The sequence below is a fragment of the Cantharellus anzutake genome (genome assembly GCF_015039405.1).
Source record: "Cantharellus anzutake strain C23 chromosome Unknown EI90scaffold_1, whole genome shotgun sequence".
Lineage (NCBI taxonomy): Eukaryota > Fungi > Basidiomycota > Agaricomycetes > Cantharellales > Hydnaceae > Cantharellus > Cantharellus anzutake.
The window spans coordinates 2129291-2252286 of NW_024066951.1; the positions used below are offsets into that span (position 1 = coordinate 2129291).

General features: G+C 49.7%; 40 protein-coding genes across 40 annotated transcripts in view; 21 read left to right on the forward strand and 19 right to left on the reverse strand.

Moving 5' to 3' along the window:
- Positions 1–17661: 17661 nt before the first annotated feature.
- On the reverse strand, positions 17662–18577 carry EI90DRAFT_3028327 (uncharacterized protein). Its single transcript, XM_039058049.1, has one exon. The coding sequence runs from the start codon at positions 18097–18099 to the stop codon at positions 17704–17706; it is 396 nt and encodes a 131-aa protein (XP_038924002.1). The 5' UTR covers positions 18100–18577; the 3' UTR covers positions 17662–17703.
- A 427-nt stretch (positions 18578–19004) lies between these two features.
- EI90DRAFT_3278538 (bifunctional tryptophan synthase TRP1) lies at positions 19005–21986 on the forward strand. The gene is made up of 14 exons (XM_039066618.1): positions 19005–19150; positions 19202–19366; positions 19429–19522; positions 19577–19715; positions 19771–19867; positions 19915–20226; positions 20302–20311; positions 20368–20548; positions 20598–20640; positions 20694–20876; positions 20934–21249; positions 21310–21570; positions 21621–21697; positions 21757–21986. The coding sequence occupies exons 1-14, from the start codon at positions 19106–19108 to the stop codon at positions 21859–21861; spliced, it is 2028 nt and encodes a 675-aa protein (XP_038924003.1). The 5' UTR covers positions 19005–19105; the 3' UTR covers positions 21862–21986.
- EI90DRAFT_46056 (uncharacterized protein) lies at positions 21899–23985 on the reverse strand. The gene is made up of 7 exons (XM_039067651.1): positions 23630–23985; positions 23513–23579; positions 23451–23463; positions 22764–23398; positions 22487–22702; positions 22276–22402; positions 21899–22215 (listed from the first exon to the last, which is right to left on the reverse strand). The coding sequence occupies exons 1-7, from the start codon at positions 23712–23714 to the stop codon at positions 22198–22200; spliced, it is 1161 nt and encodes a 386-aa protein (XP_038924004.1). The 5' UTR covers positions 23715–23985; the 3' UTR covers positions 21899–22197.
- A 317-nt stretch (positions 23986–24302) lies between these two features.
- Positions 24303–25544, reverse strand: EI90DRAFT_46274 (uncharacterized protein). Its single transcript, XM_039067655.1, has 3 exons — positions 24576–25544; positions 24379–24482; positions 24303–24317 (listed from the first exon to the last, which is right to left on the reverse strand). The coding sequence occupies exons 1-2, from the start codon at positions 25379–25381 to the stop codon at positions 24410–24412; spliced, it is 879 nt and encodes a 292-aa protein (XP_038924005.1). The 5' UTR covers positions 25382–25544; the 3' UTR covers positions 24303–24317; positions 24379–24409.
- Positions 25166–26208, reverse strand: EI90DRAFT_3028334 (uncharacterized protein). The gene is made up of 4 exons (XM_039058050.1): positions 26145–26208; positions 25752–26074; positions 25631–25697; positions 25166–25569 (listed from the first exon to the last, which is right to left on the reverse strand). The coding sequence occupies exons 1-4, from the start codon at positions 26168–26170 to the stop codon at positions 25440–25442; spliced, it is 546 nt and encodes a 181-aa protein (XP_038924006.1). The 5' UTR covers positions 26171–26208; the 3' UTR covers positions 25166–25439.
- A 1981-nt stretch (positions 26209–28189) lies between these two features.
- On the reverse strand, positions 28190–32810 carry EI90DRAFT_3149534 (uncharacterized protein). Its single transcript, XM_039065594.1, has 18 exons — positions 32531–32810; positions 32390–32473; positions 32130–32334; positions 31964–32077; positions 31713–31905; positions 31412–31654; positions 30862–31356; positions 30394–30803; positions 29816–30337; positions 29639–29764; positions 29492–29571; positions 29402–29428; positions 29157–29340; positions 29068–29094; positions 28863–29012; positions 28722–28807; positions 28377–28668; positions 28190–28309 (listed from the first exon to the last, which is right to left on the reverse strand). The coding sequence occupies exons 1-18, from the start codon at positions 32601–32603 to the stop codon at positions 28204–28206; spliced, it is 3417 nt and encodes a 1138-aa protein (XP_038924007.1). The 5' UTR covers positions 32604–32810; the 3' UTR covers positions 28190–28203.
- Positions 32811–32884: 74 nt separating this feature from the next.
- EI90DRAFT_3028342 (adenylate kinase-domain-containing protein) lies at positions 32885–33940 on the reverse strand. The gene is made up of 4 exons (XM_039058051.1): positions 33835–33940; positions 33540–33747; positions 33299–33484; positions 32885–33232 (listed from the first exon to the last, which is right to left on the reverse strand). Exons 1-4 carry the CDS (start codon positions 33860–33862, stop codon positions 32995–32997), a joined length of 660 nt encoding a protein of 219 aa, XP_038924008.1. The 5' UTR covers positions 33863–33940; the 3' UTR covers positions 32885–32994.
- A 972-nt stretch (positions 33941–34912) lies between these two features.
- Positions 34913–38244, reverse strand: EI90DRAFT_3028344 (uncharacterized protein; the record flags this gene model as incomplete). Its single annotated transcript, XM_039058052.1, has 7 exons — positions 37830–38244; positions 36875–37773; positions 36544–36751; positions 36035–36368; positions 35700–35830; positions 35474–35624; positions 34913–35411 (listed from the first exon to the last, which is right to left on the reverse strand). Coding segments are annotated over exons 1-7 (2194 nt in total), but the record flags the coding sequence as incomplete, so codon positions are not given.
- Positions 38245–40242: 1998 nt separating this feature from the next.
- On the forward strand, positions 40243–41949 carry EI90DRAFT_2900964 (Dolichyl-diphosphooligosaccharide--protein glycosyltransferase subunit WBP1; the record flags this gene model as incomplete). The annotated part of the gene is made up of 5 exons (XM_039054055.1): positions 40243–40390; positions 40463–40573; positions 40644–41181; positions 41238–41609; positions 41745–41949. 5 exons carry the CDS (start codon positions 40243–40245, stop codon positions 41947–41949), a joined length of 1374 nt encoding a protein of 457 aa, XP_038924010.1.
- Positions 41950–42339: 390 nt separating this feature from the next.
- EI90DRAFT_2900655 (ras-domain-containing protein) lies at positions 42340–43394 on the forward strand (the record flags this gene model as incomplete). The annotated part of the gene is made up of 7 exons (XM_039054041.1): positions 42340–42372; positions 42439–42473; positions 42547–42551; positions 42624–42780; positions 42870–43063; positions 43122–43202; positions 43267–43394. 7 exons carry the CDS (start codon positions 42340–42342, stop codon positions 43392–43394), a joined length of 633 nt encoding a protein of 210 aa, XP_038924011.1.
- Positions 43395–43522: 128 nt separating this feature from the next.
- Positions 43523–46535, forward strand: EI90DRAFT_47484 (WD40-repeat-containing domain protein). The gene is made up of 8 exons (XM_039067672.1): positions 43523–43890; positions 43973–44074; positions 44132–44200; positions 44264–44368; positions 44431–44776; positions 44865–44985; positions 45060–45211; positions 45292–46535. The coding sequence occupies exons 1-8, from the start codon at positions 43711–43713 to the stop codon at positions 46074–46076; spliced, it is 1860 nt and encodes a 619-aa protein (XP_038924012.1). The 5' UTR covers positions 43523–43710; the 3' UTR covers positions 46077–46535.
- A 3047-nt stretch (positions 46536–49582) lies between these two features.
- Positions 49583–52222, forward strand: EI90DRAFT_2987431 (uncharacterized protein). The gene is made up of 4 exons (XM_039056013.1): positions 49583–49741; positions 49856–51090; positions 51154–51585; positions 51642–52222. Exons 1-4 carry the CDS (start codon positions 49691–49693, stop codon positions 51898–51900), a joined length of 1977 nt encoding a protein of 658 aa, XP_038924013.1. The 5' UTR covers positions 49583–49690; the 3' UTR covers positions 51901–52222.
- A 253-nt stretch (positions 52223–52475) lies between these two features.
- On the reverse strand, positions 52476–54648 carry EI90DRAFT_2900891 (uncharacterized protein; the record flags this gene model as incomplete). Its single annotated transcript, XM_039054051.1, has 4 exons — positions 52476–53039; positions 53938–54111; positions 54286–54412; positions 54461–54648. 4 exons carry the CDS (start codon positions 54646–54648, stop codon positions 52476–52478), a joined length of 1053 nt encoding a protein of 350 aa, XP_038924014.1.
- Positions 54649–54980: 332 nt separating this feature from the next.
- Positions 54981–56902, reverse strand: EI90DRAFT_3028368 (RNA pol II accessory factor, Cdc73 family-domain-containing protein). Its single transcript, XM_039058053.1, has 9 exons — positions 56355–56902; positions 56087–56292; positions 55926–56031; positions 55841–55867; positions 55694–55781; positions 55448–55639; positions 55302–55390; positions 55169–55245; positions 54981–55118 (listed from the first exon to the last, which is right to left on the reverse strand). The coding sequence occupies exons 1-9, from the start codon at positions 56737–56739 to the stop codon at positions 55017–55019; spliced, it is 1272 nt and encodes a 423-aa protein (XP_038924015.1). The 5' UTR covers positions 56740–56902; the 3' UTR covers positions 54981–55016.
- Positions 56737–57470, reverse strand: EI90DRAFT_3028370 (uncharacterized protein). The gene is made up of 2 exons (XM_039058054.1): positions 56986–57470; positions 56737–56936 (listed from the first exon to the last, which is right to left on the reverse strand). The coding sequence occupies exons 1-2, from the start codon at positions 57380–57382 to the stop codon at positions 56890–56892; spliced, it is 444 nt and encodes a 147-aa protein (XP_038924016.1). The 5' UTR covers positions 57383–57470; the 3' UTR covers positions 56737–56889.
- EI90DRAFT_3028371 (uncharacterized protein) lies at positions 57471–58726 on the forward strand. Its single transcript, XM_039058055.1, has 4 exons — positions 57471–57730; positions 57790–57901; positions 57969–58170; positions 58231–58726. Exons 1-4 carry the CDS (start codon positions 57486–57488, stop codon positions 58548–58550), a joined length of 879 nt encoding a protein of 292 aa, XP_038924017.1. The 5' UTR covers positions 57471–57485; the 3' UTR covers positions 58551–58726.
- EI90DRAFT_3284587 (histone acetyltransferases subunit 3-domain-containing protein) lies at positions 58287–60903 on the reverse strand (the record flags this gene model as incomplete). The annotated part of the gene is made up of 8 exons (XM_039066931.1): positions 58287–58840; positions 58894–59256; positions 59307–59774; positions 59827–59910; positions 59965–60248; positions 60306–60403; positions 60456–60534; positions 60594–60903. 8 exons carry the CDS (start codon positions 60901–60903, stop codon positions 58682–58684), a joined length of 1845 nt encoding a protein of 614 aa, XP_038924018.1. The 3' UTR covers positions 58287–58681.
- EI90DRAFT_2964039 (Mg transporter) lies at positions 60675–63119 on the forward strand. Its single transcript, XM_039055475.1, has 9 exons — positions 60675–61307; positions 61364–61432; positions 61485–61547; positions 61612–61656; positions 61714–61997; positions 62056–62168; positions 62229–62543; positions 62599–62831; positions 62889–63119. Exons 1-9 carry the CDS (start codon positions 61071–61073, stop codon positions 63075–63077), a joined length of 1548 nt encoding a protein of 515 aa, XP_038924019.1. The 5' UTR covers positions 60675–61070; the 3' UTR covers positions 63078–63119.
- Positions 63120–63878: 759 nt separating this feature from the next.
- Positions 63879–65890, forward strand: EI90DRAFT_49727 (uncharacterized protein). Its single transcript, XM_039067697.1, has 7 exons — positions 63879–64170; positions 64231–64249; positions 64308–64812; positions 64869–64994; positions 65128–65197; positions 65257–65567; positions 65617–65890. The coding sequence occupies exons 1-7, from the start codon at positions 64128–64130 to the stop codon at positions 65800–65802; spliced, it is 1260 nt and encodes a 419-aa protein (XP_038924020.1). The 5' UTR covers positions 63879–64127; the 3' UTR covers positions 65803–65890.
- Positions 65891–66788: 898 nt separating this feature from the next.
- Positions 66789–67881, forward strand: EI90DRAFT_3010933 (uncharacterized protein; the record flags this gene model as incomplete). The annotated part of the gene is made up of 3 exons (XM_039056424.1): positions 66789–66953; positions 67017–67446; positions 67499–67881. The coding sequence occupies 3 exons, from the start codon at positions 66789–66791 to the stop codon at positions 67879–67881; spliced, it is 978 nt and encodes a 325-aa protein (XP_038924021.1).
- A 285-nt stretch (positions 67882–68166) lies between these two features.
- On the reverse strand, positions 68167–71578 carry EI90DRAFT_3028387 (glycoside hydrolase family 63 protein). The gene is made up of 18 exons (XM_039058056.1): positions 71304–71578; positions 71043–71240; positions 70906–70991; positions 70776–70848; positions 70604–70720; positions 70466–70550; positions 70339–70427; positions 69975–70287; positions 69872–69922; positions 69727–69817; positions 69507–69678; positions 69211–69471; positions 69033–69089; positions 68733–68980; positions 68576–68665; positions 68422–68524; positions 68348–68368; positions 68167–68281 (listed from the first exon to the last, which is right to left on the reverse strand). The coding sequence occupies exons 1-17, from the start codon at positions 71512–71514 to the stop codon at positions 68349–68351; spliced, it is 2265 nt and encodes a 754-aa protein (XP_038924022.1). The 5' UTR covers positions 71515–71578; the 3' UTR covers positions 68167–68281; position 68348.
- A 619-nt stretch (positions 71579–72197) lies between these two features.
- Positions 72198–74273, forward strand: EI90DRAFT_3028391 (Metallo-dependent phosphatase-like protein). Its single transcript, XM_039058057.1, has 7 exons — positions 72198–72733; positions 72793–72814; positions 72883–72942; positions 72995–73120; positions 73175–73232; positions 73299–73335; positions 73393–74273. Exons 1-7 carry the CDS (start codon positions 72372–72374, stop codon positions 73973–73975), a joined length of 1248 nt encoding a protein of 415 aa, XP_038924023.1. The 5' UTR covers positions 72198–72371; the 3' UTR covers positions 73976–74273.
- Positions 74274–74831: 558 nt separating this feature from the next.
- Positions 74832–76372, reverse strand: EI90DRAFT_50512 (uncharacterized protein). Its single transcript, XM_039067710.1, has 5 exons — positions 76108–76372; positions 75874–75974; positions 75736–75810; positions 75544–75663; positions 74832–75220 (listed from the first exon to the last, which is right to left on the reverse strand). Exons 2-5 carry the CDS (start codon positions 75955–75957, stop codon positions 74957–74959), a joined length of 543 nt encoding a protein of 180 aa, XP_038924024.1. The 5' UTR covers positions 75958–75974; positions 76108–76372; the 3' UTR covers positions 74832–74956.
- Positions 76373–78361: 1989 nt separating this feature from the next.
- EI90DRAFT_3028402 (uncharacterized protein) lies at positions 78362–79203 on the forward strand. Its single transcript, XM_039058058.1, has 2 exons — positions 78362–78618; positions 78683–79203. Exons 1-2 carry the CDS (start codon positions 78420–78422, stop codon positions 78961–78963), a joined length of 480 nt encoding a protein of 159 aa, XP_038924025.1. The 5' UTR covers positions 78362–78419; the 3' UTR covers positions 78964–79203.
- Positions 79204–79468: 265 nt separating this feature from the next.
- EI90DRAFT_2987447 (glutathione reductase) lies at positions 79469–81818 on the reverse strand. The gene is made up of 9 exons (XM_039056014.1): positions 81733–81818; positions 81527–81665; positions 81323–81424; positions 81161–81256; positions 80170–81092; positions 80023–80099; positions 79786–79959; positions 79674–79727; positions 79469–79607 (listed from the first exon to the last, which is right to left on the reverse strand). Exons 3-9 carry the CDS (start codon positions 81401–81403, stop codon positions 79588–79590), a joined length of 1425 nt encoding a protein of 474 aa, XP_038924026.1. The 5' UTR covers positions 81404–81424; positions 81527–81665; positions 81733–81818; the 3' UTR covers positions 79469–79587.
- A 685-nt stretch (positions 81819–82503) lies between these two features.
- On the reverse strand, positions 82504–83672 carry EI90DRAFT_3028412 (uncharacterized protein). Its single transcript, XM_039058059.1, has 8 exons — positions 83587–83672; positions 83453–83514; positions 83375–83392; positions 83220–83317; positions 83038–83132; positions 82937–82964; positions 82659–82881; positions 82504–82605 (listed from the first exon to the last, which is right to left on the reverse strand). Exons 1-7 carry the CDS (start codon positions 83626–83628, stop codon positions 82724–82726), a joined length of 501 nt encoding a protein of 166 aa, XP_038924027.1. The 5' UTR covers positions 83629–83672; the 3' UTR covers positions 82504–82605; positions 82659–82723.
- Positions 83673–85346: 1674 nt separating this feature from the next.
- Positions 85347–86376, forward strand: EI90DRAFT_3010940 (uncharacterized protein; the record flags this gene model as incomplete). The annotated part of the gene is made up of 4 exons (XM_039056425.1): positions 85347–85541; positions 85771–85886; positions 85983–86109; positions 86215–86376. The coding sequence occupies 4 exons, from the start codon at positions 85347–85349 to the stop codon at positions 86374–86376; spliced, it is 600 nt and encodes a 199-aa protein (XP_038924028.1).
- A 1327-nt stretch (positions 86377–87703) lies between these two features.
- EI90DRAFT_3284598 (uncharacterized protein) lies at positions 87704–88955 on the reverse strand (the record flags this gene model as incomplete). The annotated part of the gene is made up of 4 exons (XM_039066932.1): positions 88518–88955; positions 88237–88401; positions 87997–88018; positions 87704–87849 (listed from the first exon to the last, which is right to left on the reverse strand). The coding sequence occupies exons 1-4, from the start codon at positions 88677–88679 to the stop codon at positions 87704–87706; spliced, it is 495 nt and encodes a 164-aa protein (XP_038924029.1). The 5' UTR covers positions 88680–88955.
- A 607-nt stretch (positions 88956–89562) lies between these two features.
- EI90DRAFT_2987455 (glycoside hydrolase) lies at positions 89563–90911 on the forward strand. Its single transcript, XM_039056015.1, has 6 exons — positions 89563–90020; positions 90092–90113; positions 90174–90249; positions 90304–90373; positions 90432–90624; positions 90687–90911. The coding sequence occupies exons 1-6, from the start codon at positions 89949–89951 to the stop codon at positions 90770–90772; spliced, it is 519 nt and encodes a 172-aa protein (XP_038924030.1). The 5' UTR covers positions 89563–89948; the 3' UTR covers positions 90773–90911.
- Positions 90912–100943: 10032 nt separating this feature from the next.
- Positions 100944–101495, forward strand: EI90DRAFT_3028429 (uncharacterized protein). Its single transcript, XM_039058060.1, has 3 exons — positions 100944–101115; positions 101211–101321; positions 101406–101495. The coding sequence occupies exons 1-3, from the start codon at positions 100986–100988 to the stop codon at positions 101408–101410; spliced, it is 246 nt and encodes an 81-aa protein (XP_038924031.1). The 5' UTR covers positions 100944–100985; the 3' UTR covers positions 101411–101495.
- A 1343-nt stretch (positions 101496–102838) lies between these two features.
- On the forward strand, positions 102839–103636 carry EI90DRAFT_2901902 (glycoside hydrolase; the record flags this gene model as incomplete). The annotated part of the gene is made up of 6 exons (XM_039054075.1): positions 102839–102910; positions 102976–102997; positions 103053–103128; positions 103180–103249; positions 103305–103497; positions 103551–103636. The coding sequence occupies 6 exons, from the start codon at positions 102839–102841 to the stop codon at positions 103634–103636; spliced, it is 519 nt and encodes a 172-aa protein (XP_038924032.1).
- A 969-nt stretch (positions 103637–104605) lies between these two features.
- EI90DRAFT_3028438 (uncharacterized protein) lies at positions 104606–105475 on the reverse strand. The gene is made up of 3 exons (XM_039058061.1): positions 105195–105475; positions 104938–105143; positions 104606–104874 (listed from the first exon to the last, which is right to left on the reverse strand). The coding sequence occupies exons 1-3, from the start codon at positions 105356–105358 to the stop codon at positions 104618–104620; spliced, it is 627 nt and encodes a 208-aa protein (XP_038924033.1). The 5' UTR covers positions 105359–105475; the 3' UTR covers positions 104606–104617.
- Positions 105476–105956: 481 nt separating this feature from the next.
- Positions 105957–111009, forward strand: EI90DRAFT_3284602 (uncharacterized protein; the record flags this gene model as incomplete). The annotated part of the gene is made up of 10 exons (XM_039066933.1): positions 105957–106040; positions 106103–106255; positions 106308–106328; positions 106387–106431; positions 106499–106665; positions 106720–109376; positions 109426–109689; positions 109792–110248; positions 110302–110390; positions 110443–111009. The coding sequence occupies 10 exons, from the start codon at positions 105957–105959 to the stop codon at positions 110856–110858; spliced, it is 4353 nt and encodes a 1450-aa protein (XP_038924034.1). The 3' UTR covers positions 110859–111009.
- On the reverse strand, positions 110810–112912 carry EI90DRAFT_3149555 (uncharacterized protein). The gene is made up of 3 exons (XM_039065595.1): positions 112561–112912; positions 112412–112505; positions 110810–112363 (listed from the first exon to the last, which is right to left on the reverse strand). Exons 1-3 carry the CDS (start codon positions 112890–112892, stop codon positions 110987–110989), a joined length of 1803 nt encoding a protein of 600 aa, XP_038924035.1. The 5' UTR covers positions 112893–112912; the 3' UTR covers positions 110810–110986.
- Positions 112913–113035: 123 nt separating this feature from the next.
- On the forward strand, positions 113036–114559 carry EI90DRAFT_3028447 (uncharacterized protein). The gene has a single exon (XM_039058062.1). The coding sequence runs from the start codon at positions 113083–113085 to the stop codon at positions 114463–114465; it is 1383 nt and encodes a 460-aa protein (XP_038924036.1). The 5' UTR covers positions 113036–113082; the 3' UTR covers positions 114466–114559.
- A 549-nt stretch (positions 114560–115108) lies between these two features.
- EI90DRAFT_52046 (uncharacterized protein) lies at positions 115109–116106 on the forward strand. Its single transcript, XM_039067725.1, has one exon. The coding sequence runs from the start codon at positions 115281–115283 to the stop codon at positions 115782–115784; it is 504 nt and encodes a 167-aa protein (XP_038924037.1). The 5' UTR covers positions 115109–115280; the 3' UTR covers positions 115785–116106.
- Positions 116107–116924: 818 nt separating this feature from the next.
- On the forward strand, positions 116925–117748 carry EI90DRAFT_52016 (uncharacterized protein). The gene has a single exon (XM_039067724.1). The coding sequence runs from the start codon at positions 117227–117229 to the stop codon at positions 117692–117694; it is 468 nt and encodes a 155-aa protein (XP_038924038.1). The 5' UTR covers positions 116925–117226; the 3' UTR covers positions 117695–117748.
- Positions 117749–118329: 581 nt separating this feature from the next.
- EI90DRAFT_3114871 (uncharacterized protein) lies at positions 118330–119089 on the forward strand (the record flags this gene model as incomplete). Its single annotated transcript, XM_039062719.1, has 3 exons — positions 118330–118594; positions 118647–118856; positions 118914–119089. 3 exons carry the CDS (start codon positions 118330–118332, stop codon positions 119087–119089), a joined length of 651 nt encoding a protein of 216 aa, XP_038924039.1.
- Positions 119090–119583: 494 nt separating this feature from the next.
- Positions 119584–121066, reverse strand: EI90DRAFT_3143299 (tRNA-specific 2-thiouridylase; the record flags this gene model as incomplete). The annotated part of the gene is made up of 8 exons (XM_039065003.1): positions 119584–119734; positions 119765–119938; positions 119994–120174; positions 120229–120367; positions 120416–120543; positions 120591–120655; positions 120725–120822; positions 120878–121066. The coding sequence occupies 8 exons, from the start codon at positions 121064–121066 to the stop codon at positions 119584–119586; spliced, it is 1125 nt and encodes a 374-aa protein (XP_038924040.1).
- A 1082-nt stretch (positions 121067–122148) lies between these two features.
- EI90DRAFT_3028459 (Mif2/CENP-C like-domain-containing protein) overlaps positions 122149–122996 on the forward strand; it is a 1880-nt gene continuing 1032 nt past the window's right edge. The window contains exons 1-2 of the mRNA XM_039058063.1: positions 122149–122685; positions 122736–122996. The exon at positions 122736–122996 is cut by the window's right edge and continues 90 nt beyond it. Of these exons, the coding sequence (XP_038924041.1) occupies positions 122418–122685; positions 122736–122996 (529 nt within the window). The 5' untranslated portion in view covers positions 122149–122417. The remainder of the gene's footprint in view (positions 122686–122735) is intronic.

Consider the following 122996-nt stretch of genomic DNA (forward strand, 5'->3'; position numbering starts at 1 on the left):
GAGCAGCTGTACTCGTCAACACAGAGGCTCTCCATCGAGACATTCTAGCCTCCCTCTCCTCCGATACCACAATCTCTTCTCATCTCACTTCCCCCAACCTCCCCAATTCCCACTGGTCCATTGATGCTGAAGGCTGGACAACCGCATTTACGTTCCGGATTCCAATGATCTCCATCTCCGCGTTTTGCGAGACAAACATGACCACCAACTTTCCGGACACTTCGGTCAAAACCGGACTCTGGATTTAGTACGTCATGAGTATACCTGGCCGGGCATCCATAACTTTGTCAAGAGTTACATCTCCTCCTGCACTTCTTGTGCCCATGCCAAAGTCCCCCATCATAAGCCTTACAGCTTGCTCAAACAACTCCCCATCCCCAAATGTCCTTGGAACTCCATCTCCATGGATTTCATCGAACAGCTACCCTCCTCTTCTGGATTCACTTCCATCTTGGTCATCGTGGACCGCCTGTCCAAACAGTGCATTTTCATTCCTACCCACGATACCATCACCTCTCCGGAACTGGCCAAGCTCTTCCTCCTCCATGTGTTCTCCAAGCATGGAGTTCCTTACCACGTCACCTCCGACAGGGGTCCGGAGTTTGTCCCTCATTTTTTCCGTTCACTTGGTAAGGCCCTTGACATCCACCTCCACTTCACCTCCGGTTATCATCTGGAAGGAGACGGTCAGACCGAACAGATGAACCAGACGCTCGAGCAGTACCTGTGCATCTACAGTAACTACCAGCAGGACAATTGGTCCGAACTCCTGCCTCTCATGGAGTTCGCATACAACAATGCTCCAAATGCCACCACAGGCATCTCTCTGTTCTTTGCCAACAAAGGCTACCATCCAAACATCACCATTCACCCAGAGCGAGACCTAACATCAGTACGCACCCAGGAGTACTCTGTAGATCTCAACTCCCTCCATCACTTCCTTCGCGAGGAAATGCACCTCACTCAGATCCGTTATCAGGGCCTGGCAGACTCCTGCCCCAGCTTTCGAAGTAGGAACCTTGGTCTATGTAAAGGCCAAGTATTTCCGCTCCACCTGACTTTCCAAAAAGCTCTCCAGAAAAAACCTCGGCCCATTCAAGATCATTGCCTGCATTGGAACCCACTCACTCACCCTCTGCCTGCCGGAAAACATGCAAGCCATTCACCCAGTATTCCATGTCTTGCAGATCGAACCCTCCATCCCGAACATCATTCCGAACCACCACCAGCCACCTCTGCCTCCCATAGAAATTGAAGGCAAGATGGAGTCCGAGATTGAAGAGATACTCGACTCCAAGGTCGACCAACATAGATGCAGCAAGTTGCTCTACCTGGTCAAGTGGCTAGGCTATGAAGGGACCAATGAGGAGACACAATGGCTCCTTGCTGGCAAACTCAATCACACCTCTGACCTTGTCAAAGCGTTCCACTCTCGGTACCCAAATGAGCCTGGACCCAAAGCTCCTTAGGAACCCCGACTCCTCTCCCATCTCTCCCTTTCTCTCCACTCCTCACTTCCGTTTTCACTTTTTTCTTTTCTGTAAGTACAGCTCCCCTCACCTTACTAATTCTGGGCCTTCAAGGGTTCAGGCCTAAGAAGGGGATACTGTCATATCCATCCCCAGCCATCGACTTCCACTCACTCCGATCCCTCTGGTCTACCTCCACTCCTTCTTCACTAACCTTGGAGCTCCCATATTCTGCAATCACCTCGGTACCCCTCAATGGTCACCACCCCCTCCTTTCAATTTATTACCTATGCCTCCCTAAGTACGGAGCCCCAAAGGCTTCCAGACAGCTCCGACATCTGCTAGCGCACTCCCGCCTCCGCTGGGCAATACACTCGCTTGCCCTGCAAAGCCCACCTTCGGGCCTATCCCTCCTTTCCATTTCTGGGTTATCGCCTACCTCTCCATTAACCCTGTAACCCGACTCGTCGGTAATATTCAATCAGCTAATGTCTAACCCTGTTAGCTCCGCTCCACCATTTGCGGACCCGCCCTCGTCATAACTATATATATACTCAACTTGTACATAGGTTACACCTCAGTAATAAAATCGACTAGAGTTTACCCCCCTTCAGTTCTGGTTGCCAGTTTAGTAAGTTAGGGCATGGACGTTGTAGGCAGGATAATCACCCACACACAGAGCCGGCTCGGATACCCGATTTCATGACTATAAAACCACTTCCATTCACACAACAACCCGATACAAATTCGACATCTAAAAATAGTCCTAATTCTTACGATTCTGACGATACCAAGAACGTCCCAATCGGTGGAGATTGACAGAGTTCTATGTTGGGCAAGTTAGGCACAGGCATGTGTGGGCGTGGGAATCTCAAGCGGCAACCCAGAATTCCAGCCTCACTCGTTCCTACGGTGTCTAATAAATTGGTAAAAATGCTTATCGGCTGCGTGAGAGTTATCTCCGGCTACATTTTCAATTTCGGCTTATAATTCCGTAAATCCGTTGAGATATTGCTTATTTTCTTTTATTTTCATATTTTGCCATCATTTCAGTTATTGATTGATATTCTTTTATTGATACTGTTACCCTTTTTATTATTTCGCCTAATAAGGTATGCAGGTACCATATGGCATCAATATTTCCCATCTGTTATTTCTAAAAATAATTATTTCTTATAATCCTGTACATACCGGATTTTTGAAAAGAAGTTCTCCCCTCCCCCAAAATTCTCTAAGGTGCTAGGACACGCTAGAGTGGGTGTGAGTGTGTGGAATTCCAACAGTAGGAATAAGGGCAGTGATCTAGCTCACAACAAGTGAGTAGTGGACACTGAGCCCGGACCTTGCGGAAATCCTGGAGAACCCACCACGGAGTTAAGGATCGAGTGTAGCGAAGTTCAGTCAAGAAAGTAGGAGTTTAGGGAGTTTGGCCCCATGAGCTTAGTCGGCATTGAGAGCTGCAAGCCCTCTTTCAATGTGTTACTTGGCACAGCGCTCCTGGCATAAGTCACTGAGGCCGAAGCCCTCCGCCACGGAGACACTCCTTCATCTCAACCTGGTCTCTGACACAAGCCACTTCAAAATGTGGGCACTGAGACAGTAGGTGGGCACAGTGCTCTCTCAGAGTCACTGAGGCCGAAGCCTAACGGAATAACCGCTTGCTCTAGTAGATAGCTCAGTCTCAAGCAATATGCGCGAGAACTATTATATTACCTAGTAGATAGCTGTAAGGTAATATACAATAAGTTACAAGATATAAGAAATGAAAGAGAGTAACTAACCTCAGTCTCAAGCAATATGCGCGAGAACTGAGGGAAAAGGAAACTAATTCAAAAGATTGAATATAGTTTGTGGCCTTTGCGGATAAGTCCGAAGTGACTAAAATAGATAAGAAGAAAAAGGTGTTGTGACCAAAGTAGTCACGCTACCACGGGAATGTGGCTGTCCGGGCAAGTTCCTCGCTCGGATGTGGGAATGTGGCTGTACGGAAACTCGTCCGGCCTCCCATAGCACACAGTTCCTCCAACAAAGCCCAACCCCAGAGCCTTGTCCCCACCAGTCATCCCTGTTTGCTGACCAATTGTCAGGGTCGTGCGTGCTCGCAACAAAGGATGCCCCCAAAACCAAGTTGATAGCAAAGCTGGGGGGACATGCCCACACCAGCAAAGGATATATATGTACACAGTAGAGATGGTAACTAGCCAACTAACTAATAACCGGTAGAAGCGGATCAAAGATGATAGAAGATCACATGGCATCATAACCGATACCATGTGACCAGATCAAATAGAAGATCAGAAGTGGAAAAGAAGAAGAACCTGATGGGGATATGGGCCATGTGGCGCTGCACTACTTACACTAACCCGAAGACACGCCCTGACACCCATACCTAACAACTTCGGTAATTCACACCAGATTGGGTTCAGATCATGCCACCAAGGGAAATCCTCCAGAATGGCATCTTTATACAGCATAAGATGCAAGCACAGACCATTTCCAAAAGCATGACTCACCAATTTGGTTAGCAATTTCCAAACCAATAGTAATCTCAATTTTGTCCAGACCAATCCCAGTTTGACTGAGAGTTTTGGCATGCTTTTTATACTCCTTGTGAAGACTAAAAGCAGGTGGGAACAGGGATTTAATGAGGCACAGTTGGACATACTTGTCAATGTGGGAATTAACTGCTTGTGTATACTTGGCCTTGTTTGCAAGAAAAAAAGGGTGCTCTGGTTCATCCTCCACATCCCAGATTGCAACAGCAACCTGCTCATGGTAGAACTTCTTAGTGCAGTGATTGGATACCTTATGATGACAGTGGCTTGTCAGTGCTCAGTTGTATGTAGAGGCAGAAGAATAGATTTTACATACCTTTGGCCTATTGTCAGGGCCTGGCCCTCGTTCTGCGATGGGCCCAGGGGGATCCTCCTAGTCGCTGGGGTATCTAGTCCCAGTCCGAGATCTTCAAACTCACTGAGGGGGCTAGCCCCAGCCTTCACAGGAAATGAGTTGAGAAGAAGGGTAACCTTCTCAACCTCCTGTGAAGCCGCTACAAATGGGAGTCGGGAACTATACAGTTTTCGGCTCTTTGCCGACTTTCCATAATTGGCACCCCCCCCCCCCGTGGGAAGATTCTGGGCGAGCTGCTCGCCCAGAAATTTCCACGGTTGTGGCTGTGATGGTTTCTGGGTGAGTAACTTGCCCAGAACGTTCCCATGGGTCTGCATGCATGTGGGATTGTGGAACAGTGAAGGGAAAAATAGGAGAAAATGGGGGAAGGGTACCTGAGGGTGTGTGGGGTCAGGGGCTGTGCCCTGACATCACCCCCCCTCTATGCCGCTTCGCCTCGAAGCGGCTGTGGTTCTTGGTTGGCGGGGTTCTTTTGTTCTTGCTGGTTTGGGGGCTTCCGGGTGGGTCTGGTGGAATTCCTCTATGAGGTCTGGGGAGTTCTCCAGGTTTTCCCTGGGGAGCCATTCATTTTCCGAGTTTGGCCAGCCCGAGAATTTGACAAAGTACCAGAGCCGTCCATATCGGTACTGTTAGACACTGGTCCGGGGCCGGCACTGAAGGTCGCCTATGCGGGCCGCTATAGGCCACGATGGCTGTGATGCCACGAACAAGGCCCGGGGGTAGGGCATTTGGCCTCAGCAACTCTAAAGGGAGTGCTGTGCCCCCTAGCTGTCTCTTGGCCCTCATTTCGGACTCACTGGGGTTGCCTTGTTGGGGTCAGGACTTAGGGGTTGTGGTCACATCGATATTAGAGCTAAGGTACAATAAAGTATCATACAGGATATATATAGGAAGAAGAAATGAATGGAAGCAGACCCGGGCCGGAGGCCGAAGGGTCCGGAAGCAAACAAGAAGAAGGAGCGGGGTTGGCCACATAGCGGCCGGCAATGACCGAGGGTCAAAACAAACAATAACAGATAAATAAAGGAAAGAGTGTAGGGCCGCGATAGTGGCGATGGTATCGTAGCGGCGCTGGACTCGGAGTTGGGCCGGAGTCGGGTGTGGGGATGATAGCGGCCCTGTAGGGGCCAAGTGGGCGGGGTAGAGGAGTTGCGCTGGGCATGGTGCCGGAGGCGGACTCGGGGTGGGAAGGTTGGTGCAGCAGTGGGGGAGTCGGCCAAGCATAGGGGAGCCTAGGGGCAAGTGGGGAAGTGAGCAGGGAGTCCTCAGGGAGGATAGGGCTGAGGTCGGGGCTCGCGCTCATGCTCGCATAGTGGGAACGGGCTCAGGCGGCATTAGGACGGGCAGGGAATGGGCCGGAATGCACAGCTGTGACAGGTACCTGGAGTCCATGATTTTCTCCACCTCATACTCTTCCCCATTTACAATGTCCGGGCCTGGGGTGGGTCTGTCTGGCGTTCAGCAATCCTGTCGGGGGCATAGGGGCGGATGTTTGTGACCAAGACCACCGGGTGGATTCCCCTCTGCTGGGCTGTGAGCTGTAACTTTACTGCTGCTGGGGATACTACCTTAACAATCTGGAAGGGGCCAATCCACTTGTGGTCAAGTTTCTTGGTTGGCCGGTCTGTTGTGTAGTTCTGGGTGTTGAGCCAGACCTTGTCCCTGACTTGGTATGCTGGTGCTGCTCTCCGGTTCCTATCGTAATACCGTGCCATTTCATCCGCTGCATGCTCCAGTGCCGCTTTTGCCTCCTCCTGCATTTTCATCATCCAAGAGGCAAAGTCATTAGCCCCTTCAACTTCGGATGTGTGGGTCAGCTCAGTTCCCATGCATGGATGCTGCCCGGAGTCAAGCTCGAAGGGGGTGTGACGGGTGGAGGAGTGGATGCAGTTGTTGTAGGCGAACTCAGCAAGTGGCAGCCAGTCAGCCCAGTCATCCTGTCTGTGGTTGACGAAGACCCGGAGGTAGGCTTCTATCTCCTGGTTGACTCACTTGGTCTGGCCATCCATTTGCGGGTGGTAGGCTGTTGAGGGGGCGAGTTTGATTCCTAGGAGGGCTGCCAGCTCCCTGGAGAAGTGGGAGACAAATGCACTGCCCCGGTCACTGAGCACCTCTTCTGGAAGGCTGTGGTGTCTCCAGACGTGCTCGAGGAAGAGCCGGGCTATGCCTGCTGAGTCTGCTGTGGTAATGGTAGGGATTGCGTGGATGTGCTTGGAGAGCCGGTCCACCACCACCAGGATTGCATTGTACCCCTTGGAGTCTGGGAGCTTGCCAATCGTGTCTACTGAGATCACTTGCCACCTGTGGGATGGGACTTTGTTTGGGATGAGCTTCCCGACCTTTCGGGAGGGGAATGTCTTCACCTGGTTACAGGTGTCGCATCCTGAAATGTACTGGGCTATATATCAGGGCATCTTGGGCCACCAGTAGTTGTGGGAGACGAGCTCTAGGGTCTTCCAGCGCCCTGGGTGTCCTGTTGTTGCTGAGTCATGGTGGAGTCGGACCAGGTCATGGCGGAGTTTCGGGTCCCTTGGGACGTACACCCATCCTCGGTAGAGGATCAACTCTCCCTCCTTTCCCCACTCGTCTGAGCATAGGGTCCCCTTCTCTAGCTCCCTCAGTGCCTTCACCACCCCCTCGTCATGGTCCCTCCCTCTGTGTATTCTGTCAAGGATGTCTGCTTCCTCTCCCTCCACCATAACCCCTTCTGTAGCTCTTACCTCGAACCAGTCCGGGTGCAGGAGGGTCATGTCCATATTGTCCTCCTTTCCCTTCGGGTGGTCCGGGCAGTGGGACAGTGCATCCGGCTTCCCCATGAGCCTTCCTGGTCTATGAACCAACAAGAAGTGGAAGCAGGAGAGGTAGAGGGACCACCGGGCCTGGCGTTGTAACAGGGATTTGCCGGTGTACCCTAAACGAGCCAAATCCCGCGATTCTACCACCCTCAGCAAGCACCTCACATCCATCACATGGAGCCTATATCCCCTCACACTCTTTACACACATTTCCTATTTTTCCTAATTTTTCTGATTCCATTTCCAATGTCTAGAGGCCAATGTTTCCATTTTCTTATTGTCATGTGATATTCTTTCCTATTTTGTCTATCGGACTCTTCCGTGACCCGCTGTACAGTAGCGAGAGAGTATCAGCACCACACTCTAGAGGACCAATATACCACCTCTTACCTGACCTCAGTGAGATTTCTATCCCCCCTCCTTCCTGTTGCGAGTCTAGTTGGATAGACCCGTTACAGCGTCGGTTCAACCTCTGGGCTGAGCGGAAGTAGGAGAGGTTCCTATGGTCAGTGAATATGTCAAAGGTCTCTGGGGTGCCTTCGAGGAAGTGGCACCACTCCTCTAGGGCCCGGACTATGGCCAGCATCTCTTTGTCATAAATCTCATAGTTTCTCTCTGCATCCGAGAAGCCTTTGGACATGAAGGCCACTGGGTGGAACTCTCCATCCTCTTGGAGCTGAGAGAGTACTGCTCCTGTGGCGAAGTTTGAGGCGTCACATTCTAGCCTGAAGCGGCCGGAGTCGGAGGGGAAGGTGAGGACTGGCGCTGAGGTGACAGCTTCCTTCAATCCATCAAACGCCCTTTGTTCCTCCCTGCCCCAGGTCCACTGCTTGGACTTCCTGGTGAGTGCATGGAGAGGTCGGGCTTTCTCAGAGAAGTCCCGGATGAACCGGCAATAGAAGTTTATGAACCCAAGGAAGGACTGGACTTCCTTGACCTTGGTGGGCGCTGGCCAATCAGTCACTCCTCGCACCTTCACTGGGTCCATGGCGACGTGGTTCTCCGAGATGACTAGCCCCAGATAGTTGATCTTCTGCTGTTCGAACTTGCACTTTTCCGGTTTGAGGAATAGTCTCCGGTTCCTCAGGGTGGTAAGGACTTCTCGGACGACCTTCCGGTGCTCTTCCAGGGTAGATGTGAACACTAGGATGTCATCCATGTAGCAGATGACAACCCCTTGGTCTATGAAGTCTTGGAGAATATCAATTGTTTGGAAGGTGGCCGGGGAGTTGCACAGTCCAAAGAACATTACCATCGGCTCAAACAACCCTCGGTTAGTGGCAAAGGCAGCTTTCCACTCATCCCCTTCTTTGATGCGGACGTTGTTGAATCCCCATCTCAGATCGAGGGCTGAGAACCACTTGGCTGTGCGGAGTCGGGTGAGGATGTCGGAGACGAGGGGGAGGGGGTAGGAGTTCTTGACCGTAATTTCATTCAGTTTCCGGTAGTCCTGGACCAGCCTTAGGGAGCCATCCTTCTTTTTTACAAAGAACACCGGAGCCCCCATGGGGGACTTAGACGGGCGGATCCATCCATTGGCCAGATTTTCCCTAAGGAAGTCATCGAGTTCTTTCTGCTCTGTGGGCGACAATGGGAATGTCTTTCCCCATGGTAGCTTGGCCTCAGGGATAAGGTCAATGGTGTGGTCCCAGGGTTTCCGAAGGGGTAGTTCATCAAAGGCCTCCTTTGAGAACACATCCTCGAAGTCTTGGTAGTGTTGCGGTACCATCTCTTCGAAGGGTTGTTCCCCTGAGGTGGCATCCTGAGCCTCTTGGGCTAGCCGCTGCGATGGGGTGGTAGTCGCTCTCAGGTCATGCCCCCACCCAGGGGGGATTACCGCGGCGTACACCCCATCCCCAGGTTCCAGTGTGAGGTCTGGGTCCTTTGGGGTCACCAGCTGTGGCCTGAGGCCTCAGCAGGCAGGCGGGCATCGGGACATGGTGACTCTCTGCTGGGCCCAGTCCACTTCCGGGTTGTGGTGCAGGAGCCACAAGTGACCAATGATGACTGACTGACGGCCTAGGTTGGTTACTGCAAATTGGGCCCGCTCTGTGTGCCGACCAAAGCTAAGGAGCACTTCTACCTCTTCCGTGATGGACCCGTTCTCGTTTAGGGTGCCATCCACATTGTGGACTGGGACCAGCTGGGGGAGGGGGATGGTCTCCAGGTTGTGTTTTCAGACAAAGTCGCGACTTATGAACATCCCTGTAGCTCCCGAGTCTAGCAGGGCAGAGGTGGTGACTGAGGCCAGGGATGTGGTGGCCGTCAGCTTCACCAGGAGGTTAAGGGATCGGGGGGGGCGCTTGGACAGTACGTAGATCGCAGGTGGGGGGACGGCCACTTCAGCTACTGCGTCTGGGGAGCTGTTCCTTGTGGGGTTAGTGGGTGTGGCTTTTCTTTTCTTAGCAATCACTCGGTGTAGTTTAGGTCGCACAGTAGTTTTGGGATTACCATGGTATCTACATGCGGATACAGTGATGCTTGGGGGCGGCCGGGGCACATCCTTCACCGGTCACCTTCTCAAAAATCCTCAGCTGGTTCCTCCCCTGCTTCCTCCACTTTTGCCTGATCCGGTCCTTGAGGGTGGTCCCTTAGTAGGTCCGCAATCGCCTGGAGGTCTTCCAGGGCCAGGCGAGCTTGCTGGGGTCTCGGTTTCGGGCAGTGTCGGGCCACATGCCCTGGTTGGTTGCAGTTGAAGCAGAGACCCGCTCGTCTCTGCTCCTCCCGGGGAGGGCGCATGCGGTCCAGGTCCATAGGCTGGGGGCCTGGCTTTGGGGTCAGGGTCGGGATGGTGGCTGGGGTGGCAGGGCGTACGGGTGCTGGAGCAGGTTGGGAGAGGAAGGGGGATGGCTTGGTGGCTGGGAGACGAGGTTGGGTGGCTTGGAATCGCTGCCATTGGTTGTCGAGAACTGAGGCCTCATGCTTCCACTCAGCCCAAGTTGTGGGCATGGGCCGGAGGCGGTAGATGCTCTTGTGGAGCCGGGGGTGGAGGGCATGCTCGAAGCGGTCTACCAGGGCAACATCTCCCATCCACGAAACAGGGCCGTACAGCTCAAACTGCTGGATCAGTTTGTCCACTGGTTCGTTCCCCTGTCGGAGCAAGACAAGTTTCTGGCGGGCAGTGGCTTGGCGGTTGGGGTCAGCAAACATAGAGTCCAGCTCCGCAGCGAAGTCATCGAAGGTAGTGGCTGGGGCCCCTGGGGCCAGGAGGGTGTTGATTCGTTGAGTAGCCCATGGCCCTGCCGTGCCTCCTTTCATGTAGGAGAGGATGAATAGGACTTGGCTGCATTTGTCTGGGAACTCCGTGTGCCGCATGCTCATGTAGAGCCCGCACTCGGCCTTGAAACGGTCTAGGTCATCTTGGGACCCGGAGAATGGGGTGGGGGCAGCCACTTTAGGCGGTTTTGGGACTGGGGCATGATGGAGGGGTGGAGGTGCTATGGCTGCAGGTTGCCCTTGAGTGGTCAGCTGGGCCTGGAGGTCCCGGAGCTGGCGTGTCAGCTCTGCAATCTGTTCCTCTAATGACATCGGGGTGGGGGGTGCAACTAGGTTTAACCCTTCTTCTGCTGTCAGGGCCCGGCCCTTGTTCCACAATGGGCCCAGGGGGATCCTCCTAGTCGCTGGGGTATCTAGTCCCAGTCCGAGATCTTCGAACTCACTGAGGGGGCTAGCCCCAGCCTTCACAGGAAATGAGTTGCTGCGCATTTAGGGAGGAGGTAGTTACACTTGCCTTCACAGGAAATGAGTTGAAACCTTCTCAACCTCCTGTGAAGCCGCTACAAATGGGAGTCAGGAACTATACAGTTTTCAGCTCTTTGCCGACTTTCCATAATTGGCACCCCCCCGTGGGAAGATTCTGGGCAAGTAACTCGCCCAGAACGTTCCCACGGGTCTGCATGCATGCGGCATTGTGGAACAGTGAAGGGAAAAATAGGAGAAAATGGGGGAAGGGTACCTGAGGGTGTGTGGGGTCAGGGGCTGTGCCCTGACACCTATCTTCAGATGCAGCCAACTTGGTAGAATCCCAAACAGTTTCAAGCAGATGTTAGTGTTCTCAACAATAAAAGCAACTAGACAGTCTGTCCAGTGTGAATTGCCGAGCCAAAGCACATGTCAGTGTCAGGGCTCGGTCCTCGATCAGGGACAGTCCGACCTCAGGCCTGGGTGTGTGCGGTGTTCCGGGTGGTTGGGCGCTAGACCCTGTCCTCAGCTCCTCAAACTCACTGAAGGGACTAAGCAGGGATTGAGTTGTCATGTATTACAGAGGGTAACTACAACTTGCCTAAGCAGGGATTGAGTTGAGAAGAAGGGTAAGTTTCCCTATTCCCCACTTGGCTACTATAAAAGGGAAGTGTACTGTACAGTTCATAACGTGACTCCGGGTAGAAGCCGAGCATGTTCCCGCGACTCGGAAAAGGTGTCACATGGGTTAAGGCGAGTTGCTCACCTTGACCCACGTGATTTTTCCCACGGGCTCACATGCGGGCTGAAGTTGTGAGAGATATGTAGGGATGGGGAGGTCTGGGAAGTGGGGGAAGTCTGGGAAGGTGGTTCTGGGGTGTGGTTGGGTGCCCTGACAGCGGGGTCAGGGGCCGATCCCTGACAGTCAGGAAGATTCATTCTCGGTTTTTGGGAGTGCTGGTAATGGCTCAGTGGTGGCTGGTGGCTCAGGTTCTAGCCCAGGAACTTTTTTTTCATGCTTGGAATGGGGTGGATTTGCTGAGGAGTCAGTGTAGGGGGTTGGTGTAGGTACCAACCCTGGTTAGCCTAGTTCCTCAGGCTGTCAACAAAACTAACTTGTATGAAGTTGTATTTGCAACAGTTGTGGGAGGAAAAGGCTAAGTTGCTCTTTCCACTTTCCCACACTATTGTATGTACATTGTATATACATGTTTATTAGAAGACAATTATACAATAGGAAATTGGGAAATAAGGGGTGGGGTTACCACTCCTTACAGTCAGCAATGTTGGATTTTGTAAGGGATTAACCTTACTTCACTATAATTCCGATTATAGTGATATTTATATTATGTTGCATCACTATAATTCCCATTATAGTGATGTGTTTATTTATTTATTTATTTGTGCCGAGATATGTAAATTACATATATATACCTCGGAGTAGTTGTAAAGGCCCGGTAGCCTTTTTACCTCTACCCCGTTGAATATACAGCTCATTAAAGCTTATGTTTAGACGGACCTACTGAGGCCTGAGGCGAACGGGGGAACGGAACGTTACCGTCCCCAAAATAGTAAGCAACCTTTCAGATTTTCACTTTGTAGTCTGCCCAGCCATGGAGGGGCAAGTCCGAAACTGTGCAGTTCTCACATGATTTTGGATCTGCAGTTGGACAGAGCTAAGGAAATTCTTGTTAGATATGGGTCCAGGGTCGGCACTGAGGGTCGCCATTGTGGGCCACTATAAGCTGCAATGCCACAAACAAGGCCCGAGGGTAGGGCATTTGGCCTCAGCAACTCTAAAGGAGCACTGTGTTGGAGATCTGTGTGCTATGTCCAGTGGAGTTGGCCTGGACAGCCACATTCCTGCATTAGCATGGGAACATTCTGGGAGAGCAACTTGCCCAGAATTCACCATGTGACTTCTTAGTCACAACACCTTTTCTCTTTTATATTATTTCAGACTAATCCATGCCAGGCCACAGATATATTCATTCATTTGAATTCATTTCCTTTTCCCTCAGTTCTTCATGCATATTGACTGAGACTGAAGTTAGTTACATTCCCTCATTGTTTTATCATTGTAACTTATATTATGTATATTACCTCTAGTATTTACTCATAGGTAATATATTCAGTTCTTCATGCATATTGGCTGAGACTGAGTATTTACTCATAGTCCAGCTCCAAGATCACAAGTCACTCATCAACACACTGTGCCCCCTAGCTGTCTCCTGGCCCTCATTTCATACTCACTGGGGTTGCCTTGTTGGGGTCAGAACCTGGGGAGTTGTGATCAAGTCAATATTAGAGCTAGAGTACTATAATGTATCATACAGTATATATATAGGAAGAGGAAATGAATAGAAGCGGACCCAGGCCAAAGGCCGAAGGGTCCAGAACCAAAAGGGAACAAAGAGCAGGGTTGGCCACACAGCAGCTGGCAATGACCGAGGGTCAAAACAAACAATAACAGATAAATAAACAAAGGGGTGTAGGGCTGTGATAGCAACAATGGCAATGGTATCGGCACTGGACTCGGAGTTGGGCTGGAGTCGGGCACAGGAATGGTAACGGCCCGGTGTAGGAGAAATAACGGCCACACTATGGAAACCCATTATGGAAATATGCCAGATAAATCACAAAACCTCATACAACAAGTAGATATGAGAAAATAGAAGGACCTGAATTTTAACGAATTTTACGAATTTTTACGAATTATTATGACTATGCACGATAAATCGAAAGAAAGAAAAATAGCAAAAATACTTCAAGCTTACCACCAACAAGACAGAATTCTCGGGGGAATTTATAGCAAATATTAAACCAAGAATTAGGACAATCAACCAAGATTTGACTATAAAAATAACCAGAGAACCTCCACAAAAACTACTTTCCCACGTCCACACACGTAGCCAAGGATGGAAGTACCACAGAACAAAGATTCCTCAGGAACTAATGCAAAAGTCAAAGTCGTGTTTATAATAGGAAATGTAGATGTCCCCCAAACGGACCCAATGAGAGTAATTACAGGGGAAACTACTGTCAGGGCACACCCGCCTGACCCGGCTCCACCCGGCCCAACCTGACCCGGTACCCCGCCGGTCCACCCCTCCTTACCTCCTCCCCCTTTCCCTTCTTCCCCCTCATCCTCCCCTCCTCAGTTTCTCCTTATCTTACTTCTCCTTTATTCTCTCTTTATTCTACACGGACGACTTTCTCTGTATCAATGTACAACTGACCCATCTGCAGCGCGCCCACCATGTACCCGGCCCGGGCACCTCGGGCGACTTCCCGCTGTGCCCAGCACGCGCGCCTGCACCGGATACCCTCGGGATCTCCCACGGAGACACCCGGGTGGTTACGGCTGTGTGCGAGGGTGACGTGGCACCCGTCATGTGATCCAAGCCGCATGTATATAAACGAACCTGAAGTGGGAACCGAAGAAGTAGCCTTCTTCTCAACTTTCCACTTCAGGTAAGTAGTACAATATTTCTCCTTTAATAATAATAACAACTTTCCACTTCAGTCTAAGTGGCCAGGGACCGCTGTCCCACATCGGGCCTGTCAGTACGCACGCCCGATCTGCCCCCCGCCAGGCTCTCGGTCCCGGACGTTATACCCGGACCCCCTCGACCCCGGACGAGTCCCTGACAACTACCCATAAACGACGGAGATATGACTAAAACTCCTGCAAAACGAGGACAATGTCTAAAAGGCAAGCGCGAAGATTAACTAGTAACGACCGAGACAAGCTTGATAGCCCATTAGAAAGGAAGGGATCTAAACTTAATCCTCCCAAAGTTTCATAATAAAAGGATCATGCGTTAATGAGATATCCAATAATGGGAATAGCGACATTAAAAGTCCGAGCTCAGGGAAAAGACGATGTTTTCATAGGATCCATAATTAAAACATACAACGAAATTTACACAGAAATTATTAAAAATGGGGAACTATAGATATGCAAATTTTCAGCCCAAACGGTCCAGCCGTTGTGAAGCTATACCCATGACGGGAATATAGAAATCCGCATCATGTGTAATGACACGTGAGGGTGGCGATGTGCAGGGAACCGGCCGTCGGAACCAAGATCCGCACTTCGGCAGATCGTGAAGACCAATTTCCGTCCAAATAAGGAAGAGCCTGGTCAAAACAAAGCACGGAAAGTGCAAAACAACTTTAGATCATGAGGGAAAAATCTGAAATAAATCACAGAAGCCCATATGAAAGAAATAAACACCCACACATATCATGAATCCTGAACAATTAAACGAAAACGGCTCCCGCATACGAACGACTATGGGAACGATGCATGTGATTACCGAATGTGCACGCGAATCTTTGCTAACTCAACGAATACCAGGAAATAGGACACAATCTTAGTACCATTGGAAAGGTGGGAATAAATAAAAATTTATGATACCAAGAACGTGAGAAAACATCCAGAAATGAATGAGATACAAGGACATGAAGTTAGAAACCTGAAAACGCATGGGAAGACAGCTTCAAGAGGTCCAGAGTCCTAAATAAAATAGATAAAAATATGATATCTTCAAGGACAACCTACTATAACAACCAACAATACATATGGAGGATTAGAATGTGATAATACAAAAGGGAATCAGGGAATATGAGCGAAATTCACGAAAACCACTAAACTACAACGGACCATGGCGGGAATTTTAGGGAATGATGTTCTAATGAAGTGGAGAGCTATAACACATTCATTTGAGTAATGCTTGACTACTAGCAACTTTTTCTTTCAGTTTTAAACCTGAATAATTCACTCATTTATCATTTCAGTCTCATTTTAAGTAAATAAAATTGGAATAAATCAGCTGAAGGTCTCAGCACAGCCGTACGCATAATAATGCGAAATTTGAATTCAGAATCATCGAGTCATAGCAAATTTAATGGTATATATAGAGAATTTGAAATAGGTAACTGCGACAAATACAGCACAGTCAAGTTCCAATTAACCATTAAAATAGCTTAGGCGAGGGAGGACAATAAGAATTCTAGGCGCAGTCTGACCACAGTAGAACTATAGCATGAAAATTTCATTTTTTATTCAGTTTGAGAAAAATACACTGTAAATAAATCCTGTAAATAGAAGGTAGAGCATGAAAAAGGAAGGCGACCCAAGGAGTATAAAAGGGAGACCCTTTCTGCGACTTTTCGCCCCCCTTAGAGAAGTAAGAAAATAGAGTATTATTTTTCTCAAGCATTTCTGGTTGTCACTCCAGTGCGAAAAAGTGATATACAGTTAAGATTGCCACTGTAGGAAAAGGCAGCAATAAAGGAGAGAAATATTAAGTAGATATTTCAAGAGGAGAGCTGGTTAACACTCCAGATTTCAAAGTGTAAACACAAAACAGTTATTTTGCTACTGTTAAAACAAGCAATAAAATAAGACAAAAATAAAACAAACTCAAGGGACACTCCAGACACAATCCAAATTCATTAACTGAATAGAATCTTTGAAACTTCACCAAGTAGAAGATTAAATTCAAGTTTAAATCCAAATTAAACAACGCTACACAGAATTACACCTAGACAAATTAATAAATTCCAATAAAGAAACAGCTCCGCAGGGCTCGGTTTATCTGTAAGTCAATTCCCAGGAACTTTAAAACTAACCCATAAAAATAGAATTAGCCAAAACACTCGGATTGGTACTATATTTACAATAAATAACACTAGTACACTTCCCCATCCTAACTAAAGAACCAGGGAACAGCTTGGTGGTGGTCTCGCTTGAACCTCCCAACTGACCTTCCTTCATCCTCTCCTTCACCGGTGAGGGCCAAGTGGGCAGAGTAGGTGATTGCAGAGTGTGAGGTCTGTGGGGCTTGCTCAGGTCACCAGGCCGTAAGTGTCACAAAGGTGTGGGTATTATGGGGTGATAAGCAATAGGTTTCAACCCGTCTCCTGTCACATGACACTAATCTACAATGGGACTACATGTAATGGAGGCCCAGGGCTTGTGCCCTGACACAGAGTCACACTAGGTGCAGTGCTGGAGGCAGACTCAGGGTGGGGAGGCTATAGAAAACCATAGGATGAGGCCGCAATAGGGCCAGGGTCGGACCAGATGAGAGTAGACCACTAAATAGAATTGTCGGCACACATATATGTAAATACATGTTTTGAGGTTGATCTCCAACAGAGGCTGGTGTGGCTGTGGGGGAGTCAGCCAAGCATAGGGGAGCCTAGGGGCAAGTGGGGGGGTGAGCAGGGAGTCCTCAAGAAGAGTAGGGATGAGGTTGGGGCTCATGCAGCAGGAATGGGCTCGGGTAGCATACTGTACTGGCATGACCAACAACCTGTCACACGTCATGCGAAGGTCTTGGATTGAATCAAAATTGAATTGATTTATGGCTCTGGCAACTCCTGGAGGCCATGGGAAGAGGTTGTTGGTCGTGCCAGTACAGTAGGTCCAACTCAAAACTTGGCTGTTTTGTTGTATATATGCCAAGACTTTTTTAGTTATGTACAAGTTGAGAAGTCCTAGTTATGACTTAGTTGTGCCTAGTTGTGTCTTCGTGAATCACCCTATTGTGGGAATATCAACAATCGGTTCTGACAATGGAGTGGCAAGGATGGGATTGATTGTTGGCAGCAGAAGTGAGGTTTGGGGGTTGAACTTTACACCCCCATTTTTCTTCTTTATGCAACAGGCTCACCACTGGCATAGTTCACATATAAGAAGGGAGCTTTTTGGACTCCCTCTCCCTCAGATCTCTAACATGAGTCTGAGGTGAGATTGATTTTATTATTCTTTACAAAAACTGTCTAACTGTTGGCACAGATACTTACACACCATAGGTACATACAAATTTAGATCTCTAACACGAGTCTGAGATACTTATGCACCATAGCCTTATATTAAAAAAATATTGCCACAGTGAAGTGACACTGCAAAGACCCAAATTCCCACAGCCTAACAATAGAACAATATAACTCAGACAATGGATGGATGGATGGATGGATGTATTCATTTTAAAGTACGTATCTGTGCCTATCGGCATATGCCATACTATAATGACGTGGGTGAAAAATGTTTGGAAAGTAGTAGGTGGAGAGGAGTTAAGTGTCAATGGGTGGATGAGACATCGAGTATCAGGTGGTATGGATAGTAAAGCGGAGTGAAGAAATAACACATAAGGACATGCATCCCCTGCACTGGAAAATAGTAACAAATGATGTGGAGAAATGTAAAGCATAGTGAAGAAATAGTGCATAGAAGAGACACGCGACCCCCGGTGCAGGGCACACAGTTTGCTGCTGTAAGCCCAGAAAGGTGACAAAGAAAGTGAGGTGTGTGGGCACAGTTCTTGCAGGTGAATTGGGTCAAGGCTCCATGTGTTGTTGGATTGATACCCCAGGCCTAGGGTTTGGTAATGTCTCGGTTGGTGGTTCAGTGTTCAGGATGGCAGCTGAGGGTGTTAAGTGGCTTCCAGCTCATGTGTTCAATAAAAACATGCGGTGGAGGGGCCGTCGGTTGAAGAGGTAGTGGAGAGAAATGAAAGTTTTGCGGTGATGGCAGCCTGGCATTACCACTATCATGCCTCATCACTCTAAGAGGTAGTGGAGAAAGAAGGAAGAAGGGTGTTGGGGTGATGGCAGGACTTGAACCTGCACTCCTCCGGCCTGCCCATGGACTTATGGAGGCTACCATTGGCGCTACCACTATTGCACCTCACCATCCCAAAAGGTAGTGGAGAAGAGAAGAATAAGGAAGGGTTGGGGTGACGGTGGGACTTGAACCCACAGTCCTCTGGCCAGTCCCGTCTGGGCTTACGGAGGTCACCATTGGCGTTGCCACTATCGCGCTCGTCATCCCAAAAAGGTAGTGGTGAGAAGAAAAAGGAAGGGTTGGCTTGACGGCGGGACGTGCACCCGCGCTCTTGCATCTCTCCAGCCAGTGCGGCTCTGGGCTTACGGGGTTGCGGTTGATTGGCATTACCACGATGGCCACGTCCTCCTCCCTTCAGATGTTAGAGGCCTAATTAGTTTTAAACAGGGGCACCGCGTGAAGGTTTAGGCCCGTGCCGGGTTTTCGCTGTGGTCCTCGTCGAGGCCCATAACTCGGACAATGATGACTCAAAAGATCATGTGAGGCCACATGATATATTTCCCGCGCAAAATCCGATATGAGGTCCAAGCGGGAAAGAGCCCATCTTAGTTTTCCTCACTCGATCTCCCAAACACCAATAGTCTGCTTAGAGCATCGGAAGTGCTTAGAAGATGACTGATGCGATCAAAAAAGTATTTGCCTTTAAAAAGGCAGAGGTGAGAGCCCTCCGTTGAGACATTGCCACGTTTTCACCGATTCGCTGTTAGGGCCAACCAGCGTTCGTCACGTTTGTGACCGCAGGGTATCCTACCAAAGATGCCACCGTACCGATTCTGCTTGCTATGGAGGCAGGTGGAGCAGATATCATTGAGTTGGGAATGCCGTTCACGGACCCTATTGCCGATGGGCCTGTCATTCAGGATTCCAATACCGTACGTATATCTATGAAGACTGGAAGTAATCATCGACACCAAAGGTTTTTCTCCTCTTGCAGATTGCAGTCCAAAATGGCATTGACTACACGACGACACTAGAAATGCTTCGTGAGGCACGTCAAAAAGGACTCAAAGCACCTGTACTTCTCATGGGTAAATTTTTGAGTCCCCCTGACTTTCAGCAGTAGCTGATGACATTCGCCGCAGGTTACTATAATCCGATTCTCGCTTATGGCGAAGTTAAAGCGGTCCAGGATGCCCTTGAGGCAGGGGCAAATGGCTATATTATGGTGGACCTCCCTCCGGAGGAGGCAGTAAAGTTCAGACAACTATGCTTAGCAAATGGGTATGTGCCGCGATTCTCAGCTGGACCAGGTTTCCCTCTAATTTTTTTTTTCAAGTTTATCTTACGTGCCACTGATTGCCCCATCCACATCACTGGCGAGAGTCGAGTTTTTGGCTTCCATCGCCGACACGTTTATTTACATCGTTTCTAAGGTGTGTTAATTGGCACAAGCACGGAAGCTCTCCACTGACTTGAATAGATGGGAACGACCGGCTCGAGTGCCGATAAGTCAATGAACTCGTCCCTTCCCGATCTGATCTCCCGTGTCCGAGCATACACACCAGTTTCACTTGCAGTCGGGTTTGGCGTGTACAACCGTCAACACTTCGAGACCGTCGTTGATGCGGGCGCCGATGCCGTAGTTGTTGGTAGCCGGTTCGTGGGCATCATCAGGGAGGCCGGACCACATCTGCCCAATATCACCAAAGTGGTTACCCAGCACTGCTCCGAGCTCACTTTGCACGGTCAACCCAAAACATCAAGGACGCTGTCACCCACAGTTAACTCCCAGGTATCTCCGTCATCGTTGATCCCCGCCAACGGCGATGTCCCCAACGGGCTCGCCGGAGTAACTAATTTACCGAAGATCGGGGAAAGTAATGCCGTTCTCCCCCACGCTTTGGCCAATTTGGTGGGCAATACGCCCCTGAAGCACTTGTTGACTGTTTGATTGAACTGGAGGCCGCGCATAAGGCCGCGCTGGCTGACCCAGAGTTCTGGAAGGAGTTCGAAAGTTTCTACGGGTATATCAATCGACCAAGCCAGCTTTATGAAGCTAAAAGGCTATCTGAGATCACTGGTGGGGCTAGAATTTGGCTTAAACGGGAAGACTTGTGAGGTGCCGAGCTTGAGCGGTTCATACTGCAACTAACTTCCTTTTAGGAATCACACTGGCTCACACAAGATCAATAACGCCATCGGTCAAGCGAGTATTTGTTTCCCAGCCATTGAGGCATAACCTTAATATTCATTCCATAGATCATCCTGGCTAAACGCATCGGGAAGACGCGTATCATTGCAGAGACTGGTGCTGGACAGCACGGTGTGGCGACCGCTACTGCATGCGCCAAGTTTGGTCTTGAGTGTGTCGTTTACATGGGCGCTGAAGACGTGCGCAGGCAGGAGCTCAACGTGTTCCGTATGCAAATGTTAGGTGCCACGGTCAGTTACAAGGATGTCTCCTCATATACGATGAGCCTAGATCTTGTTTTCATTTAGGTTGTCCCCGTAAAGTCAGGGTCTCAAACTCTCAAGGATGCGATCAATGACGCCTTCAGAGATTGGGTGACCAATCTCTCAAACACACACTATCTTGTTGGCTCCGCCATTGGGCCTCATCCATTCCCTACCATCGTACGAGACTATCAGCGGGTCATCGGGCGCGAGATCAAGTCTCAGTTCGTCGAAGCTGTTGGGAAACTTCCCGATGTTATCGTTGCTTGTGTTGGAGGCGGCAGCAATTCCATTGGAGCTTTTTATGACTTCATCGAGGAAGAGGGTGTTCGACTTGTGGGTGTCGAGGCAGGAGGAGATGGTATCAAATTCCTATGGTCACTTGAATGCAGGAATGTTTAGCTCATGATTTACATCCCAGGTGTCAACACGAACCGTCATAGCGCCACTCTATCTCTCGGAACTCCAGGTGTCCTTCATGGCGTACGAACCTACCTCCTGCAGTCTCCTACAGGTCAGATCGTCGAAACTCATTCCGTGAGCGCTGGTTTGGATTACCCTGGGGTTGGGCCCGAGCATGCGTGGCTTAAGGACTCAGGTCGAGCGGAGTATATGGTCGCGAACGATGAGGAAGCTCTACGTGGTTTCCGCTTGTTGACGCAGAGTGAGGGTATCATACCGGGTGCGTTATTTTATATTTACCTCCATTAGATCTAACACAAATTTTTGTAGCCCTGGAGTCCGCTCATGCGATCTGGGGTGCGGTCCAAGTGGCCAAAACACTACCTAAGGACAAGAACATTGTAGTGGTAAGCATGGAGAAAGATTTGTCTCTAGACGACCACTTATCTCCATACTTGTGCATCAGTCTCTCTCTGGACGAGGGGATAAGGATGTGGAACAAATTTCAAGGCTTCTTCCTGGAAAATGGGCTGACATCCTGGACTGGCACCCAAATGTGATGCCCAAATGACGCCTTCCTTGCTCTGCAGTGGAATATAGACTTCTTTTGCACACGATATAGCTTCAATCACTGCGTTACTGTATAAGTAGGAAATGACATCTACAAATAATGCGAAGGCGACGTATACGTGTGTCCAAGTCAATCAGAGGAGTAGGTGAATAGCCTGAGTGTAGGTGAGAACCTGGAACGAAATTGTTTAACGAATACTCTGCTTGGGGTATCGGTGGCAGAACAAATGGACAGGAGGTAATACATCACAAGGCCCAAAAGAAAGGGGGGGAACGTCTCCACCCCACACATCTAAAGTCAGATTCGGGCGCACACAAAGTCCATCATGAAGGTTGATTATAACACGATGTTGCTCTACAAGGCAACTCAAGGTCAGTATCAACTTATGACAGCCTTTGGTGGGAGGACGCGCACTTGAGGAAGTGGTCTTAAGAGCTTGCTCTCCGCAATAACGTTCTTGGCTTCCGCTTTCCAATCTTTTGCAAAGAATTCCTTCATTCTCTCCTCTACATTAAACAGCGTCATTCGATCTAGCACGAACCTTTCAAATGCAAATCCGTTTTGTCAGGAACAAGAACTCGAGGACGAGCGGAGCGGACGGCAACTTTCGTTCGACACTGCTTACCGGTCGATTGGATTCTCAATGGCAGATTTGATGGCTTTCGCAAATCCTTTTCTGTCTCCACGCTTGACATTGTACACGTACGGTGGGTCAAGAAGTTTCAGAGTCCCATGCATCGAATCCCATCCTTCACGGTCTTCGGGATTGTTATGATCCCAATGAAGGATAGGGTTGATGAATGGAACGCCGAGACAAAGAGCTTCATAAGGTGTTGGTGAGCTATTGATATTGGGGCAGATAAGTTAATGGCATGATAACACGATACGAAGTTATGACTTACGTCTTGGGCATCCCGACACCTATCAGAATGGTGGATTGGGCAAGTGTTTGCAAAAACTCTTGCTGGTTCAGATATCCCAGGTTTTCTAGATTCTTCGGGATGGCCATCGGCCCAGGCGGGTCATTAGCTGGATCGGCTTTGGCACCAGAGATATACCGAATCCCAGTCTCCTCTGCAGCATAGTCAAAATCATCGACTTCCCAGGCGGTATCCTTCCCCGGAGAAAAAAATCGCATATACTTGCTCATGATGAAGGCCGTTCGCCTTTTTGCACGCTCGGAATGAGGCACAAAGGGGACAGTATTGCACGATGGTTCAATGGAGAAGCCAAAATAAGTAGCACCCCCTTGCCAAGCAGCCGAAAGGCCGTATGGTTCTGGGTTGATCGTCCATTGTTTGCCTAAGGGGTGATTGTGTATGGCCCAAAACATAAAATCGAACATCTTCCAAACGGGAATGCCGTACGGATTGTCCGAAGTTTTGACACAATACGGTTCATCCAGGCATTTGTGTATCTCTTCTGAGTCCATGAAGATGGCGGCGACGAGGGTAGGGAGCATTCGATACGTCGCTGCCGTCTCTGACCAATCCCGCGTGTACAGATATGTGTAGCCTAAATCGTCCAGAGCTAAGATCTAACGAGCTAAATGATTACAGAGCGCAACTTCCACGCATTGAAACACCTACAGTAGACCTCGTCCTATGAGACCAAGTCAGTGCACGGCACACATAATCGTAAAGGAACGAACCAAATATTCTCACCCATAACCCAACCTACCAATGCTCCTCGGAAATGAAACCACTGCAAGATCACGACTGGGGGGCCCCCATCAGCCTGTAGTCACTGGGGATGGAATGTGGTTCACCTTTGTCCTGATTGGGTTTGCAGTTCGACAGTTCCAAGCATGTCATGAGCGAAGCCAATGAGGCATGATTATCCTCGATGTACATGTAAGTAGGATGGATATGCTCATGCTTGTCCCTGATTGGGAACAATGTATCTCGTAAAATTGTAGGATTGCCTGCTCTCGAGATATCGAGTACTTTGGGTACTGCAATATCACCTTTGGAGGGCTTTAAGAATATGGGGTGAGCTGAAGGCGCCTTGATCAAAAATATCCACAGGACGACGGAAGCGATCACGATGCATATGATAGCTTTGAAAGATATTTTGCGCCTGGAGTGCAGGAAGAGGGTCGCGGCGCTTGATGGTCAGAAACCCGAACTCCGGTCGAGTCGACGGCTTACGTGTTGTATGCGGGCGTTAAGGCCATGAATCCAGAGGAACTGCCCTACAGGCCGCCCAGGCCGCTGGTACTTGAAGCAGTAGGAAGGGCGAGGAACAACGGAAAATCCCAATTCATACTCAATTGCACTTCGAAAATCCCACGGCACTTCTTAAGCCGACACCATGTATATTATGTTATTGACGGCGCGATGGGTTTACATTGCATTAAGTGTCACATCCAAGATCTGTCCAAGACTCCAAGATGAGGTGATAAAGCTGTTAGCGCGGGGAATTACTACAATTTACTGCCGTCACAACAAGAAAGACTGCATCGAGGATATATCTTCAGTAGAATGCATGGGTAAGCGGAAGAACGATACAACTCACTCCCAAAGGTACGCCGCTCGCCGCAGACTTCTCAGCCTCTGTACGCCAATCTTTCGACAATACAGATTCTACATTCCGGATTATCGACGTCAGCTTCATGCGGTCTAAAACAAAACTGCAATGAAATGGATTCAGCGATAACGTTGGGGATTCGCAAACATCGTGAACCAGAGCGACGTTAGGATACGCAAACTCACCTGTCAATCGGGTCGTTTAATGCGGCTTGTATAGCCTTCGTGAGCCCTTCGCGGTCACCCTTTTTTACGTTGTATACATATGGTGGATCAAGCAGCTTCAGCATTGAGTGCTGAGCTCCCCAGGCTTCCCTGAGTTCCGGCTTTTCCCTATTCCAGTGGAGGATAGGATTGATGAATGGTATCCCTAGGCATAGGGCTTCGTACGGGGTAGGGGACCTGGTAAGGAAGGTGAGCATTGTGCGCATGTCCACAAACACCCTGAAAAAAGTCCCATACGTCTCTGGTCTTCCAACCCCAACAAGCACCGACGCCCTCGCCAATAACTGCACGAATTCCGTCTGCCCTAACGTCCCGAGGTTTTCTACCGATTTCGGGAGGGAGATCGGTCCCAATCTGTCGCTCTCAGGATCAGGGTCGGCGCAAGCTTTGAACTTGATGCCCGTTTCGTTGGCGGCGTGGTTAAAGTCGTCTATCTCCCATCCGTTCGTCTCTCCGGGGAGGAAGTTTCGCATGGCCTTGGTCATGACCAAAGCATACTTGTCTCTCGCGCGCTCTGAGTGGGGCACAAATTGCACTTTATCACAAGATGGCTCGATAGAGTACGAAAGCGGCGTCCCTCCTCCTCTCCAGTGCGCTTCTTCTCCGTAGGGCTCCGGATTGAGCGTCCACTGTTTTCCAAGCGGGTGACTGTAAATCGGCCAAAACAAGAATGAGAAAATCTTCCATATGGGCATGCCGTATGGGTTCTCGTTATTTTTTGTGCAACGTGTCTCTTTGAGACAGTCTCTCATATCCTGGTCCTCCATGAGGATAGCAATGACGTGTTCAGGGAAGATTCTGTAAGTTGCAGCCGATTCTTGCCAGTCATGGGTGTAAAGGTACGTGTAACCGAGAGCTTCTAGAGCCAAGACCTATGGAATTTGGGCCAGCAGAATGAATAACTAGAGCATAGCATTGTAAACCAGGTATACGATCACATACTGTCGACTTCGCCCTGGTAACGTTGGGGTCCGAAGTGAAAAATAAGTGACGTGAGAAAAATAACAGTCACTCACCATGTATCTTCCCCCGCCACCCACCCATTGAGCACGCCTCGGAAATGAAAAGATTGAAGCAATACAACTAGATAACGTTACTGCATGTTGGTCCCACACTCTACGCAAGGGGTCTGCTCACTTTTGTCTTGATTTGGCCCGCAATTCAACGCTTCAAAGCATCCAAGAAGAGCAGACAAGGTTTTTTGGTTGATGTCAAGATACGCCCACCGATCACCAGCTTTCCTCCCCGGGGATGGGAAGAGCAAGTCCCCAAACATGCGGGGCGTGACCAGCGTGGGGGGCCCCCCAGCCTTCAAGGGTTTACCAGTCATTAGCTTTAGCCATAGAGGCTCCACGCCGTTCGGCCGTTGTTGTCTGGACATTTGGAACCCACTGAGGGATAACGACAAGGTCATGAAAGAGATGACCACGCAGACCGTCAATCTCGGCGTCAGTCGTAAGCTTTATAACATGCAATCAGTGTTGACAACTACTGGACGATGTCCACTCGAGCGGAGAACGTTATGCTCACCCTCGAGAAACCCCAAGCACCCTCATCGAAAAAAAGTCAGACAGCCTCCAGGGCAGTAGTAAAGGTTAGGTGGATTAGTAAAGCCGAGAGCGCGCCCCTGCCCTAGTTTTGATCATCAAAGCCGCAAATTCTCCTTGACGAAGATTATCCGCACAGTCAACTGAATTGAGCATGCAGCTGTTGCGAGGTAGCTACTATTGCCTGGCCGAGCGTTACTAGAGTGCTTGATGCGCTTCGCCCCCAACTCTGCATCGCACTCTGTTGGGATATATAAAGTCATTGCTGTTTGGCACTCCCATGTTCAATATCGCGAAAACATTTCAAGAACATGCATAGAAGCAGGCAAATGAACAAATATTCATCTTCGTTTTAATCTTTCTCTTTCCTTTCTCCCTTTCCTTCCTTGTCTTTTCCCTTACAACGCTGAAGCAGAACAATTCGAAGATAAGAGGAACAGGTTGCATGGGTCTCCATAGTAAGCAGTGTGAATTATATAGCGGACGCTTTCCCAGAATGATTGAGCCAGAGCGATTATGTGTGTTCCAGAAGGCATCATGGAAGTCGGAGGGGGGGGAGAAAGTCGAAGCCCTTCTACTGATCAGGTTTTGGGATGCCGATGTGGGAATGGGTGCAGTTAGACCAGGATTCAATTTGAGCCAAGAAACTGAAACTAATCATATTCGTTAAATGCATCGCAGATTTGGGGTCTTCAAATGTTGTTGGCAGGCAAGTCATGCAACGAATGCGAGGATGGAGTCCTGCCTAATGTGGGAGTGAGTGGTATGTGGTGCGGGGAAGAGCGAATTATGTAATGGACATGAGCATAAGCGGAGAATAATGAATTAGAAGGAAGAGCACAAAAAGGGAAAGAGGAAGGAAAGGTGTAAGCAGAAATGAGTAATAAATCGCGACAGGTCCACACAAGGGGAAAGAGGATGACATAATTCCAGCGTACTACATAATATGTATTGCCAACTCTGCAAGTGTGTAGAGTAAAAGTGCAGAGTCAAATGAACTCAATTACTTAGCATAGACGTTGTCCATCCCAATATTGATGTATCGTGATTATCACAACCGACGTCGACGGGAGTTACAGCAACCGTCAAAAAAATCTGCGCGTCAGATTTGGATGCATGACCCCAGTCGGATCTCGTGCTTGTCCAAAAATGGTCGGAAATCAGGGTCAATTTCAGTGTCAATACATTCGGCATTTAGCGCTCGTGGTGCCGGGGTCTTCAGGTTCGCAAGAGCCTCTTCCGTACTCATGTGAGGCATGGACAATAATGATATAGCATGAATACTAAGAGCGTCGTCGGCCACGGGTCTCAGTCAGGAGATTCCTGATAAGGCAATACTCAATTCGCGATCAATCAGAGGTAAGCTAGAAACTATCTTGTCAACGCACGTCTGTGCGTATTTATACATACCAGAAATGTATTACAATGTGAATATACGTAAAATAGGTAACTGCGCAAGCGCGCATATGCAAGCATGAATATCCTGGAATTATCTGGGGATTTCCCACAACAATCCCGAATATTCCGGCAGGTTCTGGTCACTTGCGGATTCCAACAGGATTACAGAGATCCTCGTGGATGGTGCATGCAGACAGCTGGGTTACTGCCGAAATATCGTGCGCGCCCATCGAGTTAGGCATCGTGATGATTAGATCCTTGGCTGCGGGTTTGAGGTGTTTGCCCACTACATGCATTATAACAATGGAGCGGTTGAGTACTTAATATCCTTTTTTGGTGGTGCCATTGGGACACGGTGGTTTTGTCCCTAAATCGCAAATCACATGTTTTGCCTGATATATCCATCAAGATTTGACGCGCAGATTTTTTTGACGGTTGCTGTAATAATCATATCAAATTTCATCGAGCCTCTGATTGCGAGACAGGCTCACGTAATTCCCGTCGACGGCAGTCGAGGGATCATCTCAAATTCGCAGAATCTGTGTTGAGAGTTGCAGGGGCACATGAACGACAAAACAACCCTTGAGATGAACATTGTTCCACAGCGATATGTACACGCACTATTTCCAGCCGTACTGTAAAACCTACCATAGCCTGTGGTCATCCTCGATTTGACCGTACAACTTCCTGAGGCACTCTTCAATCGCCTGAACTTGTTCCGCGATGGAAGAAATAGAAAGTATATAAAACCTATACCGACACCAGCTAGGTCAGATCACACAGACCAGAGAAAGGCTAAAACAATTGGAATGCACACCAGTATCTCGTGAACTCCCCGCTAGCCATTGACGCGCGGCCCTCAGCCGTCTGCGCAAACCTCTGACTCAAAACCAACGCGTCATGTGTCATCTGAGAGACCCAATTCTCCATCATCGTATCATGTGGCAATGGCGTCTTTGACATGATGCTCGCGGATATCAGACAAAGGTGATTCTTGATCTGGCGAGAAAGTCGCTTGCGGTAAGGTGAAAGTCCTCGTATAATCGACTTCAGAAGGTTTTCTGAGAACCCTTTGTGGCCTACAGCATAGCGAGCATCGCGCAGCCGATCTGCAGCAAAGGGCTTGAGCCTAACCCGCTCTAATGGCTGTGTAGGTACGCACCAAGAATAATTTGGCTGGCACGGACGATCTTCATGATTTCTCCTGCCTGGAACGGCTTCGACCATTGCGGCTCATCCTTCGAAAATCTGTACAGTGAAGCTCTCCAACTGAAGGGGTGCCAAATGGTGGACATTGACTAACGCAATTAAGGGCATAACCGCTAAGATTTGTCCTTGAATCTTATGTTCTCGGTGCACCAGCTCCTCGATTACCTTTTTAACCGCAGCTGTTGGGGGTCGGAAGCCCGCTTCGGTCGGCATCATGCCCCGCATAAACGCTTGCAGTATTGTGCTAGACCCGGATTCTCAGTGGTGCTCTTAGGAGTGCTGACTTAGAGCCAGCTTACATGTATGACAACTCAGAATACATGACGCTGGGGAACATTGGCACGACATCAGCTCTGATCGGGGAGGAACGAACATGAGAGCGACTCACTACGCCAATTGCTTTCTGAGAGTACGCCTTGCTGGGTTTCGAAGTACCACAAGCTGGAAAATCAGAACGATTCCCAATGCAATTGCGAGGCCCGCGAGGGACCTTCCAACCCGGATGGGAGGTTCTCCATATGCTTTGTTATGAAGATGGACTACTTGCACCCATTGGGATATGACAAGCACTCCTATGGCACAGACAGCGTAGTTCAGAAGGAGAAAAGGAAGTCCAGTGTAAAATTTCCGTACCACATGCATTCATCCCCAAAAGAACGCCTGTCGAATCAGACGCAAGATTAGCTGAGGGAAACACACAGAAGCATGGAGTGATAAACACACCTGTGAAGTATTGTGGCCGTTCGTACAGGAGCCAGCTGGCAGGCAGTGAGAACAAGCCAACCATACAAGTGACTCCGTATCTATACACATTAGCAATGAGAAGTCATTTGCTTTGCCCAGCACCCGCTGATCTTCTGTTCAACGCACGGGTTATAGCGATATCCTCCAACATTCTTAAACATCTCCAAGAACGCCAAGCCAAGCAAATATCCCACACTGGATCCGATTATTTGAAGGACGAATGTTCTTACACTCTGGCCGAGCGTCGGTGATCTGACTGTGGAGTCAAGCACACGAGAACCCAGGAGGAACGTTCTCACTCACAGAGCGACAGCCACGGTGAGCAAAGATCCTTGGATACCATACGTAAGGAAAAAATGTCGCGTATGATCTGCCCAAATGAGAATGGCAAAGACCAAACAAGCACCTGCAACCTTTCCTGCATATATGCTAATGGGCGTGTGTAGCTTGGCTTCGAGCCTCGAGAGCCTCAGCCAGAATCCTGGCCTATCAGGTACATACTCTTTACCCTCAAGAAGCGCCAAAGCTTCTTTCATAGACAAATCACTGGTAACGTCCCCTGATGGCGGATCTTCGATTGAGGTAACATGGCTTGTTAAGGCGGGATCAGCAGTTGCCGCGTTGGTGTTCATTTCTCCATCGTGGGTCTGTGGGGATGCGGTGTGAGAGGGATGTTCGCCAAGAAATTCCGAGAGTTGGATATGATGCCTGTGTGGCTTTCTGAGCCCTTCGAAGAAATGGAAACGGAGGCGCTTTCTACTCCGCCCATGTGAATCCTTCCGAGTAACAATGGCATGACACAATGCAAGATTGCTCGTGAATGAGCTGTAGGGAAATTGTTAGTCCGAACACCATGTGGTAGGAACACGGAATACACTCACTCCAGAGCGAAGATCATTGCAAATACACGCATTAAGGATTCATTGCTGGTTCTTGCTACGGGGTCCTCCGGTTCGGGTTCTCCATTGTCATCGTCCGAATCAGGGTCTTCCATTCGAGCGGTCACATCGAATTCGCCGGAGCGACCAGAATTATCTGGACCCGGTCTTTCGACCTTCCTTTTCCTTAACGATGATGTATTCGATGCTTTCCCACTAGACATCCCATGTGTTCCATCTGTTGCGGGATCAACAATGTCTTCCCCATCAACGTGGCCACGAATATGATCTGGTCCCCAGGTATCCCACACACTGGGACGGGGTTCCCTTACACGGAGCGTTGGGTCGTTCCCGTAGAGCTCACCCGAGCATACAGCTTCTGTGAGTAAATCCAACTGTTTCTTCTCGAAATCCTATATAGTAAGGCATAATTGGTTACTTCTAGCATCAATTACACGACCATTGACGTACGTGAAAATGAAGTTTGAGCAGCCGGGCAGATCCTCTGACTTTCGGTGCAGTTTTCCCATTCTTTTTTTTATCATTTCCATCATCAATATCGTCTGGGTATGGCGTGGTATCACTGCTGAGATCGGTGGAACCTGACACAGTTGCGGGCGACTTCAGCTCTACTTCTTGCGCCAACCGATCGGAGACAACACGGAGACGCTCGGCGATGGAAAGAGAGGACACGAAACGAGTAGGTTGTGGCCGCGATGCTGCTGCCGCCGAAACCTGCGGAACTGGGCTTTCTTTGGTATCGGGTCCTAACTGACGGTCGCCGTCCAGCCCGATCACGGGCTCCTCAGTTTGGTCACTCGTCCCCTCCTCGCCGCCGCCTAGTTCCTGTTTTTCAAGATCAAAAAACACTTCATAGCCAGAGCGGCCAGGTTCCCAAATCCTGGAACAACCCCCACTCAACTCCTTTTGAATTTCAAAGATGGTTCTTTGCGTGTCCCGCCGTAGCTAAGAAACGATGAAATGAGTTCAAAACCAGCACCCCAAGAATATGAACACATACACGATGGAATGAGGCAATTGTGCTTGGCAGAAAATGCTTCCTGAACAATGGGCCATCTCCTTTTGAACCTGGAACGCCTCTTGCGTTGTCCAATTTGATTAAGCTCGAATACATCGCAATAAGACCCAATTGCATTTTTCGGGTTTGGGTAATTATATCCCTGTAATCCTCTGTAGACCACCTAGACCAGTTAATTTCAATTGTGGTTGCCTCGGCCTTAGCGTTCAATAGACCAAAGTCTGCCTAATGGATACTCCCACTCAGACAGAACGGTTCGCATCGGAGATGGTGAATCACCTACACGTATACTTTGATTCAAACCATCGCGGACTTTCCTTTCTTCGTCAGTTATCGTCACCGTGTAGGTCTTTGCAAGCAAATGCAGGAATATTGAAATGTGATCCAAAGAAGTAACAAGTGTTTGTCGGAGCTGTTTCTCAGATGACTCCGGGAAGACAAAGATATTCACTCCAACAACTAAGGCACCACCCCAGCTAACCACGTAGGAAGAATATTAGCATCTTAGTTGAGGGAAAATCACGAGCCACCTACAAGTATGATTTGATGTAGCTTTCAAGATAGGTGGGAATAAATGCCCCAGTCAGGATAGACGTATATACACCATTGAAAGTCATCAGGATCGCCAGTAGGGACATCCCAAAGTACCTGTTTCCAGAAATTAATGAGACTCCGCTACGGGAAGGGAATTGCTACTCACTTGATGTTATATGCCTTGAGAAGGGCCAAAAAGTAGACCATGATGACAAACACTACTGCCTGAGCGGGTAGTGAAGATCTAAGTTTAGCCAGAATCGCGAAATTTCCTGCGCCAATGGTGACTCCTAACAAAGCGAAAAATGTGGATTCCAAAGCTTCACCCGTGGAGCGTCCAGGGAAACAAGCAATTGTGACGATGATCATTGCTATGCATACGCATAGATATTATTTTTGTGTTCGGCGAGCAGGATTTAGACGTACCCGAGTATGAAGCTGGGTAAACCTCGAACCTATCAAAGCCTGCCAGGAAGGGCAGCATAAGTGCAAGAGTGTACGTAAGAGCGCCTGAGAGGTCGGTCAGCAGAGGCATTTCGTCCCCAAATCACTACACTGGGAAGTCACCTTTGAGAACACTAACACATCGTCGAGAGGAGATCCAATGCTTTATTGATGCCAGCCGTTCATGCGTCGCCATTCTGCGATCTGAAGACGGGATCCTCTTTATTCTGCGCGTGTGTTGAACGATCCCCTGATCTTCGTTGAAACAGACCTCACTGTCAAGATGAAGTGCGAGCTACCAGACTTCCAGTGCTTCTGCTTTCCCCTTCAGCCCTACGAGGGAAACGAAAGACAAAAGAGCAACGTGCGACTCCCCTGGGCATGTTACCCCGCTGAGTTATCAATTCAAAATGCAGATAGTGGCAGTGCAGCCCTGAGTAAATAAGGTTGCAAGCTGTGTCGCCCTTACTTCCAGTCAACGGTTTGAGCTTGACCAGTCATCCAAACGTCTAGCAGATATATGCATTACGCAATTACAGCTCCATCTCATTGTAATATATCACGCCATCCCCACAAGTGATTACACTCTATGACCCTGGTTTCAGATTGGACTCGAGGGCCTTGAGGATATTAGACCAAACGACCTTAGGACTCTGAGCGGCATCAATACCAGTCCAAATGTTTTGCTTCTTGTAGTAATCCACGACTGGGCCGGTTTGGTTGTGGAATGCCCCAAGACGCTTCCGCAAGGTGTCGACGTTGTCATCCGAGCGCTGAATCAGTGGTTCACCAGTGACATCGTCAGTCATCGGCTTTTTGGGCGGGCTATCGAGCAAATCGATGCGGGACAATGAGATGTGGCATCTGAAATGCGAAAAGACAGTTACATACTTGAACTCTTTATGATACGTTCGTCCACTGGCCGGGTGGATCAAGCGTCCCGTAATACGAGAAATAAGCAGTTGGTCGGCGACCTTGAGTTCGAGGGCGTGGTCCAGCTTTTCTTTGCGAGAAGAAAGCACGGAGTCAAGCTTTTCCGCCTGTGGAATCGTCCGAGGGAAGCCATCAAGGATGAACCTAATCAACGCTATTACTTGGACAATTCACCGGCGAGATGATACGTAAAGCGCACCCAAGCTGACACTCCTTGTTGTTCTCCAGCTGATCTTTGATCATCCCAACCATAATATCATCGCCGACCAACCCCCCAGCATCTATGATTTTCTTAGCCTCGATACCAAGCGGGGTCTTCTCCGCGACCTGTTGCCGTAACATATCACCCGTAGCAAGATGGCATACATTATATCTTTCCTTGATAGCGGGGGCCTGTGTTCCCTTGCCTGTGAACAATCCAACGCGTCATGCGTGACAACCCCACAAATCCGGAACTACGCTGAGCGTCATCCAACAACGTAATGCACACATACCAGCGCCCGGCGGACCAATGAGAATCATTCGAAGTTCCTTTGCCGCATCAAACGGCTTCTTGGTAGCCGCGTCCTTTGCTTTGGACTGAGCCTCAAGTTTCTCAATCTTTGCATTGAGTTGAGCAACAAGGCCTTTGAGATAACTAATCTCGTCTGACATAGCTGCAAAGCGCGCCTCCCGAGAGAGTGTGTCTGGGCCAAGAGTTGGGAAGTGAAGCTAAATGCAACAGGGAAGGTTTTCAACGGCTCTGGATCAAGAGCGTGCCAACACCCGAACGTGGGAAAGTTTCCGTCCAACTTTTGGGCAAATGTTGCCGACAGTCACCTTACATTTTCTTTATCTCCGAAAGGGCTTCCACGAAGTGTAAAGTTCCAAAAAATCCACCGGAATGAAAGTAATAATTTCTTTTCATCATGCACGGTCCACTACAACAACGCGGGAAAGCACTGACGATTAAGGGAATTGGACAAAACAAGTGTGGAAGCGCTGGGAGTCGTCCGAGCCAACTATGTCAAATAAAATGACACGAAGCAAACAACTCCCGGCGCCCGCGAAAAGATCCGAAATGTATCCAAAGCAAGCAGTCACCCATGAAGAATTAGCTAATGGCACACAAATACACTAAACTGGATATATCTGTAACACGGCATACCCACGGTAGTTGTTTTTGGAACTGCAGGTGGTATAAACAGCGGAAGGATTCAGGGAGGTATGACAATGTGGGGACAGCGCAGGGATGTTAGTATGTGAACGCCAGCATGAGAGGCACGGCAAGATGCGGGTTGCGATAGGAATGCTGAAGTGGGAAAGTGGGGGCATTGACCTTTCTCGAGCTAGTAGTAAGCAAACGAGTAAGAGACAATACGTAACGCAGATCCAACAGCTAAAGGGTCGGCACTGTGGCGACGTGCGCGGCCACAGGTACAGTTGGAGCAGTGGACAGTATACTCTGTTGCCGAGCCTGTAGGATGTCATTAATCTGGAAAGCTGCGTATTAGATCCGTCATTAGCATCACATTTCTTACGCTCAGCTCGTGAAAACGCACCCACCTGTCAGTGGAAAAACGGTCTCGAGAAGGCGCATCTGTGAGATAATGATATCAATCTTGTGGTCCAATGCCGAAGCCTCTGATGTAGTCAGGACCCGAGACCGCTGCTCAATTAGGACATCGCAGGTATGTTTCCAGCAATGCTAAATGAAGAATGAGCTTCGATCATTTCATCTTACGAAGTATGAACGTGGATCGTACCCCTATCAGCATGTCAAACTCCCCAAAGTCCGCCTCAGAGTTGGCCAACTCGCTCACAACTGAGACAACGGCCTCAGCAGCCTTCAAACGTTTATCGTAGCTGAGAGGCTCTTCAAGTGCCGCGGTATTATGTAATCGAATCATCGCCGTCAACGCAAGCGTGTGAACGAACACCAATTGCGCGTTAACCGGATCATCGGCTGAGGTAGGTGGCACCTCTCCCATGGTACCAGAATTCCTTACGTATGGCAATGTCCGCAGGAATCGACCAATTGCATAGTCCACCGCGTAAAATTTGGCCCGTAGTGTTTCTGGCATGCTGGAGGCTGTGTGTACATAAACAGGGAAGGTCAGAAAACCAAAATCAAGGTGGAGGATATGGTCTTACCGTAGCGCGATCCAAGACGGCTGGCTTGCTCGAATAGGGCAGAGCCTTTAAGGCGAAGCGTAAAGATGGTGTCTGGACGCCCAACGGCTGGTGCCGTATCTGGCTGATAAAGTTGCCTCACCGTCCCGCAGTCGGCGTCGTAGGCTTGACCCTATTAGCAAATAGTAATAAGTGAGGTTGTCCAGAAAGAAAGATGTGGGCGTGACAAAAAGAAATCCAAACATACATGTTCATACTCCTCCAACGTCCGGGGCCACACGGTCTCAATCTGCGAGAACGAATCGCACTCATCTGGCAATGCTGCTGGTAGGTTCGTCATGATAGAACCGCAGCGATCCAGCAGGAAGATGTGCCAAACTGCAGGACCAATGCCAATAGAAGGAAAAAGAGAGCAAACATTTGTCAGTAAGGATGATTAAAGCAACTTCATGAACCCCATTCAGAGACTGATTATAAATAGGAGCCCGAACAGAAATGTTAAGGCTCCACTGGCAAAATCAATGTTGCGCGAACCATCGGAGCAAATTGGATCTCGAAGGGGATCATGGATAATCGACTCACACGTTAGGATTCTTTCTCCAACCTCGATTTGATCTTTTGGAGGGTCCAACATGGACCCAGCCCGCCGTACCGACATATTGGTGACAGTCCAAGGGGCGGCGTGTGCATTTTTGCTAGGTCCAGAACCAGCACCAGGCGCACTCACGAGATCTCCTGATGGATTGAGGTGTGGAGATGAAATCTGATGAAGTCCACAGCTGACAGCAAAGCGAGCCACTTGACAAGTTTGGTGATATGCTTCTATGAATCGCCCGTTCTGGTATAGGAAGAATGCGATAAGGCACGAGGCTTGAACAAAATTCCACAAACGGTCCGAGTGCTCGAGAGAATCACACTGTGAACAAAAGGGGGAATGATGTGAGTATTGAGGGCACAGACGGCGAGCAGCTCTGATTAGGCAAGTGAAAGCGTTCGTTGCACTTGGCTTCATTCCAAGATCTAGCGCGCCGAATTTGGCGATATGGTACTGCGTGTGCAAACTAAACTGGCCACAATGATAGGACACTCACCAATCCCTGTCTAGCTCGAGATAACAGTACAACTTCATGAGCTTTCAACTCATCATCTCTAGAGAGATAGCAGCCAAGCAGGTAGATAGCATCCATTAAGCAGGGGTGAGGCCGCTTTTGGGGGTCTGGGTCTTGCAGAGAAGCTAGGAAACGTTGGGGATGGACATCGAAGTAACAACGACGGCGGTAGTTAAGGAATAGTGTTAATCTGCAGGGGCGAAAGAATGAATTGGCCAGGGCCGTAACCATCAGCGCATTTGAAATAGGGGAATGATGAGATGTCAGGACAATTCCAATAGAAATTCATCGATGTTCATTTTAAACGACTTACAGGTAATTCTGCCCTTCAGGTGTGGATGTGATGATGGGCTGATCCGTATCGAATCCAGCACTCGCTCTTACACGCAGATCCCCAAATCCATTCACTGCAGAGGGTACGGAGGAATCTTGCGCCCAGCCTCCTCTATCATTCGACAAGGCCATGGGAATAGGTCGTAACCCACCAAGTGAGTCGTCTAGCCCATACCCAGTCGAAAGATTTGGAGACGCATACGGCGGTGTTTGACTTGAATAGCCAACAGATGCACTCGAGGAGGACCATGCTGATGGGTTGATGTCAAACACCCCAAGTGAGGTGGAGGTGGAGGCAGAGTTGTATTGAAGAGGGAAGGATGAGGAGGCTGCTGACGGGGGTCGAGTGGAAACAGCGTTATTCAATGGTATTGGATCGGGAGACACAGTCCTTGTGCCAAAACTAGGAATAGAGAGGGGATCAGAGCCAAACACGAAACCTTGCAGTTGTGGGAAGTCAACAGGGGGATCGCTGAACAGATGATTATTGTAAGAGTCGCGAGACGAATGGGGGGAAGATTGTAAGACAAGACTGTCGGTATGATTTGGAGTCATTCCAGAATCGGTTGAGGATATGGATCGAGCGCGGATGCGTTCGCGCCCAGGAGTTGACGAAGCGCCCAAACCCGGGTCGGCCCCGAGAATACCGCCAAGGTTGGAGGATGCACTCGATGAAGGTGAGCCTATCATGTTCTTGCCCTGCAATTGGGCAAGCATTTCCTCAAGTTGAGTAATCCGCCGCTGGAGCGTCTGTGTCCTACTCAGAGCCTTGCCGTTATCGTAAGAACACTCCTGTGGGTGCGTGGCCCGGATGCATTGATTACAAGCAGGCTTGCTAGCATCACACTTGAGTTTGCGTTTCCGACAAGTAAGACTATGAGGGGTCCAGGTGAGCGCATGATATACGCGTGCGGGAAATTGGGGCTAAATTACCATGCACTTCCGCGCTGCAATGGGGCACTGGACTCTTTAGTCTTTGTCCTCGTCGTCGCGTTGACCCTGGAGTGTTCATCAGTTGATGAGTGATGCGATGTCCTAGCAGGCGGCATCGTCAACGTTCGATTGAGAGTGCAACTAAGCGGAGGGAGAGGGGAAGCTGAGATTGGGAGGAAGAGCCTGAGCAAGTATGTATAAGAGATTTGTGCGCCAATACACCCAACTCTTAGACGGAAGCAAGCTGATCCCAGCGAGAGAAATGGGTAGCTAACGAAGACCAAAATGGAGACCTGCTCTTAAGGGAGGGGTGGACGAACTAGTACATATGAATCAAGTCGCGGCATTTTTTTGCATAACTATCTTTTCAAAATAATTAAAAAATAAAAAATAAAAACAAAAACAATTAATTGTTGCGAGCGTAATGAAAAAAGATGGGGATTTGGATAACGAAGGATAAAAGAGGGCCTTGATTGAGATTTTCGAATTTGCTAATCCCTGGATTGAGTTCATGGGTTCTTGGGCGCTTATTTCCACTAGTGTGCCGATGTGTAATGTGTCCCTCGCACGCACATGCAGACCCTCACTCTGTGCACCTTGCCTCATGGGCGACACCCAGTGCATCAAGATCTTCCCCTGCCTCGTCCTTGACACTGTCGCACAGCAATTGACACAGCACCGTCGCGATCACTGTTCTCTCCAAGGCACTGATGGATGATCGAAACCTCCGTTTCATTAGCTATGCACCCGTATTTCGTAAACCCAAGCTGACTACGACTGCCAAGGTGAAGTAATCTCTCATGACTCATGTACACATTTGCGACCGATCATTTACTAATCCCACCACATATCTAGTAGTTGTGCAGGCTCTCTATACCCATCCACCCCGTCCCAACCAACCATCATAATAATACATTGGTTCCAGGTATTTAGCCTACAAACACTTCGGACTGCTCGTAAGCTTAGGGCGTCAAGAAGATGGCGCCCATATGTTGAGGTACGGTAGTTGTACTCCAGCTCCTTTGCTGGTTCAACGGCGGCCGATGATTGGCTAATGCCTTCTGTTTCAATGCATTGGTCAAGGCGGCACACTTACTCCAACCCCCGCGCCGCTCGAACAGTTCGCAAGACGTAGGCGTGCGTGTGTGCGTGGAGTCATGGGAATTTGCAGCGTAAAATGTTGATCCGGGACTGGGAGGGATTTCGTAACCCAAACAAGCTTGCGAACGCTTCCTATTATTGTGGAGATGTGTTAAATACGGAAGGAGGATCCGAAGAGCTAGGCATGTGTGATTGCTGTTCCCATCTAATGAACAGGCGCAAGCCGGGTTATTTGCGGAGATATTCCCAGTGCACTATTCACCATCAGGACTTGACTCACTGTACGAGCGAGTCATTATGTACTCACAATCAATCATGTAAATTCTGAATCCCAGAATTTCAGTATGGGGTACATTTGTTGAATGAGAACAAGCTAACATCAAACCGATGTGGCCCACCTGCATCAGTGCCAAAGGCGTAATAATGCAAGGACAAGGATGTGGGCCCTAGGAAAGCCTCTCTTGTTCAGACACCGCGTCAAACATAGGGGTAGTGGGCAGCCACCCTGAATGTTGAACAGGAGGTAGGGCCAGTGTCCAACATGGATCAGACCGCGCCCAAAAAGATTTCCACTAGAATTCTCCCCATTTGAGGTTGAAGAGGAGATGTTCTTTCGGCAATAAAATAGCCCAGGGCACCTCACGACGGCTCGGAAACCGGGATGCCATGTGCGCGGCATACAGGATCGCCGCCGCCAAAAGGAACAGCCCTTTTGACTCAGTCCCCGGATGGAGATGGTCTACGCGCGGTCTGGTAAGAGAGTTGCGCTGAGAACCACGTCAGTCACCGCGCGAGGGACCATGAGGTACTACATCGCATTTGTTTATCCGCCAGGAACGACGATAATCTACACACCCTATTACCAGGGATTGAAGTAGCATTTACAAAGTTGGCAAATACCACCTAGCGTCAGTATCCAAAAAATGGATGTGCAATGGGAGTCCATTCAACCAAGCGTCCCAGGCAACAATTGTCGAGCAATCATGAATCGACACTCGCATAATCAGTTAGGGGAACTTCACTTTAGAGATGCCGGAATGAGTGCCCAGCGCCACATCCACACCCCAGTAGCGCGCATCGCTGCTGTTTGGCGCCCTCCTGACGCATCTTTCAGGAGATAGCTAGGAGGGGAAGCGCGGTTCATCAGAGCATAGATCCTGCGATTCCGTTCGGCGTGCACTTCTACACTTAATTTCACGCAAAACTCCGCGAACCAGCCGCCGGGCGCCATTCGACGTGGCACAATTCAATCGGCTTCAGCCATATTGCCATCTCCTCCATCTCAGCCGCGGTAAACGTAGCTGGAACTCCAGAATGCTACAACAAGCGCTGGGACTCTTGTGTTTATGCTTGTTCTCCCTGCATGCGTCTGCTATTTCGAGCACCGGTTCAAATGTGCTAGTTGTTCTTGAACCCCAACTCAAGAAAGATGATTATTCGCTATTCTTTGCTGGCCTGGAAGGTACATCGCGTTTGACCATTTCATGGACATTTTGTGAACGGCTGATATTGGATTGTTCGTTGCTACGCCCAGAGCGTGGTTTCAACTTGACGTTCAAGGGACCCAAGGACAATCGGCCGACTGTCACACAACACAAAGCCCCTTCCTTCTCTCATGTTATCCTATTCGCGCCGACTACTAAAAGTGAGTCAACGATGCCATTATGTTCTTTCAGAATGCCAGCCATGCCACTCCTGAACCTGTCATATAACAGCACTGTCTGCGGATTTGACGTCCCAAGCCATAGTTTCCCTTCTTTCCGCCCGCCCACCCGTTAATTTCCTCATCGCCCTCTCACCGACTTCAACGCAGCTATCGTCTCTAGCAGCAGAGTTTTCTTTGTCGCTTCCTCCACCTAACATACCTCTTATCTCGCATTTCCCCCCGCGCGATGGACCAAGAACGATTGTGCCGGTCACCATTCCAGAACGTCCAGATTATCTTACACCAATGTTTCCCGTGCTTACGAAGACGGATGCTCCAATTTTATTCTCGGGAGTGCCGCATTACCTCAGCGACAACCCGCTCTTGGTCGAGATTCTTCGTGCGCCTCCGGAAAGCTTCGCGACTGACACTGAAAGTGATAAAGGTGGCGATGCTGTGTACGATGCCGCGGAAAAAGGCGGCGAAGGACTTTGGGCCGGAAACTCATTAGGACTAGTAACCGGCTTCCAAACGCGATCTGGTGGTCGCGTGGTATTTTCGGGGGGGATCGAAGTCTTTTCCGATAAGTTTGTGAAAACCGAAGTGAAGTGAGCCATGAGCGCTTATTACGCACATCGGACCGCTCACCCAATGCTCTATTCAGCAATCTCACAACAGGAAATGAACAATTTGCAAAAGATGTGACTTCTTGGGCTTTCCAGGAGACTTTGCAGCTCCGTGTAGATTCAGCGAGCCATCACCTTCAATGGGATGCCAATAAGACCCAAAGGGATCGCTACACCATAAACGACCAAGTCCTCTTCACAATGCATATTTCCGCGTGGGATCCCGAGAAAGGTGAATGGGTAGATGCGCCACGAATGGACGACATACCACTCGAGTTTACGATGCTAGACCCATATGTCCGGACCGTTCTATTTCCAGTGTTGAATAAACCAGGAGAGTTTAGTATAGGCTTCCGAATCCCGGACCGTCATGGAGTTTTCAAATTCGTTGTAGATTATAGACGAAAAGGGTGAGTCCAATCATTTGACCGGTGGAGCCCGAGAACCCCTTGAGCATTCGTCTCGCGCCCATGGACGAGATAGCGGCTTGCCTACATCCCATCATTTACCGAAACTGACCTAAGTGCTTTCTTGATCCCTTTTAGCCTCTCACCACTTTTCTATTCAAGCAAAGTCTCAGTTGTTCCGAAACGTCACGACGAATATGACCGCTTTTTGTCTGCGGCGTGGCCATACTACGCGGGCGCTCTAAGCACTAGTATTGGGTTCGTTGTCTTTGCAGTGGTCTATCTGGGTGGAGAAGTAGATCGACGAGCGAAGGGGAAAGGCAAAAGTACCAAAACGGAGTAGAAGCTCCCTCGACATTCGTGGTGCTGCACCCGTTTCGTTCCGTAGAGTTGAATACCAAAAAATCATTGCCACTCTATCATGGGTCATGGGAGGCTGGGCTAAAAGGACTGATAGTAGCAGTATCAGTATCCAATACCTTGTTGATCCCATCATATCAGCAGTTTCCATCATGAGCATAGCAATAAATTTCTTTAAATGGTGGGCTACACATTCTTCATCTTCACCAGCCGAAACACTCCAGCACTTCGGTAGCGTCCAGGAGACCTACCTGACTTTCCTTTACACCTTTTCGACGCGCAGTTAACGCACGAAGCCCCCATTTAAATTTTCCATACCGGAAGCAAAAGCTCCGAACGCTCATCAAGTTCAACACGGTTAAGCTAAGTCGACATGACTGAAAGCAATTACGACTACTTGTTCAAAGTATGTCCTCAGCCATGAGTGCTTGGTGGTTCTTTCTGATAGTTGTGGCTTTCCCCTTTCGTGTAGGTTGTTTTGATTGGAGACTCGGGAGTAGGGAAATCGTAAGCGTTCAGCTTCTGGAGCGGCTTTGTTGATTCTTTGGTCATCTTTGACGCACCGTTTGCGATGATGTAGCAATCGTGAGTCCATAGTCACAGTCTCAGCATTCTTAATTTGATTCCTCGGCGTCACTTCTGGTCCTCGGATCTCAGTGCTCTCGCGATTCACCAGGAATGAGTTTAACCTTGATACGAAATCGACTATTGGTGTAGAATTTGCTACTCGCTCCATCAATGTCGACGGGAAAACCGTCAAAGCGCAAATATGGGACACTGCGGGTCAGGAGCGGTATCGCGCTATCACTGCGGCGTAAGTTGCTCGTGGTGGCCCCCCCCTGTTTGTCGTTGAGAAGGCTCGGATCTTACTTGCACACTTGTTTTCTTTGTTGGGCACCTCAGCTATTACCGCGGAGCCGTTGGCGCGCTCCTGGTTTACGACATTGCCAAACACGCCACGTACGTCAACGTAACACGGTGGCTTAAGGAGCTTCGTGACCATGCAGACTCGAACATTGTCATTATGCTCGTTGGTAACAAGAGTGATTTAAAGCATCTGCGGGCCGTTCCTACCGAAGAAGCCAAGGTGTTTTCATGTGAGTAATTTTGCTTGTCGTGTCATAGCGTGATGATTCAAAATATCTCTTTTCCAAGCGGACAATGGGTTGTCCTTCATCGAGACTTCAGCGCTGGACGCATCAAATGTCGAAGCAGCATTTCAGAACATTCTTACCGGTAAGTCCTATCCACTTCCACCATCAATCGCCCTCTCTAGCCATCCATATTTTACCTTCACTAGATATATACAGAATCGTATCCAACAGGGCACTAGAAGCGGACAACCCGACCAAACCTGAAGGAGGCACCATCACTGTACCTGTCACCGTTGACAATGCAACGAAGGAGAAGAGCGGGAATTGCTGTTGAAGGCTTGCACCTCAATAAGTATTTGTATGTATCACAATCCCCACAGTGTCTGATGATGGATATTGTTTCTTCTCTGTTTTTTTTTTACTCGCGTCCTATCATATTTGATTCATCTGACTGGTCATGTGATTCGTGTTTGAGAAACTCGGCGCTTGTGGATTTATCAAGCCTACGACGCGCCAGTCAAGTGTGACAGTCGGAAGCGACTGCAAACTTAAGCCTTTACTCAATCTCGTGACTCTGGACTCCACCTGTACTAAAGCAGTCCCATTTTTTACTATCCTTACACTAGTGGCTTTCGAGTGGCTTTGGAACAATGCCATCCGAAGCTTCATTATCCACCGTCTCAAACTCGAACCCAGGCACACTCCCCGATTTAATTCCAAAAGTTGGACCAAAGTTGAAATCCAGATGGGAGCCTAAGACCCATTTGGAACCTGCACGACCCGCACAGGTGGACATCGACAGGCTAAATGAGAAGGAGATGATAGCAAATGTTCGTCATTAGTCGATGTATTTCAAGATTCGCGTCTAACTGCATTTAACGGGGATCCGTCGCTATCTTGTCACCATTGTAGCTTGCTGCGTCTCCTGAAGCACCCGAATACATAAAAAATCCGAAAAAGATAAGACCGCGACGGACTGTGGACTTGTATGGAGGATATGCACGATGGAATATGGTGAGAGAATGCCAATGTATGGATTATGTGTATATATGGTTGAACCAACTTGTTCAGGTCCGGAAACAGCGGCCTAACCCCACCTACACCCCTGCAATTCGACCTGCACCACCGTTTATAATTGATGTGAGAGATTGCAACAATCGTTCCGCCGTTCTTCATCCTAAGTCGAACCAAAATTCCTTGCAGTTATTGCCACCGAAGGCGTATTCAAACAATTCTTCCACATCTATCTGTACCAAATTCGTCCACACTTCCACGAACAAAATACGCTTCCCCGTAAACGTCGTCACCGTAAGTGAAAAATCACCCGCATGAATATATAGCATCGTCAAACTACTGATTTTATCTGACAGTGGACACCTGAAGCTCGACGGGTGTTAACAGGCTCTACCAGTGGTGAATTCACACTGTGGAATGGCCTAACTTTCAACTTTGAGACCATCCTCCAAGCGCACGACTCGCCTATCCGAACGTTCCAGTTCAACCATGCAGGTTCATATCTCGTCTCTGCAGATCAATCTGGAATTATCAAGTACTTCCAACCGAACATGAATAATGTTGCGGTTTGGAATGGTCATCGGGAAGCTATCAGCGGGCTGAGTTGGAGTCCGGATGATACGAGGTTTGCAACGTGTAGTGATGACAAGTCGATCAAGCTCTGGCAATTTGAAGTGATGAGCGAGGAGAGAGCATTGACGGGTATGTTTTGTTTATATCACTCCCAACCCTATATACAATTCGGTCATGAATGCATGGACTTGACTCCCCTGACCGTTCGCTTATTTAGGTCATGGCTGGGATGTCAGATGTGTCCAGTGGCATCCGACGAAAGGCCTCCTAGCTTCTGGTAGCAAGGATAATCTTGTCAAATTCTGGGACCCGCGGACGGCCCAATGCTTATCTACCTTGTGAGTGCAAATGCTAACTCCTGACTCCAACAGGTTCCAGCCTTAATATCGATCCTGTTAATTTTCTACCTTAGGCATTACCATAAAAATACTGTCCAATCTCTTGAATGGAGTCCAAATGGAGATATGATCGCTACAGCCTCCCGGGATCAAACTGTACGAGTGTTTGACGTTCGAGCAATGAAGGAGTTTGGGGTCTATAAGGGGCACAAGAAAGAAGTGTGTTGTACGTTCTTTTGTTTTTTCAACCTGTCTTTTTGGCCAACTCTGATTCCCCACCCCCCTTTCTTGTATCGAACGAAACAGCCATAGCATGGCACCCTGTTCACCACGAGCTTCTCTGTTCAGGCGGAGCTGATGGTCAACTTATTTATTGGCTTCTTCACTCTCCCGAACATGTCGCTATGATCGAACAAGCGCATGAAAGTAACATTTGGTCGTTGGCGTGGCATCCACTAGGCCACATCCTTTGTACCGGGTCGAGTGATTACATGGTTAGGTTTTGGTGCCGTGATAGACCAGGTGAACGATCGGGTGCAGGAGCCGGCGGTGTTGGGAACGGTGTGGGAGGGGAGAAAGGTGGCGGGGATGATGAGGAAGATGAGTATGTTCCTGGTTTCGCTGCTTCTTATGGAGGCGCACAACATGGAAGTGATCACATGGATTATGAGATGGGAGGAGGGATGTGGGGCGGTGCTGGCGGGTTTGGTGCACCCGTGGGTGGGATGAATGGAGCGCAGGATGACTTTATCCCTGGATTTGGAGGTGGGGCTGCATCCGCTGCTGCTGCTATGGCAGGCATGAATGGAGCTATGAGTGCAGGCGGAGGTTCACACAATAACAGACCACCTTTTTTGCCTCCCATCCCGGGGGGACATAATCAAGATGGGCCGTCATATAGAGACAGTAGGGATAGAGATAGGGATAGGGATGACAGAGGAGGTGGGAGTCGGTTTGACAGGGATAGGGATCGGGGAGCGTATAATGATTGGGATCGAGACAATCGAGAGGTCGCGGTGGGAGGCACGGAGATAGAGACAGGGATAGAGACCGGGATCGGGATAGAGAGAGGGATCGAGATAGAGATGTAGACCGGGAAAGGGATAGAGATTACCGTGGGGGGAGGGGGCGAGGACGAGGCCGTTCGTATTATTAGAATGTGTGTAGGTGGTGTCTGTGCACACGGCATTCTAGGAGTCGCCATCAAGTTTGCCTGCAAATTGATGAGTTGTGAGCCACGTCGTCTGCTTAGAGTGGAAGGTGTCATATTTTGTTAATCATTAATGCAATGAGGGTGGAATGATGACCAATTCGATGTGGAGGTGTGAATGTTCGGCGTTCAAGTGATCAGCACTAGCTACTCATCCACGAGGCGCTTTACTCATCAATCGTCGTGTTTCAATGTCATCCTACGACAGCTAGATGAAGCAACAAATACATTTGCACTTGAAGCGGGAATGGGTTTGTCAACGAAAGTAGTCACCTGCATGTTGCTAATCCTTCCAAGTGGCCGACGATTCCGATAACAAATATTGACCGACAATGGATTCATTTCCCCTGAGAACAGTGTTTGAAGGCGTATGGAAATTCGCTCAACTGGAGAGTCTCGTTTTTGGTATGAATCTCCAGTGATGATTAGGTGAGGCGGTGGCCGCATTAATTACTTGATAAATGGAATCACCAAACGCCATAATACCACTGATGTATCAGAAATTCACCGCAAACGGGATCTACACGAGAGTAGGAATGAGATTCATCACGATCAGGAACTCATAAAATGAAGAAGTCCTGCACCGAGTCATCCAAGCATAAGTATTATGCATATGGCCATAGGCCACAGCGTGCAACAATTCCACATCGGGGGGGGAGGGGAAGACATTTCCACGGCGGTGGTGCGAAGAAAGGGATTACATTAGTGCAAACTTATTGTGCAAGAATGGTGTGCGTTCCATCAAACGGAGCTGTAGGGCAACGAATGGGACGAATGACAAAGTTTCAGTGACAGATATGGATGAATTACATAAGTGTGGTAATTTCACTGGCTTTGCCTCCGAAGATGCGATAAATAATATCCAATTCAATGGGTCCTGGTCTCGCCTATCCTCTTTTCTCAATTTCTTCCCCAGCTTTTGCCTCTTCGTCGGCCTTCTCGGGTGCTGCCATCTGCGGCGGGTTAGGTACTGCTCAAAAGCAACGTTCTATTAGGATTGGCCACCGCGTGTTAGTCCAGATCGAGCGTACAGGTTGGTTCTCGACCTTTCAACCACATCTTCGCTAAGAGATCGATTTCCCTTTTGGTCATGGATCCCGGCTTGTTCCTCGCAGCTTCCTGTAAATCCCCTATCATCCCCACACGGGGCGAGTGCACCGCTCGGCCCCTCGTGTGTTTGCAGACTCAGTTGAGCCCGTGAAGGCTAGGCTTCCACTCAGGGTGACCTTTCGAGGATTAACGGGAAGACGTGCCTTTTTGTTTCGTTGCAAAGAACGGTGAGTTCAAGCTGCCCATGAGTCTCCTCAGTCCAGCCACCGCCGCTGGATGAAACCAGCTCCTCAGCCGCCTCCAAGGGTTCTTCATTACCTTTTCCCATCGCATCATCGCACCCAGAGTCGCTATGAACTTGTTTTGCTGATCATGGTTTCATTATCGACTGCCTAATTCTACTCCATGATCAATCTTTTTTGGCAAAAATCTCCTGGCCACGCCTCAAATGGACGACCCACGTTCGCGTGTGCACCCTTTCAATGACGTCGTCTTATGAACCAACTCGGTCAATGGTTCTGCTACTCCGCACCCCACGGACCACCCGCGCGCGGTTACGATATTGATGAACTCAAGGGGGTCTTTCGCATCTTGCACGCTTTCCGTCCTAGGTCCAAATTACACCAACACGAAGTACAGCACCCGGTACAACTACAGATCTTCCGATAAGGAGCCCACAGTATATCGTTTTCTAGAAGCCACACAGACGCGCACAACACAAAAACCCAAGAAAAAAAAGACTGAAGTATGCCACACATTCTCCAAACGCCACCCGTTTCCACTGTGGACCACTCTTCACCTCCATCGCCTTCGGGCGCTTCAGTAACGTCTCCCCGTTTCCCACCTACCTCCACATTCCTTCCGCCGCACCCAACTTCAGCCCCCACTTCATCCACTTCAATGACCGCTACTCTTACTCCTACTCTCACCCCCACCCCCACCCCTACACCAGCACACACACACGAGGACACGTTTCTTGGCTCATCTTCTTCCGTTTTCTCTCATAACGAGCGCTCGCTACCAATACGACGCTCGAGGCCTAAGATGCAATTTGAAGATCCATCGGCAACCAATTCTTTTTCGATGGCTCCCTCTGCTTCGTCCGGGGATGACACAAAAAGTGTCGTAGAAGCTGATAGCAACAAGACAGAATGTGTTACTCCTGTCTCGCCGGGGGAGACGCCGCTTCCGGAAACGAAGATCAGCGGAAACCGTATCCTTGACATTTCACTTTCGGCATCGGCTCACTCGAGGGATGCTGGAACGGGACGCGGTAGCATGAGTGCTGGTTTGGATTCTGACACGTCAGATTCAAGTTCTGACTCACATCCTAATGATATCTCATCACTTTCTACGAATGATGATGCGACGGGTGGGAACGCGCTTGGCGAGGGAGCAAGCCCAAGCCTTCTTGCCCGTGATTTGGGAACAGTCCGAGGACTTGCTGTTGGTGGTACGGTTGATGTTGGTGAGAGACCAGCGACGAAAAAAGGGCCATTAGCCCGTGCCAGAATGAAAGGATTGAAGATTAACTTGGATGGTTTGGCGGCTCATTCGACGATGGAGGAGGTTCACGATGAGTCCACCCAAGTAGAACATCGAACAGCAATCAAATTTCCAACGGCGGACACTTTATGCCTGAAAGAGATGAAGGAAGTTTTGATGAGGAAGTCTTCCCCTCCTTCCAACTCGGGCTCTTTTCTGGCTCCTTCCCCTCCTTTATCCAAGTATAGTCGTTCTCACTCCTCACATCAATTGATGCAGTCGCCGTCTTCGTCTTCGAACAGGCGAGAATATGTCTACCCCCCAAATGTACCACAATACGTTCGCAAAAAGTCTGGAGAGCCCGTCAAGCCGTCGTTGAAACCATTGCGGTCTTCTATGTTCGCTTCCTCTACCCCTAGTGTGGAAGAAACGAGGAAAGACGGCGAAAGGGAGGCCAAGATACCCATAGGAAAGCTGGGTGGGCTCAGGGTCAATTTGGACCTCCTGCCTCCTGGACTGCCGAGCTCACGTTCCGAACCCACCACGCCGATTGGTTCAAGCAAGAGCGTCCATTTCGACGTACATCTTGAGCATGTAAAGCTCTTCTTGGCAGAACAGAAACCACTTGCTGTCTCTCGCGATGGTAGCCCTACCGAGGCATCTGAGGGTCCTTCGGAGGACTATTTTGCCTCTGACAGAAGCGGGAATACACCGATCAATGGGCCGTCTGGAAATAACTTGGAGGAACAAGAACGACGAGACGCAGCTGTGAGGAAGAGTTTGGACATCCTTCCTCTTAATATGCCCGGCGTCCCTGCGTTGACATATCTTAGCGAGTGTGGGGGCCATGAGCATGTTAAGTTGGAGAGTCTGATACTTTCGGAGGATGCGAGAGCTATAAGGGGGTTGGTGCTCGTGAGGAACTTGAGTTATAGGAAGTGGATCGTTGCACGGTTTACGATGGATCGGTGGCAGACGACGAGTGAGGTTAGTGCAAGACATCTGGAGAGCGTGCCGGATATTGTGCGGACCAGCCTGGTGTCCTCTTCGCCTTCCTCTATATCCTCTTTTACTCACAAGTGCCTCGCGGGGGGTTCTGCAGCGGATAAAGAAACAGGGGATAAGAGCACGGTAGTGAAAACGGACCCTTTTGCCTATGACCGCTTCGAGTTTTTCATACGCTTGGCGGATTTCATGGGCAGGATATGGGACAGGACCCTCCATTTATGCGTGCGCTACTCTGCTGAAGGTTATGGAGAGATGTGGGATAACAATGGCGGACGGAATTACACGGTTGTGTTTAAGCGCAAGCCGTTCAGCCAAATACGCGAGTTTGGAAGGGATGAGAAGGCTGGGGCAGCGGTGCTTAGGGGGGTTTCTGCGATGGACGATGATGATGATGACGACGACGACGAAGATGGCATCGGTGCACGAATGAAGGTCGCTGCGCTTAAAAAGACGCTGGAGAAGGTGATGCCTTCTAATGGGTCTTCTTTGGGTGTGACAGGCATGGGAACACCCTCGAGTGGCGCACGGGCAGCTCCTGCGCCTGTTGATCAGCCGAATCAGAGTGGTTCGTTCCATCAGTCTGGCCCACCGGCTTTCGTTAATAGCCGATCGGCTCACGACGTCCTCCTTCGGCTTGGAAAACAGCATTCGCCCACCCAGTCGCCTGTTCTACCACCTTCTCCAAGTCCTAGGCGCATGTTCTACATATCAGGTAACGATGTGCCTCTTTCACCTCGTCGTGCGCACAAGGAAGGATCTCTTGCGGGTCGATACGATCTTGGGTCGTCCCTCAAGAATGCTGCCACGGGGGGGCACACCCCCGAAAAATCTCCACTGGCACCGGCAAACAGCATCCCATTCCCGTCCACCGGTTCCCCGTCACGTTCCCCTGTTTCCCCACATGGAATGCCACCCGGATCATCATTCATCAATCAGAAGTTCACCTCAACCCCTGTAACGTTCTCGAGGGTTCGTTCAACTTCCAGAGGATCCCCACGCGATGCGGCCTTGCTCACCCCTGGCGGGGAAAGCGACCAGGGCACTGTGAAGTCTGGATTCTGGGCCTTGAGCCACTCACCACCTTTCCGGACGAGTTCAGATACGGACATTCCAGCGAGTTTGCATAGTAGTGGACCATCGACGCCGTTTGAGAGTCAAATAGCACATGGCAATACGGGCTCCAAGGGGAAAGGTGCGGTGGGTGATGCAGCAAATAAAGGCAATACCCAGAGGGGTTACTTTGCGCTCCCTGTCCGGGGCGGAAAGAAGATTGGAAGTAAGACGACAGTGTCGTCATCCTTGACTAAGGGGTTTCATACAGATCCGACTGAAAAGGATGCTGGCGACGCTCTGTAAGCTCCGGATTCCAATGTTCCAGTGCTGATAATTAGGTTGACATTCTCTCATTAATGTAGTGTCCCCCCTCCAACGGTTTCGAGGTTCCTCCCGATTCCTAAGGCGACTAACACAAATCATAATATGAGTTATGATGTTAGCCCCAGTATCAGTCCCCCTTTCTCTGATGCGGGCTGGTCTGGCTTCGATTCTGCGATGGATGATATTCATAGAAACACAACATCCACCGTTCCGTTCGTACCTACATCCAGCTCCACAGCCTTAAGAACCTTGAGCCCTGAGCGGCGTGATGGGCCTTCGCGCGAGAGTAGCTCGGATGACATATCCTCCGCCTCCTCGACCGTCCCCGCAACATCGTCAGACGCTTCCAATTCAACTGCGCTTTCCACTCCTTCGCCTCCGTCTCCGACAGAAACAAGCCTTACTCCTAAGGAAGATGAAATTGCGCGCAACACCAATGAAACCCAGAATCTTCACTCCATCCTCGATCAGTGAGTATCCCAATTCATCGGGTCCTCCTCACCAATCAGTTACCATGGCATTCCAGATTCTGCTTCTATACTGGGCCGGGCAGCATCGGCGGCACACGGCGTTCCCATTCCACTTCAAGTGTTGACGAATTTTTCGCACAAGGCGGACACGTGGTTCCAGAAATACCTCTACTAGACCATTCTGGTCGTACAACTCCAATCCCATACAATTCCCATTACAACATTCAACGCTCTCCGGGAGCTCATTCTCCAAATGCACGAAATAACGCCCGCTCGGCGGAATCGACCGTGCGGATGCAGCCAATTGCCGGTTGATGCTTCGGTCAGTTCGCTCCTGTTATGACAGTGATTACAGATCCCCTTCATATCCTTCCCCTTCCATCGTGCCCCATGTTTTGTATTCGTAATGTATTGATTTGTGCTACCACTACTGTAGCCAAAACCCATACACGGTTTAATAGCTCCCCTCCACGCACTGTATTTCTCGACATACACGTTGTTACTTATCAGTGCATCAGCACCAGTAGTACTTGATCTTATTCCGCGCCACTTGTTTTCTGACGTTTCCATCACCATCGATGTCTCAAGTTTGATCACACAGCCCATCAAAAACAAGTTCGAAATGGGATAATTTCTCATCATCCAAATTTGAATTGAGACGTGGCAGGCGCTGGGAATTCACACACCGCCCCCGAGCTGAGAGGTGCAAATAAGGTAGCCAATTTCGAACTGTACAGGCGGTCCCAGGACATATTTTTAAACAAGTACAACGGTTTATGCAAACATACTGGCGCAAATACATCAGCTTGTGATGCCAACTAGTTTTCCAGGCGTGAAGGAACCTTACCTGACATCAGGCAAACCCATCATGACCATTAACTGGAAATGTACTACAACTTGGATCTGACTTCTTCGATCCTTCCCTCTATGAGCTTTGTGACAGTCTGAAGGCCCTTGAGAACCCCTTCATCAGGGCCTTGGCCGGGTGCAAACTTCGTATGCGCAAAGTCGATCAAGCGTACAGTGAAGGGTGGTCCAACTTTCTTCGCCCCGTCTCCTTCTCCCTCCGCTAATTCGTCTTCGGACTCAGATTCGGACTCTACGTGAGGAATGGGAGCGGCAGCAAGCGCAGCTTCCAAAGTCTCTTCGTCTCCCTCCCAAACGATCAACACGCTTCCACCCACCATTCTCATCTCCGTTTTCTGCGCTGCAACTCCCAGCTCACGGACAAGCTCAAGAACGCCTTCCAGGACGGGTAATAACAATCTGCCGCTGACGCCGCCACTTCGGGGTGAGCTCTTCTCGCCCCCGGTCGAAGATGAATCTGCATTGAAGTTAATCGGTTCCAGGATGGGGAAAAATCGAGCGATGCCATCAGGAAGTTGGGAAGATTTGATTAATTTTCCGTATGACTTGGGGGTGACAACCGCTTGGCCTGTCGTACCATCATAAACCTGTTTTGCATCCGAGTAGAAAATAGTCAGTACTACTTTATTTGCAGCAGACGAAAGGACGACGCATATTGGTCCTGGGACCGAACGTCATAGGGTAGAAGTTCTTGATAACGACAAATCCCCATATGGATTGGCTCTTATCCAAGAAATTGGATCCGGGCGCAAATGAAAAAGCAGGGGGCATGTAAATGTCTGACGCAAAGGAAGCATATCCAAAGCAGGGAGCTATCGCAAAATGATCCATGGGGATGCATTTGTCTATGAGGATTCAAATAAACACGTAAAGATTCAGCCCAGCAACTTCCCGCCCAAGGGACGCAAGAAGTACGAAAATGTATATGCATCCAGAATCCTTTAGACCCTGAAACTGCTCATGGATCGAAAAAGGCAGAATCATCGGCACGGAATGAATTTGCCTAATAAGATAAGCGCATGACCATCCCCCTGGAGCGAATCGCACCGACTAGCCGTGCTCATGACCAGCACACAAACGCGAAAGTGACCAAATGCAACAACCGGGAGCTTCCGTAAACGGCAACCCGTCGGAACAAGTAGACGGTAGGTCGGAGACCGTAACCTCTAGATATGGACGGTGCCTGAACCAAACTGCAATTTGGACAATCATCCCATAGAACGGGTATTCCCCAGAATTCCGGAGAATGGGAGGATTGGAACATGGAAAAGACCGAGTGGTGCAGGTTTTTCCACGGAGATGACACCGGTGACTAGTCCAACCAGCGTGGCCACACGCCGAGGCCACCGTCCAGTGCAACGTTATCAAAAAATGACACTCGGATGGAATAGGGCGCATATCGAGCGAAGCGAAAGTAGATGGATACGCCCGAAGATTTAAAAGAATGATCCCATCAAGAGGGAAAGGGTGCGAGGAATTCCATACCTGGAAACCGGTGAGTCGGACGCCAGTCTCAAAGCTAGTCGTAGCCTTTGCAGTCCGCGTCATCCTCTCTATCTTCTCAGGAGATGCATCCGACTCGTACAAAACTGTGCCCAACTTTATATCTAAGATATTGGGCTTGAAAAACGGATGCGAGACATTTTCCAGGACTAGGGACTGTATAGCACCATAGAGGGTAAGTCAATGCTGGTTTTAAAAATTATCGGAGCAGCGTGGATAGAAATACAACATCCAGTACATCTAGACCGTAAAAAGCCTAGGATGCACTAGTTGCAGCCACCATAGCAACGGGGGAGGTTCCAGCCCAAAACACTCATCTTTTTTCCCTACTCCTTCGACAGGTTTCATCACTGACACGCCGTCTTCAGTTGCAGTTCCTTGGCGATCAATTTCACCTTCCAGTTTCAATGTCCCATAAAATTTTGGCGCCCATGGTGCCAGAGCTTGAAACGGGAGGCTCGCTGTCTTGAAGCCGTCGCCATTAGACTCATCATCAGAGTTAGACTCTTCGCCTGCAATGATAGCGGCTTGTGCAGCCGCCAGAGTAGTGTAGAACTCCAGTTCCTCGTGAAGGCACGGCTTAATGATTAGAGAGCCGTCTTGCGAACTGAGAACCCCTGCGTGACCTCCAACTTGAGAGGATAGCGGAATGGCACCCGAGTCCACTTCTCCCGGTTGATACTCGGAGCCCATTATATGAAGTGGGTGCCCGTGCGCTTCATGAATTTGCTCAGCGCCTGAAGATTGCAGTGAAGCCATCGAAGCACGTCAACACAACGAATCGAGCCTTCTACTCTGACAAGTCAATGGCATACGCTACGCTGGTGAGGAGATGTAAGATCTTGAGCCTCAGACTTCTAGATGGGCCCCTTATAGACGAACAGTACTAGTGCCGATTTGGTGTAGTAGGGCGGAGGCCGTGGGAACCTAGCTGGTTGACATTGCTATGGTTCGACGAACTAGCTCATTATCATAATGCACATACAGTGAATACAATGCAAACAATTTAACAATGAAATATCGTCCATATTCAGCACCGATTGTGCGAAGAAGCATTTGGATCATGTGGGAAGCCATGGTTTGTTTGCTTGGATCCAGTCGTCTATTTGCATCCAAAAGTTTGCCACTGTTGATTTGTCCAGATGTCGTCTGTTCGAATCAATCTAAACGAGGCTTATGGAGAATTCGATATTGAACGAACAGGATGACAGACCTTCAGATCAGACACATTCCAGTCACGGATGCGGGAATTTGGTGGGTCGTTTGCCCATGTGACATGAATGCCTTTCACTAGACCACGGGGCATGGCGTGAATACGATAGAAAGCGAGTCGATAGGCATCTTACCGTGATGGAAGAGCTGAGTAGGGTCAGACCACTTGTATGGTTTGAATTGCCACGCCTGGCCAGTGGTCATCACACAAACGACTCGATCCCTTTCCGGGATTAGAGAATTAATACCGTTACGGTTCACTGGACGAAGCAGACTGTACCATGCATCTGTGCCAAACTTGCCTAGGGCTTCTACGCCGTCAACAACGAAATATTTAATGGGTTTCTCAACACCCCCTTCTGGTCGGCCGGCGACGATTAGATTCTTCTTCCGGTAAATCGGCAAAACGTCATCGAGCCTGCTATTCCCTTCGGCAGCCATTCTCCGTTTCGCGTCCTCAGGTGATTCGTACCTGGCACGGGAAGCTCAGTTATTTCCCAAGAATGGTGCAACTGCGGCAACATACAGAGCGTCTTCTAAGAATTTACGAACATTATACATGGTTATTAGGGAGGTTGGACTTGATGGAATCATGATGATGGGTGCGACATTTCCTGGGGAATGGGTAAGACTGAGAGTTGAAGCTTGCCAAGGGGACCAGGAACAAACTCACGATTCTTCTTCGCGGAAGCATTCGGATCTGTTGGTGAAGTATGAAGTCAGGAGTAGTGCTACAACCCAATGGCAAAATATCCAACCCGTCTTGTTCCCAGCTGTGATATCTGTTGTAGGTGCAGGCGGTTTAGACTGTTCTTTTGCGGCTTTTATGCGATCTGCAATTAGCGTTTTCACACTCGAGAAGTCCTAGAATGAGAGAGGCGTTAAGAGCCATTCGTTTGGTTACGTGCTGCTGACGTACATGATTCTTAACGCCTCGCAAGACTGTGTTACGGTCTCGCAGCTCTACTTCGTTCGCTCGTATTCTCTTGACAGCCAGAACGTCTTTTTGGTCGATTGTGTATGGTCGCTTTTCAGCGGCCGCACCAGTTGGTCTTGAAATTGATGTCCCTGTTCCCGGCAAAGCGGATGTGGTGGCCCGCGGTGAGCCCTCAGGTGTAGTTGACTCTGTTGTTGACGCCAAGTAGGAGCTGTGACTTATGTAACTCAAGCCCCAAATCAGCACAAACCTATCGGTATCAACCTCTCGAGCTCTACAGATTTTCCCTCTAACCATTCCACAAGTAACTTGCGGTCGGTGACAGATACAAAGCCAGCCCCAGCGAGATTTTCTCGAGCCTGCTTCAAATACTCAGTAGTTGGTGCGTCCTTTGTCATCCATGCAACAATAACAGCTTGAAGGGTGAAGAAATCCTCAGGGTGGCCAACCCAGTCGCGAGTACTGGCATTGGGCTTTTGGAAGCGTGTTGCCGCTGTCTTAGGGATGTTTGTACCTGGCCCGAGAGAGATGTAAGTTGCCTGTTGCAACGTCTGGCATGACTGAGAGCTCGCATCCAAATAAACTATAGGCTGTTTTGCTTTGATAGCTTGACGCAGAACAATTAGAACGTCCATGGACCAATTGTGAGGACACAGCGGAGCCACCCGTGCCGTGTGAACTCGTCAATTACAGGGGAAAGAATCAACCAAAGCGAGAGACAGGCGCATACAGGAATAAAGATACAAAAGGGCAGTATTTGAGGGTAGATGTGGACACGTTTGAGATCATTTCCTCTTGGCTCCTCCCTTCTTCTTGGCTCTCCGACTGGCAGCTGTAGGTAATGACATAAGCACAATCCCGCACGGACGGATAGGACATACCCTTTGTTGTGGCTTTCGCAGGTTTTCCTTTCCCTCGAGCTTTCAGGGCAGCTACGTCTTCTAGCCTCTGAAGCTCTTTGGTGTCCTCTAGGTATATAGGGGGAGGCGTTAACTTATCCTTCCGTAATGCCTCTCTGTACAATTCGCTTATAACGCCGTTCACCCTTCGTATTGAGAGTTGGGCAGGATAGTAATTGATCATGGATGGCCCTCTCAGTCGGGAGCGTAGGTATTTCGCTCCTGAGCGAGTCGATGTTGGGTTAAAAGAAGTCTGGAAGATTTCACTTCGCAGTTTCTCGAGTGTCAGTTGCTTTGCGATGCGTGAAGTCCGTTTCGCAAGAATTGCTGATTGGGCGGCTGAAGGGGCAGACGCTAGGAGCGACCGCAATTGGGACATATCCTGCTCTATAACTCGCCAAGTGAAATCCTTTCACTTTTCCCTGGCAGCGCTTGTGGGTGGAAGTTCGCACGATTATAATCACACGTGATCAGCCTCCCAGATGCCTCCCGCTGTGTTAAAAATGGGAAGAAAGGAAAAGGGGAAGAATGGGAAATCTTCGGGTGCTTTATCTTCTGAATTTGTCTCTGACGACGATGTAGTGGAGGAACCAAGGTCTAGCAACAAGCCCGGGCCGTCCACTAACACCGACATGAAAGACATGAAAAAGGAAAGGAAGCGAAAATCCAAATCTCAAGCTGATGTGGCTTCTTCTCAACCGCCTGAAGACGAGCGGGTACAAAAGGGGTGAGTTTGTGCGTTTTCTCTATGTAGTTTGACAAGCCATACAATGCGTTAGATAACAGGCTTATGGACAGCAATTATACTGTTATTCGCGGTGCACTGCCGGAGGTGGATTGGGATGTAATTGGGAGTAATCCTAATATAGAGCTCATAGCCGTACGTGTACCAAGGGGGGTATGTTTTTTTTTGTCTTCTGTCCAAAACCACAACCATCTCAAGAGTCACTGGTGCCCACTCTAAGCTAGATCCCAAACAATTGGACGGGATGCATATTCCCTTCTCGATGGCCAATAAATCATCGGGGAAAACACTCTCTTTTACGACGAAGGATGTGCAATATGAATTGACTCAAGTTAAAGAGGATTCAGGAGTTGGTGCCGACGAAATGAAACATCTCGCCTGTCTTCTCCCTCGAAAAGTTAAGGGTGATCAACTGTATACGGGTATGTGCAATAGGGAACTAAAAAAAATCACCTTTGGAGTTTGACACTCAGTTCCGACAGCACCAAAACCTCTATCACGCCATTTCATTATTCGTCAAGTACCAGATGCGCTATCACCAATGAGTGCAGAAGGAAATTCTGTGTCCCCGTCCATCCAAGCATCAGAAAAGCCTGTTCAACCCACAGAATTGTTAAAGCACCAGTTCTACCCAATCGGCTCATTGGCGCCCGTAAGGAAACTCGATGGAGGAAGCCCTCCTGTGGAAGATTCGCCCCACAAGTCGAAAAAGAAGCGGAAGCATAAACATGAAGAGGAGGGACAGAGTTCATCACCTCCCAAACCCAAGAGCAAGAGGAAGCACAGGAAAAGCATCGACTAATCCAATGGCATTTCCTTCACTTTCGACTGCTTTCTGGTTTCTATGATAACGGTAGCAATTATTACAAGTACAATGGCAGTGATAATGTAATGTATAAAATACAGCTGGGTGCTAGAGTGGGGTATATGTGGTCATGAGGGGAACGGATCCACGCTGCTCTGCATAGTGTCATCCTCGTTATCGGATTCAAGTGAGAGGTTCTTAAGGTCTTCATAATTGGAGGTCAATGGAAAGCCCATGATTCGACCGGGCTGCTTTTTCTCCCACTCGATCATCGCCTTCCCGAAGACCTGATGAGTGGTGTGAATATCAGCCTCATCGAAAATGATTACAGGTGACGAACCTCCTTGAACTGGTTCCGGACTTCAATGACCTTCTGTAAAGGCTCCGGAACTTCAATTACCAAGTGTTTAGCCTTCGCGGCTTCCGCAGCGGCATCGGAATCTTTCTGGCCAGGTCCCTTTTTCTTCTTTCCTCCAGCAATGTTTCGCTGTTGGGCCTTTATTATCCGTTGATAGCCTGACGTTATCTGCTTATTCAGGTCATCTACCATCTCGACGTAATCCTGATACGCCAGCCTATCAGTTGCAACGCCAGCTAGCCGTTCTTTTCGAGCGTCATTCATCCGTTTTACGACCCGCAGCTCGGACTGGAGACGCCGCAGCTCGCCAGAAACTTCATCGTCGTAAGATTGAGAGAAATCAGGCTAAAGGAAGTGATAAGCCCATGCCAAAGGGGACCTCGTACTGATTTTACCTCATCAACCCCTATCAGACCGCAGGCCCTAAGCTCGAGTTTAAGTCTAGTTTCCATGTCGGAAAAGGAAACAGGGGCAAGCGGAATAGTAAGTGCAGACGAAGGTCCTACTCCGTGCGGCTCAGCATCAGCAGTAGGTGGAACGGGGTGCCCAGGTGTTCCCAGTAATGCACTGATGACTCGTTCGGTGAAAGGGCCGAGGGTCTTCTTCTGCATAGAGAGATCTTTGTCATTTAAAGGCTCGGGCACCGGGGGGTTTTTGCCCGCAGCCGTGAGAGGATTTAGACTCGCTGCATTGGCTAGGATCCCATTGATATGGCCACTAGTCGGGGTCAGGGGAGGCAATGATGTCCCGTCACCATGAAAAAGGGCTTGATGCTGCGCAGCAAGGAGCTGGTCCTGTTCTTCCCAGGTTTCTGAGTAGTGCCTCCCCAGAGGTGGTACCTTGAAGGATTCCGAATCGTCTGTCTACGGTCACCCTGGGCTCAATAGGAAACGTGCACAATGGCGGGAAGCTCACCTGGTAGCTAACCCACGCGACATCTTCCTCCCCCACGGGCCTCATCCAACTATCAACCTCCTTCCAGAATGGCCCAATCTGAATCTGGAGATTGAATTAAACAAACAGGACCGAAGCAAGGTGCGAGAGAAGCTCTACCGGGTTAGAAGGTTGTTTCGCCTCCGAGAAGTCATCGTTGACATCTGCCTGTTTAGACGGCGTGCTGTGCAGTAGCCCGTTCGGTCCCCATAGACCTAAACTTGGCTGTGGAGAAGCTGTAGCCGGTTTAACCAATTCCCAGTCTATACAAACGTCGGGATCCACGGGTGGTCCTGGGGGTGGTGATGGTGGCTGGGGGATTGTGAGTTGTGCGGTCTGAGGGACATGCTTCGCCTTTTTTGTTGGTCGATCAATTAAAGGTGTTCCCGATGGACTTGCTCGTCCTTGTAAAAAAATCGTTCAAGAGTAAGAAATCAAACGTTGGGGGTTTCCCTACGTACCAACATCGAAGACATCAGATTCTCCCTCATCAATGGTTCGATCACGCTCCTTGCGCTCTTCCCTCTTCCGCTTCTTCTTATTCTTTTCTTCCTGTGCACTTTCGATAATAGTATGTCAAACTGCAAAGGGAAAACTAAGAATCCACTGACTGTTTTCGAGTGGCGCCACCGGTTGTGCGCAATTTGGAATCATGAACCGCTAATGGTCCCTCCTCCAGGGAAGGTGTTTCTTCCCCCAAATAGAATAAATTGCAACATACATCCGGAAAAACCACGATGGAGACACACCGCTGGCTTCGCGCTTTATCTTGCCAATTCCCCCATCCTTTTTCGCCTTGAGTCGCTCACGTGCAATACTTTCGCGGTTTGCCTTATCTTGTTCTTTCGCTTGTTCATGTTTAGCACGCAAAGTGTACACGGTGTCCAAATCAGCTTCTGCCTTGTCAATGCGATTCTGCGTGAGTTCTCTGGCCTGTTTCAGCTCCCTGACCAGGGCTTCCAACTCCTCTGTGGATGGAACACCAGGTGCATGAAGGGCCTGGGCATTTGCCAGAAGTGACGAGCGAAAACGGGGGTGGAACCTAAATCCTACAAACATGGCTCGGCTAAGGAATGAGCGCACTGGAGCACACAAGAGTCAAGCTCAGGCGCTAACTGGCCAACGGATCATCGGAGAACGGCAAACGCCGAACCGAGGTCACACTTTTATCAACCGACGGTCACCAGGAAACATACATCGGGCTGGGAAGTCCTCCTAGACGCTGTATGCCGCCTGAAGATGATGGAGGGCCCTTGTCCCCCGCCGTTAGGCACCGCCAATCGTTTTCTGAACCCGACAGCGACAGCGAGATGGATTTCGAAGTTGGGGAGAGTGAGGGCGGGGACGTTCGACTAGCCTTATTGTCTAAGCCATTGCCTTCTACGCACAAACGCGTCCTCAGCAACTCGCTACGCAGGGAGAAGGAGAGTACTGCATCATTAGTGAAAGGAATACTAAAAGAGGTGAACATTCCTATGATGGGAGTGTATGTGCGGCTTGGACTGAGTCTTTACCTGAGGCTGCGCCTACATTATTTGCCACAGTAATTGGTATGGTGGTCACTGGAGAGCTTTTGGTGCGCATATCTGTGAGTTTTTGTTAAGCACTTTGCGAAGGACGCGATAATAAAAATATCGCAGACCTGGAGGGTTATGAGGGTTCTAGATGAATTATTCATTATGATACCGATGCTCACTAATATGGTAGGTTTGAGGGTGAGCGTTTATTGCGACAATGCCTTGTTTGACACTGTCCGGCAACAACTAGAAAGGAAATCTTGAAATGAATCTAAGTGCGAGATTGTCAACTGCGGTTTGTCGTACCCGTTTCGTCTTCATTGTCCTGGACGTATTGAGTCGTTCTTATTAGGCCAACACCGGGGAGCTTGATAATGCTCTTACACGTCAATCTTTAATATTTGGCAACCTCTCGCTACTACAGATACAGGCCATTATCATGTCAACCCTCGCAGCTCTCTTCTCATTTGCCCTGGGGAAAATCCTTCCGTCTCCGGAGGAAGGCGTGGTGCCCCTATCAGCGAACTCCACAACTATTGCCCGAGGTTTAGCGCCCGTCACGTTCCCACTCACGTGGAGGAGTGTGACACGTCCCACCAAGTTGCCCCTGCAGAAAAGCAGATCGGGCGCTAAAGAGTAATTATTGACGATAAGTTCATGCTGTAATGCTGATCGTGATCTCCCCGCTCTGCAGGTTTTTCAATGTCCTGAGCATTGCATTTGCTTCCGCGTCAGCGAGCGCCTTAATACTGGGCTCTTTCATGTGCACGGTTGTTATTCTTTGCAGAAGATTTGATCTCAATCCAGGTACGTGGAATGTGATGCGCGTCAATTGCAGTCAAGCGCCCGTGGTTAATCCCTTTACAGATAACATTTCGCCGCCCCTGGCCTCATGTTTAGGGGATCTAATAACTTTAGCTCTTCTTGGGTTCATGGCCACTGTTATAACTCTTCCGGCCTTTTCCTGGTTGCCTATCTCCGCACTAATCATCGTTTTTGTCATCGTAACTCTCATTGCGTCGGCTTATACCACACTGCGAAACACTATTTCGCGCCAACACATCTCACAGGGCTGGACCCCGCTTGTATGCGCCATGGTAGTATCTAGCGGGGCGGGTCTCGTTCTTGATAGATTCGTTACAAGATGGGAAGGCTATGGGGCGCTTGCCATAGTAATATCCGGTATGCAACGCTGCATTTCTATTGACCGCAGCAGGCCCTGATTAGGGATGCACAGGATTACCAGGTTCTATTGGATCTATCTTCGTGTCACGCTTGTCGACGGACCTCCACGCTGGACCGGCGATGATTGCGCATCCGTCAGGGAAAAAGTACATTATCACATCTATGACACTGGGTTTCGTTGGCCTGCCTGTTCTGTTTAGCTACCTCGCCTTTATGTGTGGGGCAGGATGGCTAGATGTCCCAGGGGTGTTCCTGACAGTGTATGTGGTGGTATTTTGCTTTTCTGTAGGTGTCCACAATCTCGTGACCGGCAGTCCATTCACTCATGCTCGGTGCTGCTAGACCGCTCTCTCTCTGGGACTCGCTTACTTTTTAACCCAGTTCTTATGGGCGCGGAACTTGGACCCCGATTGTTATTGCCTTCCCATCCATTCTTCCCTAATTGATTTGGCAGGACAGTGTCTCCTGGTTGTTGCATACCTTGTATCAAGCGGCCTCGGAGCAGACGTGAAATTGAAATTACCTTCATGATGTCCTTACCTCACTTAGTCAGAGCGCGATGGTATGTGTGTGACATGAATAAAATTTGGTTGCCTTTTTTGGCCGGGTTGCACAGCCGCGGGGGTGCATCTGCATCCGGCACGAATTTCACCCTGTTTTGTCATAAGGCTCACGGGCGCTTATATGTGACGAGAACTCTGGGTATTTAAACCGAACCCCTCCCCGTTCTTCCACCGAGGTGATATTTCGTTAGTACCAATACGTTAGTGTCCGCTTCCCGATCGATATCGGTCTTTCTGAGGTGCCTGCCCCTACGCGCAGAATCCAGAGGCTGTGTGGGTCGATTCGCAACGCATCGGGGCGCCCAATATGACTGGTTGGTACATAAGTTCTGCAAACGCCTTTCCTGCGTGTTCGCTCTCAACCTTCTTCCGGCTGCGCACCCTGCCAGCTCAAGTCTCATCTAGACGCACTACAACGATGCCGATGCCCGCCGCTGCTCCACCACGAGGTCACGCCTGTGCCATCTGTCGAAAGCGCAAATTGGTGAGCGCTTGTTTGGCAACATCTTGTAACCATCCTCTTTTAAGTCATTTTGTCCCAGAAATGTGATGCCGACAAACCAAGGTGCAAGCAGTGTGTTCGTGCCAACCGTGGCAATGAATGTTATTACGATGAGAATCGACCCACAAACACTCAGAAGCTTCAAGAGCAAATAAGACAGCTTGAAGAACGTTTGAGACTGTACAAGACTTTATCGGCTGATCAGGCGCCCACCAGCACAGAAGCTCGTGCACCCCAGAGCCCTACTCCCTCAACCCTCACCGTACCGACAACCACCTTCTCTCTAAGTACGAACGACTCGCATCTTCAGCAACATTTAGCGACTTCCCATCATTCAAGCTCATCAGATCAGTCTTCCAATGATCCCCACAGTTTGTACAGAGGCGATCGCAACTCAACTTGCGGAGTTTCTGCATTTACCACCATGTCTTCCGGGTCTGGACTCAGTGTTACTGGGGCAAGTGAGCTTTCCGGGCAAGTAAGAGGAATGAATTTGGGACCAGTCAGGCCAGGGTCATGGTCCCTGCGAAGTCAGGCCTCGTTGGGTCCTCGTTCATTGGCAAGTGATAACCCCCGAGCTTTCAAGAGCAGGAGTGGGATACCGATGAACTACCAGCAGGGATAGACCAACGAACAATGTGCGTCTGTCAACTCCGATAATACCTCTTAAATCTTCCCCACCGATTCCTTCTCCAGGTTGACCGTTTTCACTGGTCATCGCCACCAGGCACACTTCGAGTTTAACATTGATCGCTTCCTCCGCTCCCTTTCGCTCCCCCGAGGCTCCCCCGATCGTCCCCATCCATGCTTAATGAACGCCATATATCTCTTCGCCAGTCATTTTTCGCGGTCAAGCCACCTGTCGGTGCATGATGGTATCTTCCTAGCCCGCTCTCGGGCAGGCATTACGGCAGCTTTGCAAACGAAGGATCGTATTCTGCACGCTATTCAGGCGGCGTGCATCGTGTCCTTCTATCTTTTCTTCAAAGGGAAAGTGCTTGAAGGATACTGGATGAGCGGTGCCACATGCAGGATGGCAATCGCGTGCGGCTTGCACCAAATTAAGGCCGCTGTATCATCTGACCTTGCCGCGCCATCTACCGGAGCATCGCCTATTGTGAACACGGGAACTAAGATGATTGTGCTTCCGGAACCCAAAAATAATATTGAATTGGGAGAGCGCATTCACACGTTCTGGCAAGTAAGCACATATTGTTAATAAACCATTGTCATTGACCACTTACCGCTATGCCGTAGGTTTGGTGTGTGGATAAGTATGGTGTTTTGTCAACAGGTTTTGCACCCAGCTTGGTTGATACTCCCGACATCCCTCTTCTGAAGATCAAGACGTGCTGGCCTCCAGCGATGCGCGCCTTCATCAACGTTGGCCATTTCAATCTATTCACTTTGACGTTTATGTTTATCATCTGGTTAGGACACCGTAACACTTCTGGATATGTATTCCTTCCAATCCCTCTACGATGACTCGACATCTGTTCGACCACGTGAGAAACAGGAGTCAATATCCTCCATCCAATACAAGGTGATGGAACTTTGGGTCCGAGCAGCCAATCTCCGGCGGCAAGGTTCGTTTTATGCAACACTGCCTTGTGCTTTCCCTGTAACTGCTTGTCTCCCTATTCAGGCCCAAGTCGATCCGACTTTCCTAAGCACTTTAGAGAAATTGAGGCTGCGCTGACCCGAGTTGAACGGATGATTCCGCCGTTGAGCTACTATGAAGATGGTGATACTCCACCAACTGAATCCATGCCGATTCATACTCGAATGATTTTACCTCATGCTATGATTCACGCGACGAAGATCAATCTTCATACTACATTATCAAACCACGACAGCCGCTCCTACGATAAGGCACTAGCGGCGGCGAATGAGATCATGAATATTCTAGAGGGTATAACACATTATGATTTCAATTATTTAGAAGTTGTGCTAGCTGTAAGCGTTCTATCGACGACTCCTCGTACTCTACTGACTTTTCTTACAGGTTTGCTTTAAGCATGCATCGGAAACCTTCATGAGTCACATTGAACGGCTGCAACGGCGGAATGATCCTGACCACATTCAGGCCATTCAGACATATCAGAATCAGGCGGACGCAACTACTATGGCAATGAAACGAATCTGTCATCTATATGCTGCAACCGGTGAGCCCCACATCGCAGGCCACTGATCGAGCGGTTAATAATCAATGCATTCAGTTGTTGCTGGTTGGTCCTCGATGTAGAGCATGTAAGGATGATGCACCTGTTCTTATCCGGGACTACTACGTCGTCGTAGCTGTACCGCTATTCTCTATTTCATTTCATTCCCCTTTTTGACTAACGCCATGTTCTTGAGATACGCCGTTCATGGCCTAATTCTTTCCCCTCTGCTTTGCCTTGCACCTGCTCTCAGGCTCCGATCACAGCTCAGATTGCGCACTGCATGATTTGTGGAGACATGGATAAGAACAGCGAATGCTCCCTTCGAACCATTCTTCTCATTCATTTGTGTGCATTTTAATGCACCTCTTAACTCTCGTGACACGCGCCTCCTTTCCCTCCCCTTCCCCGCAGGACCGCCTCCTGAGTATGTAGGATGACATATATTTTTCGAATGATCCATGTTCACCTGGAATTTGCCTGGTACTAGAGCTAATCTTTCTGTCCACACATGTTTCACTATTTCATTACTGGGACAAACACTAAGCATAATCGCTGGCTTTTATCGGTGTGCCTCCCCATGCCGAAATTACCCCGATTGGTCATTCACAGCCAAGCTGTTTGCGTTAGTCGGCATCATTTTATGCAGTAGATTGCCAGCGCGGACGCCTTAACAATCCGAGTCCCTCCGGCTCTGAGCATGCCTACGAGTAGTATTCTTATATTAGCGCTCAGCCGCATGGGCCTCGGCGCTCGACCGATATTCCACACTTATCATCTCCGGCTAAGACCCTAAACTTGACCGAGGGCACCCGCGCGCTTTGTTAGTGGCTTTCAAGCGCATTAGTTATCATGTGGAGAGTGGCCGAGTCCGTATATCTCCGCTGACCAATAAGCACCTTGAAATATTATCGTTCTCGACGTTCGTCATCTATGTGCCCTTGATTTTTGGCCTGGTAGAGCTTGAACAGCTTGAGTTGTGGCAGTGCTCCGTCACAATAATTGCTTGCGACACATGAAATGGAGCAATCGCTGGGATGACTTTCCCAAGTTGGCCAGAAAATACCTCAACAAACAACTGGTCCTCAAGGATAACTCCCAAGACCTAATCCCCGCGCGACCTAAATACACCGAGCTTTCGAATCTTCCGCCTCTCTGGAAACAGGCCCGTTCACTGAAGGTATGCTGTTGCTGTCGCATCGGCATCAAGTGAGGTAGAATTATTGACATATTTTCCTCAAAGTTCAGTGGAGTCCTACCAGGCACCTCACAAAGCATTGCAAAACCCTCTTGGAGCTTCCCTATCGTTCCTGGAGCTGTCCTTGATCCCAAGCACCCATCCCTAAGGGTGGGTCCGAAAAGCTTTCCCGTCTTTAAGTCGGAGATTTTTACCCTGAAGGCGTTTCCGTACGCCGTGCTTCACCCACACAATAATGCTACTTATCCCTTCCCCCCACGCGATCCCCAAAAGTACCGTTCAACAACTTGCTTACCATTTGGATTACTCCCCCTTACTTCGAGAAAAGACACACGGAATAGTCCTGTCATACGATCGACGATGAAACGAAGGGTGCAGGAAGCGATCCGTTTGGTGGTGACTCGAGGCGCTTCAGTGGACCGGATCGGTCAGATTGTGTTTGGGAATCCCGACCCTAATGCATATGTGCTAAAAGGTATTTGTCCATTCAACGTCCCCTCTACGTTGTTGATCCTGGATATTCTTAGACTGGGTATACCTATTGTACCCTTCCATTGGGCTGTTAAGGGCGCCATGGTCCCACTTAATTTTTCAAGTGGGTTCAGCTTTGGCCCACTTGAAGAAAGTTAATCAGGAATACACTTTGGAATGGGATGGCCCACCCAAGTCTGCACCAGAACCAACGCAGCCTTCAACTCGAACTACATTCATCAACCCTGCAATAAATAAACGCGAAAGGGAATCGGATCATGAGGTCATCGCAACTACACTTCACTCTGACAGGCTTTTCCACTCGGGATACTCTGAAAGCCACCCACCCGGCAAGTCGGGCACCGTTCACCCGCGCAAACGTGTTCAACCATATAAGCCACAAGTCTTCCTGGTTGAACGGTGGCTCGAGAAGCCATAGCATCACCGTACTTTTTCCCGTCTCAACATCCACACATTAATATCCCGTGAAGTTGCATCCAATTCTCATGCTGTGTAATCTCCGATGAATAACCGCGGGAGCGCTCATCACTCCTATATTGCGACAGTACTTAGTTGACAGACAGAAATCCGTGCCAATTGATGCAGAAAGAGCTTCTGCATATTCGTCCCATCTACTTGGCGCGTAACCAGGCTGCGGTGTGGGATCATCCGTTGCTTCTGTAGTCTCCCCTCTTGTCAGCATGATGATTGACGCTCGGAGACACGCATAAATGAATTGACTCGGGCGACGACTAGTGATGGCAAACATGGAGCGCCCTTGCAGCCACATTCGGTCATTTGGCATCCTGCGATGCCCGTGCCCCGCTGATAGTAACCGACTGTGTATACAAGCCCAGTGATAATAAGTCTTAGTTTTTGCACAACCCTCGCGTGACATCGCACACCTTAGTATTTTTCCGACATAACTAGGAAAATCGTTCAGTAGTGTTCAGTATGATGGAAAGAATAACCAATTTACTTAATGTCACTAGCGAAGACCAGCCCGTGAAAGGATGGCTACGTTTGCCCTCACCCGTCAGGGCATCGTATTGCTCCCATACATATCCGGTGCGTTGGTATTCCTGACGAAATGTATATCAAATAATCAGATGATGGCCTTCATAATTCCGCACCTTGAACACATTGCTAATAATGTTCGTCCGCAGCTCGTCATAAATATCACGGGCTTGCCTTTGATATGGTCCTGGTGATGGTATATAAGTCTGGTCGTAAATAGCCATGTGAAGAGCGTCAGCATTGACAGAATTAGCTGCAATAAGATCTACATACCTTATATAGCGTGCTCAACGCAAGGTAGTTCATTTGAACCCAAATGGGTCCTCGCCAGTAGTTTTCGCCTTGACCGAACAGCGGGTGCGACTTCGATAAGCTTCGAATGCCGTAAGGAGACCATAGCTCATCTGGATCCCGGATGAGGCTCAATATTGAGCCCAAATGTGGCGAATTGGGATCCAAGAGGCCAAGAAGGAAGGGGAACAGCGATATATACCCTTTGTGGCAGACAAAATGCGACTCATCTGTAGACAGGTGATTAGATATCGCATTGAATTCACTGCGAGAGCAACGTACCGTCCTCGTCGATGCCCACGTCGCAATACATATTGTTATCCTCGCTCCAATGCAGATCTTCAATGAAAGGTTAGACATTATATTTAATATGGAAAGCGCCAGGCACACCTTCAATGTTATGCAATATAGCAGTTTCAATTTCCCTAATTCGGCCTCGTCTTCCTTCTCTCCAGCAAACTCGCTATGTCGCGCATTGTCCTAGTAAAGAATCCCATCCAGCTTATCAAATCAAGGTGTAGTTCGCCGACGTGTGGCAGAGACGCTCGTGGATAGTCATCCAACCCACTCGTCAGTACGTGAGTCTCTGACCTGCCACGCCACCTGTAGGCTTCAGTGCGCGACCGGGCCTTCCTTCCCCACTGCCGGATTTGGCCGCGCTGAGTTCGGCGGAACCAGTGATAATGTCGGCGTAAAGCGGATAAATGGAACGCAGATAACCCTTTGCGGCATCACGATCAACGAGTCTCCTGTTACCTGGCTCGAGAACCGGAACTTTCAGCACTTGTTGTCCAGTTGGGTCCATTCCAAGGTTCACATCGATTTCATCGGGGAGTGCTCGGAGACGGTCAATGTACGCAGTAACTGCCATCGTCAACGTAGGGGGGTTCGCGTAAGTTGGGTACTGTGTCTGGAACTCCGGGGGCACCTGTACTTGTTTATCAGCAATATGAGATCTTCAAAAACAGATACGGACCTTGCTTCGAGCCTCCTCTCCAAGAATTTGTTCACGACCAACCCATCCATCATCGTCAATCAAATCCACCCAGCTCTTAAGAATGTCCAGACTACGGATAATGACGACTTAAGCTTAGAATCCTGGCTAGTACCTGTTCATTCACCTGAGGTCATTGTCCCATTCGCCAATTAATTGAAGATGGAAACCTTCGTCCCTAGAGGAAGGCAATTCAAGCTATGATCGGAAGAGGCCCCCCAGGGACTTACCAGTAAAATCCCCGAGGGAAGAAGCTCCTGCTTGGAGTCGCGGTGAACAATTCACGGGGTTCGACGAGGGCGGGATGGCTGGACTTCTTCTCTCCAGTATTGAACATTTCATCATCGTCCCAGTCATGTGTGAATGACGAATCCACAATTGATGTTCCATAAAAGTATCCGATGCCCCCAAGAAGATTAGCGGTGATGGCCTTGGAGAAATCGATCAAATCCTTTGGTGTCGTCGATGGTAATGGGAACTTCTGCAGGAAACGTTCATGAAACGCATTTTTAAACCCTTTGATACCCGCGGTTAATCCATTCGCTGATAAGTATCATTAGCAACATGAACGTCGATGTTGAAGGGCACAATCACCATCCAGCTTTGTCTTCACATCTTCCGCATCGTAATAGATGTCGAATGAGAATTCCCCAACGAAAGATTCTGGATAGCAAAAAGCTTTGCTCCATCATAGACCTCGTTCGCGAAGGTCAAGACGAACGCTGGTGATGGAGGTTCCCTGTCCTTATCCTTATACTCCGACAAGATAGGCTGAGCTTCCTGAAAGATATTCCTCAAGAGAAGCTCTGAAGATGGATTCTATCGTCCCGATCACTGCCATATGAACAATCAAATGTACCTTTTGCTTTCCAAACTTGGCCTTGCTGGAGAGGCAACCCGATAAAAGACGTCTTTCCGAGCTTCCTCGAGAAACGCTCCGCGTGCAAGCCTTCTGTGACATATGTGACATCGGGACCTACGAAGTACTTCTCTTTAAAACCGGGAGCAGGATCCGTCGTGGATGGCCTTACCATCCTCAATGCGGAGTCTGAAGTCGCCCAGGTGTGAAGTACTTCCGGTAAACCGGATCACACCTTCAATACCCTAATCCCAGACAATATACATGGCCATCCCAACGTAACATGTATGGGAAATACTCACATTTCCGTCCTCTTCGTTCTCTAACTCAAGAGAGCCAAGACCATCCGATCCAACATAGAAATAAATAGCCGTTGATGAAGGCTCATCTGCAAACTATATAAGCGCTAGCATTTTGATTGAGGGTGCTGAATCCATACCTTCACGAATAGGCTTCCCTGATATGCGGGCGGCCCAGCTACCGCCAGTTTCGCCGCCAGATACCTTCAACCACTCCGTCGTAAGCTGCACATTCATTCTAGTGTCGTTTAAGACCTGGATTCCTCCTAGGCGAGGATCGTGCTCAGTCCAAGTATATCCCTCAAATCTATCGCCTTGTTCGCAAGCATGGCGCGTTTCTATGATTTGCCCAAATTTGGATATCAGAGTGTACGTGTATAAACCAAAACGCCACTTAGTACCTGATATTGCTCTATAATCTGCCAGGCTATGCCACATTAAACCCGTCATGAGCGAATTTGGCACGCGGGGTCGAAGGCCAAAGTACAGATTGGGCCGGAATGTTCCCCAAAACAGAGATGAATCTTCCCCATTGAGTTCACCTGTGGCAAAAGAGGCAGATATAACTGGGAAAAGGAGTCTCACAAACCCCAACGTGTAGTCAAATTTCATCGTCACGGACGATGCACTTTAGATGCACTTGACGTGCAACAACCGGACGAGACGTGTCAGAAACTATTGACACTGCCACTCATTCATTCACGGTCAAGTCGAAGTTTGCATCCGACCCAAGTCGCGTTACCTAGACTTTGAGTTAACCGCTGTGCGTCTATACTCCTGCGCTGTTGTGGACATACTGGACGCCACACCATCACTTTTTGAGCGGAAGTCGCGCATTGCACATCCCTGCACTTTGAGCTCACCGCTGCGCGTCTATACTTATTCTATACCTACATCCCTTGAATTTGCATCCAAGCGCCGCACGTTGTATACCTCGACTTTGAGCTACTTCTACACATCTGTTTGTAGGTCAATCAACAGCACCATTGTAAAACCACTACACCCTTTTCGACAGAATCCGTCCGATAGAAACAAACGGGTATTGGTCCCGTTCGTAAAAAATCAACTTGAACGTGGGGCACTTGGACGCAAATTTTGTGGGGAAATGTTGGCCTGAGATGATGAAGAAGCATAGTGGTGTGGCGCATACAATACATAACACTGGAGCTGCTGAAAACTCAAGTGACATAGGTATAACGCGCAGCGGTGAGCTCAAAAGTGCAGGTATGCAATGCGCGACTTTCGCTCCAAAAAGTGATGGTGTCGCGCCCGGTATGTCCGTAACAGCGTTAAAAATGCAATTGACGTAGTGGTCCAGGTGCGTGACGCTCGGCGCTTGAGTCGGATGCAAACCTGGCGTTCGGCGACCGTATTCATTGCGAAGTCCCGATGCAAAGCACAAGATTTCAAAGCAGCCCGCGCGTCTTTCTCTTTCTTCCTCTCATTGCCCTAAGATCCATTCTCTTAAGATGCAGGCAGCTATAGAATCCCTCACACACAGTATAAATTCTTTAACAATCAACGCCAAACGGGAGAGACGAGCGATGAAGCCAATGTCGCAAGGGCGCTCTGCATTCCAGGCCGACAGCGAGGCTGAACTCCATACTGCTACAGCCCACGTATACCTCGAATATGACGTGCGCTCGCCACCCCCTAAACCAAAAGCGCATGGATGGACGCGATTTATATGTTTTTCTGATACCCATAGCTCAACTGTGGAGAACGTACCTTGTGGCGATATCTTGATTCATGCTGGCGATTTAAGCTATTATGGGAAAGGCCTCGATGTCACAGTTCACTGGCTAAAGTCCCTTCCTCACCCGAACAAACTGTGAGTGCCGTTGTGCTTCGCCTGCCACAATGCGTTTCGTTGACTCACCAAGGGCCTAGCGTTATTGCAGGAAATCACGACGTATGTGCAGCTCACCCCCTAATGCAGGAATGACCTATTCAGACCACTGCTCCGTACCGTGTCTACAGGACCTTTTGGATATAGAAATGTTCAAGGGAAATAGGATGAGAGTTTATGCAGACGTCAAGGTTTGATTCTGTCGTCGCAGTCATGTTACCCCAACCTAATACACTATTGCAGGATATGGAGGCGTCTAACAGAATGCTCACGGGCCAGCAGGCGAGGCATTCAAATATACGATACCTCGAGTATGAAGCTCGGGATATCCATACTGACGGAAATGTCTGGAGAACGTTTGGAAGTCCAGTGTGTAATCTTTTAGTACTCATCTTTATAAACAGTACTGGATCAGTAGTTTAGGGAACACCCTGGTATAGTGCGGGTGCATTTCAATACGAAGGAAGACGTGAAGCAAAACGTAAGCGCCCGGGCCGAGTCACTTTTGACAACCGCAGTTGACTCATTCTTCGCCCCCTTTTCAAAGGAATAAATGACCTTATACCACATGATACCCAAATATTGTGCGTGCATCATAATTTCCGTTATTTTCCAATGCTCAATTTCCCTTGTATTCTTAGAATCACTCATGGCCCACCTCGAAATATCCTCGATGCTACAAGGCGAGGAAAGCATGCGGGCTGCAGCGCTCTCTCTCGCCGTCTCTTTTCCTATCCACCTTCAATCCCCCGCGGGCGGCAGTTCAACGAAGAAGAAATGACATGGGACTTTCTCGAACGAGATGACCCACGTACCGCAACAGCCCTCCTCCAAGCCCAGCCCACTACCCAGAGCCCAGGAAACCTCTCGACACCACGCCAACACCACCGACATACACGATCGTCCCCTTCAAAATCAACTCATGATAATGATCGAGAACTTGCCGACTGGCTCCCTCATGTTCGCCTACACGTCTTTGGTCACATTCATGAGGCTCGTGGTGCTACGATCATTTCCCGCCATCCATCGCCCATCGCCCATGCACGCAAGGGCAGGAGTTCCAAGAACAGCCAACAAATTGATGTTGCAATTAATGCCTCCACCGAATTTGAAATGGAAGTTGATGAACCCTCGAATGTATTTCTTCCTAAACCTATCGAAACCGTTTTCGTAAACGCTGCAGGAAAAACACATCCCATCATCGTCGATCTATTGCGCATTTAACTCAACCACATTGATGAATGGCTCAATTTGGCGCAGCTTCTTGTTTATTGTTCAATCTCCATCACGTTGTTCCCTACAACATCACCATGTTCATCACTGTCTTCCAAGCAAATACATAACCATTTTATGGAGGAATTTGTTTGTGGAACTTGATCTTACATATCATCCACTTCTGCCCAAGCTGCGACCCCACCGTCGATCCCCGGCGCTGACTGAAATGAGATAAGGCCCCCCTTTCACCGTCATCAGCTAGAAGAGAAGTCAATTACTCCAGGTCTTAACCCACTGCAGCGCTTGTAGGCTTGTATGAATTACATAATGTTGATAGGAGGGTCACTTAAGTAATATCTCAAAGCAAAGACATCAAAAGCTACGGCTTCATTTCACACGTACCCTGAGAAACCTCCACTTGGGCCAATATTGGAAGAGCACTGGGTACATATGTCATATCTGAGAACTCAACCGTCTGCGCTCTAGGTTGGAACGACAAAACACAGTTGCAACGGTTGCCAACCGGATGGATAGATTCACGGAAAAAGCGCAGTCAAGACATGAGCTACCAGGGTATGCTTATAGTAAGAAAAATTTGTGGTAACCACAGAAGACTATGCTGAGAAAATGATGTGAGCGGGAAGCGAACACAGAACGATAAGCATTAGTGATTGGACATGAAAGGAAAGGGCAAACAAACAAGCGGGAAAAGTGAATAAAGCCGTTCCACATTCTGAACATCGAAGCGAAGTCCAGAACGCTCACAGTATGACGATATCAAGAGGGTTGTGCAGGTAAAATGTGCCGTGTTGCGACAGCCAGACCATTGATATGCAGGAAGGGCGAGGATGATGGATAGAATAATGAAGAATGGGAAGGCTTGTCATGCCACTTCCAGTTCCAAGAGATCAAAAGAAAAGAATCCACAGAAACCACGCAAATACGTTCGTAAAAGGACATAAGTAGAACCATAAACGACGAAGCATTCTTTCAGGCAGCAGCGGCGACGGCAGGAGCAGCCGGTGGGGCAGCAGGGGTCTCCTCGGTCTTAGTCTCGGCAGCAGGCTCCTCAACAGCGGACGCCATTGCTGGTGCAGGCGTTTCCAGAGGGGCAACACGCTCGGGCTCCTCAATCTTGGGAGCAGGTTCGTCTGCCTTGGGGGCGGGAGCTACCTCCTTCTTTGGCTTCGGCTTGAACAGCTCGCCGACACGAGCCGAGATGCGACGAGAAACCTTGACAGGCTTGGACTCCTTCTGATACAACATGATTTCAAATCAATACTCAATAATTCTGTCATCTGGGGAGTTCGCAACTGACCTTCTCGGCTGGCTTCTCTTCTGCGGGTGCAGGAGCTTCTGCGGGCGCATCAACAGGCGCGGGCTCAGGAGCTTGTTCTTCCTGCTTAGGAGCTTCGGCGGCTTCCACTGTCACCGCCGGGACTGGTTCGGCAGGTGCTTCAGAGGTCTCGGGAGCAGTTGCAGGAGTCTCTGCAGTCTCAGGCTGAGGAACCCGTGAGAATTAGCAACGAAACTCCATAATGGATCTTGTTACGATAGAAACGTGATCAGGCGCTTACCTCAAGAGCCTTCCTTTCCTTTTTAGGACTTCTGGACCCCTTGAAAGGCGCCAGCAATTTCTGTAGTATCGTTGGACTCTTCTTTTCCTTGGGCACCTCAGTCTTCTCGGGCTTTGAGGTCTGCACATTCAAGATGGAGGGGTTTTGTCAGTGATAAGCAGAGGTTGAGAGGCTAGCAGAAAGGATACTTACGGCTCCCTCTGCCTCAGTTGCTGAGGCAGGGGTCTCAGTGGCACCTTCGGTAACAGGGGCAGGGTCAGTGGTGGTCTCCTACAGAATACATATCAGGAAAGATGAAAAAGGAGTTTCGACGGGGGAAACCTGTATCACCTTAGTCTCAGGGGCAATCACGGCAACAGCGGGCGCCTCAGCCATGACTTCAGTGGTAGCGGCGGTAGTAGTGGGCTCAGACATTATGAACTGATGTAACACTACATAGGGACGTCGAGTCAGTTGTTCAAGGTCGCGAGATCAAGAAAGACGAAGTGAACAATGTATGCGATGAGTGGAGAATGAGCACGTCGAAGAACGTGTCATTCGTTACCTCAAAACAGAGGAACTCACCTAAAGAAGAGTTCAAAGGAGGTGGACGAAAGGACTGAGGTTGGAAAAGGGGAGCAACACAGAAGGGTGATGAAACGGGAAATGCCGGCTGTTGCCTTTTAGGTTGAGGACATTCAAACTCCGACGGCTCTACAAAACTCCGATCAATATCCCCTATCACCCAATTTCAAGCGGACAGATATGCGCAAGTAGAAATGAAGATTGGGACCAAGCCGAAAGTATAGTCCTGGCCTGTAGACCTAAGGGACGTGGTTCTCAGGTCTTTCTTTTCTTTTCTGAATTTCACCTGAATTTGAAATCGTTCGATCATGCTCACTCCGGTGGCAGTGCAAAGGTCACGAGTGTAACCGAGTTTGCCTTTAGGCCGGCAGCTGGGTGACCAGCCCTTACCTGGCAGCGCCAGGCTGATGCCATCTATTCCGCATTATTCGCGCTGGGAAGCGTCAGTGAACTACGCGGAGTATCAAATGGAAGGACTGTCTTCCATGACGATATTCCTGCTGCGTCACGAGTCTTTCATGATCACCCGCCAAAAATCAGAAGATTCCTTATCGAGTTTTCTCAGCAGTACTGCTACCATCGACTACCCCTATCTGTATGACCACTGCGCCTCTTCCCGTCTGTGAGCGGCTGTACATGATACGGGCGGAGCCTGGAGAACGTCTCCAACTCTGCACGTGGAACAGAAGTTGCCATGCAAATGCGACTGCCCCTACAAAAATTCGCAGAAGCCACCTTATTTTAACCTTTTTCCTTTCATCTTTTATGCTCCGTCTGGGAAAGTCAGTGGGAACTTGCGGGCTTTTACGCATTACCATGCAACCCAGCTAAGTTCAGCACAACCAGTAACCCCACAAAATATCCAACCCATCCCCCGCTCAGACGAAATGTCTCAATGGTGTCATTTTGACTCATGCTCAATGAACGACATGGTTGAATAGCGACGCTTCCCGGGTCCTGCTTCAATATCTACTTTTGCGTCTCTTACCCCACCCGGGAAATGTAAACCAAAACCAACACAAAATCCAAAGCTATCTTCCTGGATTTTTTTTGGTACGGTTCAGCGATCTCATTGTCCCACACATTGTAAGCAACCCTCCGTTCTTTTGAGTCTTCCAAATAGAGAGAGGGTGGTCACCTGCCTAAACACACACGTTCATGTCCATCATCAGATCGAGCAACCACTGCTTCCAAACGCATTGGCCTTTTCTTTTCTAACGTCCAGTTGGGCGCTCATCATACGCGTCAGATTCATGCTGGATCTGTGTAACACGTGTGGTTAGACAGTTGTCTGGTGCTTTAGTTTTTGCGTCTTGACACACGCTTTGACATTCATCGCTGCCAATCCAATTTGAGCGTTGCAAGGTGCAAGAGTGTGTACATGTCTACCCTCTGATCTCTTATTCTACACCCATGCGTGTCCCGATCAGCCCCTGTTTTCTCGATATGGTACTATGTTCAAATTGTTTTCTTTGCTTTTAGCATCTCTGTTCTTTTGTGAAATGTTTTATTCCTACTATTTCATTTCCTACTCTACAGCAGCCATCGCATCACTTCAAACCTGCCTGTGACGACAAAGCAGAATATACAGACCCCAACCCAGTCAATGCACGTTCCCGCGCAATGCAACAAGATTTCGTCAATCCCGGTGATGTCGATATCTGCCCTCCGACGATAAAATGAGATCGCCATCAAGATTCTCCACTCTCTTTCTGGGATTCCTCATTTAAAGGCTTTGTTCGGTCACTTGTCTCCTTTGTTCTGCTCTCAAGCTACGGTGGGAATGTTCCCAACATGTTCAGGCACGCTTGATTCCTCTCTCCACTGCCTCCGTCTTCGCCTTCCCTTCTGTCCAAAGGCAGGAGTTACGGCCGTTTTGTGCCTCAGCTTCGGGACCTTGTGCATGGAGATACAAACGCAAGGGGCTTGGCTCCTTTTACCGCCAGTTTGGAGGAAGGATACTGGGGCCTTCACGGACTGACTGAGAGTAAGTCTTCACTGACACGAAGACATATGGTATGACTATAACGATGTTTGATCCCCAGCTGCCGAAAGGGTACAGCCTGAGGGCAACGACACAAAGCTTCGGATCGGCAGATTTAACCAAAGCAATCGCCGCGAAGGACGGAGCTACACCCATGGTTACCTCGCGCTTACCACTACTTACGGGTCGGTGGGTGTTTCGTTTTCTTCAGTTGTGTCGCATCCGAGTTGACACCTTGCCCGTCTCTTTGGGGATTGATCGATAGGTATAAGGTAGTAGTCGAGAAGTCGAGAAGTCGAGTGCCGATTTGTTCAGGGCCACGTTATGTATGGGCATCACTCGGAGCGTGAGCTTTAGGGATAGGGTGCGCTGTCGTTTCTTCTTCTCTGTGTACCATTGGGTTGGTTTTCCAAGTGCAATTCTCCAGATTGCTCTGAGTTCCTATCTTTATTTGGCAGGTCTCGTCCCATTGAATGTTAACTCGACGAAGGGCTCGAGCCTCGCATATTTGGGAAGTTCAGAGCAAAGTACGTCGATCCAGGAGCACTCTCATCATCATCGAATTCCATTAATTTAAACATCAAAACGCAGCTTTACCCAATGACACCCCTCACTCTAGTGGCCCAGTTTTCACTCATGAAAGGGAATACGAGGCGGCAATTTGGGATCACGGCGCTTCGGGGATTCGTACCTCTATCTACATTGCACGCCAACGCTCACTTGGGACGCTTGCCCACAGGCAAGTCAAACATGTCAGTGGGAGAGATGATCTATCTCACGGCAGATCCATCGGCTCATTTTCTGGGTCACAAATTGTGGTGCGTGAACCATCTCTCTCTCTCTCCCTCTCTCTAGATGGGATTTCCATCTAGTCATGGTTAGCTTTGCTCCGGATTTATTCCATTTCCATTATTTGAGACTGGAATAGGTTATCAACGTCGAGGGACTAGGTGTCCTCTTTCGTACAGATAGAGTAGTTCATGCGTTCGCAAAGCACGGGAAAACGAGCGCCACTTCTACGTTTTCGCTGCATCGCGTCCGATACCCCCCTCCCCGTTCTTTATCTTTACATAGCATTGTTGTAGAGCTGGTCCTGCAAATATTAATCTTTGAACCTCCAACTAAATTCCGTCGTGCAAAGGGTCCCCTCTAACCAGGATCCTTTTTGGGGATTGCCTGAGACCAACAATTCCCGCTAGGGAGTAGCGGACCCTGCAAGTTGGTGAGTTGACCGCATCATCAGCACCCCGGTTGGGAGAAAGCTCCAAGATGTTTCTCCTTCCTAAAGTTATCGTAAAATGGCACGTATGGACGCTCCGGGCATGTCTATCGTCCTGCTTTCATTCGCTCTTCCAGGTTCTAGTTCTTCGCCTTGATAAATGAGTCATAAGTGTCATTCCATAACCGGAAGATGGCGCTTCCACGAAAAATACATCGGTGTCTACTCATACAGGTGGGATTAGAAATTTATGATGCTCAAGCTGCAAGTAGCTGCTCTAAACTAAAGTGACCAATTCTGCAAAACACATCAGTCAAATATTAGTGAAGAAGAGGAAGATGCGAATATATAGACACCGCGTACCTTCTGCAGACGTAGGGTGAATAGCAACCGTATCATCGAAATCAGCTTTCGTAGCTGTCGCAAAGCTATGATGAGGATGTACTCTATATATATCCATAATTATGGTACATACCACCCATTTTAATGGCAACGCCGAACCCTTGAGTGATTTCGTCGCTTCCCAGACCGATGATATGCAATCCGACGACCTTCTCCTCAGGGCCAACACACACAAGCTTATAGAACGACGGCTCCTTGTGATCTTCCGGTAATGCAAAGAAGTACATAGCACGGAACCGGCTCTTGTCTAATCGTATTGAAAAGGAATCAAGTGAGCAAGCAAGCCTGGAGTTCCTCGGTGAAAACTTACAGATCTTCACGGCATCATCGCCGTATTTCGCACGAGCTTCCGGCTCTGTGAGACCGACTGTACCGACAGGGGGGTGACTGGTTCGAAAGAGAAAGAGATAAGATCAATGACAAGTCGACGTAGCGATTATAGGGAGAAGTCACTAACGAGAAGACGACTGTGGGGATGTTCTCATAGCTAAGTTTCTGATCTTTAAACTTCTCGGGACCGTAGAGTCGATTGCAAAGTCTGCGTCCGGCGGCAATGGCCACGGGAGTAAGTAGAGCCTGACCGGACACATCCCCAATAGCGTAAATGTTCGGAACAGACGTCGTTTGGTATTCGTCGACCAGTATATCGCCATCCTCCTTCGTCTTGATGTTCACCTTGTCGAGCCCGATATCCTCGGTGTTAGCATGTCGACCAACAGCCCAGATGAGAACGTCAGCCTCGATCTTTTCTCCTTGCTTAGTATAAACCGTAACGGGACCCCCTTTCTTCTCGCCTTCGACCTTTTGAACATCAGAATTCTTGTGAACGTGCAGACCAGTGTGCTCCATCCAGCCAGTGAGAACCGTCTGAATGTCAGGATCGAATTTACGAAGAACGTTTTCATGGCGAATGACGATGTGAGTTTCGGATCCGAGAGCGTGAAAGATGCCTGCGAGTTCAACCGCGATGTACCCCGCGCCGACGACGATAACGCGCTTTGGTTGTTCTTCGAGTTCGAAGAAGCCATCTGAATCGATCCCGAACGAAGCGCCGGGGATCTCATCGTCTGAGGGAACCGTTGGACGACCCCCAACTGCGACCACGATCTTGTCAGTCTTGAGGTTGTAAGTAGATCCGTCATCCCTGGTCACTTCAACGGTGTTCGCATCCTTGATACGCGCCCATCCTTGGTGGCTCTCCACGTGTTCCCTCACCAGATTACGATCATATACGCCATTGAGGAACTTGACGTAGTCATCGCGCTTGTGCTTGAACTCGTTCCAGTTGAAAGGAGGAAGCTCTTCACCCTGCTTCTTTCCATATCCATAGTACCCAGAGGCTTTTAGACGATCCCTCAGGTCAGCTGCATGCCACATAAGCTAGCATACAAAAAAGGTCAAAACGCGCAAACGCGGCGAGGGAGGAGGGCAAAGGAGCGGATACTCACTTTCTTAGGCACACAACCGACGTTGACACATGTCCCTCCCAAACGGTGCGTGTGTTCAATAAGGGCAGCTTTCTTTCCATATTTAGCGGCACGACGCTATCGGTCCACGCGCGTCAGTTGGAAGGAGATCGCGACCGTGGGAACAACAGTAAGCCAGCTCACCGAAGCAGCCGTACCTCCGCTACCACCGCCGATGAAGACGATATCGTACCTTTCCAGGGTGGGACTGTGGACAGGGGGCATCGTTGCGAACAATCGAGCGATCTGTGGGGGGGTGATCCCGCGTCAAGTGATGGTGTCATATTTGTCAGCACGAAAATGACAAGTTACGGAAACACATGTTTGAATGTGGAAACAGTAACCCACTTGTGAAAGCCTGTGTGCAGGAGAGGCAATCGTGCCCAATGATCTGGGAGGGAGCGTCAAGGCAGAGACGCGCGTGAGGCCCGCCAGGTTTATAGGGCGAGAAAACGTTGGCTTGAAGCTAATATGTCACAGGTAGCTTTCAGAATGCTTTAGATGACCGAGTTTGCAATAGCGGAAACAAATTTAGTGGTTCAAGCTATTACCTAATCAGGAAATAAGCCGCGCCATCGACTTCTGATCGGTCCTTCAAGCATCACTTCCTGCATCACTTCATGCATTTGCAGGACCTGACTGGTGCATTTCTTGAGCAAGGCACAATTTCTTCTTGATGAACTGAATGGCTTATCTCTCGGTCATCTGGATGCGGAACTATTATTATTTATAATCTACCCTGCACCCGGAACACTCCGCGTGGCACTGGTTTAGCGTACCTCTTCCTTGGGCCGCGGGCCCATTGAAGGGGTTCGGTCAACCGAATCCAACCCCGCTCCTGGGTCGGTTATACGCGTACACGTACGCGTGGGGTGTCGGCATAGACGTGGTAGCACACTCACGCGTTTACGATGGCTCGCACTGTGGTTGTGCTGCAAAGGAAAACGGCCTACATACAGTTTAATTCGGTTCGGAATCAAGTTGGTGGAACGATTGAACCCAAATGGCTTTGAAATCACTTCTTATTGCCCTTTCCTTGACACGTGTACATGTTCCCAGCAACCCCATGCCATATTCGTGAATTTGCTTTTGGTAGTGGAGCTTCTTATCCGCTGCATATACCATTGGGGCATAGACGCTTTATTTGCGCGGGTGATCGGTATGTACATTACGCCCAGAACGTCGTTTGAGATCTAATTTACGATAGCACGATGCAATGAAACGTGCGCAGTTGTACAGTATGGCCGCTGACCGCTGATCCAGGGACAAGGCATACTCCTAATCCCTTGGAAAATGCCGAGAGGGCTCCGAGGGGTTCAAAGGCAAGAGAGCTCAATCAGGAATAGCAGCGGGAGAATTGTGCAGGAGGAAGCGCACACGGCCACTCGTTCCCATCCACACATAATTCCCATTCGTCTTGTACAGACCTGCTCAGATCTGTAAGGGCGAAGAAACTGGAAGATTGGATATAGTTTCGCACCTGAAAAGGTCCATAATGGCCCGAGCACTCTCTAACTGGCGTTGAACCTAAACGGTCAGGAACAATCATGGTTCTTGACACAAGGGGTAACCTACACTGTCTTGGACAGAAACAGTAATCTGTCTTCTCATCAATTGGTGCATTAGTGTTTGAAGGCCAATTATGTTGTTCAGATTCCTGAGTGTCACTCGGAAAGGGAGGAAGAGACCCAAGTCTCGAGTATCTTATCCCTCAAAATTCAGTCCTATTCAATGCGTCAGATGTAGAATTTGGCGCACCAATCGCCGGGTGAGTCAGGCCCAGGACCTAGCGTGCACAGGGACGAATGTTCGGATCAGCGGAAAAGCAGTTTAAGAAGTAGAGGAGCGCGATGACTCACATGAAGATCCTGCCACAGTGAATGGCCAACGAGTATTTTCCCACCGATGGCTGAAGCGACAAAGTCGCGCGCTTGATTGAAAGGGATTCCATTCTCTAAAAAAAAGCCGCGCGGAAGGAACATAGTTAGAGTGTGGCATGCCATCTCTCACAACGCAACTAGTGCATGCGACCTAGACTTGCCTAGGTGATGAGGCTCAATCCCTGTCTGTGGAGTCCGATACGACGCCACAGGAGCGGTGGGCCGGATGTATGTATCAATGATCGCTCTTCCCCGGTAGCTAATACACCAAGATGTCAACAGCGGCGTCCAAGGGGGAGGGGTTGCTTTGACGTACTCGACCAAGGAAACGCGACTGTCAGGTGTGTATGAGTGTACTTGGTATCCAATCTTGTACGTCTTTTCCACGACTTACGCTATCATGGAGACAGTGCCGCCTTGCCCAATACCAACGGATTGAGTCGAAAGGGCGATCCACTGGCGTTCCGTCAGGCATACAGTGAAGTTGTAAGTTGCGAGTCGGTTTCAGGTAGTGCAGGTCCGTCGTACCTGCCTTCCGGAAGGAGTAGAACTCTGGTTATACGAGAACATGAAAGGATACAAAGCAGCAGATACAAGGAGGAGGGGAAAAGGTGTAGAGGGACACGAGGACTTTCGGGTATAATCCTTTTATACGACATCCCGATAGACTAACTTGGCTCTAACAGCAAAGTTGGGGAATCCAAAAGGGACTTTAGGAGATGACTGAAATATCTATCACACGTCGTGTGATTTTCGATCCTGCCAAAAGACGGCAAACTTTGCACACGCCGAGTGATTCACAGGTACTTGGGCGCGATGATGAGCAGCGATTGCCCCATAGCTGAACAGGAAACCAAAACCAGAACGGGAACACACAGCCTTTTGCAGCGGCTTCCGATAAATTGAGCGCTCGGGGGGGCAAAAGTAGGAAGCGTTACCAAGTCCTCGGAGAATCGCGCCTCTCAGCAATTACGCTTTCAGGACCAGATCCGCCTTTCCGTTTGAGACCAATTATCCAGATTACTTGTACGATCTATCTGGGGGGCTGTGACTCGGATTCAAACCCCTGCTGGTGACTGAAAGATGGCGCCAGTGCTTCCAAAATGACTTGCAACCTGCGTTTTTAGGATATAGTGCGGTCATTTTGGCCGCCCAAAGATCTCGATCTGAGCCAACACGTTGACGTCGCGCAAGGGCCCACCCCAAAGAACGTGGGTAGATTTGATCTGATGAGGTCTAGAAATTCCAAGCGGCGACGGACCAGAAACACAAACCCCCCCCCAGATTCACCATTTCCATTCAGGGTGTCATTTAGCGGATTATGTAAGTTATGTGAACCGAACAACCAGTCCCGACTTCCATGTTGAGGGAGGAGCTGCATGGACTGACGTGGCGTGGCAGACAGGCATCGGTTTTGTACAACCAACCAGGCGCAAAAATCGCGCCGGCCATCTGCGTTTTCGTTTGGATTTGCAACCGCAAATGGTTATCAAGTCAATTCAATCGGCATTTTCTTCAACATTCCGCGACTCCCAAGCGCAGGCGCGGACAGCCGACCCTGACAGAGCGTTAATTGAAGCGCAATCGCATTAGCTTCCATCTTCCAAGTTCAAGTATCTGAGGATCAACTGTACGAAGGAATTTCATAACAAATCTCCCTTTCATTTTTATGTATTCTTTTTTAATTCGTCCGTAACCAAAGAGCGCAACTCACCAAGGAAATTGCCCTTGTGGCACTCTGTGCAACGGTGAAGCAACCTTGGCCGAGAGAACTCAGCTTTAGCCACGGCTACACCGACGTTACGTTTGGCAATGAATCGTCCTTGTTTCACTATGTCCTCACATGGATACCTCTAGCTTCGGTTCCGTCTATCTTCTCCCCCGCGTGCTCCCCTCATGTGTCCTACTAATACGACTTGCTTCTTTGAAGCCTGCCGTGGTCTATCGTATCCCACGCACATTGCGGGTGCGTTCCGCCGTCGCCGCTAGCTAAAACAAAAAACCCACAGTAACTAAACCCAGACCCTATCCTTGCTTTGGGTTATTTTTGGAGGGGAGCGATTGACCACTTTGATTTTTTGTACGTGTATGTGCTACAACCACTCGTTTCCTGCAGAATGAAACCCTCCTCCCCCCAAATGCTGGATAGTCGTTAATAAGGCCTCCACATTCAGAGACGAAGGCCGCGCTCCTTTGGATTTCCATGCCCGAGGCGCCTGTGCTGACCTGTGTCTCGAGGGAGACGAGCTTCATGCTGTCAACGTCAGCCGCAATCACTGACCTTCTTGATGGTTGTCATGGTCTTAAACGCATCGATGTTGCTGTGTGGTACTACACAAATCCTAGGTGGTTTGCTGTTCCGCGCTGTGGAGGCGAAAGTTCATAAGAGTGGGAGGACAGACTGGGATAATCTGGCATCGAAAAAGACTCTGATACCCCTGAAGAGCTTCTTGCTTCCTTCTGTGTTTGCGGCCCCAACGACGGTTCGTCCACGTGTTTGGAACTATACAAATGATGTTCTGACGGACCACATCACACCGTTTGTATCTTAACAGTGCTATTGTGATGGTTCGGTGGGGGGGTCAGTGGGATTCTGAACTTGTGCAAGCTATCTATACGAATGAGCATCCCAAATGGGTGCTTGTGGATGCGGCCCTTTCGCTTCGCAAAAATGGAATCTCAACTGGAGTCCACACCGCCGCGTGGGTCTAGTTTTTCGAGTTGGGGGCCATGGAGCTGCTCAACTTTGATGGGAAAGCCCATCTCAAGGAATTTTTGACGCAGCAGGGGCCAGATGGTGTGGAACGGGATGTAGATTGTGCTTCAAGGTGAGGCAGGAATGGACCAGTGTTCATTTGGATTCTAAACGGATGCTCCGAGTAGCTCGCAAGCACGGGGGAAGTCTCCTTGCAACACTTGCGTAGGGGAGGGGGCGCAGGTCAGAGTATCATTGTGATGGTTCCCAATCTATGTCCTAACGATGGGATTGGAGAATGGTGTCCCGAGGCTGGGCTCATTTTGACATCACGTCTAACGATGGTTTCGGCTGGGGTATGTTCTTATTTTTTTTTTTTTTTTTTTTTTTTTTAATTTTTTTGTTGGGATTGGAAAGCATGATTTTCATTGCATTCCTTACACGAATTCCGGATCCGACAGATAACCCCGTTGGTGCATTATGTTCAAATGGCCTGGTCCCTCATTGGCTTGTCCCATCATTACAAAGAACGCGTGTACGTTGGGCGAGCGGCTAGCGTTCGCGCGGCTTCACTGAGCAGCGAAAAATCTTCCACTGCCGTTGTTGATCGCGGAGGCCCTTGACCGTGTGGGAATGGCCCAAAGGAAAAAAAACAAAAACAAAAACGGAATTTGAATCAAACTGTGTCATTCAGGTTTTTCCAGTGTTTTTCCGTGCGGATGGCCCCCTTTTGACACCTGCCAGACCGGAAAGCATCACTTGAGCGAAACGTATCATTTGGGTCAAAATTAACTACTCGGGTTGATGAGCGCTCGTGAATATCCAAGCTCGTACATGGCAGATCTGACGAATTGACCCCTGAAGGACGGATGCTTGACAAAAACCAGGAAGCGCATGTGAGCATCTTCTGGGTATGCCGTTCTGCTGTGTCAAGCTTACAGGTCGATTCTGATGGGTAGCCATCAGGTAGATGAGACTGTCCTATTGGTGGGCACGCGATATATCGTCGACACAAGCTCCAACAGGAATCGATCATAGCTTACGTTGCTCAACATATTTCGTCAGCTGGCGCCTGCGGCCGGGCGTTAGACGTTTACATCCAATTCGTCGCACGCCGCAAACTGGTTGTGGGGCTTCTTCACATTTCTCGCAACAATTCATATATAGTACCTGGCTTTGATTTATTGGGTAAAGTCATGGGCTCGACACTTCCCAAAAAAAAATAAAAACAAAAACAAAAAACAGCGGTGGTTCATCGTAAGCACTGCTCTTGATATGGACCCCGCGCGCGCGCACGCGCTGATCACTTGGGCACCGCCGCATTATTAGTAACAGGGTCACGATATGCATTTGAGTATTCCTTCCGCGCGTGGAATGTTGGACATGAGGATTTGCCCTAGTTTTGCCCATAATTTTGGGTGCCGGCGTACAAAAATTTCCGATCGGATGGTCATATTATTCGAAGAATAGTGATAGAAGATACTACTTCAGCAAACTAAACCTAAACTAGCATAACCGCCGATCTATATATCAAAGTCTGAATCAGCTTTATCATCCGTCCCAAGGCTCCGGTACAGACAGTTTTGGGCGCACCTTTGCCGCCGCTCTTATGCACCTTAGCTCGACCTAGATGGCAGAGCGCCTTCGTCGCTCCTATCGTACTCTGAATGACCGCTATCATACCTCTTTCTCGCAAGCCGTGCTTTCTGTGGATCGACCACACTCATTGCCATAAGAAGGTCATCCAGTTCCAAGTTTCATTTTTGGAAAACGGTCAGGTAAGCACGAACGCGATTGACTCAGAGCATTTGCACACCTTCAACTCATCTTTCCCATTGGCGAAGCACTGCCATGATCTGTTGCGGCATTGGCAAGGGAGTAGACTCGGGTGGTGATCGGGATAATTTTCAACGCATTTTATTTTCTCGAGACCTATGAGACGAGGCTCTCCTACGCCTTGATCGCAGTGAGGGACGACCTAGGTTCGTTGTCTCTCTCCCTCCAGAAAACAGGAGTGGACCAGGAACACTGAACGAAGTGACGTTTACTGTCGGCCCCCCAGACAATGACCACATACGAACGTCCTCCACCCGTCACTGCATAGTTTCAAGTGATTTCAAGGCGAGCGAGAGAAAATAGTCTTCGTTCCTCGGCAAATCCACCACCACGCACGCTTGCATTCGCACAGGTCACCGAGATCGTCCAACGTTGTCGTTGAACCCAAAAACCCTGCCAGGACTTACGTTTGAATACCGAGGTAGGTATCTGATGGCGGAAAACATTGTTCTCCGTCCACAAATGATAAAGTCCCATCGGAGCATAGGTATAGCCCAAGGAAGGTATAATCTCGTAAAGCTGTTACGCTCCCACTGCGCTGCCCGTCCCTGACGTGGGAGGGATGATTTTCGTTCGTTGGACACGCGGCTGATTCTCACACCCTATCAGCGAGCTTCTTGTGTGGTGGCATTTATTTAGCGCTTTACACTGGGACTCGCGATTAGGGTCAAGTTTCGGTGATAAGATGCCTTGGCCCAGTACGTGGATGGGCGCTGTGCACCGTCCTTTGGAGTTGTCCCACATCTGTTTGCTTGAGGCTCTAACCCATCCGACGTTCGTGAAGGACACGTCATATCACCGCCTCGAATTTTCTAGTAACGGTATGGGCACAAATTATCCCGACGGGGTTAACCTACACAGCGGCAAGCTTTTTGCATCTGGAACCTCACCCTCTTCTCATCGGCATGCTTATTTGTTTCTCGCATACATGGAGACCACACCTGCCTGGGCGAAGTGGCCCAGCGTTTTGAATCTCATTCGATTCGTTCATATATGGAACAATCGGGAAACGTTCCATACGCCCCACCTGGTCATGGAAATATGTTCCACCCGAGCCATCACTGGGGCCCTGCTTTGTTGGCATGGGCATTGATCTCGGGTGTCCCTTTGGCGTACTACGGGCCGGGCCCTTCTTGCGGACGTGCTATCGGTTGCTAGTCCGAGATGCCCCATAACAGAGCTGATGGTCCGGTCTGCGCGAAAGAGCTGTATTTGTATACACTTCAAGTTGGCATTGTTTATGTCTGGTAACGTGTCCATAAGTTCGGTGTCCTTAGAAAGGATGGGGAGACTGAGAGTCCCCACGGTCCGTATGCCGTCTATGCTCACGACAAGAATATAATTAACCCGGTCTCCTTTGGGGTTGGGATTAAATTCTTCGACATCTAATCAACAACACGCTTCTGTCATCAATGCTCATGTTGCCAGAGATTGGTTTATTCCACTCATTCTTGTCCCTAACCCGGGAACACGACGTGGCACCAAGGTTGTGGGCCCGCGATACCCGGTGCGCCGGTGGAGCAACCTCCGCTGAGTACTGTACTATATCTAGTACCCAGTTTCGAACCACGCTGTGATTGGCAACGAGTTGTCCATCATGTGTTACTATTTCCTCACATGGATACATTCTCAGTTCCAATCATCTCACAACGTTTTCCCTCGAATCGAATGTGGGCCTTTACGTATGACTTACTTCTAGCTTCCTTGAAGAGTGTGCCTATGGTATCCCACGCGGAATGCGGGTGAATAAGATTGCATTCTACTATCGCCAGTATCCAATCCCAGGCTCTACCCCTTGCGACACTCAAACTTGCTTTTGTATATTCTCGGAGCGAGTGATTAACTACTTTGATTTTACTACGCAAATATACTACGCCTACGCATTTCCGGTAATTTTCCACTGAAATGCAATCTTCTGTACCTTTCGAACGCTAGATAATCATGCAATACAGCCTTTTCATCCGGGGATTAAAGTCGATCTCTCGAATCTCAGTGCCTGAGGCACCTGCGCTTAACTCCATTTGAGCGAGCTCTCGTCCACAACGCCGTTAGATTAGTTGGCAAGCCTGCGTCTTGAAGGAAGTGGTCTCCAGGCTGTCAACGTCAGCTGCGGTCACCAGCCCGCTTGATGGTTGTCATGGTCATTTACGCAGCCTGAGCGCAGCCTTTGCAATCCCTAGGCGAACACAGACGCCAGGGGTCATTGCTGCGGACCTCTCAATGTAACCTAAACGTTTTTGCGCTGGTCCAAGGTGGTTTGTTGTCTGTGTGCAGAAATCCTTGCACACACCCCTGTCGAAGTGAGAGGTTATAAAAGGGAGAGGGCAGATTGGGGTATCAGGCATCGAAAAAGACACCAATGGTTTTCAAAAGCATCTTCCTCGTGCTCGCTTCTATCTCCTCTGTGTTTGCGGCTCAAGCCACGACGACGGTTGGTCCATGTGTGGAGACTGTACAAAAATGATGTTCTGACGGACGATATCCATCCTTTATTTCTTACAGCGCTATTATGATGGTTCCGAAGGTCTGTGAGATTCTGAACCTGTCCAGTTATCTCAGCTGTGCGAATGAGCGGTCCAAACAGGTGCTTGCGGATGCGGCAATAACAGCGGCCCTTTCACTTGGCAAAAGGGAATCTCAAGTGGAGTTTATACTGCTGCGTAAGTCTTGGTTCTCCGCTCGGTTCACAGAGCTGCCTAAGTTTCGCGAGATAGCGCATCGCAAGGAATTTTTGATGCGGCAGGGGCGACTTGGTGTGGAGGAGGATGTGGATTGTGCTTCAAGGTGATGTGGTAGGGATAGATCAGGATCCATCTGGATACTGAAAGGGCATCATGCGTAGCTCACAAGCAGCGGGGAGGCTCCTTGCAGCACTTGCGGAACTGGAGGGGGCGCAGGTCAGAGCATCATTGTGATGGTCACCAATTTGTGCCCTAGCACTGGGAATGGACAATGGTGTCCTAGCACTGGCAGCATGAATGATTATGGATACTCTGCTCATTTTGATATCATGTCTAAGGACGGTTTTGGTTGGGGTAAGTTCTTATTATTCTGCTGAACGATTTTCTCATTGCATCCCCTACACAAATTCCAATAGATAACCCCGTGGTCGATTATGCTCAAGTGGAGTGTCCTTCGTCGGCCTCCAATAGCTTCAGCCAATGCGTGTGCGCGACCGCTTAGCTCTCTCTCGCCAAGCAATGGAAAATTTCCCCGCGTTGCGTTGATCGCGCGCGGCAGTACGAGTTGGTTCAGCTGTTTTTAATTTTGTATCCCGTTGTGGGAATACGAGAAAACGGACTCAGGTATCATAAAAGTTTCGTCGTGCAAATGCATTGGCCTTGCCAGACCGAAGACACGTTACTTGAGTGAACGCGCCATTTGAAATGATTAATAGAGCTGTACGCACGGACTCAGTCTCTAACTTGAGAACTAATAACATTGTAACTCTTTACCTGTACGCACGGACTATAACATGGAGAGTACAGTCAGTTATACGAAAGTTAAAAACAACGAAAGGGATATCACCTCAGTCTCTAACTTGAGAACTGAGGGAAAGGGAAAAAACCTAGCGCCCTGCGCCATTTATACAACGAGTACTAATATCGCTTGCAATCGCGACACATGGTTGTTGGCAAGGGTTAATGCATAGAACAGAAAGAGTAGGCAGAAAAGGGTATCAGCGGTGATCCCATCAACACCGCGTCAGACAAACTAATAAGGTAAATAGATCGTCGTTAACCACAATGATTTCCAACACCATTCGGTCAAACATTAAGTACTACAGCTGATGAGCGTGAATATGGGCTTGCAAACTGACTGAAGGTTCGAAAGAGTGAAACCCAGAAAGCCTGATGTGAGCATGTTCTGAGTATGGCATTCTTCTGTATCAAGCTTATATACGTGTTGCAGTGTTTGGTTCTTGGCCACTGCCAGAAGAAGCCTCCGTATGCTTAAATCATAGTAGATCATTAGTCCAGATATATATTCGGCTTAACTGGTTGGAATCCGAAGAAAAACCAACAAATGTCTCCGGCAGGTGGACAACATAATGTTCGCTACTCTAAGGTGTGTGTGTGTGTCCCCTTGAGATTACCACAAACACCTACATGGTAGCATGCAGCCAAGAGAAATTTGAACGAGCTGATAACTCGTACTAGCTCCCAGGCCAAGAGCACGTAGAGTACGTTGCCTATGGTCAGTGTGCCGAGCTGATTCATGCGTTGTGACCAGACTTGTTGTAAACGCGGCGTTCCAAATATGGCAACCCGCTTCAGCAGTTCACTCGCAACCCAGATGTAATATAGAAAGAAATATAACTAAAATACACACGGCGCTCCAGCGCCCATATTTATACTTCTCAACAATATTCCAGGCTCTTCTATGCCCAGCGCTTACGCAGGTGCCTAGTAACCCCTAGAATATTCCCGGATATTCCAGTTCAGTTTCATCATGTGACTCGTATTCCAACATTCCCCCTTGAGTCACATACCCCTTCCGACAATTTTTCTTGATCCAGAAATCCAGCCCTGTACAGCAAATTTCTAATTTTCCCTCTGTCCTTGATCCAAAAACCTGCCCTGTATGACAAATTCGAAGCACCCGGAATCGATCACGTTCTCATCCTCCGATATTTTCCCATCCTATACAGTCCTGACAGCGTTCGGATCCTTCCGTTCCCAATTTAGTAAGAGTAATTCATCATCGAGATGGCCTCGTTTCTATTTTGGGTTTCCTTATTCTCTCGGCAATTACGCCAGTAATGCCCCTTCTTTTGGCAATTCCAACAAACCGGCTCTGTGTTAGATACTGATCCGGGGTCGGGCACCGAAGGTCGCCGATGCGGACCGCTAAGGGCCGCAATGGCCGCGATGCCTCAGACAAGGCCCGAGGGTAGGGCATTTGGCCTCAGCAACTCTAAAGGGAGTGCTGTGCCCCCTAGTTGTCTCTTGGCCCTCATTTCGAACTTACTGGGGCTGCCTTGTTGGGGTCAGGGCTTGGGGTCGTGGTCAAGTCGATATTAGAGCTAAGGTACAATAAAGTATCATACAGGATATATATAGGAGGAAGAAATGAATGGAAGCGGACCCGGGCCGGAGGCCGAAGGGTCCGGAAGCAAACAAGAAGAAGGAGCGGGGTTGGCTGCATAGCGGCTGGCAATGACCGAGGGTCAAAACAAACAATAACAGATAAATAGAGGAAAGAGCGTAGGGCCGCGATAGCGGCGATGGTATCGTAGCGGCGCTGGACTCGGAGTTGGGCCGGAGTCGGGTGCGGGGATGATAGTGGCCCTGTAGGGGCCAAGTGGGCGGGGTAGAGGAGTCGCGCTGGGCACGGTGCCGGAGGCGGACTCAGGGTGGGAAGGTTGGTGGGGCTGTGGGGGAGTTGGCCAGGTGCAGGGGAGCCTAGGGGCAAGCGGGGGAGTGAGCAGGGAGTCCTCATGAAGGATAGGGCTGAGGTCGGGGCTTGCGCTCACGCTCGCATAGCGGTAACAGGCTCGGGCGGCATCGGGATGGGCGGCTAACGGGCCGGAATGCACGGCCGTGACACTCTGCTCTAGCCTGTTTTCCCCCTGCAATAAATGCCCCTGGGGGGGCACCCTCTTCTCCATATGTCCCCATCCTTGCCTCCTCATCCCTGAGAATACCCATCACTGCTTCCGAAGATGGCTCGGTCTCGTGGGAAGTCAAAGAAGCCGAAATGGCATTGAACTTCGGGTTCAAGCACATGATCAATGCATCGGCCAGATCCGAATCATCGACATTCATTCCGATTCTGCGCATCTGGTTCCAGATCGATTCGAGCCCATTAATATAATCGTCAATCGGCTTTTCAGGATCGTGTTTGAAGTTATAAAATGCCCGCGTCAATCGAATTCTATTGGCCCTGGAGTTCTTCTCATAGTGTCCTGCCAATTTGTACCAGGCCTCAACACCATTCTTGCAATGGCTAATCAACTTGTATTGCGACGGATCCACGGTCAGCCCAATTATGGTAAGAGCTTCGTCGGCCTTGTTTTGGGCATTCTTCGGGATTTTCCAGTCTTCGCTTTTGTTTTTCCCTTTCTGAATTATGTCCCAACAGCCAGCCCTCCGGAGTACAAGGGAGACACCGAATTTCCAATCATAGTAATTATCCTTGGTCAATTTCGGCACTTGTCCCACCAGGGAGTTATAGTTCGGAGTTGTGTCCTTGGTTTCCACCATATTATGTAAGCGTAGCGATCAGATGAGGCAACGTCAAGTGAATAGAGTAATCCGGTTAGACCCAGGCTGGGCTCATAACCTGTTGTAAACGTGGCGTTCCAAATATGGCAACCCGCTTCAGCGGTTCACTCGCAACCCAGATGTAATATAGAAAGAAATATAACTAAAATACACATGGCGCTCCAGTGCCCATATTTATACTTCTCAACAATATTCCAGGCTCTTCTATGCCCAGCGCTTACGCAGGTGCCTAGTAACCCCTAGAATATTCCCGGATATTCCGGTTCAGTTTCATCATGTGACTCATATTCCAACAAGACTACCGAATTTTAATTCTTCTGGAAGCCTTGGACATAAATCGATATTGATACTCGGGAAATATCAGACTTTGTTCGCTGCCTTTATTGGGTTTTTGCTGAGCCTGAGCCAATGGACACAAAGGGCAGACGCTTCACTTGTGGAGCTTGAAAGGAGTTCTGATGGCCCATACCGACTTCCAGTGCGATATGGAAGCATCAAACCAGCAATTGTTGTTGAAAAACAAGGTCAGGCCAGTGAGAGGAAGTAGACTGCTAAGTGTATAAACTTGATGTATTCGAGCTTGACCTCCAACAGTCGTCTGCATTTTATTAGATTTTCGCCACAGGGAAAGTAAATTACATTGGCATTCCAGCGACTCTCAACGCAGAGCTCAGACAGCCGGTCTAGCAAAGTGTTTACCTTGCAAGGTGTCAGGGATCGGCCCCTGACCCCGCTGTCAGGGCACCCAACCACACCCCAGAACCACCTTCCCAGACCTCCCCATCCCTACATACCTCTCACAACTTCAACCCGCATGTGAGCCTGCGGGAAAAGTCACGTGGGTTAAGGCGAGCAACTCGCCTTAACCCATGTGACACCTTTTCCGAGTCGCGGGAACATGCTCGGCTTCTACCCGGAATCATGTTATGAACTGTACAGTACACTTCCTTTTTATAGTAGCCAAGTGGGGAATAGGGAAACTTACCCTTCTTCTCAACTCAATCCCCACTTAGGCAAGTTGTAGTTACCCTCTGTAATACATGACAACTCAATCCCTGCTTAGTCCCTTCAGTGAGTTTGAGGAGCTGAGGACAGGGTCTAGCGCCCAACCACCCGGAACACTGCACACACCTAGGACTGAGGTCGGGCTGTCCCTGATTGAGGACCGAGCCCTGACAGCAGAAGAAGGGTTCAACCTACTTCTATCCCCCCCGATGTCACTGGAAGATCAGATAGCGGAGCTGACCCGCCAGCTCCAAGATCTCCAAGCCCAACTGGCCACCCAGACCAGACCCACGGCCCCAGCCCCAGCCCCTACACCCACTCCGGCTCATAAGCCACCCAAAGTAGCCACCCCTACCCCCTTCTCTGGGTCACAAGATGACCTAGACCGCTTCAAGGCAGAGTGTGGACTCTACATGAGCATGCGCCATGCCGAGTTCCCGGACGAACACAGCCAAGTCCTGTTTGTCCTGTCATACATGAAAGGAGGGACTGCCAGACCATGGGCCACCCAACGCATCAACACCCTCCTTGCCCCAGGAGCCCCAGCCATTTCCTTTGATGACTTTGCGGCGGAACTCGATTCTATGTTTGCAGACCCAAACCAACAAGCCACAGCCTGTCAAAAGCTTGCCTCACTCCGACAAGGGAACGAGCCAGTAGACAAGCTGATCCAGCAGTTTGAGCTGCATGGCCCAGTGTCACGAATGGGAGATGTTGCTCTTGTGGACCGATTTGAGCACGCCCTTCACCCATGCCTTCGCGAAAACATCTATCACCTCCGGCCCATGCCCACGACATGGGCAGAATGGAAGCGTGAAGCCTCCCTCCTTGACAATCAGTGGCGACGATTCCAAGCCACCCAAGCTCAAGCCTGCCCCCTGGCTGTCAAGCCATCCCCATTTCACTCCCGACCTCCTCCCGGGCCCGTTCCCCCTCCCGCTGCATCCACACCCTCAGCCCCAGCCCCGAAAGTCGGCCCCCAACCCATGGACCTGGACCACATCCACCCCCCCAGGACCGAGCAGAGGCGCACTGGACCCTGCTATAACTGCAATCGGCTAGGGCACATAGCCCGAGACTGCCTGAGGCCGAGACCCTATCAGGCCCGGACCACATTACAAGGGGAGGCCCCTAGGGAGATGACCCGCCTGGCCCCAGAAGACCTCCGGGCGATCGCAGACCTGCTAAAGGACCGCCCCCTCACCCAGGAGCTGGACCGTGCAGAGGAGGAAGCGGGGGAGGAGAGACCTGCTGAGGATTTTCAGGAGGACGACCGGTGAGGGATGTGCCCCGGTCGTCCCCCAGCATCACTGTACCTGCATGTAGATACCATGGCAATTCCAGGACTACAGCGCAACCTAAGTTACACCGAGTGATCGCTAAGAAAAAAAGAGCCACACCCACAAAACCCCGCAGAGAGAGCCCACAATGCGCCTCGGCTGAGGTTGCTGTTCCCCCACCCACGATCTACGTACTATCCAAACGCCCTCCTCGCTCCCTCAACCTTCTGGTGAAGCTGACTGCAACCACCTCTCTCGCCTCAGTGACCACCTCCACCCTCCTAGACTCAGGGGCCACAGGGATGTTTGTCAGTCGTGAATTCGTCCGGAAGCATGGCCTGGAGACCACCCCCCTACCCCAACCAATCCCGGTCCACAATGTGGATGGCACCCCAAATGAGAATGGATCCATCACGGAGGAGGTGGACGCACTCCTTACGTTTGGTCAACACATGGAGCGAGCTCGCTTTGCAGTGACCAACTTGGGGCGCCAGTCAGTCATTATTGGTCACTCGTGGTTGACACACCACAACCCGGAAGTGGACTGGGCCCGACAAAAGGTCATCATGTCCCGCTGCCCACCTGCCTGCCAAAGGCTCAGGGTGGCACCAATAGCTCCGAAGGAGCCTGACCCCGCAGTAGAACCCAGGGATGGACTGTATGCAGCCGTGATCCCCCCAGGATGGGGACACGACCTGAGGGCGACCACCACCCCATCACAGCGGATGGCCCAAAGAGCGCAGGACCCCACCCCAGGGGAAAAGCCTTTCGAGGAGATGGTGCCTGAGTGCTACCGAGACTTCAGGGACATCTTCTCGAAAGAGGCCTTTGATCAACTACCACTCCGGAAACCTTGGGACCATGCCATTGACCTCACCCCCGAGGCTAAGCTGCCACGAGGAAAGACCTTCCCACTGTCCCCTGCAGAACAAGGGGAGCTCGATGACTTCCTCAGGGAGAACTTGGCAAATGGGCGGATCCGCCCATCCAAATCCCCCATGGGGGCCCCAGTGTTCTTTGTGAAGAAGAAGGACGGCTCCTTAAGGCTGGTCCAGGACTATCGAAAGCTGAATGAGATCACTGTCAAGAACTCCTACCCCCTCCCCCTAGTTTCCGACATCCTCACCCGCCTCCGGGATGCCAAGTGGTTCTCAGCCCTCGACCTCCGGTGGGGGTTCAACAACGTCCGCATCAAGGAGGGAGATGAGTGGAAGGCGGCCTTTGCAACCAACCGAGGGTTGTTTGAGCCAATGGTGATGTTCTTCGGACTGTGCAACTCCCCGGCCACCTTCCAGACCATGATGAATGACATCCTCAGGGATTTCATAGACCGAGGGGTCGTCATCTGCTACATGGACGACATCCTGGTGTTCACACCCACCCTGGAGGAGCACCGGAAGGTCGTCCGGGAGGTCCTATCCACACTGAGGGGCCGGAAGCTGTTCCTCAAACCGGAGAAATGCAAGTTTGAGCAGCGGAAGATCAACTACCTGGGCCTTGTCATCTCGGAGAACCACGTTGCCATGGACCCAGTGAAGGTTCAGGGAGTGACTGACTGGCCAGCACCCACGAAGGTCAAAGAGGTCCAGTCTTTCCTGGGGTTCGTCAACTTCTACCGCCGCTTCATCCAGGACTTCTCTGAGAAGGCCCGGCCCCTTCACACACTCACCCGGAAGTCGAAGCAGTGGACCTGGGGGAGAAAGGAACAGGAAGCATTTGACAGGCTGAAGGAGGCTGTCAGCTCAGCACCGGTCCTCACCTTCCCATCGGACTCAGGTCAGTTCCGACTGGAGTGTGATGCCTCCAACTTCACAACAGGGGCGGTACTCTCCCAGCTCCAGACAGATGGGGAATTCCACCCAGTGGCATTCATGTCAAAGGGCTTCTCAGATGCAGAGAGGAACTACGAAATCTATGACAAGGAGATGCTTGCCATAGTCCGAGCCCTGGAAGAGTGGCGCCATTTCCTTGAGGGCACCCCTGAGAGGTTCGACATATACACCGACCACAGAAACCTCTCCTACTTCCGCTCAGCCCAGAGGCTAAACCGGCGCCAGGCACGGTGGTCCCTCTACCTCTCCTGCTTCCACTTCCTGCTAGTCCACAAACCAGGGAAACTCATGGGGAAGCCCGATGCCCTCTCACGTCGGCCGGACCACCCAAAAGGGAAGGACGACAACACGGACATGACCCTCCTACACCCGGGCTGGTTTGAAGTCAGAGCTATGGAGGGGGTCACAGTGGAGGGAGAAGAGGCAGACATCCTGGACAGGATACGCAGGGGGAAGGAGCATGACGAGGGAGTGGTAAAGGCAATGAGAGAGCTGGAAAGGGGGACCCTACACTCGGACGAATGGGAGAAGGAAGGGGAACTGATCCTCCACCGGGGCCGGGTGTATGTCCCAAAAGACCCACAGCTCCGCCATGACCTGGTACAACTCCACCATGACTCGGTGGCAACAGGCCACCCTGGGTGGTGGAAGACTGTGGAGCTCGTCTCCCAAAACTACTGGTGGCCCCGGATGGCACAGTATGTTGCACAGTACGTCTCGGGGTGCGACACCTGCAACAGAGTGAAGACATTCCCATCTCGGAAAGTCGGGAAGCTCATCCCGAACAAGGTCCCCACCCGCAGGTGGCAGGTGATTTCAGTAGACACCATTGGAGAACTCCCAGACTCCAAGGGGTACAACGCAATCCTGGTAGTGGTAGACCGACTTTCAAAGCGCATTCACGCAATCCCCACAGTCACTACAGTAGACTCAGCAGGCGTGGCCCGGCTCTTCCTCGAACACGTCTGGAGGCATCACGGCCTCCCAGAGGAAGTGCTCAGTGACCGAGGCAGCGCATTTGTCTCCCGCTTCTCCAGGGAGCTAGCAGACCTCTTAGGGATCAAGCTTGCCCCTTCAACAGCCTACCACCCACAGACTGATGGCCAGATGGAGCGTGTCAACCAGGAAATAGAAACCTACCTCCGGGTGTTCGTCAACCACAGGCAAGATGACTGGGCTGACTGGCTGCCGCTTGCCGAGTTCGCCTATAACAACCGCATCCACTCTTCCACCCACCGCACCCCCTTCGAGCTTGACTCCGGGCAACACCCACGCATGGGGACCGAACCGACCTGCATGTCTGAAGTCGAAGGGGCTAATGACTTTGCCTCTCGGATGATGAAGATGCAAGAGGAGGCAAAGGCAGCACTAGAGCACGCAGCAGAAGAGATGGCACGGTACTATGACAGGAACCGTGTCAGGGTTCAGCACCCTGCCTTAGGGGTGCCCCGGACTCCCCACCTACTTTACCCCCTTTTATTCTTTGACTGTTGCCTTGTTGTTGCCTTTGTGTGTTGTGTACATGCGCGCACGGGATAGCGCGGGAACTATGTTCCCACGGGTCACAGCCACAGTTCTGGGCGAGCAACTTGCCCAGAACGTTCCCACGCTTGGCACTGCCACCTGGATGTTCCCTCCGGGTCACACTACACAACTCTAAGAGCTGTATAGTTGTGGGCATGTGACCCATTCCTATATATAGCAACCATGCGGGGAGATGAGACCTTTACCCTTCTTCTCATCTCATGCCCCGCATAGGCAAGTGTATATATTCCCTTTCTTTTACTATACATCTCATGCCCCGCATAGTGTGAGGACAGGCCAGATGGGGGTTGAGGTCAGGGAGCCTCCGAGTCCGAGGCCGGGCCCTGACAAACCGGAAGGCAGCACCAGTCTACCAAGTTGGGGACAAAGTCTGGCTCAACACTCAAAACTACACGACAGACCGACCAACCAAGAAGCTTGACCACAGATGGATCGGCCCCTTCCAGATCGTCAAGGTGGTATCCCCAGCAGCAGTAAAGCTACAGCTCACGGCCCGTCAAAGAGGAATTCACCCGGTAGTCTCGGTCTCAAACACCCGCCCCTACGCCCCAGACAGAATCTCCGAACGCCATGCAGACCCGTTCCCTGGCCCGGACATCGTGAATGGAGAAGAGGAGTATGAAGTGGAGAAAATCCTGGATTCCAGGTACCGGTATGGACGGCTCTGGTACTTCGTCAAATTCTCTGGCTGGCCAAACTCAGAAAATGAATGGCTCCCCAGAGAGAACCTGGAGAACTCCCCAGACCTCCTGAAAGAATTCCACCAGGCCCACCCGGAAGCCCCCAGACCAAGGAGGATAAAGGAAACCCCCCAACCACGGACCACAGCCACTTCGAGGTGAAGTGGCATAGAGGGGGGGTGATGTCAGGGATCGGCCCCTGACCCCGCTGTCAGGGCACCCAACCACACCCCAGAACCACCTTCCCAGACCTCCCCATCCCTACATACCTCTCACAACTTCAACCCGCATGTGAGCCCGCGGGAAAAGTCACGTGGGTTAAGGCGAGCAACTCGCCTTAACCCATGTGACACCTTTTCCGAGTCGCGGGAACATGCTCGGCTTCTACCCGGAATCACGTTATGAACTGTACAGTACACTTCCTTTTTATAGTAGCCAAGCGGGGAATAGGGAAACTTACCCTTCTTCTCAACTCAATCCCCACTTAGGCAAGTTGTAGTTACCCTCTGTAATACATGACAACTCAATCCCCGCTTAGTCCCTTCAGTGAGTTTGAGGAGCTGAGGACAGGGTCTAGCGCCCAACCACCCGGAACACTGCACACACCTAGGACTGAGGTCGGGCTGTCCCTGATTGAGGACCGAGCCCTGACACAAGGTCACTTCCAACGTTACACCGTGGGAATTGTGCGGTTTCCAAATGTAATCACACTAGAGTGCTCGCCTTGCCTCGCCAAACCTGCACAGCGTGCATGCATTAATTTAGCATAAATTTTAATCCAAAAGACTTACAATACTTTCAAGCAGATAGCATCCCCGGCCCCTTCGATGTATAAGAGCTTTCCTTTGTCTACTCATCACACTGCTTTCATCTTACAACTCCCTTCGTCATCACTTATTCATCTCCCCCTCCTAGCCTCGCTGCCGTACTCGAACAGTGACATGCATGAGTGTTGTACTGGAGAGAAGAAATAACCGATATAACCGAGATAAATGAATGACCAGAGAAAATATTCGCACGTTTTCAGCGTTACAAGTTACGTAATAACCCACCTGTCGGCCACTCTCCTCACAACTGCCTTTCGACGTTTGGTTTTGGATATGGATATGTCTTCGTTCTTTGCGTTAAACACTTTTCCCCTTCTGTGTTCAGATTCTTCACAACTGTGTTTTCCACGCAGAAGTCGTACGGAGACGACTGGGTGTTAACTAACGGAGTTATAAGGGAGTGTAATGGGAAAAGAGGACCTTAGGTTACAGGGGACCCTGTGCATAGCATGGGGCCTAAATTTACAGGACCCGCTACGGAGTAGCGGGGGTTGTGGGCTGGGGAAGTGACTCTGCTGTGCAGGTAATGCTCCCGTTCTCATCACGTGGCCTCCTCTCTTGTGCTGCGATCTCACTCGCGATGTTAGGTGCTGTTTAATGCAACCTTGTCAATCGCGTCCCTTTCCACCTTTCTGTCCATGTCCTGTGCTTAGTGCTCTGCTGGTAGTTTGCTGGTCTCTCGCGTCCGTTTTCATCGATCTATACCCGCTGACAGATGCTTTCCATCCTTAGACGATAATTCAGTTTGCTCGGCCCTCTAATTGAGATTCAGCCCCGGTCTAATGTGCGTTCTATCGATGGTGTAGTAAACAATCGGCAAAAGTGTCAGAAAAAGGTGATTACGAGACAGGAATGACCTGCTGTGCAAGTAACAACGTCGCATGGTTAACTGTATGTAGAAGGAAATCACGATCTCCCTGACTACTGGATGGTACACATCGGTTCATTCCTAATCAAAGAACGTAGCTTACCAAAGCGAATCGCCGGCGTTGCGCCGGGCACAACAGCGAAGCAACCGTCAGAGTGGTAGCCACGCCACTCGTGCTCGTCGAACGCCGTTGTGATCAGTAATTTTTCGCTGTATCCTGATCACACGGATACATTTTCGGCTCCTTGCCGCGTCTTCTCTCTTGTGACCAGGTGCCTAGAATGTGATTTGCTTCTTGAAGCCTGTGTCTATTGTATACATAGTATCTCACGCAGAACGCGGGGGATAAGATTGCATTCTATCATCGCCGCCAGGATAATGCCAATGGTATCCAACCCGGACCCGATTGCTGCTACCCTCGGACTAGTGCTGCTTTTGGGGTATCCTCGGAGGAAGTGAATTAGCCGCTTCGATTTCAAAGCTCTTGTTTATTACAGCTGTACTAACGCCACTCATCGGTGATTTCTACGAAATGGAGCCGAACGCAACGTTATCCTCCAATAAAGCATTCTTATCCAGGGTTAAGGCCGGCCCCTTAAATCTCATTCAACCCGTCTATTTGAGTGTCACTGATAAGGTCCTTGTCCGTCGGGCTATAAAACTGCCCGGGAGGCCTGCGTCGCCTTGATCTCTTGGCGGTCAACGCCAGTCGTAATCACCAGCCCTCTCCGGTGGTTGTCATGGCCATTGGTGCAGCCACAACGCAGCTGTTACGAAAGATGCCATTTTTGGGAGAATACCGACACGGGGCAACGCCAGTGGAAACATGTCGGTTTTGCTGCGGATCACACTGTAGGCTAAACGTTCAAGCACTGACCCCAGACGGTTTGTTATCCCCATAAAGGAGTTCTAACACCTCGTCCCTGTCAAGGCGAAAGATTATAAAAGTGAAGCGACAGGCTGGGATGCATCGATAAAGGCACCAATGGTCCTCAAAACTATCTTTCTTGTGCTCGCTTCTATATCCTGTGTGTTCGCGGCCCAAGCCACAACGACGGTTCGTCCATGTGCTGGAACTATATGAATGATGTTATGACGAACCACATCTTTCGCATCTTATAGCGCTATTACGATGGCACGGAAGGTTTGGGAGATTTTGAACTTGTCCAGCTACCTGTACAAGTGAGCGGTCCAAATAGGTGCTTGCGGATGCGGCAATAGCAGCGGGCCCTTCGCTTGGCAAAATGGGATTTCCACTGGAGTTTATACCGCCGCGTAGGTCTAGTTTGGCTTGGGTCACAAAGATGGCTAACTCTGGCGAGAAAGCGCATCGCAAGGGATTTTTGACGCTGGGGGGGCAACTTGGTGTGGAAAGGGATGCGGATTATGCTTCAAGGTAATCTAGGGACAGATCAGGATTCGTTTAGATACTAACAGGATGCTCTGAGTAGCTCACAAGCACAGGAAAGTCTCCTTGCAGCACCTGCGGCACGGGAGGGGGCGCAGGTCAAAGCATCATTGTGATGATCACCAATTTGTGTCCTTACAATGGTAATCAACAATGGTGCCCCAACCCTGGCGGCGTGAACGCATATGGATACTCTGCTCACTTTGACATTATGTCTAAGAACGGTTTTGGTTGGGGTGAGCTCTTTTTTTTTTCTGTAAAATGGAAATCATGATTTTCATTGCCCCAGATAACCCCGTGGTCGATTATGTCCAAGTGACTTGTCCCACGTTGGCTGCCAGTGACTACAAACAATGCGTGTGCGCAAGCGCTTAGCCCTCGTGCGCTCCACTAACTGCAACAGACAATCTCCTCAGCTGCGTTGCGGTAAACCTCGCACGCGCGTTAGGTGGCCTTAGAACTGTGTTTAACTTTGTATACGCGCGGGAATGCGAAATTTAAATCGAATGTGTCGTGGAACTCTCCATGTTTCTCCGTGCAGATGTATTGACACGTGGGCTCGTGAATTGCAGGTTCATGAAGGACGGAGGGCTGAATGTGCGAAATAAGGGTTAGAACGGGGTTTTGAATATGGCAACCTCCCAGTGTAGCGGAACTCGTGACTACATGCATGATGATTCGGTAGGCAGGATCCCAGCCTCTATGGTTTTGGGTCAACGTCCGTGCGCTTTTATATGCAAGAAATGTGCCCGTTAAAGAGAGGCTGGTTCTGAGTTTGCATAGCCACGTTCCCACGGCCCCACTTATTCTTTGCTTTCTCGGGAGATTCCATCCATTCAATTCCCTTTTCCCCTCAGTTGAGACTGGGGTCAGTATCATTTATCATTTCCATTTACATAACGTATACCACCCTTGGTTGCATGCTACGCTAGCGCCGACCCACACAAAACCTACCTAGCTCACGTTGCTCAACTTGATGGGATCGCATCCACAATCGTCTCAGGCCTCTACGTCCAATTGCCACACTCCCTCTTGCGTTTCCGCGTTTTTTTTTGCAACAATTCACTGATACCAAGCACGTAGCAGTTCCACGGTCACCCTCACTTCCCGTAAAGCCGCGATGCTCTACGTTTAATGACACAGGACTGCTCACGGTATATATGGAAAGTGGCTGCTGGTAAAGGTAGCAACAGGGTCAAGATATCCATGTGAGTGCTCATGCGTGGCACATGTTGGACATGAGGACTTGTCCTAAAACTGTAACGTCGCCCCCTGCCCAAAATTTTTTTATCAAGCAGTAGGATTATCTGGGCTGCTAGACTATACTATAAGATGCTAGTTTAGAAACCACCAGAGTTATATGTCAAAGTCTGAATCATCCTCGTCTTCCCTTCCGACGGTTCCGGTGCGAATGCTTTTGGATCGGACGTTTTTGCTGCCGGCGCTTCTGATGTTCTTATTCGCCCCAAGTTTCGACCCAAATGGCGGACGGTCTTCTTCGTCGCCACTCTCGTCCTCTGAGTGACTGGTATTGTTCTCTTTTCCCGCAGGGTCCACAGGCAACGCTTTGTGAGGATCAATCATATTCGTCGCTATAAGGAGGACTTCTAAATCTAAGTCCCATTGGAAGAGCAGTTAGGCAAGCACGAATACTATCGGCACAGGGAGCTGCACACCTTCGACTGGTCGTTCTCGATCTTTCCCGTAAGCGATGAACTGCCGGCGCAATGATCCATTGCGGTAGAGGAATAGACTGGGGAGGTGGCGATCGGGATAATTTTCAATGCATTTGTTTCCCACGATCGAGACGATCTTGGTTCGTGGGTACTTGGTTGCAATGGTGCTTAATTGTGAAGCGAGGCGTACATTCGCAGGCTCATTCCTATGTGATATATATAGCAGGTTCACATAGCTGTTAGGTCCTCAAACGCACCCTTCTTGGTATAGAAAGCATATAACAGGAGTACCCTTCAGAACTTCTTCCGATGGATCCTTTTCGTCTTCATCTGGCTCAGGCTCCTTGCTGGCGTCGGTCACTTCACGAGTGTATTCAGCTCGCCCAATGGGTATGACGGAGCCGAACCGCCTAGATGCCATAGATTCTTTCCTCAATTCTGCGATTCTTTGACGTCTGTAGGATTCGATGAGTCTTTCTTCATCTGAATCAACAGCATTTTCTCCCAATAGATCCACCTCCTCCACAGTTGCGGCTGAATGCAGTTTTGCAAAGAGACTGGGCGACGATGGAGGGGACGGAGTTGGTAATCTTGGTGGCTTTGGTGGGATTATCCCATGCTGGCGCAGCGCGTCATTGCTTCACCATGATTCGTTGCAACGTTAGCCACTCATGACGCATTTCAAGTCTTGGGTCTCGTACAATTCCGTATCTTCGTCTGGGTTTATAGCCATGTTTTGGCCTGAGGTGATGGGGGCAATGGGGCCTCGCTGTGATTAGAAAGGTACAGAGACCCTTCGAGCTGCGCAGTTTGGGCGTTTAATGTCACGACCATCGACCGATCTCGGTTATCCCCGATTGAATTACCGCCTTTCCGAGCGCTTGGGGTCACATCGATCGGAGGATCTCGTTCCCCAAGTTGAAATGGCAGAAATTGAGCCCCAAATTCCGTCTTTCGTACCCCGAGCGTATCAAACCGAAATTTTCGAGCGAGCTATAGAGGAGAATCTTTTGTGTGCAATGGACACTGGGTCGGGAAAGACTTTCATCGCTGTGATGCTTACGAAGTGGATTTGTGTCCAGCCAGAGAATGACGGGAAAAAGGTTTGTATTGTGACCAATGTCATTCAAGTTCATGGTGCCTTGATACGCTTTTGCGATCTCAGGTAGTCTTTCTCGTACCGAAGGTCCCTTTGGTGGAGCAACAGGCTACTGTCTTCCGAAATAACACGGCTCTGTCCGTTAAGGGATATTTTGGCGATCTTGGTGTCGATAATTGGGACCGGACTGCCTGGACTGCCGAATTCGAGAAACATGAAGTAAGTATATGTACGTGCTGAAGGCATTGTTTACACTCATTTTTGACCCCAGGTATTAGTTATGACCCCACAGGTACACGAATTATGTCTCCCTATCAGCCTTTGAATAGCTAATCCTCAGTAATTTTCAGATCCTTTACAATGTCCTCACCCACGCCCATTGGAGTTTGGATAAGGTAAGAAGGGGCTGTGAGCTAGCCTTACTCATATTTCTGGATGATGGCCATGCCGACGTTTTGACAGGTTTCACTTTTAATATTTGATGAGGTCCACCACTGCCAAAAGAGGCATCCTTACGCTCAAATCATGGCAGATCATTACTCTAGATGTTCCCCTGACCAACGGCCTAAGATTTTCGGCTTGACTGCTAGTCCTATTTGGAACCCAAAAAATCCTGATAAATCTCTCCGGTAGGTGAATGAAATATCGCCCACTGCTAAGAGGATCCTGAAGCAGTGCAAAAGGATGCTTGAGGCTAACACAAACGCTCGCGTGGTAGCAGTCAAGCAGAACTCGGATGAGCTGTCAGCTCATACTCCGAGGCCAAGAGAGCATAGAGTTTCCTATGCTCGGTGTGCCGAGCCGGTTCCCGAGTTGTGGCCGGGCTATGAGACTTCCTGGCTTTGGAATGAGACTGCGGAATTTCTCGATTCTTTGGATAGCTTCGGGGACATCAATAGGCGGTTGGGGAAATATCAGGCGCTGTTCGCCGCTCTTGGTCCTTACGCTGCGGATTATTGGGTTTTTGTCGAGTTAAAAAAGGCGATAGACACAAAGGAAGTCCCTGACGCTGCGCTTATTGAGCTTGAAAGGAGAAGCTCTGATGAACCATATCCTTCCCCCGCACGCGACGATTCTGGCTTCCGACGTGCGATGGAAATCTACGATCGTCATGCAGCACGATTCCAGGATGACCAACCATTCGAGGTCTCGTGGATGTCTCCAAAACTAATCGCTCTCATTGAACTTCTCATCTCCGCTCGATCCGAGACATTCCAAAGCATTATATTCGCTGAGCAGCGGCATATTGCTGCCATCTTGGCTTGGGCAATCCAGCGGATCCCTGAGACAAGAGATTGGATTCGTTGTGCTTCTTTGACTGGGCATGGGATCTCCAGTGGCCGTTATGCCGAGCAATCTGGTGCTGGGATGCACTTCAAGCTTCAACATGAAATCGTCTCTCAATTCAGAAGTGGTGCTTTGAATCTCATCGTAGCAACGGATGTGGCAGAAGAGGGTCTCGACTTCCAGGCTTGCAATATCATTGTCCGATTTGATCATTTGAAGACTTTGGTAGGATACATCCAGTCGCGTGGGAGGGCACGACGACAGGATTCTGTGTATGTCGTAATGGAAGAAGCCCACAGTGGGCTTAGTATTCTTGGCTATGGGCGGATGTATAGTGCCGAAAATGAGCTCAAAAGGAGGTATCGCAATCGTTCCCCTGCATCGGCTCTCGATGATGTGGACGACGGCCAAGTTGAAGAGGATGACTTCAACACCACAAACGAAATTTATACCATTCCATCGACCGGATCCACTTTAACCTCTTATTCCTCCATCCCTCTTCTTTCTACCTTGTGTTCCATGGTTAAACGAGATAGCTTCTGCCCCGTTTTCAAGCCCGAATGGAAAGTCAACTGTCTGAGTGAAGGCTTTTTCCAAGCTCAAGTGACACTCCCTTCTGCTCTTCCATTAGACCTGAAAGATCGCATTTTTCAAGGACCCATTCGTCGTGGGAAAAAATCGGCAAAAAGTTCTGTGGCCTTTATAGCTATGCAGAGACTCTGTTCATTGGAAATCTTCGATGACAGACTTCTTCCCGGTCGACTCCAGGAGGGCGACGATGCGGTCGATGCAGATGGTCGAGGCATGGCGAAGACATCTGATATGCCACCTGAGCTAGATGTACTCCTACATGATGCCTTCGGCAACGTCTGGGACCCCACTGGAGATGGCTTATGGCTGCATCAATTAGCGTATGGCGAGTGCCGGCTGATGGGGTTGGTGTCATGCGAACAATTGACACCGTTTAGCAATGTGTTCCCCACCATTGGGGATTCGAACGTGAAAGTTGAGCTCGCATATTCCACAAAATTGACATGGGATCGCAATCAAGAGAAAGAGGAGGCTATGCGTTACATGGGCCGATACACTGCCAGGTTGGTTGCAATGTCGACTGGCCATCAGGAGTTGGATGCCAAAGATCTTCCTTTCTTCCTTGTGCCCATTGATCAATTGGGGGTAGATTACGATGCAATTCGGAAACTGCTTGAAATATCCCCCAAATGCCGGCCTCCCTTTTCTGTCGTGCCAAGCGCGGATCTCGCTCTTAAGATCTATGGTGAAATGGGGCACTACTTCACCTTGGTCGCAGTGAGGGACGACCTAAGTCCGCTATCTCTCCCTCCTGAAAACAGCAGAGAGAGGGCGTATATGTCATACAAGGGATTTTGGGAGGGACGACGTCGACTACCTGCAGAATACATCCCAGACGATCAGCCACTGCTAGAGTTGGCACAGCTCAAGCCCCACATAAGAATGTCCTCCACACTTCATCGTGTGTTTCCAGGGCATTCCTCGGCGCCACCAGTGAAAGAGAAAATATTCTTCGTTCCTCAAAGTGTTTGCCAATCCACCACCACGCCGTTGCACGTATACAAGTTATTTAGATTATTGCCAGCGATCGTCCAACACGTCAATGACCTTCATCGAACCCGAAAACTCTGCCACGACTTAGATTTAAAAGGGATCGACATTCCACATTTGTTGGAGGCTTTGACGATACCCGCGGCCGGTGCGAACTACAGCTTCCAGCGTTTGGAAACAATGGGCGATGCAGTGCTGAAACTTGCTACGAATGTTCATGTCTTCAATAAGTACCCTTATCGGCACGAAGGGCAGCTGGACATACTCAAGAGTAACTCAGTGAATAACCGGTTCTTGTTGAGTCGGGCGCGAGAGATCCATTTGCAGACATATCTAATAGCTGAGAACATTATTCCTAAATGGTCCCCGCCCGAGTCCTCTCGAATTGTTACGGATGATAAAGGCCAACATTTCCTGTCGAAGAAGCTGAATAGGAAGAGCATGGGCGATGTTATGGAGGCACTCACGGGAGGTGTGATTTTCGTTCGTTAAACACGCGGCTGATTCTCACATCTTATCAGCGAGCTTCTTGTGTGGTGGCATTGATTTAGCGCTATACACTGGGACTAGATTGGGATTGTGCTTTGGCGGCGAGACACCTTGGCCGATGCGTGGCTATACTCTTACTGGCGCCCAAGAGGATGAGCGCCGTGCTGGAGTGCTCCGTCCTCTGGAGATGTCCCTTGGTTACTCTTTCAAACATCGGCATCTGTTGCTTGAGGCTTTGACCCATCCGACGTTCGCGAAAAACGTGTCATATCAGCGCCTCGAATTTTTGGGTGACGGTAAGTGCTCGGTTTCCTCAGTAATTCGACGCTGACGCGGCCACTTACACAGCGGCAAGTTTCGAACCTGGAACCTCACCATCTTACTAACTCTTTCCAACCAGGTGATCGACTTGCTTGTCACCCAATATCTGTTCCTCGCCTACCCGGAAGCCACACCTGGGCAGATTACATGGGCGAAGAGCCGCAGTGTTTGCAATCCAACTCTTGCTACGTTATCGGTTCGGTCACTGTCTCTTCACAAATACATGCTTTCAGCATCGTCTAAACTAGAGAGTTCGATTCGTTCATATATTGAACAATCGGGGAATGTTCCCTATGCCCAGCTGGTCGTAGAAACATGGAACTATGATCCACCCAAACCTCTAAGTGATCTATTTGAAGCCGTTATTGGTGCGGTGTTTGTTGACACAAGCTTTGATCTCGAGCGTACCTTTGGAGTACTGCGGCCCCTCTTCGCGGATGTGCTGGAGGTTGTTGGCCCGAAGATGCCAAGAGATCCCATAACAGAGCTGATGATCTGGTCTGCACGCCAGGGCTGTATTTGGATAAAGTTTAAGTGCTTATTGTGCCTGTTTGATAATGTGTTCATAAGTTCAATGTCCTTTTCAGGAGGTGTCGAACGAATGGAGAGAGTGAAGGTCCCTATGATGCGTACGCAGTCTACGCTCATGACACAGATATAACTGGTCCCGTCAAATGTAAGTGATTTCCTTTAGAGATGGGATTCGTTTCTTATTCAAGACTCTCTAGTCAACACGCTTCTGTTATCGAAGTATCAGTCTGCGTCAATAGCGCACATCATGCTCCAGGATGAGGATTCTCCATACCATCTTCTGAAAATCTGCAAGTGCAAGGAGCTTGCCCAAGTGGAGGCCCAGAAGTACTTGAGTACGAATGCTGTTGGGAACGGGACTACCGTCGAGGTCGACCAGTCGAACGCTGAGGAAACCCCCGGCGAATATTTACTCCAGGCGACCATTGTAAAGCTTGACGAAGACCCGATATCTTTGGCTCAAGGAATGCCATCAGACGAGTCAACGGAAGGTTTCGCCTTACGCTCTCGGGTCGTTGCACGTTTGTACGGAGATTTAGGCATCAGCGTTCAAGACACTGGTATCGACGACGAAGACCACGAGCCTGAAATTCTTGATGAAAAAATGTCTTAAGGAATGGCACGCTGTTGAAATGTATTTACAAGATGGTTGTTGTAACAGTCTAGATAGCGAACAGATACAGTTTGGAAGCTCTTTAGTGTAAAGTTGGAGCGTTACATCAAATGGAATCGAGGCGTCATTTAGGGGAGCTTGTAGCGTTCCCAAAAGCAAGGGAAGACTTCAGTGACTGCCTCGGCGTACCACCACATGCGTCCGTCGAGTTTAGACGGTTTTTTAGACGGTTTTTTATCGGCTATGGTCTCAGGACGTTGAATGACCTGGACAAAAACACCTCCAATGCACATTCCCGAACTCATGCCTTCGATCGCAGAAGGAGCAACCAAGACGGTAATATTGTCCTTAAGAGGATCATGCTGTGCCAAATACCCCTGAGACTTGGCGTTGTCGCATATAATCGTTGGACGAGGGATATCAGGGTCGTCCTTCTGTGAGTCCCAAGGCTTGAGGACTACAGATGCGAGATTGGCGTGAAAAAGAGAGACGTTGCCTGGCGGATTCTTAGAGGCAATAACTGGGGGATATACAGCGACGATTTCACGGTTCGAACGTTCTGCCCGGATTGCAATGTGCGTATAGACGAAGGAAGATGGTCCGACGAAAGGGAAGATATTGGCTCTTGGCAACGGAGCACCCCAAGTCGGTTCTGCGTCGATGTCATTCCAACCCATGAGTTCTTCGTCGGTGGCAGAAGCCCCGGAATTTTCATGCTCTTTCCAGGGGTCCTTGGGACCCAAAATATCTCCAGCAGGGGATTCTGAATCTCCATCGCGAACGTTTAAACCCGAAAACTTGCCAGCGAGGTCCCTATTGGTTGCATCCTCTAGAACCTCAGTGGCGGATGCACCTGATATTTCGAGAGTCTCCAGGAGCTCTGGAGCGGGCACATCGGGATCAATCTCCATAATACGACCTTGTGGCTCAGAGGTCTCGAAAATCTCATCCCCTTCAATACCCCAAGCTGGAGGATCTAATGTTCCAAAAAGATCCTTACAAGCGACTCCCCAAGCATCGGGGAAGCTCCAAGACACCTTCCTCGTCCTAGGTAATTGGTCGCTCGCCAATGTAGTGGCTTCGACCGCCCGTTTGAGCACACCACTAAGCTCAGGGATCACCTCATGACGAAGAAGAAATTCCAAGAAAAAGCGAACAACCATTGGGGCGCACATAACAGACTGTTCCCCAAAAGAGAGTCCGCGGAGAAAGAAATGCGATGAGAAGAAAACCTTTACGGCCCTTTCAGGATTATCCAAGAAGAGTGACATGCGATCCTCTTTTACCCTGACATCAAGGTCGTATGGAGATGTTTTGGTGTGATCGAATGGGTCATCGGAAACAGCTGGAGGACCTTCGTCATCTGTCATTGAACCATCGTCAGCACCTTCTGCATCGCCAGGCGTTTCGGGGTCGTCGGCTGGTCGCTGCTCAGAGGCCTCATTAGATCGTTTGGGTTTCTTGTCATATGCCGTAGTGTCCGTGAGCCCAATGAAAAAACGGAACTAAAAGGAGGGGTTAATTGGATATTATATAGGCTGAAAAAAGCTTACCTCATTATAAAAAGTGAGAATGAGAGGCGGAAAAACTCTGCCAAGTTGGAACTCACTATCCGCCTGATCCATGCGATCATGTCGATCATGCAAACTAGAGCCAGATAAATTAGAAAAGGGAGAGCTATTAGACACAATCACACACTCACGGGTCGAAGCGTGGAGGCTTCTGTTTTAACTCGGCCCATTCTTCATTCCAAGGTGGTCGTTCTGTAGTGCCATTACTGCGGCCGCCTTTTCTCCTCTTTCTCCTTGGTTTGTCTGGATCGTGAGTTACCCTCAGAGTTGCTGTTGGAATGCCTAATCCATCCACTTCCTCTTCATCATCATCATGTACTATGCGAAGACCAGCTGGCCTGAAATCCTTGAATGACAAGACATTTCTACCCTCGATCTGAGGGAAAGGAGGGAATTTCCAGTACGGGGGCTCGGTATTGTCGGGGCGAAAATCCGTTGGCACTTGCATGGGCGGTTCTACCATTATCGCGTTGCAGATGAGGATGAACTCACTAATCGGGCGTCGAAAGAAACCATGAATAAGTATTCCAATCTGCTTCCGGTGCCGAAATATTTATCACGTGGGTCAGATTGCGCACCCACTAATCGCTTGCCGACGCAACTTGGACGCAACCGCTTCCAGAGTGAAGTTGAAGTCGCTGTGTCCGTCGTCCATGATGCTTTTAGCATCGAGAGGGGTGTTCCAGGCCACAAAGGCCGCCGTGCGCCCACGTGGGGCGGCATCCTTCCACACTCCATCCATCGCAAGGTCGCCAACCAATGCATTTGTGCAAACGACTGCTACGTCCTCGCCTCGCAATGTTTCTCATTCATTGCAGAAATCACTGTCGCGCCTGTTCTCACGCTTTCTTTCGGCTCGAGGCGTAGCAACTACGCCTCTAAGTTATGGGTTCTCCAGTACTCGTAGTGCTCACGTTTCAGCAAGTGTTCCCCTTCAGTCGTCCCTATCGCTGCCTTCCAGAATAGCCCTTTCGAAGCCCTTCGGAGCTCCGTTCATGCCCCGTGGACCCATCGTGCTGAACAGATCTGTGGCACAAGTTGGGCTTGGTACCGCAAGGAACTTCTCAAATGGAAGACCCATCTTTCAGAATCTTGTCCAAAACGTCCCAGTGGCCGGAAGGGCGTTCTTTGAAGCTGATGTTGACTTCAGATTTAAAAATGACGTCCGCATTCGTTCTCCAGTGAACAGGGCGAAGGAGAACAAGACCACGATCCGAAAGGAAATGAAGCCAATCAACATCACCCCTGTTGTTTCTCTCCTCTCCACCGTTGGAGGACCAGTTCCCAGGGTTGAACCTTCCCAATACTTCTCCGAGTCCCCTTCCGCTCCCTATATCACCACACTCTCGATTCCTCTCGCCCCCAATGGCGCTAGAGCTCCATTGGAGCCGTTGGTCGACAGCGACACGTATTCAAAGGCACTTGACATACACAACTCGTTCGAGCAACACTCTATTAGAGTTGCCAGTTTATTCCGCCGCCTTGACAGGGTGAACGTTTGGGCCAATGGAGCGACCGTTGATTGTCTTGATATAGTGGGGGACGGTCTGTGCCGCATGATCAACGTCCATCTGGACGGGTGGACCGAGGAAATGCTGAGAGAAGTCATTGGTGACGCCGGTGCTGGGTGGTGTCGCATAACGTCCATTCCGAAAGAGCCCACAGAACCTGTCGCCCAGTCTATTGATTCATCCTTCTATCCTTCGCCCGCAATGGATCAAATGGAGTTTGACATGCCGACTCTTGATTTCTCCGCATCTTTCTACGCTTCCCCGCTGGGTCAACGTGGCCATGAAATTACTGAATCATTTGCGTCCCCTATCTTCGACGCAGTGGGAGAAACGACGGAACAACATCACACCATGGAGGAGTCTGATATAGAGGGCAGCGTTATTTCCTCGGAGCTGTTTTGGGACACGTCAAGCGAGGCCGGAAGTGACAGCGGGAATGGCACAGTGGACATGTGGCAATTGAGTCCTTCTGGGATAGGATCACGAATCAGCATCAGTTCTTCATTTGAGCGTTTTTCTGGCTAGACTACATTGTACGAATTTATGCATTTGCAACAAGACAAGATCAAGAATCAGGTGATCAAGTGAATATTTTCTTGATCATGTGGCACCAAGGGTCGGACTTTGCCATGTATTGTTGAGAATCGAACTTGCTTTTGCTTATTGGCCGCGTGCGATTTGTCGATGAAAATGCCCAACGTACCCGCAACACTTACTGGACAGTACTGTGTGTCGTTCTATGTCGCGCTCGTGGTATTTCGCTTCAGCTGCTACCTCCTGAAGCTAAAAAATGCAGACCAGCAATAATTGTATAAGCAATCGGCGCTTCAATTCACGGAGAATTGTGGTTGAATCTCAAACTCCTCATTGGACAGATTTTTTTTCTTTGAGGATGGCTGAAATTGCAGTCTTGCAGTAGACTGTGCCAGCTGCAGCGCGTTGATCAAGCTAGCTCCGATCATGCACCACCACTGTCCGAAATATCCCCCTATCTCACAATTCATTCTTTCGCGCAGCGAAGGCTGAGCTCTAACTCTATCATTTCTCCAGATTTGCGGCGGGTACTGCGATCACCGCGTTGTCCACTTGCATTACCCATCAGTAGAGATGGGCATGAACATGCCGGTTCATGAACCGGTTCATGAACATTCATAAACTTTGGTTCATGAACCTGCAGGTCATGAACTTTCCCACGAACGGCCGTTCACGTGAACTGGTTCATAAACTTCAATACATCAATAGATTTTCTATTAGCCCAGCCACCGCAGACCGCCGTTTAGCCCACCCCTCTGATAATAGACTGGTCAACGGATGTGGATGTGACACAGACAGGGAAGGTTATGGATGTCCAGGCTATGCAGTTGGGCTGGAGCGATGCAAATGTTGCAGGTGTGTGTCGATGTCGTCCTTATCACATTTGCTCGGTTAAACTATCTTCAGAGCATACAACAGACACCGGTGGAGGAGTGAATACTATGCTCACTTCAATCAAACACTCTCGCGGGTTCCAGCCAAAGGCACGGAACCAGCTCATTTGTCGTCTCATGTTTCATGTTTGTAAGTCAAGTCATCCTGGTTGCTGCCATGTGCAGAACATGTCCACAGATAAGCTCAAACAGAAGACTATGAAATGTAATGTGGCTCATCTTGGTGTCATCTCATCCCTGAAAACTCTACTGCGGCAAAATTTGACCGACACTACTCATCGCATGCTTGTTGCCCCGAATGCATGCATGTCCAGTTTATCTTTCGAGCCAGTGCTGATTTGGTCTACTCATATCAGCCCTATAACTGTTATGGCAACCTCGACAGTGAAGATGACGATGATACGGATGATGAGCTAGACTGGTACCCCAACTCGGGGTTAACGCTAAAACCTTAAAGAGCGAGGCTTGAGCCAATCAGAGAGCGAGAAACGGTGGACCCGCGCTATTAGGTAACCTAATATAATGTTCATGAACGGATTGTGAACGGTTCACAAACGGTTCGTGTGACCCTCCTTGGACCCTGAAAGTTCATGAACTTTGGTTCACGCGGTTCACGTGAAGTTCATGCCCAACTCTACCCATCAGGGTCCTGATTCTGGAGGAACTGCGGGGTACGTAATCAACGAATGAAGGCATCAAACAGTACATGGGGGCACACTATCGAGCGGGCCAACTAGTATTTGTCGGTGAAACAGGCTCGACACGGGTTGGGCCTGGGCAGAACGTGGCGATGATGGGACTGCTTTATTCGTGGCAAAAAGTATGTAATCCTACATGATGCAGGGCAGGGCTAGAGGCTTCTGCAATGCCACTGCCAGCAAACTTGAGTAAGGACCCCCGGGGCACCAGCTCAGCAGGCTACCGCTCGGTCAACTCTGGAGATAAAATTGTCACGTGTAAATACATGTTTCGAGGTTGATTTCCAATCGCCTCTCAAACGAAGAAACATCCAACATGAATTCATGACATAAGGCCAACCTGAAGAAATGAACGAATTAGGTTAAGGGCGAAAGTCAAATGATGGTGATTGCATGCCTGTCTTAGGACTTATAGCAGAGGGTGTTTCGGTGTAATCGATGAATTCCGTGATGACGTGGCGGTCAGCACCGGAATTACTGGCAATATCGCGTCCCGTGGCAACAGGCACCGGAGCTGATCTCTGCTTCGGCAGTGCTGCAAAGTGGCAGTCCTCCATGGATAATCGATGAAGGCATCATATTCCGCACGACGCGGCAGCTGGCACTGGAGTTGACCGCTCACTTAATTTGAGTGGCAAGGCGGCGGCATGATGGTAGAGGGTTACTAGGCAGGGCTGAATAGTGGCAGGGGCGATAACAAAGCAGGAGCGAAGGGCGCTCTGAGCGGGTCCAAGTGGTAACTTCTTTTCGACACCCTCTCTCGCCCAGAGCTCCCTTCGCCTTGGAGAGGCGTGCAAGTCCCATCATGGACCTGAATAGCGCGGTCTTGTTCTCGCCTGGCAGTTTCGTGCGAATGTCAACGGCGGCAGCGCAAGCATGGCGGGGAAATAGCAGCCAGAGCAATTACAGGCGAGCGGAGATTTCGCAATCCTCAAGTAGCTGAACTGCTAAGGCAAGGTGGTGTGGAATGAGCGCGGGCGTGGCGCAATTCCAACACCGGCAGTGCATGAGCAAATAGACCGAGGTTTCGTAAACCTCATGGCAGGGGTGGCAGTGCGAGCAGCGTGGCGTATGGGCAGATGGTTGGCAGGGGCGGCAGGATGAGTACAGGAAAGCAGAGATTTCGCAAACCTCAACCTGGCAACGAAAGGGTGGTGTGACATGGACGAAGCTTTGGGGCAGGCGCTTGGAGCGGATGAGTTAACACAGCACTCCCCCTCGCTCAGAGCGTCCCTTAGTCCCAGTACTGTATTCGGGGGATGGAATCCAGACGCGGCGAATAAACGCTGGGCGAGTTTGGTCCGGAGCATAGAGCTGAACCCGGCCTTGCCGAATCTGCACTGTGCCCCAACCCCAATCGAAATGCGAAATCGACAGCGAGTTGAGATGGCCATCATGCACAATAAGAGTCGTGCATCTCCTGAATACGTGTGTCCAGGTCATCCTCAACTGGTCCCAATAAAGAAAGAAAGCAGTACCCCCAGAGGCCTCGAATCCCCTCCTGAACGCACGCTGTCAGGAGGGTCGCAGAGCGACAGCAGAGATAGAGACGTGCGGGTCAGTGCCTCGAGTGGAGACACTCGCCGACACTCTCACTTTATCACCTGCTACACATCGGTCCGAGTTTGAGAATCCCTCTTGAGCACATTCCAGGCCCGCTAAAGAGAGCTGGTCACCTGGACCGTGGGAAATTCGAAAAGCATGACGTCCTGGACTTTGTTCTCGCTTCTCTGTTGCACCACATAACGTGTCATTACCGGGTCGTGCTCATTCAGAAGTCTCGGTACCTGTCGGGGTTGTCGCCACGCTACAACACCCTTCGATACTTTGACAGGACTGGTGGGTAGCCACGTGAGAACATCACGCATTATGGGTTCTATCCAACACCATTCGGTCCTCTTTCTCGCTGTTCCGTCTGTCAAATATGTAAGAAATCCCCAGTATCTTTCCGAGTCGATTATTCGGGCAGCGTCGCAGACGCGGTCTACCCTCCTTATCGTCATATATTCTCTCCTATTTGATGCCGTGGAAAATGGGGGATGGGCCCCTGTGCATCATTGGAAGGACGTCCAAAAGCTGCTGGTTTACGTCTATGTCGAGGCGGCGCGCGTTGCTCACTCTGAAAATAACATATTGCTGTCTGTCGATGTTGTGTTGAAAGCACCCACCTTTAAGGACGTGCCGACGTCGGACTTCGCCAAGTGGGATGCTGTATATGCCTTGGATATCGGCGCGTACCCATCTACGGGAATAATTCCAATTCCATGATCCTCATACTCTTCCGTGTAGATGAGCTAATTCCATTTGATGACTTGCCAATATCTGCTCTGCCCACGACCTTATTCCCGCCACCCATTGAGGTTGACGGTGGCACATCGGACCGGGTTGACGACTCCCTTGCGTCTCTCCCGTCAAGCTACGAGGTCTCAGTTCTTGGCGGGACGTTTGATCACCTGCATTCTGGTCACAAAATATTAGTTAGCATAGCCGCATGGATCTCCACACGCAAAGTGATCATTGGAGTCACTGGTATCTTCACCTCCCTTCGATTGCCGTACGAGATCTAATTTAGGGTCTCAAGATGCGGCCCTTCTTGTAAGGAAGTCAAATGCTCATGTCCTTGAAAGTCTTGAAACCCGCATTGAGAACGTGCGCCGGTTTGGCCAAACATTCAACCCGAAGCTGGAATATGACGTAGTCCCAATAAGTGATGTTTACGGCCCAACGGCATGGGATCCAAATATACAGGCTCTAGTTCTTAGCCATGAAACGAGAGAAGGAGCAGCTGCCAGTTAGTACGACCTCTGGTTCCCTCGGAGCTCTATTTCTGACATCGACTTTCGAACAGTTGCGAAGCACCGCAAGGAGAAGTCGCTACCTCCATTGGAACCCTTTGTTATTAACGTCATCTCACCTACCTCGTCCAATTTGGATCATGATGATCTGACTACACTCAAGGATGTGAAGATGAGCAGCACTGCTATCAGACAGTGGATCGTGGACCATGAAAGTGATCGTTTGTAACCTTGCTCCTCATGATGACTTTTCCGGTTGTGTTGTAGCTTAGCACCTCTCGTTATGTGTGTAATCAATAGTCAAATTCAGTCTTGTGATGGAAGAATGACATACATAAGGACAAATTGAGATTGAGTAGAGTGCACAGCGAGAGAAGTACCAGATTTAAAAGGCACCACAGCGTACACTCTAGAAACCAGTTAGCGGGAATTTTCTGCAACATGTGTTCGTGGCTGTGCTCAAGGTTGACGTGTAGAAAACGTTCGGCCGAATCCTCGTCCACAAAACGAACAAATCATATGGCAAACATGTATACTTGTCAAAGAAGGGCAAGAACCCATTCCATCACAACACTGAATATTCACAATATGGATCCAGACAGTAGTAGCTGGACCGAGCATGAAAGACAGTGAAAAATCGCAGCAAGCACAACAAAAAACAGTGAATGAAAAATCCCAATCCATTATACACCTATCTGGAGTGCAGCACCTACAACACCCTGTCTAAAAAGTCTCAGAGGGACCGTGTAATGTTCGAATTTTGTCTATTCGCCCACATCCCAAACACCAATCTCCGTCCCATACCACAGCAATCTGACCGGGGGTTGCGGCGTGGGCTGGCTCTTCAAACGTTATTTCACACAAGTGCTTGCCCCTGTGAATGGTTTCATTAGGTGACGTACACGGAAATGGAGGTTCTTGCCTTCGCCTTATCTGTGCTGGGATCCCTCGCATTCGATGTCGTATCTGACAAATTACGGGGTAGCCTTCCTCCGAGTCTATTCGTTGAGAAGGCACTGACGATACCCAGTGCCAGTCACGCACTGTTAGCGACGAGCACATCAAGGCAGGATGATCGCTACATGCACACTTTGAGACATCCCCCGAAACTGCTCGGTGGACCAACTGCTCACCCTCTATCTACCACGACAATTTCATTGGTGTCTGTCCGTTTCTGCGCTACGAAGGTGCGACTCTTCCGGCCACCCAGTCCGGCACGTTGCCCGATGGTGTATCGATGCAAGCCATTGTGTTGACCCAATATAGTTCCTCCCAGGTCAACTATGTTTCCACGGGTAGGCTGAATGTACTGCGCTGTGCCGATCCAAATTAGTGATATACCGAGTGGAAAGCACTCGAGCTTCTTACATAGGAACTCATCAAAATGGCCACGCTCGCCTACGAAGCAGATTCCCATGCTTTCCTTTCGTGTCGCCGTAGGTAAATTGCATCTTGATGCATCTTCACGAACCTCAGCTTTTGTCATATGGCCAACAGGGAATAACGCCTGATTGCCATTGAGGTTCCCTTCCCTTGAATAGCTCCTAACACGCACCTGACGCAGCTTGGCTTCAGTAACGGATGCCAAGTAATACGTTTGGTCTTTTACCGGGTCCTTCGCCCGCATGAGTTTAGGCCGATAGTCCTGGCCGTCACGGCCCCATGCGATTTGCGCATAATGGCCTACAAGAGCTTCAGTATAAAATGTTCTACACGCAGTTACGACGCACCGGTAGCCAGCCATTGTTTTGGCGAGGTAATGACCCGGTCAAATAGAGCACCAAATTTAATCTCACTAACCCCATAAAAAAGACATTCAAGACCGGTGGGCACAAATTAATGGATATCTTCATTCGCTACCTACCGGTTACATGAAACGTCTGGGTTGGGTGTGGCCCCGCGTACCCATTCGTCCAAAGCCGGCTCAAACACGCGAGTCCAATACTGCCGGGACAAATCAATCTTGAATTCGGCTGAATTCAGTGCAGGGGGAGCTCTTGCGGATGACAAGACACACCATCTGGCAGGGGATACCCAGATATCTACAAACGCGCTGAACATCTTCCCAGTCCCTTTCCCACTCACATCCAACATCCGACGCTCGCTCGTCACGGGTGTCCCAATTTCGCATGAATACAGCTCTGAGATCGTAGTCTTTACAGGCCAGGAGCTGGGCACTCAGAGACGAGTCAACGCCACCCGACATAGCAACGACAACTGTGTCCCCTTCCTTTGGTCCATAATGGAATCTGCGTTTCGAATTCAACCATGTAGCGAGACTTCGATACTTTCCAAGAGAACGAAAAAACATCACATGACCTCAGTTTCCGGACGCAAACTTGATCAAAACAATCCCAGCGCGCCCGAGTGCGTCGCGTCCCGACAATGGCGAAGACGCCCAGTGGGAAGCGCACACAACCCATTCGGCCATACAGTGACGATAAGAAGACGAAAGGGCGGTGAGTTGTTAATCTGGGAATGACTCACCCACTCAACCAAACCCGTTTGCCAGATGGACTGGTCAGACTGTGAAGGCTGTGGATCGTGATGAAGATGAATTTGAAGACTTTGACAAGGTATACGAGCTGAATGAGCCACGACGACAGCCACTTCGATCCATTGTTACTCCTCGCAATAAACGAATATCCCAAAACAATTCAGGACTGGGCTCCGGTGATATGTCTCTTGCAGAAGGTGATTCTCCGGCATCATCCTCAAACTTTACGGAAGGACTCTGACGTTTGTCTTGCTTCCAGACACCGCAGAAGCGCCGACTCCTTCTGCATTCATTGCTTCGTTGCCTAGTAGGTCTTTGTTTTTGAGCACACTGATTTATTTACTTAACGTGACTAGGGCCTGCTCCTTCGAGTATGGGTCACTTGAGTGTTTTGAACCGACGTGTCGATCGTTCTTATACCACCGATTTTGACTCCATACCTTCCCCAGTCCCTTCATCTTCACATTTATCTCGCAGAGTATCCTCGGATCTAAGTCGGAGCTTCAATAGCAGCCGACCGAGACCAAAGCCTAAGCCTGCTCCAGCACGTCATCCAAGTCCAAGCCCTCCACAGCACGTCGGATCCGATTCTGACGAGTCCATGGACATGTATGACCACTCGCCCCCCTTCGGGAGGATGAATTCTCCAGAACCAGTCGCCCCTTCCCCGTCAACAGGAGTCGCATCTCGGAAATCGCGCAAATTCCCCTCGTTGCCGGCTCCTGACTCGGATTCCAGTCCCGACAATGCCCACAATATGATTCCGACCCCCACCGCTTCTCCATCAGTATCCACATCCCGGATACCCGGGAGAGTCCACGATACATCCGATGAGGAGGATTATCCACCTCCCCATAGGAATTTCAAATTGAAGAGGCCTTCTGCAAATACATCCCGTTCTTTTGTTGTCAGTGACGGTGAGGGGCGTCCATCACCTTCCAAGAGCAGCAGGAGGGGAAAGGAGGCGTCAGAGGATTCTGATCCCGTTCATGCGGACAACTATGGTGACTATCCATCAGGTGACGAGGAGCCCATTCTCAGTAAGCAGAGTGATAAATTCATGGAGGTGGATGAAGACCGGTTACTTGTTGCTCGCCATTCAAAACAAAGGAAGAAGGAAAACCCCACTAGTAGACACTCGAAGAAAGCTTTAAGTCCTGTCGAGGAAGAGGGGGAAGGAGAACATCCCGCTGATTCTGGCGCATCGAATGGAATCGGTGATGACGTTAGGGAGGAAGCTCCGTCCAAGCCAAAGGGGAAAGGGAAAGTCAAGTCTGGCCCGATGAAGAGGAAAAAGAAGTCAAAATCGAAACTGACAACGGTTGAAAGTGAGGTGTCTACTTTGCACGACCCTTAGATTGGCTCATTTATTCCGAAGGCACGACATATACCGAGGACGGGCTGCGACGTGGAACTCGTAGACGATTCAGGCCTTTAGAGTATTGGCGCGGAGAAAGATTGATCCTTGGTCGTTCCGAGAATGGACCTGCACCATGTCCGGTCGTGAAAACGTTATATGAGTTACCTCCAGAATTTCATGAGCCTCTTGGAGTTGCTGGGCGCAAGCGCAAGCGACATGGGCGTTCTCAATCTGGAAGTCGCCCACCTCCCTCAAAGGATCGGGTTGACAGCCCACATG

Bases quoted from the DNA above. Each gene is read 5' to 3' on its own strand.
- EI90DRAFT_3028342 (XM_039058051.1), bottom strand. From the start codon at position 33,862: ATGATTCTCATTGGTCCGCCGGGCGCTG. The intron at 33,485-33,539 runs GTGCGCTTTACG...AGCGTTGATTAG, and splicing joins AACAAGGAGTGTCAGCTTGG to GTTCATCCTTGATGGCTTCC. The intron at 33,233-33,298 runs GTATGTAACTGT...TTTGCTCGATAG, and splicing joins ACGTATCATAAAGAGTTCAA to CCCGCCCAAAAAGCCGATGA.
- EI90DRAFT_52016 (XM_039067724.1), top strand. From the start codon at position 117,227: ATGGACGAAGCTTTGGGGCAGGCGCTTGGAGCGGATGAGTTAACACAG.
- EI90DRAFT_3028447 (XM_039058062.1), top strand. From the start codon at position 113,083: ATGATGCTTTTAGCATCGAGAGGGGTGTTCCAGGCCACAAAGGCCGCC.
- EI90DRAFT_3028387 (XM_039058056.1), bottom strand. From the start codon at position 71,514: ATGAAATTTGACTACACGTTGGGGTTTGTGAGACTCCTTTTCCCAGTT. The intron at 69,472-69,506 runs GTAACAGGAGAC...GATGCCGCAAAG, and splicing joins AGTTCCGGTTCTCGAGCCAG to GGTTATCTGCGTTCCATTTA. The intron at 69,090-69,210 runs GTTTGCTGGAGA...CTTTCATTGAAG, and splicing joins GACAATGCGCGACATAGCGA to ATCTGCATTGGAGCGAGGAT.
- EI90DRAFT_3028334 (XM_039058050.1), bottom strand. From the start codon at position 26,170: ATGAGGGTGCTTGGGGTTTCTCGAGG. The intron at 25,698-25,751 runs GTGAGCAGACCC...AACGTTATCTAG, and splicing joins CGGGCCAAATCAAGACAAAA to TTGTATTGCTTCAATCTTTT. The intron at 25,570-25,630 runs GTGAGTGACTGT...CAACGTTACCAG, and splicing joins GTGGCGGGGGAAGATACATG to GGCGAAGTCGACAGTATGTG.
- EI90DRAFT_3278538 (XM_039066618.1), top strand. From the start codon at position 19,106: ATGACTGATGCGATCAAAAAAGTATTTGCCTTTAAAAAGGCAGAG. The intron at 19,716-19,770 runs GTATGTGCCGCG...TTTTTTTTCAAG, and splicing joins CAACTATGCTTAGCAAATGG to TTTATCTTACGTGCCACTGA. The intron at 21,698-21,756 runs GTAAGCATGGAG...CTTGTGCATCAG, and splicing joins AGGACAAGAACATTGTAGTG to TCTCTCTCTGGACGAGGGGA.
- EI90DRAFT_3149555 (XM_039065595.1), bottom strand. From the start codon at position 112,892: ATGGTAGAACCGCCCATGCAAGTGCCAACGGATTTTCGCCCCGACAAT. The intron at 112,506-112,560 runs GTGAGTGTGTGA...ATCTGGCTCTAG, and splicing joins AAGCCTCCACGCTTCGACCC to TTTGCATGATCGACATGATC. The intron at 112,364-112,411 runs GTAAGCTTTTTT...CCCTCCTTTTAG, and splicing joins TTCTCACTTTTTATAATGAG to TTCCGTTTTTTCATTGGGCT.
- EI90DRAFT_3028327 (XM_039058049.1), bottom strand. From the start codon at position 18,099: ATGCACTATTTCTTCACTATGCTTTACATTTCTCCACATCATTTGTTA.
- EI90DRAFT_3028438 (XM_039058061.1), bottom strand. From the start codon at position 105,358: ATGGCATCTAGGCGGTTCGGCTCCGTCATACCCATTGGGCGAGCTGAA. The intron at 105,144-105,194 runs GTGCGTTTGAGG...TATATCACATAG, and splicing joins TGCTTTCTATACCAAGAAGG to GAATGAGCCTGCGAATGTAC. The intron at 104,875-104,937 runs GTGTGCAGCTCC...AATGGGACTTAG, and splicing joins TCGAGAACGACCAGTCGAAG to ATTTAGAAGTCCTCCTTATA.
- EI90DRAFT_2964039 (XM_039055475.1), top strand. From the start codon at position 61,071: ATGCCGCCTGAAGATGATGGAGGGCCCTTGTCCCCCGCCGTTAGGCAC. The intron at 62,169-62,228 runs GTACGTGGAATG...ATCCCTTTACAG, and splicing joins AAGATTTGATCTCAATCCAG to ATAACATTTCGCCGCCCCTG. The intron at 62,544-62,598 runs GTATGCAACGCT...AGGGATGCACAG, and splicing joins GCTTGCCATAGTAATATCCG to GATTACCAGGTTCTATTGGA.
- EI90DRAFT_3028412 (XM_039058059.1), bottom strand. From the start codon at position 83,628: ATGTTCTCGTATAACCAGAGTTCTACTCCTTCCGGAAGGCAG. The intron at 83,133-83,219 runs GCAAGTCTAGGT...GCTTTTTTTTAG, and splicing joins GATTGAGCCTCATCACCTAG to AGAATGGAATCCCTTTCAAT. The intron at 82,882-82,936 runs GTGCGCCAAATT...TTGAGGGATAAG, and splicing joins CCTGACTCACCCGGCGATTG to ATACTCGAGACTTGGGTCTC.
- EI90DRAFT_3028391 (XM_039058057.1), top strand. From the start codon at position 72,372: ATGCAGGCAGCTATAGAATCCCTCACACACAGTATAAATTCTTTAACA. The intron at 72,815-72,882 runs GTATGTGCAGCT...CCGTGTCTACAG, and splicing joins TTATTGCAGGAAATCACGAC to GACCTTTTGGATATAGAAAT. The intron at 73,121-73,174 runs GTGTGTAATCTT...TCAGTAGTTTAG, and splicing joins GGAGAACGTTTGGAAGTCCA to GGAACACCCTGGTATAGTGC.
- EI90DRAFT_3028371 (XM_039058055.1), top strand. From the start codon at position 57,486: ATGCCTCCCGCTGTGTTAAAAATGGGAAGAAAGGAAAAGGGGAAGAAT. The intron at 57,731-57,789 runs GTGAGTTTGTGC...GTTAGATAACAG, and splicing joins GACGAGCGGGTACAAAAGGG to GCTTATGGACAGCAATTATA. The intron at 58,171-58,230 runs GTATGTGCAATA...CAGTTCCGACAG, and splicing joins GGGTGATCAACTGTATACGG to CACCAAAACCTCTATCACGC.
- EI90DRAFT_3028402 (XM_039058058.1), top strand. From the start codon at position 78,420: ATGGGCATCACTCGGAGCGTGAGCTTTAGGGATAGGGTGCGCTGTCGT. The intron at 78,619-78,682 runs GTACGTCGATCC...ATCAAAACGCAG, and splicing joins TTTGGGAAGTTCAGAGCAAA to CTTTACCCAATGACACCCCT.
- EI90DRAFT_50512 (XM_039067710.1), bottom strand. From the start codon at position 75,957: ATGTCTGAGCCCACTACTACCGCCGCTACCACTGAAGTCATGGCTGAG. The intron at 75,811-75,873 runs GTGATACAGGTT...ATTCTGTAGGAG, and splicing joins TGATTGCCCCTGAGACTAAG to ACCACCACTGACCCTGCCCC. The intron at 75,221-75,543 runs GTAAGCGCCTGA...ATGTTGTATCAG, and splicing joins AGGAAAGGAAGGCTCTTGAG to AAGGAGTCCAAGCCTGTCAA.
- EI90DRAFT_3028429 (XM_039058060.1), top strand. From the start codon at position 100,986: ATGTATAAGAGCTTTCCTTTGTCTACTCATCACACTGCTTTCATCTTA. The intron at 101,116-101,210 runs CTGGAGAGAAGA...GTAATAACCCAC, and splicing joins TGACATGCATGAGTGTTGTA to CTGTCGGCCACTCTCCTCAC.
- EI90DRAFT_3028368 (XM_039058053.1), bottom strand. From the start codon at position 56,739: ATGGACGTTCTAATTGTTCTGCGTCAAGCTATCAAAGCAAAACAGCCT. The intron at 56,032-56,086 runs GTACGTCAGCAG...CTCTCATTCTAG, and splicing joins TGCGAGGCGTTAAGAATCAT to GACTTCTCGAGTGTGAAAAC. The intron at 55,868-55,925 runs GTTGGATATTTT...CTTCACCAACAG, and splicing joins CACAGCTGGGAACAAGACGG to ATCCGAATGCTTCCGCGAAG.
- EI90DRAFT_46056 (XM_039067651.1), bottom strand. From the start codon at position 23,714: ATGTACATCGAGGATAATCATGCCTCATTGGCTTCGCTCATGACATGC. The intron at 23,580-23,629 runs GTGAACCACATT...GGGGCCCCCCAG, and splicing joins CAAACCCAATCAGGACAAAG to TCGTGATCTTGCAGTGGTTT. The intron at 22,703-22,763 runs GTAAGTCATAAC...CAATATCAATAG, and splicing joins GGTGTCGGGATGCCCAAGAC to CTCACCAACACCTTATGAAG.
- EI90DRAFT_2987455 (XM_039056015.1), top strand. From the start codon at position 89,949: ATGGTTTTCAAAAGCATCTTCCTCGTGCTCGCTTCTATCTCCTCTGTG. The intron at 90,021-90,091 runs GTTGGTCCATGT...TATTTCTTACAG, and splicing joins CGGCTCAAGCCACGACGACG to CGCTATTATGATGGTTCCGA. The intron at 90,625-90,686 runs GTAAGTTCTTAT...AAATTCCAATAG, and splicing joins TAAGGACGGTTTTGGTTGGG to ATAACCCCGTGGTCGATTAT.
- EI90DRAFT_3028370 (XM_039058054.1), bottom strand. From the start codon at position 57,382: ATGTCCCAATTGCGGTCGCTCCTAGCGTCTGCCCCTTCAGCCGCCCAA. The intron at 56,937-56,985 runs GTATGTCCTATC...CATTACCTACAG, and splicing joins TGCGAAAGCCACAACAAAGG to CTGCCAGTCGGAGAGCCAAG.
- EI90DRAFT_2987447 (XM_039056014.1), bottom strand. From the start codon at position 81,403: ATGCCCCCTGTCCACAGTCCCACCCTGGAAAGGTACGATATCGTCTTC. The intron at 81,093-81,160 runs GTGAGTATCCGC...TTTGTATGCTAG, and splicing joins TCGGTTGTGTGCCTAAGAAA to CTTATGTGGCATGCAGCTGA. The intron at 79,960-80,022 runs GTAAGTTTTCAC...CAATACGATTAG, and splicing joins CGATGATGCCGTGAAGATCT to ACAAGAGCCGGTTCCGTGCT.
- EI90DRAFT_46274 (XM_039067655.1), bottom strand. From the start codon at position 25,381: ATGGAGGACCAGGATATGAGAGACTGTCTCAAAGAGACACGTTGCACA. The intron at 24,483-24,575 runs GTGAGTTTGCGT...GTTTTGTTTTAG, and splicing joins TTAAACGACCCGATTGACAG to ACCGCATGAAGCTGACGTCG.
- EI90DRAFT_47484 (XM_039067672.1), top strand. From the start codon at position 43,711: ATGCCATCCGAAGCTTCATTATCCACCGTCTCAAACTCGAACCCAGGC. The intron at 44,075-44,131 runs GTGAGAGAATGC...CAACTTGTTCAG, and splicing joins GATATGCACGATGGAATATG to GTCCGGAAACAGCGGCCTAA. The intron at 44,986-45,059 runs GTGAGTGCAAAT...TTTCTACCTTAG, and splicing joins GCCCAATGCTTATCTACCTT to GCATTACCATAAAAATACTG.
- EI90DRAFT_3149534 (XM_039065594.1), bottom strand. From the start codon at position 32,603: ATGGCGACGCATGAACGGCTGGCATCAATAAAGCATTGGATCTCCTCT. The intron at 29,429-29,491 runs GTGTGTTTATCA...CTGATTCGACAG, and splicing joins ACGGCCACAATACTTCACAG to GCGTTCTTTTGGGGATGAAT. The intron at 28,669-28,721 runs GTGCGTACCTAC...CCTTTGCTGCAG, and splicing joins TGCCAGCCAAATTATTCTTG to ATCGGCTGCGCGATGCTCGC.
- EI90DRAFT_52046 (XM_039067725.1), top strand. From the start codon at position 115,281: ATGGATGTCCAGGCTATGCAGTTGGGCTGGAGCGATGCAAATGTTGCA.
- EI90DRAFT_49727 (XM_039067697.1), top strand. From the start codon at position 64,128: ATGGTCCCTGCGAAGTCAGGCCTCGTTGGGTCCTCGTTCATTG. The intron at 64,813-64,868 runs GTAAGCACATAT...GCTATGCCGTAG, and splicing joins GCATTCACACGTTCTGGCAA to GTTTGGTGTGTGGATAAGTA. The intron at 64,995-65,127 runs GTTGGCCATTTC...CGTGAGAAACAG, and splicing joins CGATGCGCGCCTTCATCAAC to GAGTCAATATCCTCCATCCA.
- EI90DRAFT_2987431 (XM_039056013.1), top strand. From the start codon at position 49,691: ATGGATCGGTGGCAGACGACGAGTGAGGTTAGTGCAAGACATCTGGAG. The intron at 49,742-49,855 runs GTGCCGGATATT...ACAGGGGATAAG, and splicing joins GTGCAAGACATCTGGAGAGC to AGCACGGTAGTGAAAACGGA. The intron at 51,091-51,153 runs GTAAGCTCCGGA...TCATTAATGTAG, and splicing joins AAGGATGCTGGCGACGCTCT to TGTCCCCCCTCCAACGGTTT.